General features: G+C 42.4%; 4 protein-coding genes across 6 annotated transcripts; 3 read left to right on the forward strand and 1 right to left on the reverse strand.

The window, feature by feature from the left end:
* Nucleotides 1–19,337: 19,337 nt before the first annotated feature.
* LOC115406969 (galactocerebrosidase-like) lies at nucleotides 19,338–27,170 on the forward strand. Of its 2 annotated transcripts, none has more exons than XM_030117272.1 (17): nucleotides 19,338–19,506; nucleotides 19,584–19,652; nucleotides 19,723–19,786; nucleotides 20,609–20,722; nucleotides 20,852–20,991; nucleotides 21,067–21,105; nucleotides 21,267–21,394; nucleotides 23,395–23,550; nucleotides 23,647–23,771; nucleotides 23,846–23,973; nucleotides 24,080–24,169; nucleotides 24,244–24,333; nucleotides 24,416–24,560; nucleotides 24,647–24,827; nucleotides 24,921–25,084; nucleotides 25,238–25,314; nucleotides 26,090–27,170. In XM_030117272.1, the coding sequence occupies exons 1-17, from the start codon at nucleotides 19,369–19,371 to the stop codon at nucleotides 26,231–26,233; spliced, it is 1,992 nt and encodes a 663-aa protein (XP_029973132.1). In that variant the 5' UTR covers nucleotides 19,338–19,368; the 3' UTR covers nucleotides 26,234–27,170. The 2 variants fall into 2 exon arrangements, with proteins under 2 accessions (XP_029973132.1, XP_029973131.1); XM_030117271.1 differs by lacking the exon at nucleotides 21,267–21,394 and adding an exon at nucleotides 22,927–23,057.
* A 592-nt stretch (nucleotides 27,171–27,762) lies between these two features.
* On the forward strand, nucleotides 27,763–33,909 carry LOC115407159 (adenylate kinase 7-like). The gene is made up of 18 exons (XM_030117522.1): nucleotides 27,763–27,840; nucleotides 27,940–28,098; nucleotides 28,172–28,280; nucleotides 28,757–28,851; nucleotides 29,756–29,863; nucleotides 29,949–30,032; nucleotides 30,269–30,357; nucleotides 30,503–30,593; nucleotides 30,689–30,766; nucleotides 31,009–31,158; nucleotides 31,262–31,381; nucleotides 31,482–31,551; nucleotides 31,837–31,959; nucleotides 32,039–32,071; nucleotides 32,204–32,398; nucleotides 32,484–32,704; nucleotides 32,850–33,008; nucleotides 33,083–33,909. The coding sequence occupies exons 1-18, from the start codon at nucleotides 27,763–27,765 to the stop codon at nucleotides 33,119–33,121; spliced, it is 2,001 nt and encodes a 666-aa protein (XP_029973382.1). The 3' UTR covers nucleotides 33,122–33,909.
* A 10,707-nt stretch (nucleotides 33,910–44,616) lies between these two features.
* Nucleotides 44,617–96,861, reverse strand: LOC115407160 (protein phosphatase 1 regulatory subunit 37-like). The gene is made up of 11 exons (XM_030117523.1): nucleotides 96,702–96,861; nucleotides 95,683–95,783; nucleotides 82,270–82,315; nucleotides 79,019–79,119; nucleotides 78,679–78,798; nucleotides 77,211–77,358; nucleotides 74,432–74,587; nucleotides 73,120–73,232; nucleotides 71,182–71,323; nucleotides 68,846–69,012; nucleotides 44,617–44,745 (listed from the first exon to the last, which is right to left on the reverse strand). The coding sequence occupies exons 1-11, from the start codon at nucleotides 96,859–96,861 to the stop codon at nucleotides 44,617–44,619; spliced, it is 1,383 nt and encodes a 460-aa protein (XP_029973383.1).
* Nucleotides 96,862–97,593: 732 nt separating this feature from the next.
* On the forward strand, nucleotides 97,594–105,766 carry LOC115407298 (serine/threonine-protein kinase VRK1-like). 2 transcript variants are annotated; one of them, XM_030117676.1, is made up of 13 exons: nucleotides 97,594–97,681; nucleotides 98,251–98,410; nucleotides 98,635–98,690; nucleotides 100,193–100,262; nucleotides 100,827–100,914; nucleotides 101,414–101,522; nucleotides 102,062–102,154; nucleotides 103,695–103,827; nucleotides 103,933–104,053; nucleotides 104,171–104,229; nucleotides 104,550–104,716; nucleotides 105,272–105,365; nucleotides 105,436–105,766. In XM_030117676.1, the coding sequence occupies exons 2-13, from the start codon at nucleotides 98,251–98,253 to the stop codon at nucleotides 105,603–105,605; spliced, it is 1,320 nt and encodes a 439-aa protein (XP_029973536.1). In that variant the 5' UTR covers nucleotides 97,594–97,681; the 3' UTR covers nucleotides 105,606–105,766. The 2 variants fall into 2 exon arrangements, with proteins under 2 accessions (XP_029973536.1, XP_029973535.1); XM_030117675.1 differs by lacking the exon at nucleotides 97,594–97,681 and adding an exon at nucleotides 97,872–97,953.
* The last annotated feature ends 38,413 nt before the right edge of the window (nucleotides 105,767–144,179 follow it).

Consider the following 144,179-nt stretch of genomic DNA (forward strand, 5'->3'; position numbering starts at 1 on the left):
TCATCTGCTTCTGTTCGTGTTGCTGAATTCAGATTCATTTGTCATGTTTTTGCAAATTCGCTGGTGATGAATTCTTGGATGTTTCTGATTGTTCTCTGCATGCTGGAAAAATGGGGATTCCCCCCCCCCCCCAACTGCTAACTTTCTGACATCTCATCTACATGAACCAGGAAGCAGGCAACCTCATTCAATGTGTCCAGTAACATGCTGATTGCAGCAGCTCGCTCCGTGTCACCGGTGGCATCATAAATACCTCTCATTATTCTTCATAGAAATCCCACCAGTTCAGTTCAGACCAGTAACGTCTTAAACATGCTCAAGGTCTGCATCAGGGGTGTCAAACATAAGGCCCATGGACCAGAACTGGCTCCAATCTGGCCGCCAACCGCCATGCAAATGGGAAAAATTTCAAAGAAGACATTTGTGTTGTTTTTGTTTTTTTTTTTTTTTTTTTGGAGCGTTGTTGACACAATGCAACACTGAGACCCGACCTGATATGTCACTGATGCCGTCATGAATTTTTAAAAACCTGCATAATTTAATCGTTAGAGGACAAGTTCACTGTATTTTGCACCAGAACGTTTTATTCAAATTGACTGTATTTTGAGATTTGCTGTAATTTTTTTCATCATTATTGTTTGATTTTTGAGAAAATACAGACATTTTGACTACGTATACTCTGTGTCACAGCAAATGAAACTTGTAAATTGTAGATTTAAAAGTTATTACAGCTCTGTTTTGCCGGTCTGGCCCTATCAAGATGAACGTGGGCTGCATGTGGGCCCTGAACTGGACTGTTTGACACCTCTGATCTACGTCATGAGAAATCGAGAAAATAAGACTGAAAACTTCTTTACATTCCCTGCATGTTTGTGGACTGAGCTTTCAAAGCCTTGATTGGATGTCGTATAATTACGTTGTGTCACATTTATATCATCTCTAAAATGAGAAAGTCTTTTTCCGGTCCTGCTGCGGATGCTCTATATCTCCCTGAGCTTTACTGCCTCTTTTTTCCTCAGTCTGCTCAATAAAATCCCATCGATGGCCTCGTTTACACAGGTTGTTAGTCAAGAAGACATTTTGAGTGAGCGCAACATCTGTTGGAGGTTAAAACTACAAGCTGGATTCCTCCTGAATTTTTATTCACGCCACATTGTTTAATATAGCAAAAGATACCCGAGCGAGGTCATTAGAGACTTTCAGCCTCAGAAAATTGGCCGGTATATTCTGATGCCAAATATCTTCCAGCACATATTGCTCACTCCAGCAGGGCGACACAAAGGGAGTGTTTTATTTTATTTATTTTTTCCCCCTGGTTGTCCTGGAGAATTATAGGACTGGAGCTGCATTGATGATTGCTTTATTACAGCCGTTATGCCCCGCTTCAAACCCAATGTTCTGCGGGTTGATTGAGCCTCATGTAGAGTCACAGTTATGGCTGCTGACGAGAAAGTCGAACGATGCGTTGCAGTGTTCAGTTTAAACATTTAAAACAAACAACAACAAAAAAGGATTGTATTATCGGTCTCACATTTAGAAAACGGCACATTTGTGATTTCTTGTTGCCACCAGCAAATCAACTCCTCCCCCTCCCCCCTCCAGTTGTCCTGAGGACTTCAGGAAAGTCCCTCTGGTCTGAAAACGCCTCATAAACATGTAACTTTTTGATTCTGCTGAAAGTCTGGGATCCCAAGACACTGCTTGGCTTTGCTGATATTGCAGCCTTGTATGATGGCATGTGGGAGTGTAAAATTGAAATCAGAATTAGCTCCTATTTGAAAGTGTGTGAAATTCCACATAACTTGGGACACTTTCCACCCACTGTTCACATCCGAGCAAAAATAAGACACGGAGAGGGCGTACGTGCTAACGCGCCTCTCGCTGATGCAATCTCATGTCTGCTCTTGCTTTTGATCCCATTTGAAAGATTTCATCGGGACATGGCTGTGAATCAAGCTCACGGAGCCGGTTTTTCCCCCCGCAGCCCCTCGTTCGGGGCCTCAGGCACTTTTTCCTTGAAGATTCTCCGCCAGCTCTGGCGCTTTGACACCATCATGCGTGGAAAGCCGTGCGGTGTCATCTGAAGCCTGTTTCTGTTTGGTGGCGATGGGACGTTACACAGCTACCTGGGTAGACCAGCCGGTGGGCCGCACTGCCTGTTTTTACTTGCACTTACGTGACACCGAGCCCGTGTTCTGGCTGAGGTCTCAATCTAATAAGGCTGTTTTTACCACTTTGTTCATTCGGATTTTCTTTCATTGTTTGTATTATACAATTGGCTATGCTCCCTACCACTTGAAAACTTGCTTTATATTGGAATAATACCTTTTTTTTCCCCCCTTTTCTTTTAATCCTGCTGCTTTACATGTCTGCTGAAAGGGGTTTTTGTATCCAAGTAACTAAAGCTGATGAATTGGACCACAAGCCAGAGAAGCGTGTGTATGATTTTTTTTTATTTTTATTTTTTTCCTATTTCTGCTCGCATTAAACTGTGGCAAGACATGTAGTTTCACTGTGATACACCATGGAAAGAATACTTACGACGCCATTCGCTGACTTTTGTAGACTCCAGTGATATCGGACCATAAGCGTGATACTTTTGCAGCTCATGTCATTGCGGATCACTGTTGAAGCTTAGTAGCGATTAACAACTAAGATCAAAAATCCTAGTGGGAAAACATGATTTATGTGAAATCTTATTGTGTGCCATTATCCCAAGCCTTGTTGAAATGCATTAATGTATAAATAAAGATAAACTTGATGGTGGAATGCGACTGGCTTTGGTTTGTTGTGTCAGAAAACCTCCACTTTCAGTCTGATTTAGTACAATTTGTGTATTATCCATATTTTTGTGTCTCAGCCCAGTGAGTAGGGACTTTTAAACGAATCTGGATTCTACCAAAAGACAGGAAAAAAAAACAAGGAAAGTTATCACTTCAAAGAGGTACAGAGGATGATTTGTTCTCTATGGAGATCTAACAGCAGAGATGTCATCCATCTTTCATCCCGCTTTATTATTTTGGGTTGTGGGTCGCCTGTCTCGGCTGAATGTGAGGAACAGCAACAACACACCTCTAATGCATGTTTTTGGACCTTGGGAGGAAAGTAGTGAGAGAAAAACCATGGATGCACAGGCAAAACGTGCATACTTCAAACCAATGGAACCTGAACTGGGGAATTCTCGCGTGAGCCTGTGAGTAATCTTACTATAAGTCAACATTCTAAGAACAGAACTCGAAAATAGTCCGTATGATTCTGACCACACAGATTAACTGAAAAGATTCACCTGTTGGAGTCATGGTAAGAAGCCACTGGGGAAACACCAAACCAGCGCATCTTCAAGGGAACTGAAAACAACCTGCTAGTGTGACTCTTAAGTAGAAACAACTCTGTAAATGAAGGAGGATGAAGTGGAGAGATTCTTCAGCCTTCGTCGAGAGGAGTGTTTGAGTTCAGAGTTCAGGATTCAGCAGAAGATGACAACATTAAAAAGAGGAGAGAGAGAGAGAACTTGACATGGACCAAAAAGAAGACGTGTAGAGTTCTGGAACAGATTGGTCCATATAAAAAAAGAACAGGATCGTGGCCCAGAGCAGTCCCTGTGACAAACATGCGGTCTCGTTGTTCGGGATGAGCGTTCGATGATGGTTTCACTGCTGATGAACAGAACTCCGTGTGCTCACATCAAAACCATCATTCAAATTCAGAAATTATATTTGATGATTCAACATGGGGATGAGCTGAAACGTTCAACCAAACATCTTTTCATGGTGGAGACGGACATGACGATTCATTGTCGCATCAAATATGAATAAATTAAAGAGCAAAACGTGTTTTTTTTGGTTTCGAGATGATTCAGCTTCTTGTCTTCGATCGAAAGGTTTCCTTCTTTCAGAGCCATGAGGCAGCCTTGAAGATTTGTTATTAAATCTACCAAAGACATTTGTAGCACATTATAATTGGTTTAAAATTCAAATCAGTAGAAACCAAAACTGGCTAAAAAAGGACAGGAATATGAACTTACATTTAAGAGATGCTTATAAACATCAGCAATGTTGCTCTATGTCATTTAAAAAAAATATATAAGCATACCTACAGGCTGTTCTTCCTTCTAAACTGACCAAAAATACATAAAAACATTGTCAAAGCAGCTTGAAACCCAGAGCACATTAAGAATCCAAACACTTGTGTTCTTAGAGGTCAGCTAAACAGTACCTTTGTCTTGAGTTTGTGTGTAATCTGACCATTGAGCTTAAGACCCGTATACATGATGTTTTGAAGAGAAAACAGAAAGCTTTTGTTGTATATTGGCTGTCCATTTGTGCAAAAATGTCCATATTCTCCTGGAACTTGGTCGTTTTATAGAACCAGAACAGAGTCCAAAAACTAACAAGATTGTGAAACAGCCGTTTCTGCAAGAGAAGAAGCAGCAAACTCCAAAAACGGAAGCAGGTGAGGCCAAGTGAAAAGGATCTTCACTGTGTTTATCATTTTCCTCAAACAGTCGGAGTCGTACATGGTGATTCCTGCTGCGAAGTCGGGCTGGAGCTGCTGGGTGGCGTGAGGAAGCATTTCAGAGCAGTCGACCTCGTGTCAATCAGGCGCTCCATCACTCCGGCCGGCCCGTTCATAATGTGATGGAATTGCTTCATTTGCGTTCATCTCCCAGCTGCATCAACACCAGTGTCGCTCCGCTCTGCCCAGACGCCTTCCCTGTGCTGAGCTGAAGTTCATGCAGAAGCGAGAAATCAACAGTTTCAGATGGAGGCTTTAAAATAGACCTGTGCCCTGTTGGAGCGGGATGAGCATTACATCAGGACCAATGGTGATTTGGAGTTTTTGTTCCCGGTTGAATAACGGAGCTGCGGTGCAAATTACTGACAGCATTTTAGGTACGGATGTAGAAGTAGTCGCACTAGTTTTTTTTTTTTTTTTTCAACAGCAGCTCCTGTGACGTGCACAGACTTCACTCCATATGTATGTCAGTAAATGTGAGTTAAATACAGACTTTTCTTATCTCGAGTAAACGCGCTGCAAGAAACAGTGACGGATGGTCGGATCCCTGGATAATACTAATCCCGTGTGAACGGAGCATTTATCAAGCTTCCAAGAAAGAGTTTCCCTCCTATGATTCACTTCCCCACTTTCTTCAATATCAGGGACAGGGTTTAGTTGTCGTTGGCACAACATTAAAAGATTTTTTTTTTTAATCAAATCAGACATATTTATTACTATATAATTCCCATGTGTCTTACATTTGTGATTTGTTATTGGCTCCAGCGATGACAGATAGATGGATGGATGCTTTCTTGTTAAAATAATAATTTTGCGTCACATTGCAAATCAGATACCCCGTCTCTCATTTCTGCCAAGCTGCATCCACTGTTTTTGGAGCAGCATACTTTTCAAGATAAGCCACTTAAGTAATCGTTTTTTTTTTTAAATGACATCTAATATAATGTCATCTTGAATTCTTTAAGATACAGTCACAGTCAAATATGTAATTCCAATGAAGGTTTTATTTTTCCGTCCCGTGTAAAGATGACCAGAATGCATCAGCAGCGTACAGCCAAGCATATACAGCCCACATGTTCCCGGAGTGCCATCTGTGGAATAAATAAATGGTGCATGGTGGTTCATGAGAAGTTGTGTCAGTAATGTGGTCTGTCCGTCTATTTAAGGCTGATTAATTAGAACATTCTGAATAAGGCCAGAGAGAAAGAGAGGGGAAAAGAGGGAAGAGAGAGAGAGAGAGAGAGAAACTACCATGAATAGTTAATCTATGTGCCAGTTCTACAGTCACCACAGGGACTATGGTGATTTACTGGGCCAGATGACACAGTCTGTTTGCCACACACTCTGAAAAAATATGTGCGGAGATTCAACTGTGATTCTTAAACCAATTTGAACAAACTATTCAGGATCAGTTCGCTGGGAGAATAAACAAGGGACTGATTTTTAAAGGAGTTCATTAAAAGCCGGGAAATGTTTGTACTTTCCTCTCATCTCTCTTTAACCACCGCCTCTTTAACCGTTGCAGCAACAGTTTCTCATCTGTGTTGTGGAAGGACGGTAAAATCATTTTCATGACCTGCTGCAGTGGAACAAGTCCTGATAATAGACGTGCAAGACAAGGTAAGTCCTGTAATGGATTAAAGTCTTTCATTCCATTTCTCTTTGTGTCATTCCTTGGTGGATTCGCTTCTGTTATCACCATTATGTTGTTGAAAAGTCGACTTCTGCCTCAACTTCCAGACAGTTGTCCTCAAATTAACTTCAAGCCCTCTGTGATATATTGCATCATTAGTTCACTGTAAGCTATTCGGGCCCTCAGGCTGTGAAACAGCCACAAACATTTCCACTACCCTGCTTACAGCTGCTGTGAGAATCCTCCTGAGCACCGTTCCCCACGCATTTCTAGACGGCAGGACTCATTTCAGAGTCGAACTGACTGCCAAGTTTTCCTTGTTGGACGGTGAAAGGCTAATTGGGATTTACTTTCCTCACAAGATTTTTTTTTTTTTTCTTTGGTGGTGTCCCGGGCCGCAGGTGAACATGCCGATGGCTGGAGGTCAGGTTCGGACTCGGGTTAGTTTGCATGTTCTCCATGTGCATTTATACTCGGTGCTCTGGCCATCCCGCCACAATCCAAAGACATGCTGTTAGGTTAAATTGTGACTGTCAAACCGTAGGTTTGTGTCTGTTTCTCTGTGCTGGCTCTGACATGGACTGGCTCCCTCGCCCAGGATTACTCTGCTGTTGGCCGCACTCAGCCGGGATCGGCTCCAGATCCCAGCAGCCCCGACTCGACAAAGCAAATGGGTGAGATAAATGGATGGGTGTTGTATCGTGTACATTGGTAAGAAAGTCTCGGGGTAAATTAAAACAACATTTTTTTTATACATTTTCTTGTTCATCACATTAAAAAGGTACAAAGCAAAATATCCAGAAGCATCTCAGCCCAGATCAAAGCTAAAGACATGCTAGGGCAGAATGGCTTCACATTTTTTACATCTCACTGATTTTACCTAATCTAACTTACTGTGTGGAAGTATTTTTGAATACTGATGCAAATTCACTGCAAAGTCCTTTAATTCTCTAAAAAAAAAGAAGAGCAATAAGAATTATACACAAGGTTGTGTTTCGTGAACACACCAATCCACTTATCTCCCAATCAAAAACTTTAAATTCACTAATCTTGTGGAGTTTAAAACTATTCAATAGCGAAAACAAGTCATTACCCGGTAATATTCAGAAATGCTATGATCCAAGGGGAGGATTACGGTTAAATTCTCATAAAGTCCACGCCACCTTGAAAGGATTTCGCTAGAAATCAATCAGAACCTTTTTTGAGACCTTTTTATAAAGTTACTTTCTAACTGACGAAAAATCCAAAATATAATTTTTCAAAGCTGGAATAAAAGTAAAATATCATCTCGTTGCGCGTGCTCCAGCCTGTGTTGTGTATGAGGGAGGATCTCTGATGGTCGATCGTATTGTGACTGAAGAGGTGTGCAGAGCCAATGACGCATCGCTGAAAAACTAGGTCACCTCATGGACTGCGTTACTAACAGCAGTAGTGGGAGCAGCCGCCGCTAATGGCCGTTCGGATCACCGTTTCCGCCAGCGGTGTACTCTGTGTCACAGCAATCCTTATGTTTCGTAACAATACTCGGTCTGGATTCACTGTAGATGTTTCATTCAAGAGTCACACATGCAGCAGAGAGAGAACACAAATAATAACGACACCAAACAAGTCAGCAACCAAACAATGGCTTTACCTCGATTTTGTGTAAAAGTTCTCTAAAAAATACATTGCAACTGCAGCCAATATATTTTATTCCTCCGTTTGAACTAACTCCTGGATTGAGACCTCAGAGCTGAACATCTCTCTTCATTAGACCTCCCTCTCATGGCGAATGTCCCTGTCTTTCAAAATGACACCCCCAATTTGTAATTCAGGCCCTCCGTTGTAATTAGCTCTCAGAGCACCAGGGAAAAGCTTCTTTTTTTAGTAAATAAAACCAATTTGGCTGCCCCTTTACAGTCAACCTTATAGAAGCTTTTACTCACAGCAGCACACACTCTTCATTAGGGACACTCGTACAACCTGAAGTATGAGGTACAACTGTTCTGCTTTAAGAAAATGTAAATTGAAATTCAAGTCTTAAATGGATTATTGAAGACATGTGATGCAGAGAAACATCTCATACATTTATATACAACATCTGAAGTCACTGGGGTTGATGACGCACATAGACACTGGAGTTGAGGATGTTTTGCTGAATCTCAGCACACGGAGGTGATGGCCCACCTGAAATCAGGAAACCAAGATGGCTATATTGCTCTTCTGGCGCCATTATTTTAAAGTGATCCTAGCATGTGAGATGGGTCTTGATTCAATGACTGTAATAAGGTCTGTGTCATCGCTCCGAATGTGTCCAAGAGGCACCAGTGGGTCTATTAATAGAAGCGCAGTGACCTCCAGGAAAGGCTGGATGACGTCCATGAACGGCGCGGTGACAGCTGGAGTGGCAGCTGATGGCACAGTAAGACGGCAATCAGGGCGGCGAAGGCCTCGCACCCCCCAGGTTGCAGCTCCCATGAGAGCGCACCCAATCTAGCTCAGAAAAAAACCCACTGAGGGGGCAGGGGCGAAGGGGGATCAGCATCCCAATCACTGTATGAATGCACCACAAGACATCGTGACGACTGCAGATCAACATATCTAATTAGCATTAGCATACAGGAAGTTATGTTTCCTTTTCCAGTCAGGATCCAGGAGAGAATCTGGGGAACAAAACTTGCAAAAATTCTAAATTAATGATGATTAGTTTCGTGACTGGAGGTGTGTTAGGAGTGACTGAATGCCATCCTCCATATGTGATCAAATCAAGGGCGAGAGTGAATGCTACTTAAGACTAAACCACAAACCGGCGCTATTCTTTCGGCGTCAAACTTACCGATCAGCATAAACAAGAACTGGAGCACAAAGTCTGGCCTTCCCGGCGAACTTCAACTCTCTTTGAACTCTTCTTCTGACTCTGCCCTTGTGTTCTCCTCTGTTCCTGATTGCATCTGGTGTGTATTCCTAACTCGTGGGTGTATGCGTTTTTTGCCGTCCTGACTCTTCGCATCGGTGACTTTAAATAGCCTGTAGGTGTGAATGTGTGTGTGGACGGGTGACCCGTCCCAGGTGTACGCTGCCTTCATCCACTGCCCGTTTAACCTTCACCTGGAGGGCTGTTTTAACGCCGCGCCGACTGTTTCAGGCTAAAAATAAGCGTTTGATTTGGTTCCTCATTGTGTGCAATTCCGTGCAAGCTTATGTCAGTGTTATTCACTACTTGCTGTCAGACATTTTTTTCATGATGCTGTCAGCAGGACTGAATTATTTTAGAATTAATGAGGCGTTTCTCCGCCACCGAACAAGAGCTCATTGATGAAGCACCAGTTAAGACAACAGCTTTGGCTAACTGATGATAATAATGCGTTCGGGCGGCAGGACAGGGGCTGCTGCGGTGCACATCTTCAACCACCTGCCTGACTACATTTTATGATAGTAAAATATTACTATTATGAAACATGTTATTCTCAGGACTGCTGGCTGTGAAGGAACTCGCGTCCAGGTCCATAGATCAGAATGTCAGAATGACGGTGTTTTATGGCTAAATTGTTGGATCAAATCATCCCAACTTTTTTTCCCCGCTCTCCTGTTGTTCTTGTGTTTCTCATCTCGAAGAATCAACGAATTTACTCCAATAAGTAAAGCTGGCACCGTGCGTGCTCTCAGAGGAATTAATCTCTCTTCTTCAATCTATTCACATTAAGTTGGGAAAGGAGGTTTTTTTTTGTTTGTTTTTTTTTTATCATTTGTAAAACAAACCAGCCGTCCTCTGGGCTTTTAACCAACATTGCGCCGCACTCTCACTTTCTGCAAGGCGACTCTTATTTGCACGTCTGGGAAAGGTTGTGAGACAAATGGCCGACGCTGTTGTTGTTTTCCAGGAATTGATGCTCTCCCCCGAGATCTCCTCCCTTTTGTGTTTATCAGAGCCGCACAGAGCCACGACTCGCTCCTGCGGCAGGTGTTTCTCCACCTATCCCCGAGCAGGTAGGTGGCTGCACTTACAGGCTTGCCTGATTACCCAGGGCAGGCTGTTCCCAGCGTGACAGCCTTTGTTTTCCTCTTGCGCAACGGTAACGTTCGCCGTGATTTATGCAAAATATCAGACGAGGGCAAGATGAGAGCAAACGCGACATGAGCCAAATAGAAATTTACTGCCATGAAACGCTGTAATTTGTCTTGCCCCTGCTAACGTATGGATGGCTTTTTGAGTGTGCGGCCACTATTAGTGTCCTCATTTAAACCCAACCTCCTGCACGAGGCCTCCGCTGGCGTGTCCAAATGATTACACACACACACACACACACACACACACACACACACACACACACACACATTATAGCCGCTCTGTTCATCGGAGTCTGTCTCTGATAGTCGTCTATCTCTATCTTTATTGCAATTTTTTTTTCATCGCTGTTGTATTTGACCGTGCGTGGGCGTGTGTGCGTGTATGTGTGTGGGCGGCCGCTGGCTTTTGTATTGTCAGTGTGTGTGACTTCTTCTGTGTGGGTGCTGGCTGTTTGTATGCGCTGCATGTGTGAAGAGGACGAAAGGAGCTGCTGCTGCCGCCGCCGTCGCCGCCGCCGCCGCTGCCGAATCTCGGCACAGAAACACGAGCGTGCAGGAATTTAAAGTGGAAGGCATCAGAATTCAAGGTTGCATCTCCCACTTGTGCACGCACACTGTAATTCTGCACGCTTATCACTTGTCAGCAAATCCCATTAACAACATGAACAGTCGCCATTGTTTGGATTATTTACTGGCGCTGACAGAAGGGTTTTAGTCCGAATGATCCCGGAGGACAGGAACACTCAAAATGAGCTCACGTCTTTGTCCGGTCTGTTACGTCTCCGGTGTCTCAGCTTCACATCAGTATGAGATTTTGCAAAAACTACTTTTTCATACCTTTTTAAGTCATCCCCTCAAGGACGGCCTTCTTTCTGTATCTGTTTGGCTGACTGCGTGTAAGATCCCCTGGCTTGGCCCTGCTGCTGCTGGAGTCAACAAAAGTGTGCACTTCACTTCAGGGAAAATGTTGTCAAAAAATCCATGTTGATTCAACAAACAGAAAAAAAAACACATGGTTGCTTAAAGGCAAGTGAGGGGCTGCATTCCTCAGGGATGACCACCACTGACATGCAGGAGGCGGGGTTCCAGCACACACATCAGTGCAATAATCCAAATGTTACGGAGTACGTCCGCTAAGGTTCATTAGGCCTTTTTTTGTATTCATGGTTTGGATTCGTATACACAGGCCAGAGGTTATTTTGCCTACCTTGACATGTTTCGGCCGCCAAGCTGCAGCCTTCCACAGAAGATTTTCTGTGTAAATTCTGTGTCGATTTCAAAATGTTGCTCTGTGAAAACAATGAAACGGTACATTTTCAGTTGAAGTGTCGTATGAATGGATCCTGAACCAACCTTACGCTGCAGGACAGGTAGATAGATTCAAAATCTATTGCATGAACAGGTCATTACATCAAACACTTTGAATGTTAAAGGCTTGTAACAATATTTAGTGACTGTTTTTGGTCATTACAGCAAAAGTTAAGACTAAATAGTTATTAAAATCAGTGAAAGTTAATTCTTTGGTGCTTATCCATGGCTGAGAATCGATCACCTGAAGTGAAAGGTAAGTGATTGATAATCTTTAAACGTTTGTCACCTCGAGAGGAATGTCACTGTTATTCACATGGAATTTTGTAAAATCTGCAGAGAGCCACAGCAGAAAGGCTGAGTGTGCAGTGTGCCGTCAGAGCCGAAGGTCACAGACCCTGAGGACGGGGTCACCCGACGCTGACTGGGTGCAGCCCTGACCGAAGCAGATTTCCACTGCCTGTCAGTCCGTTTCCTTTGTTTCTGGGATTCACACGTAATAGTTTAAAAATGAAGATTCAAGCTGTGATAAGAACCACGGCGACCACCAAGCTAGAGAGGAGAGACCCTTTAAACAGTGCTTCTAACTTTGATGTGGTTGGATGGCAGAATGAAACAGAGGCACTTAAACGAACTGGATCAGGGTGGAATCAGGCCTTGGACCTTCAGATCTTCGTCGGCGTGTGCAGCAGAGGGATTCTCGCTGCTCCTTCACCTCTTTCACTCATCGAGTGAGTGACCGTGAAATCTTAAAATAAAAATAAATTTGTCCTCTGGGCACGTTTGATCTGCCCGATCGTGCTTTTGATACAACTGACCCAGTTTGTACAAATGGTTCTAGAGCTGCGTGAGCCGCTTCCTGGGAGACCTTCTGTCCACCCATCATTCAGCGTGGAGAAAAATCCTCTTTGCTCTGAATACTGATCTCATTTCTCACACTTTTGCTTAGTTCTCATGTCATTTTTTTTTTCTAATCGCACCAAGAAAGTCATATTTGGGTGGAAACTTCAGACAGTTTCATCTCTATTGGGTTAACTTTAGAGTGGCAGCAGGTTTAACCTCTGATGAGTCCAAATCTATCGAAGGGTCATGCAGGTAAAGAAGAAGAATATAAAAAAATAATTCAAGCTCAGTTTGACTGTAGACAGAAAAAATTACAGCATCTTTCCATGTTACATGTCACATTCAGAACATCTCTTATAAATTTGTGATCCCTGGTTGTATGAGCAAATAATCATCATTCCAATGTAGTTTTTTGGATCCTGCTGTATAATCAGAAAAATGTTTGTTTTATTCCCATTTGTTTGGAAAGTGCAAAATGACGAGCTGTCATGAATAAAATCACAGTGGTTTCAGTTTTGTTGTGGCTCCAGAAAACATTGCTTTTACTGTTGAATTTGTTGAAGTTATGACACTATTTACACTAATGCTGGGTGATTTTCATGCAGAAAATTGCAGGGAAACAAAAAACTGTTTTAGGGTAGCATCAGGAAAATGACACTGGGGCCGATGAAGCTCCGGTTTTAAAAAATGGAGAAAAAAATTACAACAATCTCAACTTAAAACCAATATTAAGGATACCCTCTGGTGCAAAACGGAATGAAATGTCCTAAAATCTTCTCCTATAGCTGCTGCATAATGTAGGTTTTTACAAACTCATCCCGACAGCATGACTTTGAAAATTCTTGTCTCTTGTGGGCCAGTTTTGGCCCAAGGGCCTTATGTTTGACATTCCTGCTATAAACGGTTACATTTTAGTTTGTGAAATCTATTTTAGTAATTAAAAAAAAAAAAAAAAAAGCTATTCATATAATTACATGCAATGAATGAAACTAATGGTGATGCAAATGTGTTGTAACAAATACAAATATTAACGATTACATATATTGATTTTCCTGGAATGACCGTCTCTAATCTCTCCTCACTGGTTCAGACATGATGAGTAATCGTTCTTAGTTTTATTAGACGATCCCACACAATAATCAGATCTGACTGATCCTACAAAAAACAGGTAGGTAAAGTTATTAATAGGTTCATGCATATTAAAATGTTGATAAAGTTCAGGTAAATCACAGCACATCCCATCATCATGTTATTAATGATTGTGCGTGAGGTTTCATTCCCTATGATGTGTGATTTGATTTTTAAGAGACGTTACTGGATATTTTTCAGAGGTAAGCTGCAAATATTAAGTCTGCCTTTCAGGGGCTTTTTCAGGTAAAGCAGCATCCAGTGTTTAGGAATGGCCCACAATCTTCATATTCAGCCGACTGCTGTTATCTATCCAGGGATTGTTGTGTGGAGGGTTTTTTTTTTTTACCGTTTATGGCTGGGAACAAAGAGCTGAAGGTGGGGGCCACATTTTGTGTCTGAGGCAGGAGAGACAGATGTATTTTCACTCCTAACTCTTTCCTGGAGGAGCTGCTGTAAACCAGACACACTCAATTTTACAGCGTTTGACGTGTATTAGAGGGAAAATGTCTGCAGACAGCAGCGAGCGGGGCTCTGCAGCAGGTAGTAAAGTGTCCAGCAGCTGGTGAGACGATGCACTGGATGAGGGTGTCACATATATAAACTGGCTCCTCGTTCCAGGCAGGATGAGAAAAATACAGAGCATTAGCATTTGCACGCAGTTGAGGCACGTTCACCTCAGAGCAGAGCTGGAAATTGGAGGATTTCAGTGTTTGCTTGTCTGTCTGCTCAAATGCAGTTTGACTCCCTTTGCCATGAAAATTACACCAACAGATCTTCTCCCTTGAATAATAAGTGCATTTTCTCTAAGAAAGAAAGACACACTGCTCTCACCAGAGACACAAAACAAACAGGAAAACACAGCAAAAAGCGACAAAGAGGCTCAAAATTACCACAAAGCGGCAGAAAAAAAACACACACAAAAGGACCTCGAACCACTATAGGGACACAAATAAAACATAAGGGGATACTAACTCACCACAAAGAGACACTTCATCTTCATGAAGCAGACGGAATCACAAAAGACAGATGGGGAGGAATGAAAACTTTTCACACACAAAAAAACACCACAAAACACAGAAAACGTCAAGAAACAGACATATTAATGTTAAAGAACCACGAAAGAAGAGTAAGTGACCGCAAAGAGACGCTAAATGATGAAAAAAAGACACAAAATTAAAATGAAAAGACATGAAATGACCTGAAAAGGTGAGGAATATCAACAACAAGACACAAATTAATGACACTATTGAACTGAAAGAGGACACAAACTTTCTGAAATGAAACGCTTACAGGACGACGCACAGCATCAAGAAAACACACAAAATGGCCCCAAAGAAACAATAAATGACACAAGATAACGAGAAAGAGTCACAAACTCACTCCAAATAGAAACGAAATAGCAGCAAAGAGACATAATGTACAACAATAGGACACAAAAGACCGACAAACACACACAAAATGACCACAAAAGGCTCTGAATGATAGAAACAATGAAGGCAGATAAAAACCAAAAGATGAAATCACCTCAAATGGACACAGAAAAAAAATAAATAGCAGCTGAAAAGATGAAACAGTTACAAATCACCACATTTGATATGAATAAAACTGGGATCCATTAGCACAAGAGCGTTGTCGCTCATCCGACAGAACAAAAGCTGAACACAGGGCGAGTTCATTGTTCGCCAGTTCGTCTGGACAAGAGCAGACCGGCTACCTCTGCCATGAAAACCACTCCAACCGTTTTTTTTTCCCTTTTTTTCCACAGGTTCTTTTGTCAAAGCTGAAAAGTGTGATAGGCGGGATGGAATACAAGCGCTAGCATGAAGAGGAAGAGGAGATCAGGAGGTGTCGATTATATAAGACCATCACAAATATCATGGTAAAGACCTGAGAGGGAGCGGAGCTATTTTAAACCTGGGCTCCAGCTCAGAGAAAGAAGCAGTGTGGGCTGTTATGTTGGCCATCGCAACAAATTGTGCTTGTGTGTGTGTAGTTGTGTGTGTGTGTGTGTGAACGTTTATTCCCCTTCCTGCAGAAACCTGGCAGATCCCCAGCGGACTGGGACTTTAAAGACACGTTACATAATGCGGGCTGGGGCTTTTCAGCGCAAGAAAAAAGAAAAAAGTCTCCCGGTCAAATCGTCCCCGGTGTTCACTGTTGTTTGGAGCTTTTGTTGCACAAAATACAAAATAAATTCTGACTGAAATGAACCAGGGATTGTTGAGGATGCTGAACTGCACCGATCAGCCGAAACATTAAGACCACTGACTGAAAGCTACCGCCAATTTGGTCCTGAGTTGATGCATTTGCATTTGAAGCAGGCATAAACAACAAGTGCAAGGTTTTAGGAGATCAGTGTTTATAGTGTACACATTAAACATGTTTTACTGGATAATCTGAATTTCCTAAAGATGGGCAAGGTCTAAAATCAGCATTTGTTGAAGCTAATGGCATAAAGAAGAATGTGGCACTCTGACCAAAGTCAACTTCTCTTTAAGTTTTAACAAAGTCAAAGTTAACATCAAGTCAATATATTTGTGTATACTGAGTCTGATGCTAACTTTTCTCTACAATGGGGAGAAATTAAAAATGTTGCATGAGAAAAATAGAAGTGCTGTCATGAGCATATTTATTATCCGCAATGCAAACTAAGTGGAAGGTTGGTCTTAGCAGTGCATTTGAAGAGATGTCTGAAGATCTGTGTCTGTTGTGGCACAATGAAGATATGCCATCAAAAGCAGAAATAAGTTCAGTCACAGTTCCACAGTCTGGGTAAACAACAAGGAGCATTTCTTATTGATTTTTACCTATTCTTATCAGACTTTACAAAAATGAAAGGCTGAATACTCCATTAAACCAAGTGGTCTGATGCTGATTCTCTGGATTCTTGATTCTATCAGGTCGTACAACATGCAACACTTTGCAGACCATTTCTTAAAGAGAAGCCAAATTTCCAGATCATTCAGCTGATCACATATCATACCGTATATTGACAAGTGATAACGTGTTCAGTTGAATGAAGCACAACGTAGATGCACAGCAGAGGGGAAAGCACAAAAATAGCATCTGATGCTACACTTTCAGCCGCTGCATGCGCTCTGCATTACAGTGAGTGTATCGATTCGGCATGTTGAGTCATTTGCTTCACGGTAGCTCAAGCCGAGGGGAACACAACACAGTTCGTATTCTGTACACTGTGTGTAAAGCTGCTGATATTCCTCTCACAAAAAAAAAAAAAAAAAAACAGGTGGAGCTGAATGAACCGTTCTTTGTGACACCGAGTTCAGGACGGTGACTGTTTTTGTGGTGAACCTCCAGGAGCAGACCGTGCGCATCGCAGGGAGTCACAGTTCTGAACTAAATGCAAGCTGAAGCATTCTGGGTCGCGTCTTTGATGTCGTGAAGTTTGAAGTGCTGAGCCCACAGGGAAGCAGTCAGTTCTGCCTAACCTGACACTCCAGATGGGACTGGACTGAACTCAGCTGGAACGCGAGGTGTGCTCGGACGTCCACGAGGACCTGGATCAGACATGAGGGCATCGTCTCACACTGATTTTAATCAACCGCTAAGACACACAGCAAGCCTTCAAGAAGCAATATTAAGATGCTAACATTGAATATGACTTGAAACATTGAATATGACGACTATAGTATCCATGATATCTATTTAGAGCTCTACGGTATTTTCTAAAGTTAAGTCCTAGAATGAACTTGTGACCCTTCCAGGAGCTGGAGTCAGTTTCAGCATCCCAAGACCCTGAGTTGGATAAATCAATATACTGGAATATTGAATGATGTTCACCCAGCAGAAATACACTGACATGAAATTCTCTTTAGATGAAAACTTAATATTTAGAAATGAATCAACAAACAAGATAAAGCAACAAAACAGGACATAAAATGATTAAAAAAAAAAAATTCTGTAAACAAACATGGCGGGGCTCCAAATGACTAAAAAGACACAAAACCATTTTAAATATGCCCAAAACAACCAGAAATACTAACGGAATGACCACAAAGAAAGAAAACAATCAGAGAAAAACAGAAATTACCTCAAAATTATGAAAGAGTCCACAGAGGAACAACAAAATAACCAATAATGATGTTAAATGACCTGAAAAAGACACATAAATGGTCACAAAGAGGAATAAAATAAAGTAGCAACTGGTGAAACTCAACATTTTCAGAAATAAACTCACAAAAAAAACATCTCGAAGTAACACAAAGTCATATCAAAGTAACAGCATGAACCAAATCAGCGTTACTACTGAAAACACTGCCAACAGAAGGCCATGAAATGCCACACAGAGAGAAAGAATTACACATAATGGCCAGACCCACAACAACAACTATACAGTTACAACAAAGGGCTACACTCTTTTTAGATTTTGATTATTTATCGAAGAAAATGACAGTGATTCACACACTTTTTCCACACAGAATACTCTGATTATCTCGAAGAGAAGCTGAGGAGATGCTGCAACCATTAAAAAAAAAAAAAAAAAAAAAAAAAGCTTTCAATGACAAACAGTATATATATATATATATATATATATATATATATATATATATATATATATATATATATATATCTGTCTCTCCTTCTGGACTGTGCGAGGCTTTCACGCAGAGCTGTGTTTTCGTCTGAACAACAGAAACTGGTGCCAGCTGATATGACACATCCGCTTGACGTCGACCCTTCCCGTGGAGGCCTGTGGGGTCGAGTTCACCTTGAAATAAAGGACAGCGGGCCCCGTGCCACTTTGTGAGACTTATTCCTGCACATGCATCGGAACGCTGTGCAGCTCTGATTTGTAATTATCCCTATCAAGCTGCAGTATCATTTTTCACAGCTATCACTGTAATCCTGATTTATGAAACACCCTGCAGGTGGAAGCAGGTGGGAGGATGGTCTGAGAGGAGGGGCGCCCTCTGGTGGTCACACCATGCCATCACATACAGAACTACTGGGGGTACTTAAATTCTAAAAATAACGTGTCCACAGGAGTGGATTTCATACCAGCAAATTAAAGGATGTTTCCAAAGGGTGTTTTGGAGAAAAACTAAATTCTTTTTCAAAATCTCAACATTTTCAATGTAATGCTGGGATAGCCAAAGCACCTCTGAGAAATATGACAAAAACAGTGGTTTATTTATTTATTTATTTTTTATAGGTGAATATTATAAGTTGCTCTGTGGTAATCAGACCATGGTTAATTGATAAATACATCAATCAAACTTGGATGTATTAATTTTTTAAACAAAAAAACTGTGTGTTCTGAGTCGGTCAATAGGTGAAGGTCATACAGTGACCTTTGAACAAGCAGTGCTTTCTCCAGGGCAGCTCGCGCTGTCTTCTCCCCACTACCGTTAAACCGCTTAAACCCTAACTGTGGAAAATAATTATAGGAGAACTTAATCTCAATATCACCTCCACAATGTGACCCTCCTGAAAGGCTGGAAGGATCTGTCAATCATCCCAGAGCAGACAAGTCTATCAAGAAGCCACGCCCCCATATTATGAAAAGTTAACGCGCTACAAAAAAAAAAAATCGATATTATATATTTTCAGGTGGACCACCTGATCCCTTTTCTCAAACTCAGCCGATCCAGTTTAATTGATATTTTATTGAGGAGTCTTTGGAGTCACAGCCTTTTTGGAGCCAGCCCCTGGTGGACACTGAAGTTTTGGACACTTCCGGGTAGATTTCTTCTTTTCTTTTTATGAGCCACATCCTCTGTTCATAAATGCACCCTCTGTGGTTGCAGCGGGCCTGCGCCGCCCTCTAGTGGCTGTCGTCGCGCAGTGCAGCCTCCTCTTCTCTCTCCTCCTCTTCCTCCCCACAGCGGTCATGTGACGGGCTCAGTGTGTGATGAGCTCCGTCTGCCAACATGCTGCGGTGTGTGTTGTGTGTGTTTGCCCTGCTTTTGTCCGCAGAGCCCGGCGGCTCTGCTCAGATTTACCCGCTGGGAGACGAAGGCGGGCTGGGGAGACAGTTTGACGGGATCGGAGGTTTGAGCGGCGGCGGGGTGAGTTTCCTTCTTACAATAAATCACCACTTCCTGGTCCAACAATGACACCAACTCACGTCCCGTGTCATGTGCAGGCCACCTCTCGGCTGCTGGTGAACTATGCGGAGCCGTACCGCAGCCAGATCCTGGACTTTCTGTTTAAGGTGTGTGTGACCGCAGCGCCAGGTTGTTTTAATGAACGATCGCTCACTGCGGGTGTTTTCTCTGCTGCAGCCAAACTTTGGAGCCTCTCTGCACATCCTGAAGGTGGAGATCGGAGGAGACGCTCAGACGACTGGCAAGTGATTACTGACATCTGTGTTTATAAGAAAAATAGATAATGTCCTTTCTGTTAATATTCCTACACATGGTTATTTTATTGAAAAATAGTGTAAATATTTTTGATAAATTACCTGAACTAAACACAAACTACAACCCTGATGCACAATTTCATTTATATGATGGAACACTTATGCTGTCAAACTATTTCAAAATCAACCCCCCCTCCCCCCCCAAAAAATGAAACCTTATTTTAAGCAGACGTTTCTTTTAAACAACCTAGGTGTGTTTTCACAGCTTGCTGTCCATTACTTTTTGCCAAGCAGTAGTGAAAGTGACAGCCATGACTTATGACTGAATATAACAAGTCTGTAACTGCTTATGTCTGACTGCTCAACTGTGTGAGACTTAAAAAAGAAGACAATATCACACAGTGTCACATGATAAAGTGTCCTGCTCTTGTGAAGATTGAACACTCTTACACAGCAAAAACTAGCTGCTGATCATGTGTGGAAAGTCCTGTGTGCGTGTGGGGAGGTAACTCATGTCAGCTGTCGTCAATAATAGATAATGTGCACAGTTTGTGGTCCCTGAAAATGCTGCACCATTGATCTGAGACCTGGTTATAACTGGCCAGCAAGGCAAAAACTCAACACAGCCAGTGAAATAGTTCTCGGGGGAAAAAAAAATCTCAATTCCCCTTTTGGGAATAGTTTGATTCTTATTGTAGCAGAGCAGAATGATTGAACATCTTGGCGATAACCGTGTAAATTTCCTGCCTGAACGAACGGCGTGTGTTTTCCCGTCGTCCTACTCACGCTGAGCTGTTAACTCCCCTCAGATGGGACGGAGCCCTCCCACATGCATTACGAGAATGATGAGAATTTCTTCCGCGGCTACGAGTGGTGGCTCATGAAAGAAGCCAAGAAGAGGAACCCCAACATCACACTCATAGGTGAGAGGAGGCCTCACAGCTGTCAGCAGTTTGGAGGGGGGGGGGGAGTAAAGAGTGAAACATTGACTTCTGCATCTTAAAGTGAGTTCCTTGCTTCATCAAGATGTTGGATTTATTCTGTTCGTGCAGGCCTGCCCTGGGCTTTTCCTGGGTGGGTGGGCCACGGGAAGAACTGGCCTTATGACTTTCCAGACATCACGGCCTCGTATGTGGTGAACTGGTTCCTCGGGGCGAAAAGGTACCATGACCTGGACATCGACTACATTGGGGTGAGTACTCATGCATGTAAATGTTAAAGATGATTCTTAGTAGATGTAATGAGACTCTACTGGAATCCTTCACAGATCTGGAATGAGCGGAACTTCGATGTGAAGTACATCAAGGTAAGTTTCATTGGTCTTTCATGGATTTGACAAGATAGCATGAAGTGAAGGAGAAAAACAGCCACCAACATTGAGAGAAGCAGTGCGACTCTCACTTAATGAGAGGATTTAAAAAGAAAAGAAAACAAAGCTCCCCTCAGAGCGTCTCTTTACTGCTGAAGGTGCTCCGCAACACGCTGGATAAAGTCGGTCTAACCGGCGTCGGCATCATCGCGGCGGACGGTGATTGGGCCATCGCCAATTCCATGATTTCCGACCCAGACCTCAACGATTCGGTTGAGGTGATTGGGTAAGTACTGTTGACCCGAGTTCACACGGAGCTCGACACGGACAGGTCTGTCAGGTTTTGCAGCTTAACGTTTGATCACACACACACACACACACACACACACACACACAAACACACACACACCGTCACCGTCCGCCATGTTTCTCTGCGTCTCACCCGCTGATTCCTCCTCTGGTCTGAATGTTCGTGGCTGTTGTTCTGCTGAGCGTCAGCTTAACTGCAACAACTGTGATCAGAAGCGCGTGTGCACGCTCTTTTATCATACATGTGAATGTGCATGACTACTGTATTCTGAGATTACTTCTCTGAATGAATGAATGATTGATCACTCTCAGTTTTTGAAGGAAAAAAATGACTTTTTCTTTTTGCAGTAATCATATTGTGACACACTAAATTGAAGAAAGAATGTTGTGTATCGTGCATTTTATTAACAAAGCAGATTCACTCATTCATTCATTCATTCCTTCATTCATTCCTTCATTCATTCATCATATGTTTGGATTTTGCAAGAACTTGAGGACATTTCATTTGCTTGAATTATTTATTGTCCTGAAAAGAGCTTTTTTTTAATGCATGAACTTAAACACAAATTTGCAAACAGACAAATATTCTGGTTCTGTTGAGCTTATTTTTTAGTGTGATGGGTTTAGATTGTCGCTGCAGGGCTTTTCCCACGTTGGCTCGTTCCAGTAGTCCATGAAAATCATTATTTCAGGTTATTTTTGGACTTTCCAGAATTCACATCCGACCCGACCCAACACCTTTGAGGTTAAACATCTGAGTTTAAACTCAGATAACTAAGAGGGATTCAAGTTGAAATTCCGGCCTGTGACTGAAATCAGTGATTTATTGCACATAAAAGTTTTGGGACCATTTCAGAGACTCGTACGTGACTCAGGTTTACAGGACTGCGGGTTTAATGTAACATAACTGAAAGGTGTTGGGCCATGCTTACACGTTTAACAGCAATGGGAAAAACACTGTTGACAGTTCCTTTTTATATATACTGTATATATATTTTTTTAACTCATTAAGACCTGAAACGAATCCGCCATGCATTTAATATCAAAACCCAAATTCTAATACTCAAATGCATTTTTCTGTAAACAAAAATTCTTTTCAGCCTATTTATTCTGCATTTTGTTTTTGTTCTGATGTGCATTTATGCAGTAATCTTAATGACATTAAAGTTTGTCAAATGTGCCGCTGTTTCTTAATGTTAACTGTGTCTACAGTTATTTCTGCATAATTGAAATATTTAAACTAAGACGTTCTGATAATTTTTAAGCTGGAATTATGAGAATTATTTCTTCTGTGTTGAAAAATCCCCCTGATATTATCAAATATTGTATTCTTTATTTTAATAACTGATTAAATTAACTTTTCACTCAAACTGTCCACATGTTTCTCCAGGTCTTAATGATTTAAAAGAAAACAACTAATCTTCACGTGGTGAGCTGAATCCAGGCTGTCCCAGTTGTGAATTCCTTTTTGTTTGTTTGTTTGTTTTTCCCTGTTTATTGGCGTGTCAGCTGCTGCGCTACACTTTGGACAAGTTTGGCCTGCAGAGGGTCAGGATCGTAGCCAGTGACAACCTCTGGGAGCCCATTGCCCTGTCGGTGCTGCTCGACCCCGAGCTCAGCACGGCTGTAGACGTGCTCGGGTAGGACCCGAGCCTCCGGGCGCGACGTGGTGCCCGCCGCCGCTCGCTGAAACCCCGCACCTCTGACACGCCGAGCGCTTTAACAAGCCTTTCCTGCTGCACCGGTTCTTTTATCGAGAGAAATCATCTTCATGTGCTTTTTGCAACGCATTCCGTACTAACAGCACAAACCCTGCCTGAGCAGCATGCGGTGTGTTTTCAGTTGAGCACATTGTGCATCAAATAACTGGAGTCTGTTAACATATAGTTGTTATATTAATGTCGGTTCTTTAGAATTTAGACGCGGCCTGTGTGTTTCCTGACTGATCTCTGATGACGTCTCTTGCGGGCCGAACAGGGCTCATTATCCCGGCACCAAGACCAGTGCGGAGGCCCTGAAGACGCAGAAGAAACTGTGGTCGTCTGAGGACTACAGCACCTTCAACAACGAGGTGGGAGGAGGCTGCTGGGCCCGGATCCTCAACCAGAACTACGTCAACGGAAACATGACCGCGTAAGGAAAGACTCGAGCATATCTGACCAGACTGCGTAGGAATATGCAGTTATTCCCCAAATTTCAATCGATAAAGTTGATGTGCCGTCCCTTCAGCACGATCTCCTGGAACCTGGTGGCCAGTTACTACGAGGACCTGCCGTTCGGCAGAGACGGCCTGATGACAGCCGAGGAGCCGTGGAGCGGGAATTACGTGGTGGAGTCTCCCATCTGGATCACAGGTTTGCCTCAGAAACAGATTCCCTTTCAGAGAGCCTCTGACTTGCTGAGTTGTGCTCGGCTCTGCGCTCTGCAGCTCACACCACACAGTTCACCCAGCCTGGATGGACGTACCTGCAGACTGTTGGACACCTGGATCAAGGTGGAAGTTACGTGGCCCTGACCGATGGCGAAGGAAACCTCACTGTCGTCATAGAAACCATGGCAAGCTAAGCTTTTTTTTGTTTTCCTGTTTGATGTTGCAGTCGATAAAGTGAAAATAGATGCTTTAAATCTGTTGGAACAAAGACCTTTAATTTCCCTTTTGCAGACTCACGATCATTCAGTCTGCATCAGACCTCCGCTGCCTCGCTTCAATGTGACGGCCCAGAAGGCAACGTTCCAGCTGAAGGGATCATTCGTAAGTCCACGAGAGATGTCTGTCGATTTCATAGTACTCAGCTGAAGATGTTAACTCTTTCATTTTCTGTCCAGGCTTCCATAACGGAACTTCAAGTCTGGCAGTCGCAGTTCAACTTCAAAACAAAACAACCCACTTTCTTCAAGAAACTCCCCCCAATCAAGGTAAATGAACAGTCTGAAATAAAAGGGTCTCACGATGCGCCTGCGGCTTTAAACCGTGTGTCTGTGTCCATGGCCACTTCAGCTGGTGAACGGCTCCTTCAGCGTCAGCCTGGCCGAAGACGAGGTTTACACCTTCACTACAATCACCACGGGAACGAAAGGCAGCTTTCCCGACCCGCCGCCCTCCGCTCGCTTCCCCAAAGCGTACAAAGACGACTTCGACGTTCGTGAGTGTCGCTCATCGTTACAGATCGCGTTCATCTCGACGCTCCTTTCACAGTTGGTTGTGAGAGCGTCTCCCCTCCGCCTGCAGGGAGCCCTTCTTTCTCCGAGGCGCCGAACTTCGCCGACCAGACGGGCGTGTTCGAGTACTACACCAACCTGTCCGACCCCGGCCCTCACGTCTTCACCCTACGTCAAGTGGTGACCGAGAGGCCCGTGACGTGGGTGGCGGACGCCGACCAGACCGTCAGCGTCGTCGGGGACTTCCAGTGGTGAGAGGGTCTTTTTCGGGGACTCGGTTACAGAGCTTCGCGGCCTCTGGAAGTGTGTTTTTATCTTGGGGATGTGTTGCTGTTTGTGTGCAGGCAGAACCTGACCGTCACCTGCGACGTGTTCATGGAGGAGGTCCAGACTGGCGGCGTGTTCATCGCGGCCCGGGTGGATCGGGGGGGCCAGTCCGTCCGAAACGCCAAAGGAGTCTATTTCTGGGTGTTCGCTGACGGAACCTACAAAGTGACAAACGATATAGGTCAGAGAGAACAGTCAGGGTCCACTGAGATTTCAAGGTTGTTCTGTTCACAACAGTCAATACTTTCCTTTTTTTACTTATTGTCCGAAAGGATCGAGGACACAGAAGTGATATGTATAATGAAATATCTCACATCGCTCTTTTTGTCTCCAGCTGGACAGACGGTGCTCGCTGAGGGCCTGTCCGGGACTCGAGCGTATCACTGGTACACTTTATCAATCACTGTGACGGTATGTAACCTAATAATGTCTGTTTTTTGTTTTTGTTTTTGTTTTTTTTTTTTAACCAGTGCTGCCAGGTCTTTATCTTTATGGCAGCTTGCTTAATGATTCATGCAACACTGGTGATTAGTCAGCTGTTTGAGAAGAAATCAAATAGAGTTCTTCTGAGTGTGATCGGCAGCTCTGAGTTCATATCAGAAAAATGTGTTTAGATCAGTTTTGACTGCATGGAACACAAACCCGTGTGTTACAAATCACAATATAAGCATCAAGTCATTTTCAGTCTGTTATGTTCGATAGCGCTCGGCAGTAAAATTGACCTAGTTGTGCACGGTGAAATAGGTCAAAGGTGAGTTTATTAGTATAGCACCGTTCATACACAAGGCCATTCAAAGTGAACCACAAATAAATGCAGAAAATTACATAGAAATCATAGAAATGAAACGAGATATTAAGAAAAGAAAACCACATTTAAAAGACTATTAAAAATGATCACACGTTTAATAATTTAAAATGAAGCTATTAAAAATGCTGTTAGAATAGTGAAAACAGAATTTTTAAAAGGTGTATTAAAAATGAACATTACTGAAAATAATATTTGTTGAAAGTTTTACATTTGATGAATTACTGTCATTTTTGTTTCATATTTGGACTCCGTATATGTTGTTTGGTTTTATATTTAGGTTTGAATCTGCTTTCTTACAGGAAACTTTATAATTTATTTGAATGTTTGATAGTGTATGGAAAGTCCTGATGGTTAACATCTGAAGTTGATCTGTTTCAGGGCCACCTGGCGTCCGGGCTCCTGAATGGATATCCTCTGTGGAAAAATGCTGTGGTCCTGTCTCCGAAGAACGGCTGGGCGGCTATCGGAACAAAGTCTTTTGAGCTCGCTCAGTTCGATAACTTCGCCGTGGTGGCAGATTAGCTGTTTCTGTGTGAAACGATGGGAATGTGCTTTCTAATAACTCGCCTTGATTAATGTGCTGGTTCAACACCTAAGTGACCTTTAAGGAAATCTAAATACTTTTCTTTCTATGAAGTTGTGTCAAAGACGCAGTGAAAGATCAGAGACACCCTGAAACAAAATGCACTGCAGTCTTTATCTTTACTATTTGATGGAATTGTTCAGGTTTTTGCACTTTAAATGAGATTTTAACTACTTTTTAGTTTTTATAATTTGTGTATGTGTGAAAAGGGACTTGATGTGCTTACCTCACGGATGTGAACAATTTGTTTTAAACCTGTTTTTACCGACTGACCGGATTTGTACAGTTGTGAGTTTGTGGGATTGAAATGTTACAAAGCAACACGATGCTGTAACCTCACTACTTTTGGCAGTCATGACGCAGTAAATGATTGTTCCAAGTTAATAACACAGTTGCACAGTTGCTGTTGATGATTCTTTCACAAAAAGTTGGAGAAACACAGAGAAACTGAGACCTGGCAATAGCATGAAGCATCAGCAGAAACCTACAGTACCTGTGGTGACCTCTAGAGGGCGTGTGCACATCTGTAGTTGATTAGTTTAGTTCTTGTGCGTGTGTTCTGTGTGTGTGGGTGTGTTTAGTTTTTTTAATTTTTAAATCTTTGGAGAATCCTTGAGTGAATCTGACCTGCTCACAGTTGACAGTTCAGTGATGTTTGCTTTAATGACACAAGCCTGACTTTACCAAGTAACTTTTGATTTGCAGTAATCAGATATTTGATCGACACACCGAATTTCTGTGGGTTGTTCACTGTCCAGCTGATGTGGTACCGCCAAATATATCTTATAAACCTGAGAATCAATGGATGTGTGATTTAAAGAAAAAAAATAAAACTTCTATTTTGACCTAAATTCAAGTGTAATTTTCTGTTTTCCAGCCTGGTTACTCAACATACTCCTATAAAATATTTGGTTCAGTCTATTAAAGCAGGTTCTGTGACTACTCTGTCAACATGCTAAGATTAAAACCTTTAGAAGTGCCCCAGTAGAAAACATGGCCTCCAACAATGCATTGTTTAGGAATAAAATGATTAAGGTGACTTCAAACAAGTAGTTAATTTTTTTTAATTGGCTAAGAGAATGAGCTGCCTGTTATCTATGTTGTCTAATGTGAATGAAACACTTTTGTCAAAGCTGTGTGCCACAATACCCAAAGTAACCCTGAGTTTTTACTTCAATTGCTCTTTTTTTATGTCTTTCTTAATCACTGTTTAAGTTTCTTTTAGTGATGTTGTAGAAATAAACGTGCCTTGCTGTTTCGCAAATTTATTGATTTGATAAGGATTCCAAAGTCAAACTGTTAATGTCTTCATCGAATCATGTTTAATGGGACACATGTAATGAGCTAAATATGTCAGGCACGTGACAGAGCAGATTCTACTTCCTGGATAGGTGACGACGGGGAAGCGTCTCCATGGTAACGGTAGACAGACTTCTCTGTCAGTTGCAGCGACTCGAGAAAACCGAAGATGGGGAAAAGCAAACAGGCTCCGAGAAGAGTTTTTATCAACAGGATAGACTCGTATGCGTCCAGAAACATCGCCAAGGTATTGCTTCAGTTTATATGGAACTCTCTCGCCCCCTTCCTGCGAGTCTCGCGCAGTGTTTTGCTCGCGTGCTTCTGAACGCGCGGTTTGTGTTTCCAGCTGTTGTGTGAATGCGGGGTGGATACAGCTGGGGATGCCTCTGAAGACCTGGACGGTGAAACAGAACCCGACCAGACTGAGTCAGGAGGATTCCAGGTCGTCGGGACTGTCTCAGACCAGTCCGAGGAGGAGTGGCCATTTGTGCTGGAGAAGTATTTTGTAAGTAGATCTTCTAACGCCAGTGATCAATAATCTGCTGTTTCGAGTTAAAAATGTGATTTTATGTTTGCAGCAACCAGACAAGGGTGATTTGCTGGCCAAACTGCTGTCTTGTGATGTTATTATCTATAACATCAGCCAGCATGCTGATCAGGTGGAAGAAGGCTTCTGGGCTGCTTCAGGTCAGTCTGAGATCATTTCATTGTTCAATAATTTCTGAAATATTTATTCTAACTCCTTAATGCCTGTTAGATTCTTTAGCATCTTGATCTTAACATAGCAAATCATACTGTGAAAAGAACCAAAGCTTTACTGCACATTTGAATAATAATCAATCAGCCTTTTTAAATATAAAATGTAAAGTTTTAGTCAGCATAAAGTCACTTCCATTGCTATGTTGTGTTATAGTAAGGTTCTCAACCTATTTGCAATGATGTTTCTGCAAAAAAAGCTTTGCTGTATCCCCTCTCAGAAAAAATTAACTTCCTAGAGGATTTAGTTTCCAGCGTAACAAACCAATAAGGGATACAATCCTGAAACAGCAGATGCTTTGGTTTCACAGCACTGAACTGAGTGTGAATAAGTGGACTGCATAGAATAAATAGATGCTGTGATAGAAAATGATTTATCTGCTACTCCTCCTCTGTTTTATTTATAGCTCTTCACAATGAAATGGGACATTTCTCCGAACCGAAGGTATTCATTCTCATCTCTACGGTGATGACTTGGGCCTGCAGCAAGTCCCCTGGTCCTGTAAGTGCTGCCGTCTAATGTAACAGCAATTTGCTTCAGTTTTATGACTCCCTCTTTCTTCCTCAACACATGCAGTAACAACGGCCAGTATAGGTGGAAGCATCTTAGTTTTAAGCTTAATAAATAGTCTCTATCCCAGCAAAAATAAAAAAGGAATACAAATATAATAATAATAATAATAATAATAATAATAATAATAATAATAATAATAATGATAATGAATAACAAATATAAAGATCTACAAAAGTTGCTACAAATTGTTGAAGTACAACTGTGATTCACCATTTTGTCTTGAATTGTTCACTTTGTTACATACAATTATTTTAATGTTTTTGCATTTATTTATTTATTTATTTACACAAAATTACACAAGTGGAATCTCAATCATGCCAAAACTCACTTAAGCAAATTAATATAAATCAATTAAAAATGTGCAATGTGAAAGGAGTGACACAGTGACACCAGCTTTATCACAATGCAAACACTTCAGCTTTCACTATTGTCTTTAAACCATGTCAGTATCAGCACGGCCATTGCTTTTGCTCCATGATGTAACAGCTTCTCCAAAGTACTCCTGTAGACGAGCCAGATGAAAACAACTTAAAACATTGTAAGATAGTATGACTCAATGGTGAGAAGTGACATATATCTACCATTCCTCAAGTTCTACTTAAGCAGAAATAATGGCATGTGTGTGATTTTGGTCACTTTTTGAACTTCTACTTATTACCATGAATTGCTTGTGATGATCTTGGCTGAATAAACCGGTGAGTGTTAGGTGGAAGTGTATTTCCCTCTGCTGTATTCTGTTATTATTTTAATGAAGTCAAGTAGATTCGTGTTCATTGATAACTGTCATCATGGAGACTTTGTGACCGCTGTGTCTTATTGTTGTGTGTAACAGGATGAGCCGGAGCTGCTCACCGATGAGAGTTTCAGGAGCAGAAAGGCACATCGGAACTTCAAAACGCACATCGACTTAGAGAAGAAGGTGGTCAAACTGGGAAAAACGGTCAGGAGAATTTCAGCTTTGCGTTTTGAACAGCGGAGACGTTCATTAGAGGGTCGTCACGCTGCTCCATGGTGGCTTCTTTCAGAACAAAGCTGTGTTCTCCACATACGTGGTGGCTTCAGGACTGCAGTACGGGATGGGAGAACAAGTCTTCCACTACTTTTTTAAGGTGAGATTTGATATCGGCTTTATCTTTTAAATTTCCATGCCACAGTGAAGAAAATCTTGATTCAGTTTTTAGTACATTTTTAAAGTTTCATCATCATTTCTGAAAACTTTCCAGCCCTTTGTTTTGGTGTGTGTGTGTGTGTGTGTGTGTGTGTGTGTGTGTGTGTGTGTGTGTGTGTGTGTGTGTGTGTGTGTGTGTGTGTGTGTGTATTTCATTCAAATGCTATTTGTTCTCAGACTTCATGGATGGGAGAAGAACATGAAATTCCCGTCTTTGGAGACGGAAACAACTTTGTTCCTACGATTCACATCAGCGATCTGGCAAGGTTTGGCACTGAACACCTGCATGTTTTTAAAAGAGCTTGAACTGGTTTGACAAATTCACAGAAGTGGAAAAGATTTAGCAGAACATGGAAATACACCTGGAATTTACCTGATGCCGTTATGGCTCCTGTTGTTGTGGTTTTCCAGAGTGGTTCAGAACGTGATCGAACATCGGCCGGAGCCACAGTACCTGCTGGCTGTTGACAGCTCCAGCTGCACCCTGGGGGACATCGTGAAGGTCTGTGTGACTCTTGATCAATACGTGGAATGGATGGTTTAATGAGGATCATGGCTGAGAGGTGTTATACCAGTGTGTAACTGTTCCTCCTTCAGGCAGTCGCCGCTGAACTGGGACCAGGGAAGATCTGCAAAAAGCCTTTTGAGGAAGCCTTCCTCATTAAAGACTTAAGTGTAAGGAGCAGGTGTTGAAAATGTTAAGATGATCAGAAAGTGATAAGAGGATTATTGAGAATATGTTTGAGTACAATTGAATAATAGTTTGTTTCCTCCACAAAAGAAATAACTTGCATTATAACAATGAGTTTGTTTTGCCAGGTTTTAGAAGCAGTTTAGACAGAGAAAGCCGACATTTTGCAAAAAGCTGAACTCATTCTTCCAGATCTGTTGACCTGACGCTTCGTCGTGTTTGACAGGTGATGGAAATTGATTCCATGCTGGTCAACCTCCGCCTGTCTGCAGCTCACATTGAGACGCTGTTCTCCATTAACTGGCTGTGTCAGTCTGGTCTGGTGGAAAACATCGACCTGGTGGCGAAAGAGTACCGGCAGGAGCGGGAACTGCTGGTCGGTAATAACTAACAACATGAAGTATTCATTTAAAATGGAAGGATTTACTCTTTCTGTTTTTGTTTACTACAAAATGTACCCTTGCCTTCTGCCTTTCCAGCCCGTCCGTGTCTGTGTTCTGGGTCCTCCTGCGGTGGGGAAAAGCACGGCGTGCAAAGCCATCTGTGAGCACTACAGACTGCATTACATCTCTCTGAAGGACGCAGAGATCATCCCCCAGGTTGCCCTAACTCATCCCGTCTAGTGTTTTATATGAATTAAGATCAATATGTCTCTGGTGTACGACAGTCTGACTTACCTATTTGGATCAATGTTTTCAGGAAGGCGTGAACTCTGACCCAGAGAACCACGAGACGCTCAGCAGCCTGAAGCATACGGATCAGAATGAAGGTATGGACCATGAACTAGTGAGAGTTGTGGTATTGATGATTGACTGAGTGTTGTTTGATGGTGAGGTTTTCATAAAGGTCTGCTACTCAGGTTCCATCACGCATTGCATTTGGTGAAAAACTTACCTAATGAAATATGTGAATAACATGATATTTCTATTCCACAATGTCAGATGTGAGAGTGAGTTTTGGCTACTGTAGTACTGAAACTTTTTTTTTTTTTTTTTTTTTTTTTTTAAATTTGAATTGAATCAAAATTTCCATCCTCCAAACCATTTTGTTTCAGGTGTTTTGGACGACCAGCTGAAGATGCTGAATGAAAAACTGCAATCAAATCCATGCAGAAACCAGGGTTTTGTTCTGGATGGTTTTCCTGAGACTTATGAACAAGCCAAAGAGTTCTTCTACGGTGAGACACACACACATGCACAAAAAAAAGTGTGTACACAGAATATAAAGTCTCATGGCTGTTTTTCTTCTCTCTTTAGATGAAGAGGATGGCACATCCAAGATTGTACCTGGTCTCTGTATTGTATATTGTTTATTTTCAATGTCTAATCAAGACGATCGTCTTCGTGACGATAAGATCTTGACAGGAAGCAGCTTTTTTTCTGCTTTTCCTTTTCTTAAAATGATTTCTGTGTGATCCACAGAGTTTGTGCTGTGCCTGGATGCGTCAGATGACTTCCTGATAGACCGAGTGATCAACCTGCCAGAGAGTGTAGTCCAAAAGCACAACTACGAGCAGGAGCACTTGCTGAGGCGGCTGGCCGAGTACAGGAAGAACGCGGACGCTGACCCGGTCATCAACTACTTTCTGGAGATGGACGTCGCCCCTCTGCACCTCGGTGACGTACGGCTGCTGGGTTGATCTCTCTATCTGTGATACTTCCTTAATGTGACTGAACAGTACGGTGTTCTCTATCTGTCCAGAGATCGGCAGCAGCAGCGAACCTGACTGGGGGCTGCTGATGCAGAAGGTCTATGACACTCTGGGTCAGCCCAAAAACTACAGCTCCACCAGGGAGGAGGAAGAAGAGGAGGAGCTGAGGAAGGCAGAGGAGAGGCTGAGGAGGGAGGCCCAGGACAAAGAAGAGGAGGAGCGGTGGAAAGAGGAAGAGGCCAGGTGCAGGGAAGCACGCTGGAAGGAATGGGTGAGTGGAACAGAAAGCAGAGGTTTTACCTGGTGATTTGGAAAAACAAACAAACAAACAAACAAAAAAAAGTAGCAGAGCTTCCTGGTGAATGAAGTGGAAAGTTAGTGTTTACTTCTTTGTGATCCATGTGTTCGTTTACCAGACTGAGAAACAGGAAGTGGTGAGGCAGCAGGAGGAGGAGCTGCTGGAGGCCCAGTCGCTCTCCACGAGGAACTACCTGCTGGAGCACGTCATGCCGACGCTGACCCAGGGTCTGGCCGAATGCTGCGCCGTGCGGCCGGAGAACCCGGTGGAGTTTCTGGTACGCCACCCTCCACACGTCACACCTCTCTCCATCTCAGTCACGCTGATGTCTCCTGGTTTGTTGTCTTCCAGGCGGAGTACTTGTTTAAGAACAACCCCTCTGACTACTAACAGTAGAGATTAGTCCTTGTTGATGGACCCACATGAGATGTGAGTAAATACAAGATATTGAAGCCAGTTTCATGTTCTTTTTTTCATTAGTCTTTGAGACTTGTCATCACATTGCAAGTGTCCCTCAGTTCACGCTTGGAATCTGATAAGGTCTAATTAGTAAGTGGCCCGTTCTCCTGCCCCTGTTGGGTTTCCGCTCTGATTTCTTTGGGCTCTGGTGTGCTAGCCATTACTTAAAATCACCCCAAAAAGCAAATGAAAGCGTGCACGAAGCCAAAAGCTAATTATGGAAGTTAATTTGCCTAATGAACTTGGTAAACTCAAAAGTCGACACGCTCGGATCGTAATTGCTTTGATTTGGCTGCCGATATCCAGGAAGGATGAAATGCTATAAATGGCAGCGAGTTTGTGGCTCCCTCATGTTGCCACTCACGACTCCAAAGTGCACATAATTGGTTGCAAACGGACCTCCAAATTATTTCATTGTACATACCTAATCACCACACGGGGAAATTAAGAGAGTTTATCTGGAAAACATCGTGACGCAGGCTGCCGCCGGATAATTTGATGCACCATCTGTGAGTCCCAGGTACAAACACACACACGCAACGTGGGGAGTTTCCTGAAAACACATCCCTGACGAGGTCTGTAAATGTTATGTAAACATGTCTGTTGGTTTTCTATGTGAACGTTCTCACACGGCAAATGACTGACGGCAAATTTCCAGAACTTCAGAAGGTGAATCTTTGAATGCAGGCCCTTAAAAGGATCTTGTCTTTCTTAAGCATGTAGAGTGATTGCAGGTTTTTATTCACTAGCTTTTGTTTTTAATTGCGTGCTTAAGTTTGGATCCTCACCTAAACCAAGTGAATGATGGGAAGGAAAAAAAGCAGAATTAATGTTATTTTTCAGTGCGTTTTGCTGCTGAAGTTGTTTTGTTCAGGTTGGCAGGTGCTGAGTAGCTCTGTTTTTTTGCAATAAATCTCACAAATATAGATATTTACACATTTTAATGCATTGAAGACAGAAAAAACAAAAGAAATACAGAGGAACAATTCTGGTCTACAGCAGAAGTTTTTTTTTTTGCTTTTCTATCATCCAGGTTTGTTTAAAACTAGTGATACACTTTTACGGTAATTTAAAATAATAAATGTTATCTTCTTGAAGTCATCATTGTTTAATTAGTTTTTTTGGTCTCTGGCCCACCAAATAGAGCAGAACGAACACTTCTTGTTTCCCTGAATTTGTTTGCAGTTGCACATTTTGCCCAGCAGAGGGCACCAAAGCGCCTCCTTAAATTTGTAATTGATTATTTAACATGTTGAATTTATATCGGACGGTCTTTTTTTTGGCCTTTTTGTTTATATGGTGTTTTCTTAAGTACTGTCCTGTATTATTTTCTGAGGCACTCGTACTTTAGTGTTTACCCAGGTATGCATGTTAACTGATAACCTGTTTTCAGTACATTTTATTTTTAGCCTGCCTGAGCTACACTGTCAAATGCTGGAAGCCTAGAAGAAATGTAAAAAAAATCCAAACATCATCATATGTTTTTCTAATATTTTCAAAAAGAGATAGACAAGGGAAGGACCGTTCCCATCAGGAGATTTTTTTATTGAAGCAACGAGGACATATGGTCCAATTAAAAAAATAATAATTAAAAAAATCATAATAATCTTTCAGGAGCTTGTTTAAATAGTTGTGCAACATTTCAAATTCTATGACATATATATATGTATATATATATATATATATATATATATATATATATATATATATATATATATATATATATATATATATATATATATGATTGCATTTTATAATGTTTTGGTTCACAAATAGATACAGTATATAGAGTCAGTCAAAGGTTGAAGGTGGTCAGAGTAAATGCTTATTCGAGGTAATTCTCTCATTTTTTGCTTGTTCACTTTAAAAGCTGTGTGTTTATTTGGATCAAAGCATTATGTTTCCATGTGGTGTGTGTGTGCGTGCATGTCTGGATGATTGTGGTTGAATGTCTCCTGGTTCAGTTGAATATAGAGGTGATTTTTGGAAAAACACGTCAAAGCAGTGTTGAATAAATACGTCTCAATTCACATGTTGAAGGCTCTGGAGTACACAGAGAGAACCTCTGCATTTTCACACATTTCTCTAAATAACCACATTTCATTGACTTCATTCACAAAAGCTGAGTCTGGGTTGTTTCAGTTACAGCTGGCTGCCACTAGGTGTCAGTCTTAGATCATCACATCTGCTGTGTGTTGGGATTCCTTTACGTCTTTAGTGTTTAAATGAATGTTTTTGGTGAAGTAATTACCTTCTCAGCTGAATGTTGGCTTTCTGAAAAATAAACAAAAGTTAAATGAAATGAAGGTACTGAGAGTTCTGTAGTTTGTTCTGTGCGCCTTCACAGTGACAACACATACTTTTGTTTATTTCAACAATGTCCCCGAGGAATTTAAATTGAAGGAAGTGGATTGTACTTCTGTCACACAGTGTGTTTAACATATAAAGTAAAAGACGAACTGACTGTTGCACATTAGTCGATGGCAAATTGCTTTGTTTTTCCTCCAGATCAGCTGAAGGTAGAAGAATCAGACTTATTTTTATTCAGAGATTACGTACAACTTTATTTGTTTTTGAGTGGATTAGATCACAGTATAATTTCCTAATACCAATTCTGGACAGCTCCAAATCTCTGTTTCACTGTGAAGGTATAGGAGTAATATATAAAATACCTACATTTTCTTACATGATAGTACTAATTTTAATCATGCTCGTGGGTGCTTTTTAGTGCAAATTCATTCACACAGTTTGACTTCGATGCTCCTGCTGCTTATAGAGGAGCTTTCACTGCTGCTTCACAGATCCAAGTGTTAGTATAACGGTATGAACCAGTACAAAATGAAACTTTATTTGTAATTTTCACAGCTCGTACGCTTGACACACTTCGCATGGCCTGTGGCTCAATGTCAGGATCACGACGCGTCTTTGTGGAAATGGGTAGATAAAGATCCTCGGCTTTAGATGAGCTGCATCATGTCTGACACACTTACCTTAATGATGTGACAAAGCAGATTCCACAGAGGGGGAAAAAAAAAAAATCTGTTGACTCTGCAGACGGTCTAGTTTGATACATGATAAAATCCCCGGAGGTGTACAGCTCATTCGACATGCATATATTCAGGAGTTTCAATTTATCAACTTTGTTTTGCAACAACTTTTCCAGAGTTACTCTTCTAATTTGTCTCTGCAAATTTATGCAAATAGATCAACTCTGTGGAATCTGATAATTTAACAAAGAGCCTTAAATTATTACAAAGATAAAAAAAAAAAAAGTTTTCTCGTGATTAATGGCATTGCTGTTCGGATTTAGTTTAGTCTTTAACAAATCTACCATGCAAATAAATGTAATAGCTTTGAAATTTGGCGAGTCTTTGGCAGCCTCTCGGCATCTCTTGTGTCCGTTCAGCAGCTTCTTGCATGATTTCTTCCATCGGAGGTCTTTTAGGGTGAGCTGGAGTTTTTTCTACATGATTTCAAGACTTGGTAAAACCTCAGTTTTCTGGCCCTGTTGGACAAATTTCTCTCTTTCCTGCTTACAGATTTCAGAATTTCTTTGATTCTGGAGACATTTGAAGTCACAGAGTGGTTAAAGGCTGAAGCTTTTCTCATCTTCCATGTGGTGTTTTAACCTCGTTACCTAGTTACTGCAGACAGTATTTTTTTTTTATGTGGAGTAAATAGGTGTGCATTGTAAATGCGTGTGTACAGCACCATAAACCCTACACAGTTAAGTAACCTTTAAAATGTAATTATATCAATCAGCGTTGTTCTTTTTCACTCATTATTTCAAATAATTAAATAACTACGGTACTTAACACTTTCATGATTACAGCAATTCTGAAACATCCTTATGTTTTTCTCTCCAAGCAGAATGATGAATTATTTAAATCTTACAAAGAACATCGTCTGACTGTATAATACTAAACCACTGAGTTAAGATTAATTTTTAACTTTGAAATTGTGAAATCAGAGTAGCGTGCCCCGACACACAAGGTACAACAAAAAACTCTCTAATTCTGAATTGTCGCCTTCGGGATGGGTCAGACTTTACGGCAGCGGATTCCTGAGCTCCATCAAAATAGTTAAAGTAGAATCCTGGAATAAAAAAAAGTCAGTTCTATTGTTAAATCCAAAACCATTTTGCTGTTCAAATAGAGGGAGATCTGTGTTTGACAGCCTCCCAGCAGGACGTGTGTGTGACGTTACCACACACACACACACACACACACACACACACACACACACACACACACACACACACACACACACACACACACACACACACGCACACACGCTTTCCTCCGACAAAGGACTCTGACTCCTGAAGCAGAATAAAGCAACAGGTAGCTTAGCAGGAATGAAAACACTTTTCATCGCGCCATCATTTACAGGGGATAAATAAGTTGTAATTACACACAAACATAATTTTCAATGTTTTCTGTCAACAATTCAGAACGCAGGCGCGGCTGTTTTCTTATTTTTATTTGTGCTCTTTTTTCAGTTGTGCTTTTATGGGATTTCTTTAAAAGCCTGTTTTCTTTAATTGATATTAAAAAAGACTAAACTAAAGATAGTGATTACATAAGAGGCCAGTGGAGGCCTTGAACAGCTTCAGTATGAGATCAAAATGTCTCTGATCACTATTTAGAAGTGATCACTTGGAACTGATCAGGCAGCACTGGGAGAACCTTTGACACGTGGCCTCAGTGGCCGTCGTGTGTCCACCCACACCGCCGCTGATACCAGGCGTCAGCTGCGGTAAGCCGTGTGTGTCTGAGTGTGTGGCGGCAGCATCTGGAGCGAATCCACTCTCAGCGATGCTGGTCACTGTTCCCTAACACCCCTTAATCCACCGAGCCACCGCACGCCACGCGGCAAAAAAATGAAGCAGACGCATGCGGGCTCACAGATGCAGACACACACCAAGATGACTCTCGGACCGTCTCTCTCTCTCACACACACACACGGTACATTTTAATGCTTTTTAGTGAAGATTCTCTGCTTAAATCATAGTTTGACTGAAACATTTCTTGGCCTAAAATATTAACGATTCACCCTTTAAATACCTCAATTTTGTCCCCGCTGTGACACGAATTGTCAAGAGAGGTTGAGATATCAGGACGACGTCCCTCACAAAGGGCAGAAGCATTCCTCCGAGCACACACGCGCACACACACACACACACACACACACACACTTTGAGGAATTTTTAGAAATTAACCAATCTCACTCTGTATGTTTTCACCTAAATAGTCACCAGTTTTCTTCATGTGGACCTTACTTTTGTCCCTCATGGGTGACCTGGGTCCCACACACACACACACACACACACACAAACACACACACACACGCGCGCAGCTACCAGACTCATTCTGAATGCTCGAAGAGTGAAAATGTGTTTTGTTGCTAAGGAACAGTTTGTCTTGCGTCTCAGCAGGGGGTCTCCTTCTGAATATCATTATGTCCCCCTCCATTGGAAAGGACGGCACATTTTTCTTTTCTGCCAATATTTATCTTCGGCTCTCCTCGCTCTCCGGAGGCCCGGGAAAGCGTTTTCATCGATTAAAGGCAGCAGTAGAAAGCAGACGGTGATGCCAGACATCGCACCTATTTTTTTTGTGTGTGTGTGTGTGTGTGTGTGTGTGTGTGTGTGTGTGTGTGCTTTTTTTTTCCTTAAATGTAAATTTATCAAAACGCCGCCTGATGCTTTGGCAGGTGTCACAGTCCACAACAGCAGCACCTTGTTTTCTTCAGGTAGGAGAGGAAAAGGCTGGTTATCACAATATAGAGACTGATTGGTTGAGGCTGCTGGTTCTAAACCTGCACATTCAGCAAACACTTACACAGCATGTATAACTTACTCTGAGATCCAGAGCAAAGCTGAGCCCATTAAGGACAAATGCAATTATTTGCACATTTTTGCAACTCGGTATTTCATCTGGAATTGTATGAAAGCAGTAAATGAAATGTTCGACGCTTATTCCAGCGACTCTCGGTGAAAACCGAAGCACACCCCAGACACAGCAGCTAATCACTGCTGTTATGTGCTCCGGATAATGTTACTCTCAAGCATTTGTTTATCCATGTTTCTGGAATTACCGTGATGAGGAGTCACGCAGTTCATTATGCGTCAGTGCCTCGTGTGTTTCCGGTGGCTTCCTTCATCGTGACCTGCTCTGCACCTCCGCTCCTGTCGTCTGAGCCCGGAACGTTGGCCTCGCCACAGGAGCGCCGCAGGGTTTTACCTGAGCCGAACAGGAGCTTCTTCTCCAGCAGTTTTGTGGCCTTCAACATCAGAATGTTTAATGCAATCAGTCATCACATGTTTGTTTTGTTCTGACTTTAACCAGCCATACTCCACACGACTATCACCTGGTGATTTTATTTTAATGCCAGACTTCCATTTTTTTTTAATCTATTTACAATAAAATCTCTCTCATTCCTAAATGGATACTTAACTGTTATTTTCTCCACTTGATGATTAATCAGATGCAGATACTGGATGCATGACTTTTCATTCAACTTTATGTGATAAAACATGCTGAATGTAAAGAAAGCATGGCTCCTGTCTCTCCTCAGACAATGAGGCCTCCTTTAGATGGGTTTACATAAAGATGCTCGAAGCCACTGAAAACACAACTTCTTCAAAAAGGCTCCCAACTGACAGCACCGACTAGTGGTTCACTGTAAAAACTACATTTCAGTGTTTCTGCTGTTTCAGTGTAAACTGACACCGTTTTCAAAATGTTGCCGTGTGATACTTTTCGCCAACAAAAACGCTAAAACATTGCTTTTTCATTTAATGTCGTGGTGGAAATGAGGCCTGAGACTCAAACATCGACAGTGATCTGGGAGGCAAAAACTTCTGATGTTCAAGTTCCTCATGAAGTTATACTGAAAGTTGAGAGGCGGGAGTCTTAAACAATATGCCGACATTTTGTCATATTTGTGTTGCCGGTTTGGCTGTTTGAGGTTTTTTTTTTGTACATACAGTCCTCTGTGAGTCTGAAGCTCTTGTGTATAGAATAAATCCTGATGTTTCTATTGATACTCAGCACATCAAAGAACAACAGACCGATAATTAAACTGCAGACATTTACACCGTTATAGTTTTAAAGTGAGCTTTAAGATTTGGTTGGAAGCCACATGGTTTGTTAAATAATGTTAATTGCGATCGGAAGCGTCTGTCACTGGTGGTGATAAATCGTTACTGAATACAGAATTAAGTACCGGGCTGCGAGTTTGGAGAACTGAAGCCATAAATCAAAGGTCCTCACTAGTGCCCAAAGACATGAGTGAGTGTGTGTTTCTGTGGCGAGTGTGTGTGTGTGTGCGTGTGTGTGTGTGTGTGTGGACCATATGAGAAGCAGAGAGCACCCAGAGGACGCTGCGAGGGGCGGATTGGCCCCTGCCGGGCCCGGGCCTCAGGACGGATGGATGGGGGGATTGTGTTGACAAGGGGGAAAGACAAAGAGGAGGTGGAGGAGAGGCGGCTCCACGTTCAGCAGGGAGGCTGAGAGCATCGGCCAGAAACTCATCAAACCGGTGGAAACACCTCCAACTGCACAGCAACAGCAGGACGTGTGTGTGTGTGTGTGTGTGTGTGTGTGTGTGTGTGTGTGTGCGCACGCGCGCTTATGTTTTAGGGAGCCAGCGGTGTGTGTGTGTGTGTGTGTGTGAGAGAAGTGGAGGATGTTCCTGGGTGATGAATGGCTGCATTGAGGGAGGCTTCATTCAACCATTGTTCATTAGTAAAGTACACAACTGTCCTGCCTAATTGCTCAGCCATAATGTCAGATGGCGATGAGTGATTACAAGCAGCTTTGACCTATTCCTTACATCAGCGCCGAGGAAAACTTCACCTTCTCATCCCTCAGAGGGGGAAAGGAGACAACTCAGCGCCTGCACTTTGTCATTTGTATTCAGGCCTATGAAAACACACTCGTCGCTAAAAACTAACCAACATCCCATTTCATCTTTGTGTCCTGCACATGGATGCTGTCGAGCTTTACAGCAGAAAATGCTTTTATTGAACTCTTGAACATGTTTCTGAGAGAACCGTTTTAATTGAAAATGGTGAACTTTTGTTGTATTTTGGCCAACAAGCATCTTGAATCAACAGCTTTTGAAGTTTTTGAAATGCTCCCATCTTGAAAACGTTCATTTTCTGACATGCAGAGCACTACGTAAACACCAATACTTTCTCTGCACAAGTACATCAAAAGTAATACTGAAGATAGATTCAGTAGAGAGATTCTCTAACAAAGTGTAGATTTACTACCAGTTCTTACACAATCATCCGGATCTTCAAAACAGCATATTTTTTCCAGATGTTTCTTGCCTTTCTGTCTGCATAATGATCACTGTCATTGTAATATCTATTAAGTGAATAAATACTGAATGAACATCACCATTTCTGGCAGATCATTTTGGTGTAAATATAGTTAAACTATGTTGAGTCCACCAAATGAAACTCGGAAAGAGAAAAGCAGTCTTTATGCTGCTCTGCTGCCTTTAGAATCGGAGGAATCAAATATATGACTGAATGGATAAAATGTAAAGAAGAACAAGACATTTTAGCACGACATGTGGCAACCAAGGACAGCATTCAGTCACCTTTATGTGGACAGAGGACGTGTCTCTGACGGCTTGTGTGTGCTGAGTGCGCTCGTGCTGATTTTCATGCCTTGCCCTCGCTCCCTCCTAACTATGATAAAGTAGGCCCGGAGCTGTCATGGACGCTGCCCTGCTCCCACAGCCCGGGCATCTGCCTGCTCTGCCGCTGCCATCAGGACTGGACGGGGTTCAGATCGCTGCTCAGGCTCCGGTGCGTGGGCTCCGGCTCGGGCTCCGGCTTGGGCTGGAAACAAGTCCTGGGGCCACTTTGGCTGCGGCGGAGAGCGAGGCTGGGAGGGCGCCGTGCCCACATGGGTTATGATGGAGGATGAGGACGAGGAGCTGAAACATCAGACGAAGTAGTGGGAGGCGTTGGCGTCCGCACGCTGTCATTAGTCTGCTTTCGTGTACAGAAATTAATAAGTAGATTAAATAAATAAAAATGCCGCTGTATGATGGGGCAGCGCTCTGTCATCTGGGGAACTTTGTGAGTCCAGGTGTGAATGTGATTCCACAAAGGGACGAGCGAAGTCTGTCCTGCTGAATCCACTCGTCTGATCTCATTTGTCAATCACCCGATCTCGTGATGCATTCTGGGAGAGAAGGGGGCACCGGCTGCGCTTTGGCTCTTCCATCCAGCACAGCAGAGGAGACCAGCTTATCCCACAAGCGCCCAGCTTTTTTTTCCCTTTCTTTTGTTTGAAATTTGCAAGTGGAAAATATTCAGTTTAGTCAATAATAAACATGGGCGAGAACTGAAATTTTATTTGATCAAAATATTTATTTTTTTTGAAAGATAAAAGGATTTATCAATGAGTCACTGACACTGATTTTATTCAAATGTCCAACTCTAGTTTCATTTATATGAACATGCACTGGGCCTGAAACGAGGCCTTGTCCATCCAGCAGCGGACGCTCTGAGGCAAAGGAGCCCAGTGTGCACTTAATGCTGTTGTCTCGCAGCCTTTGAAGCGGGGAAAAGAGCATCGATCGTCAGGGGCTCCAGCAGCGAACTCACACCTCACAACATTCCCAAGCTCTCAGAATAACATTATCAGCGCTCGGCAGTACCTGTTTAGAGTTCACAGCACCGACAGCGAGCAGCTAATAGGCCCTATGCATGCAAAGAGAGAACGCAAGCCACTTTATGAACATGGAAGATGTGTTAATGTCTAAACGTACATGAAAAGTTGCAAAATGTTGGCAAACACCTTAGGCCTGGTGAAACTATTCTCGTGATGGGGAAATACGCACGGCACCAGCAAAATGGCTCAACAGAAAGAAGAGACCAGGTGTGAATAGTCTGGTGTGGAACCACGTCTCAGTTTCAGTTCAGGAGGTGATAGCTGTCTTTACTTTCAAAATTAAGCTCAAAACTTTCTCTGTAAATAGGATTTTTCACTCTTATTTTCAATTTTCTTTCATTCATCTTTGAATTCAGTGATTTGTGCCGTTAGAGGAATATGAGTACAGTTCTTGACAACTTGGCCAGTAAAGTCCGTGTCCTTCTTCTTTGCTTTCAAACAAGTTAATAAAAAATGCTTTTGTTGAACTGTTAGGTCAGTGACAAATGTTTCCAACCCATAAACGAGAATAAAAAGGAATCCAAAATAACTTTTAGGGGTATTTTTTTTTGTCGTTTTTCTCAGCATAATCCAACACGTGAACACGGACCGTATCCGTCCACAGACAGCGGAGACGGAGAGTAAGTGTGAATGTAGTGTGAATGCATGCGAAGTAAAATGGGGAAAGAAAAAAAACAAAACAAAAAAAAAGCTACTAGGCTACAGCAGATTGCTGGCCATGTGGTCGTCAGCTGCTCAGTCGGCAGAGAGCTCGAAAGACTAGACGGACAAAGTTTGCCTTTTTATCAAGAGGGTCCGCCCTGGATCAGATGACCCCGAAGTGACGACATCCAAACAGAAAACTTGTTTTACAAGAGTATCAGCTTTGTTTTCCTTTTAATTTGTACCTTTTGGTTGAGCTAATAGCGGCTACCTCTTTTAGAGCGGCGATGCTACGCTCGTTCATACGCGCACACACTCTGAGAAGTGTCCCACAATGCATCACTGGGAACACTGAGCGACGAGGGAGCGCAAGCAAACAGGGATTTGCGGCCCGTGTAGCGCGGAGAGGGGGTACGGACGGTGGAGGAGTTCAGACAGATGGGCCGGGCTGGCGGTTTGCGGGCGCCGTTCTCATTTCTAGGTGATTCACGTTTGAAGTGGGCTTGCAAAATTGCTTTATGGAAAGTGGCGAGCAGCTCGTCGGGAACATTAGACTGGAAGCAGCAGGGAGGCCGGCGTTCCATTAGGGAGCTCTACTCTGCTTTTATTACCTGGATTTGGAGTTTTATGGTTATCATTATTTGCAATGGAATTATTATTCACATATATCTGCTAGTCAGCTGTTTAGACTGGGGACACTGGGACATGGCGACTCTCTGACTGAACCATGCCTGCTTTCTCATGTTGATTTGTACAAGGGAGCCATTTTTGTGTGTGTGTGTGTGTGTGTGTGTGTTTGTGCATTTGTGCATTTGTGTATGGGCATTTATTTGCTATTGTAGGGATCGAAATCTGTTCACATTATGAAGAGATGCCCTCCTTATGGGGATACAAAGCAGGTTCTCAAAATTAAAATCGTTCAGCTGTTCTATAAATATATTTTTTGAGGATTATGAGTAAGATTAGATGAGTATTCATGGCTGGGTTGAGAGACACTGGGCCAAAAAAAAAAGGTGAATGTTAGCATGTGGATCCTGGCAGAGGTCAGCTGAGGCTTGGGTGTGTTTCGTGCGGCGTTTCAGCTCACTGAAGGTCCTTGTCGCTCGAGTTTTCGGCGTTTCCCGATGTGAGGTCGAAACGATTCGCGTTGGCAAGGCAGCGCTGGGCGATCTCGGTCTGCAGCCTGGTGTGAGTCTCCTTTAAAAACTCGTCCTGTTGGTCAAACACAAGAACACAACTAGTTCAGCAACACGAGTCCATGCCTATGTGAATTATTGCAAAACTTTGTTGTAATGTTTTTTAAAAGAGGAAAATGTAAAGAAGTTAACTCAAAATCTAAAAAAAAAAAAAAAAAAAAACAATTAAAAAATCCTGAGGTGAAAAAAATGAAAGCACAGAGCAGCGTTCCTCCTTCCTGTCTGGCTGTTGATCGTCACAATCGCCAAGCCACTTTCCCACCTCATAAATTATCACCGTGAGGACGGGTGTGATGCTGTCAGGAAAGCCCAGCGTCTCAAGAACCAACAGCAGCAAAGGCAGCATGACAAGCCCCACCTACCCCACCCCGTCATCTCTCACGACTTTGTCTTTTCTTTATAACACAGAAATGGAATACAGCGTCAAGACCAACACGATTCTTGAATTTTGACCTTTGATTGGTTAAAGTTCGTGAGGACTTAGTGAGGACATTCTCATACGTAGATATCAGATGGCGGCGGCTCAGATTTTGAAATCACCATGTTTGTCTTTAATCAGGCTGGCTTAGAGAAAATGAATGAAAGGAAGCATGCTAATGAGCGATGGATGCTAACATGTCTTGGGCTGATGCCCAAAGTCAGCTGAGACGGATGGATGAACATTATTCTGTTACAGAATCGGGTATTCACATCTTTTTTTTTATCTGAACCAAAGACACCAGCAAGAAGTTTAGTCTGAAAGACATAAAAGCGACTTCCATGAAATAAAGCCGTCACAACAAGAGGACACAATGGAGGCCGAAGGAACCAATAAACCCTCATCAATCCAGCTTCAAGAGGGGGAATCATGCCTGCCAATTTTAGAACTCTCTGAAGGTGGTTACAGGATCCTTTGTTCCAGTTTTCTTGTTTGCTTTGGCTCAATTCTCAACAACTCACTGAACAATCCGGTGATTCTTTGCAAATGTGTTTGAATGATACACGCATACACACGAGGACAATTAGTACAATTATTTGGGAACAACTGTCGTTCAGGAGGATTTTTTTTTTAGAAACATCCTTGACTATCTGAACATGAATGTTTGTATTTACCACTCTGAAAAATTACAATCAGTACTGCAAATCATAAATTTGTGATCATGTTTATCTACATAGGTTTTAGTCGAATCATCTTGTCGAATAAAAAAATCTGATTTCATTGAGTTTTCTGTATGTATTGCTGGAATTACTAGCATGTGTAAAACTGACAAGATTTTCTTGATGAAAAAAAAAATCATACCTGAAGAAATCTTTAGCTCTAAACTACAGATGTATATATAAATGGTAATGGCCAAATATACTTTTTTACATTGTGATTTCTGAACGTCGTTGTGCTATAATCATGTTTGGATTCATGTTTACCTCAGTGAGAAGCACAATACTTTTGGTAAAATTTTCCCATGTCTGTTGCTTTTTTTGCTGACAGTATATTTTCAGTTACTTATTTTGTCTGTAATGCTGCACGTCTTGTCCATTTCCAAATAGTTTTCACAGATGAGAAGTCAAAGTTGTCAAAGAGATATTTGAACTGAGACAACTTTGAGGGTTTTAATGCAGCTGTGTGCAGTATTACATATAAATAAAGTTGAGGCGATCATGTGAAGGGATTACTATGCAACGTCCATTTTTCTGTGTGGAACAGGAAGAGACGTCCTTAGAGTCGCGAGTCTGGAGACAACTTGAACGCAGCGTTGCTCCTCAGCAGTTTACCTGGCCAGACCTGACCTCCAGTTACGGCGCCGTCGCATCCCAGAAGCTTCGAGCATTTGAAGTGCTAATTAGGTGTTTTGACTGCAGTTACCGCCTCCCGCATACATTATTTAGAGCTGTGATGCTTTGTCAAACAGTTGTGACAAATACATTTCACAGATTTAGCAAGAATTCGACGAGATCGAGATGAATGGAGGTAAAGACAACGTGTAACATGCTTGTTTGTTCCAAAAGTTTATAGCTGTTACTCTCCAAGATGCATTACTTCACTGTAAAGAACCAAGCTGCAGTGATCGGTTGTAATCTTTATTTTCAGGTTATAATCTTTTCGGTTGTGAGATGTTCTGCTTCAGGATTTGAAGCCTTTGAGTCGGTCGCCTTCCTGCTGCTCTGAGAGTTTGCAGCTGTTCAGGTATTGTTTGAGTTCTGTGGCTGAAGTCCTGCTTTTTAACCTTTGAAAGAAATAATGTAGAAACAGATGAATTAATAGAAAATACAGGAAAGCTGTAGTGCAGAGTCACGAGTATATCAACTTCACTGTTTTCAGGTTGATGCATAATAACCTACAAGTTTAGGGAAAACACTTTTTGTGTAAACCACTTTTCATGAAACAAACGAACAAACCAAAACTCTCCACGTCTTTTAGCATTTGCCTGCCTCTCCTGCCACTCTTATTTTCCCCTCCCTTCCTCCCGTTTTCTCTCCGCCTCACCCCCCTCCTGCCTCCCCCCTTCCGCGGCGGCGGTCTGCAGCAGAGCAGTTAATAAAGAGATTGATTATCGGCCTGTCAGGAAGTGACAGTTGGACAGGGCTGCACTGCGTGAATGACAGAGGGCATGCTCACCACGCAGCAGCCTGCCTGACACACACACGCACACGCACACACACACCCAGATGCCTTTGCCAACACACGGGGTAGGTGAGGTGGTGGAGGAGAAGGATGTAGGGAGGAGGGTGGTGGTGGTGGGGGGGCTGGATGGGTGAGAGGCGGGCATGTGGAGAACAGAAATGCAACCTTCTGCTGGTGGAAGGGATTTCTCTGCGTGTGTGTGTGTTTGTGTGTGTGTATGTGTGCGCGGATGGGGGTCAGGGTTCGCAGCTCCCGCCTTCTGGTGGGAGCGGGGGACGGAAGCCAGCGCCGGCTGTACCCGGAGACCGAAGGGGTCAGAGGAGGCGGCGGGACACACTTTCACCCTCACAGCATGCTGGTGGGCATCTGTGAACACACTGTCTGACACACACCGCAGCCAGGACACACACACGCACACAGGTAAACACCAGTGGGTAACCGCTGCCGCTGAAACACACACACACACACACACACAAAGTGAGCCACTCATAATGTGTGATTTCTGTTTGTCCCACATACAAAACATTAAATCTGAGCCAGCCAGATGAGGAGAAGAAAAAAAAAAAATCTGAAAGTGCTGCGTCAACAAATTATTTTCCTGCCATTCCTGAATGTGGGAAGGATCCTTTTGGTTCGGCTCCAGCAGTGTGTGGAGTCATTCGAGATTAACCAGCTGTTCAGCAGGATGTTTTCACGTCTGACTGGCACCTGAAACTCCAAGGATGACGAAGACACAGAAGACTGTGGCCAGTTGTTTCAGACGACGCTGGAAGCTTCCTGTTAGTTTAGCTCTTGTTTTGATGACTATTGTATAAAGAAACGGCGCATAAAAGTCCTGCAGTGCTGCTTGTTTTCATTGGGTGGCAGTGCAGCACCGCTGTAGCATCCAGGCTGTCCTCTGGTCAGACTAGCTGATGCTACTGTAATAGCAGGACATGCATATGAAGTGCGGTGATGGTTCTGAGGTTTTATCTCACCATAACTTTGTCGTCACAGGTGTATTTCAGGTGCAACTTTAAAAACAGATCATCTATTTCTCCCTTTAAAATAAAGTGACCATTATTTAAGAACGAGTTGTTGACCACAAGTTTACATACCAGAGACTGTGTGTGCAATTCTATGTCCTTCTTAGTTTCTGACTGGAACTTCGCTGCTCAAGCTTGTATTTCTTGCACCCTGCAACGGGACGTTACATCGCGAGACTGAAATGAGTTAAATGCAAATGATATAAAAGTAAGACCTCCTTTCCATACGTCAGTTGAACCTGTGCACACCCTTTCAGTTTAAATACCATCATTTGATTTCTAAGTGTGTAGTAGCTGCAGACTTTCAGCAGAACAAAACTAATCTGGCGGTTTCACCATTGCGCCGGAGCGCCGGAGTTCATGCCGTATTTTTTTGCACTTGATCAGTGAGTGGAACGATCAATACAGCGAGATTGAGTAAGCGGACCGCTGAGCGAGGAAACAAAATGTTTTTCTCTCTCTCTCTCTTACCGAAACGGAGGAGGCGAGCACTTCACACCCAAAGAGGAGGGATAGGAGTGGGGGGAGGAGGAGGAGGAGGAGGAAGAGACACAGATGGACAAGTGCTTTTACGGCTGAGTCTTCCTCTGGCTCGGTGCCACGGCCACAGACTCTCTTTGTTTGCCCGGCTACTAAAACTAATAGAGATAAAGGCAGGTTCCTGCTGGCCCTGAATTAGAAAGTCATTAAGGAGTATAAACACACATGGGAGCGCTCGCAAGCACCAACACACGCACACACACACACACAACCGCGCATTGTTTTGTGTGTGTAGAAATGCAAAGACACTCGAGCTCCGTATAACTGAACAATTTCAGCACTGCTCTGCAAACACTACACAAGACAGCCACACACACACACACACAAACCTCTACAGCGTTGCCTTCATGACAGCTCAGTGCCAAACTAAACCTGTTAAGAGGTCGTCCTGAACCTTGACCCTGACTTGACCCTCATTCTAACCTTTTCCTGAAATTCACATAAAAAAACATTTTAAGCCCACAGATGAAGCACGTGTTTCTCCTCATGTGAGTTTTGACTCCTTTATCCAGATAAGACAAGATCCAGTCATCTTCCTCCTAAAGGCGTCTGTCCATTTTAAGTTCTATAGGTTGTCCACAGACAAACACGTCAATATCGTATGGCGAGTACACGGATTGTTCTCACACCGTCCACACCTGTTCAGATAGTTTGCTCTGTTTCTGATTAAGCAATAACAGCTGGAAGAAACAGCAGCAGATCTCGTGATGAAGTCTTGTGATTCGTGGAAATGCCATTTTACCGTCAGTCACTCGTAGACTGGGTGCGCCGGGACGCTAAGTTCTGGACAAAGTGAACTATTGACTCAAACTATGAGCTTCAATGGTACAAAAACAAAATCTTGATCTCATATCAAAGACAATTTTTATGATATGCTGTTTGTACATGTTTCAACTCAAATAAGATGAGTCTCTTGAAGATCTGATTCAATTTACCACACTGAACCTCCATCTGACCGATCTGAAATTCTACATAAAGCCCCTTTAAAATCTTTTTTACCCATCCATCCATCCATCCATGTTGGTTTTGGATAGAGCGAAAAACCACACGCTCAGGTTGATGTAAACTCCTCACTGAAAGGTCCTGAACTCTGTGTAAACAAACCACTGTTCCACCATGCCACCATCGCCTGAGGTTACAACAACCAAGAAATAAATGAAAACAATGGAAGGTTTGGAAATATAAGACAACTGACTACTAAGATCCCGCTTTATGTATAAAGTTTTGTATTGAACTGATGCATCAGCCATAAATGTGGCCTTGACAGAGTTCACTACTGGAAATCAGCAGGTTTTAGTATTTATTTTTGAGAAGTAGTTTGCAGTGTTGCTGCATTATATTGACTGGTGTTCCTGATATTCTGCATCTGGTAATAATATGATTTGTTGTGATTTATAAAGTGAAAAAAAACAAAACCAGAAGAGCAAAATATAATATTATAAAAATGGTAAAATGCAACTACAAAATGATGAAATACTAAATGACAGAAAAAACGTAAAACTGGATTGTTATAACACTGATGGAGAAAATGCTCACGGAAACATGAGGCCTTTTTTCACGGCACCTCTTTTCCCCTCTCCCTCTCTCTCTCCCTCTCTCTGCCTCTCTCTCTCCTCCCTCCTCTCTGCCATTTCAACATTCGTTAAGATGGCTGCACGGTGGCTGCTGGGAACAGGCGTTTAAAGCTCTCCGAGGTGCAGGTGGGGGCTTAAACATGCTCATTTGTTAGCGGCGCATTTAGGGAGACACCCTCACAAATGGAGCCGCTGAGCAGTTATTATTAGCAGGGAAGGAAGGAGAGGAGGAGAGGGGGAAAGGAACGAAACACACCGTAAACACACACACAAACACACACACACAGAGAGGGGGGGGGGGGGGGGGGGGGGTCAGCAAGGTCACGACACCACTGATAAAACTCAGAGAGATGTTTCACACCAAAATCTATGAAAGATGCACAGAGTTGAGACACACACACACACACACACACACACGCAGAGTGTAACAATACCTGTGCTGCTTGAGCGCCGGCATTAGAATGTGAAAACAGAAGAGGGAAAGAGCATATGGAAGCCCCAGCAGAGACGGTCTTATTTCTATCTGTGAAAATTCATTACGGATTCTCACAATAAGCACGTGTGAGAAGCCGTCGTTTGTTCTCGTCTGGAGCCAAACAAAAGGCACATGTGCTCGTTTTCACAAACGGGATGCGGCGCCGGCTCATTTCAAAGGCACAACTTGAAAGACGACAGACAGCTATTTACAATATTTATACATTTAGGATGCTGATACTATGCATAATATGCGTCTGTCCTTTGCTGTGTCTGTGTGTGTGAGGAACTGTGTTTGTGTCCGGGGGGTGCAGTGTGTGTGTGTGTGTGTGTGTTGGGGGGGGATCGCTTATGAAAAAAGGTTACTTTGGAAATTCTCTGATAATTGGTGCCTTAAAAGGAGCTCATTTTTAACTATGTCACCACGACTGCTCGATGACAATTAATCTGTTTGCGGCTGCTTCCTTGGCATCTGTGCCAATTACTTTATATGCTAATATATGTAAATGACGTCTCACATGCCAGTTTCAAGTATTATGCGAGTGGCGTATTGTGTCTTCTTCTTTTTTTTTTTTTTTTTTTTTTAAGTCATATTGTTGAGGCTGATCAACAACGCCACTGCTTTAAATTTGGAGGTGTGTGTTAAGTTACGAATTTCCTCCCTAGCTCAGCGTTTCCTTGCAACACACACACACATACACGGAAAAGGGCTGCTCAAATTAGAACAAAAAATTCTTATCTTTTCCAAAAATTTGACCCTCGCCTGACTGCTAGACTAAAACTAGGATATTATGGTGATTATTAATTTTTCTTTATGCAGATGACGGCTCTGTTCTTGCACATTAAATACAAAGGAAGTCTACATGAAAAACAAAGTTTTGCAGGGCAGTTTTTCTTTTTTGTCACAAGTAGCAATCTGTGTGTGTATATAATACAGTAGATAGTCAAAAATACCATTTATTTTAATATATTTTTAACTTCTTCAGTGAACATTAATGGAAGTCATTCAGAATTCCACTGATGAAAAATGTTGATATTTATAAACAAGTTTTTAAAAAAGAGGCCATATCTTTTACTTTCCAAGCGAACAAATGACATGAATGAAAACTGACACGTTTATGAATGGATGCATGTGGGTGTCGTGGTGAGAGGGTTATTCTGATGCTGTGTTTGAACTCAGCAGTTTGGAGTACATCAGACATCATGAAGATGCTTCAGTTACAGCAGACTGGAAAATTAATATGATTCAGTCAAGCTCCAAATAATTTCTGACGTATTTACAGAATTTAAAATAAAATCATGCCTCTTTATGACCTTGTAGAAGGAAAAAAACAATGATTTTAGTGTATTAAAATCAAATGGAGTATTTGACATTATTTGTGTTACTAGCAAGTGTTGTGTGTATTCATTCATTTATTTAATTGTAGCAACTATTTATACATGCATGGTGCATATATTGTAATATTCTTTTATCCACCTGATAAAGAACATTTGCAGTTACAATAATTTCGAAATGACAGTGTGTGTTGTTAACTCAGCATAAAGTGGTTACTTCTTCTAAATGTCACGGCGGTGTCTGAATGAAGTGTGGAAAGTAAAAACAGAAACAAGGAGGCAGATCTGATCTTCAGCTCCTCCGTCCAAAACACTGACGCTTTGACTTTTAACCTGTTTAAAGCAGAAGTTTTAGATTTACTCGTTTTTGCTGCCTTTGTTTGAGTGTTTTTTTTTCAGTAGGATGGGATGATTGAGAAATAAATATAAGAAATTTGGAGTTAATGTACAGTAAATAAGACATTGCTGTAAGAAACTGTCAGTGGTGAACAACAGTTCCGCAAAAAACATACGAAACAATAAAAACTTTAAAAAAATTAATAAAGAGAGAATGTAATAAAATTGACATAATTATCTGAAATCAGAAGTTAGATTTTGGAAAGTACATTTACAGACATTTCATATTTACCTCACAGCTTCAACACTTGTTCTACCTGAACACACACACACACACACAAACACACACACACACACACACACACACACACACACACGCACACACGTACTGAAGCTTTAGCTAAAACTTAAAACCGAATTGTTAAATCTCTCTAAATATATATTTACAGCAATATTTCAGTGAATTTATTTCACGTTCAGCTTTAAAAAGCGTCGACGCTGCGGTTTCACCTCCTGCTTCAGAAACAACTTCAGCAGTGTTTCACGGGGTCATTTGGTCAAAGCCTCCATGTCCCGGCGCGAAGCGTGCCCCGTCAGGAAGCTGCTCGCTCTGCATCTCTGCTATTTTGGTGGAATAAAGGTGGAGTAAATGTTAATGAAGGCTCTTTGAGGATAATTCACAGGCGCCTCTTTCCTCCTCCTATAAATGGCAGTAATTGCACACAGTTGCGTCTCGCAGACAGATGCAGAGAGTCACTTTAAGTCGCTCTCCCATTGTTCCCTCTCTCCCCGTCTCCTGCTCCGTCTGCCGGATGCCACCCCTCCACCTCAAGATGTCACTGTTGTATATCGAATCGCTGGCAAACAGAGTGTGTGTTTGTGTGTGTGTGTGTGTGTGAGAGAGAAAGAGATGCAAGAATATGTTTTCATGTTCCTCACTGAGAAACAAAGCTATGTTGTTGTATTTAAGAGGTTTGACTGTGAAGTTTTGACAATGACACCTTAAAAAAAAAAAAAAAAAAGTGGAAGAAGAAGAAAAATATAAATGCAGTTTGACCCTGCTGGGTGATTTCTAAGAGGAAAAAAAACATTAATGTAAAACAATTAGATTACATGTCAGATTGATGTGACAAGTTTGAGTTTCATGATATGAATGTTTTGTTAATATTCTCTCAATCTGCAGCTTATTTTCGCCTGAAACTTTAATAACACTCAAATAAAATGTCGCAGCAAAGAAACACAAAGATACAGAAATCATTCCAACAGTTATTAAGGTATCTGCTGTGCTCTGCACAGCTTCAACACACACTTGCATTGTGGTCCAGCTTCACTGCAGCTTTTAATAACGCACGCTGGGATGGATTCTGTGATTTATTTTGGCAATTTAAGATGATTATTGTGATTTGATAATTGCGCCGATTTTTAATGGGGAAGAGGTAATTTGAAAACACATCTCTCCACTGGCGTTTGAATTAAAGGTGGAGAAAACTCTCTGGCACCGTGTGGATGAATCCCACTTCTAGGGAAGAGAGAAAATGTTATATTTGAGGTTACACACTTTTGACAGGCTGCTTTGTGTGTCTATAAACCTCAACTTCTCCGTAGTGTTATTTTCTGTTCTTCCTTTGTTGCACTTTCACCTGTTGTTTCACTCACTTGTGTGTGTTACACGTTATAAAGCTTCAAATCAGTTACTGAAAATCACTTAATTTAAAACCTGATCCCTGAACTGAAGGCTTTCCTGCTTTGTTTGTGCGATACGGCGAGCTCCTTTGCGTTTTATGACAAGTGAAAATTACATTGATCACCGCTGATATGTCCTCTGTTTGTGCTGTGAAGCTTCGCGGCGGCTGCAGCTCCCTCCCCCTGACGCTGCGTAGCTCAGGCGGAGACAGCTCAGGTTCGGCGTGGAGGCTTCACACCATCAACCTCTCCCTTTTTTTTTCCCTCCACACACTGCTAGTTTTTTTTTTTTAAACATGACTAGGAATGCACGGAGATGCTGAAAATAGCAAGTGTACGTATGGAAATACTCTGGAAATCGGGAAATGCTGGAGGAAGTTCGGTGTTTTAAAGACACCTGCGGCTGATGTAACATTTTCTTGGCAGGTCTGGAGAATTTGGAAAAAAGTGATAAATTAAGGACAGATTTGAACAAAAAACTGCCATCTCGGAGCAAACAAAATTAACCTGCAAATCACTTATTTTGTGCTTTTAACAGTTTAACTAAACATTGTGGAACAGTGATTTTAATAACCTAAAAAAAAAATAGAGGAACTGATTGAATATTTTAAACTGATTCAGCACTTTGATTTCTTATCATGAAGCAAGTAGCAGAAGGACGGAGGCCGTCAAATCACCTCCAGGTTTCAAAGCAGGTGAGAGCTGTGCCCCACTAATACTGACACACACACACACACACACACACGTATTACAATAGATGTTTTCTTATGTTGTTTTCAGTTTTTATTCAGTTTTAAGGCTCTTTTGCTAGATTTGAGAAGCACATGATGGAATTTGACCCTCTATTGCTGCTTCCCTCTTTACAAGGAAACCTCTTTTATTCCCATTCACCGCATTGAGTAAAGCAAAGGTGAGCTGGATGTTACGGTGACGTGGAGCAAAATGCCGTTCAGAAGAAATACATAAAAACTGAAAATGTAATTCTTTCATCAGTTAGTTCCAGACTCATAAAACACATTTTTAAAAATGATTAAGACTGTGATAATTATGGCCTCCAGTTAAAAAACTGGGAAAACACTGTTCAGATTTTCATGAATTATTGCAGCTAAAACTGAACAGAATATACCAAAAAAAAAAAAAAAAAAAAGCCCTTAAATATGAAAAAGAATTCTACAATAAAGAGATTTGATTGCTTAAATAAAATTACAGAAAAAAAATACTTGGGCGTTGTATGAAGATATTTGAGCTGTGGCTGTATTTTACCACACCGGGGGTGATTTCAGTGCAACACAGCTGCTTAAAAGATGAAGAATCAAATTGAGTTAGTGAGGGGGAGAGGAGATCTGTCCTGCAGTGATGATGACTGAAAACAACATTGACCCATCAACAGCCCGACACCTGTGCAGGTGAAGAGATGGTCAACAAAGGATACTGAATTGTGGTGTTTAGCAGTGAAAGAAGAAAAAAATAAACAGGCGTCCCCTGAAAATAAATCTGATGTACAAAGTTGCCGAAAAACTCCAAAGCTTATAGAGATCGATTCAATAGAGCTCTGAACATTAACAGAGCATTAGCTTAATGATCTGTTTGTATTTGAGTTTCCATTTTCTATTTCTCTTCTGATTGTTGCGTTTTGGTGAGTTTGGAGAGTTTCACTCGAACGGCTGCTTCTACTTTCTGACGGACTGACGATCCAAGGCGAGACCAGAATTACGAGCACACAACTTTATTTTTTTTCACAAAATAAAAAACACAGTGATGAAAATGTACCCAGGAGGATATTACTGGCATCCAGCTCATGATCATATGAGCTGCTCAAAACAGAGTAATTTCTACTCACCTGTCCTTATCTTAACCAATTGCAAGACCCGAAGGATTAAAGAAAAAACGTGAATACATAAAGCACTATTGTTTCTTTTTTTTTTGTTTCCATCCACAAATGAGCAGTGAAGAGCATAGAGAGGTCTATGAACTTCAGTCAAACACATAACAGCTCCTGAGACAATGCGGTCATCAGCAAACATGAGCAGAAAGTCAATGAGGGAAGTGTGTGACGGTTCAAACAGCACAGATCAGCGCTCAACCAAGCGACACCAGTAAAAGGCAACAAGTGTTGTTTTGGGCGACATGGAGGAAAGTAATGCTCCACTTTGTAAAAAGACCACCGCAGATCAGCGCTCATACCGGAACAGCCATCTACCTCCAGCTCCGTCTCCCCCTGCTCCCTCCATCATACCCGGTATTTATCAGGCTGTGTGACTTCTAATCCCTCTCTTTAGCAGTGGCGTGTGAAAGCTAACACTCCTCCATGAGATTATGGAGTGCCCTGGGCTGCTGATTATCTGAAGAGACCACCGCAGAGACCCCCGGCCATGCTTTCCCATGCCAACTCTCTTTAATTGATCTCCATGCTTTTACAAGTTCCCTCCAACCTCTACAAAGAGAGGAGAAATCAACACAGGTAAAAGTGGTTGTTTTGGCTGCGAGTGATTCCACTTCCTTAATTGGATGATGTTGATGTTGACAGTTTCTCGGTTTCCGTCTTTGAAGGTGCCAATGTGCCTAAACTGGAGCCGCTTGCCACTCGACGAGATGTCCAATGTTTGTATTGGACTGCTGTTAGTACTAACCATGATATTTTGTTTTTGTCTATCAGGCCAAACATCAGCTCAATCAGTACTTTTCCTCCAGTTGTTTGCCGTGTTCAGAGCTACTTTGACTTATTACTAAAAAACTGTTGCAACTTTCTGTTCAGAAAGCACCAGCTAATGAGCAAAACGGAGACCTTCAATTAGGAATTATTGCTGTGCATAAGGCTGAAAAGAGCGAGAAAGCAGTCTTGAAGACCTTAGATATTTACCAGTCCATAATTAGACAATCTGTGCACAGATGGAGACTGTTTGATGCTGTGGCTACTCGTCCAAGAAGTGCGCACCCAGCTAAGTTGACTCCAGCAGAACAACACAGAAGGCTCAGTGGGGTAAAGAAGACGCCTCAGAGTGAAAACTAAAGGCCTGAGCGGCTCATCGGATCACGGGCACCTTTGTTTAAAAGTCGACGACATTAAAGAGAAGCCAAATAACAGCTTTTTAAAAAGTTTGCTAAATAGCAATTTTGACGCGCTGCAGTGTTAATGAAAACAATATGTTGTGAGGAACAGATCGTCATCATGAGAGCAGCCACCCCACGGTGGAGGACGCATCATGGCATGGGGCTGCTCCGCTGCCCCACGTTCATTACTGATCACCACAGAGAATAATCCCAGACTCTTGAAGGACTGAGACTGTGTCTCAAGGTCTGAAATTTCTCCAAAATGTTTCGGAGGTCTGATTCAGATTCACATTATTCCTGCCAAAGGATGTTCATTCAGGTGTATTCAGGATTTACTAGGAATTACTAGCAACTATGAACATTTTTAATGGATGTGTTCAAACACAATAAAAACACTAAGGGTATGATTTTAGCCAAAAATGTCACTAGTTCTCACCAGTTTATACAAAGACCATGACTCACTGACCCTCAGTGAGGTGAGCTGGGGGTCAACTGCAATCAAGCCTGAAGTACAAACTTTGATGGGCCTTCTGTTTTTTTTTAATAAGACGCCACATAGAGCCTCATCAGGGATGCCATGACACTGGCATCTCGTGCCAGCATCGCCCATAACCACAGAGGGGCGTTTGGGGACGCTTTCTCTGACCTCTCCGACGGACACAAAGGGGGGCTGGCATCTGTTTTAATAAGGCTGCCCACTCTTCATCCACCACGTTAACCCCCCTCAACTCCCCAAGCTGTGGAATGGGAATTGGCACCGGAGGAGAGGTGGCAGAGGTAACAGCTGGTTGCAGCCGTGGCATCATGGCCATGGCACGACCATGGCTTTATTAGTGGCGTCCAGGACGCCAGCTGATCCCCTCCCTGGGTCCCTGTCACCGTGATGTCTTCATCACTAAGCTGAGGAGACAGGCCAGACCTGCCAGCCAGTGGAGGTGACAACAAATCCAATTACCTCCCCACCATGGTGCCCAGACCAGACTTTGGTGGTCGGGTTGAGGCGGATAGAGAGCAGCGACAGTGAGACAGTGGAGCGCCGTACTGTTAGGGAAGATGGAGATGGAGAACAGGAGGTGATTTACTGACATACAACTTAACCGGATAGACCACCAAATAATGCAAATTTAGACTTTCAACGCGTCCAATGCATCAATCTGAACGCATCAGACCACATACTGACCACGCTTTGGCTTCAACAGCCAATGATTACATGATAAATATTGGGATTTCTGTAACATCTCAAAACTACCGATATCTAAATCAACAAGATTTATCTTCTGCACACTTACAGACCATGGCGTTATGTTTTTAAAAAAAGCTTTTGACTCCTTTGACTAAAACGACATATACATATGTTTCCTCAATTTATTGAGCAGTCCAGGAAAAACATGCGGAGCATGAGACATGCACATTACTTCCATCACAGTGTCCTTCACAATAATCTCATCACACTTTCTTCTCCATCCAGAAACTGTATTTTAACTGCTTTTGGGGTTTTTCTTACACTCCTTGGATCTCACAGCTATTAAATGCAGAATGCATGTAATTTAGGTTATACCTTCAAGAAGTGGACAAAACAAAAGTCTTTTGTTTAAACAATATGCTGAAGCCGACGAAGGTGCAGAGACTTGATTGAATGAAAAATTCCTGACTGGTTGAGACTTGTGAAAGTCACAGCTTCAGGTGCTGTCAATAACAGCATTGCTCTTCCTAAAGATCCACTAAGTGAGGATTGCTGACCCAGGGCACACATAGCGTGGTTGACCGTGGCCTTGAACGTGCTTAAACCTGGTTACACCCTTTTATTTCCATAAGAAGCCGAGGGGGGGGCAGGTGGTTGGTCAAAACACAAAACCAATGAGCTAATAAGGAGAAGTTCTCAAATCCAGTGAGTGCCCTGCTTTTAAACATTAACTCAATTAAATCTCCATAAACAAATTGCTTCCCTCTGGTCAGCTGGGACAGAAGACGTTGAGTGCCGCTCAGCCGCAGGCCAGTATTGATCCGCAGTCGGCACTGCTGTCCCCCAGGTGAAGGAGAGGTGAAACTTTGTCTGCGGCGAGGATGGAGCGAGGCTCTTTAAAGGAGAGCGAAGCCAGAGAAGGCAAACAGCCAAAGCAGAACTCCTCAGCCGTTGTGTTTTCCCCTCACTCTGTCAGTCGCCTCTTTCCACCAAAAACCTGCGCCGTGTTGAAGGAGTCTCACCTTATCACCCACCGAGCCTCAGATTTTGGAGTTTCGCCTTCAGCTGCTGACTTTGGTGCCCAACCGGAGAAGCTCGTTCACCACTTCTCCTCCTGACATCCCTCCATACAGGGATGGAATGATCGATTCATGAGGGCAAAAAAAAAAAAAAAAAAAAAAGGAGGAGGGGATATTTTGGAGGGTGAGTGTATGCTGGGAGTTGGAGCGGCTCTTCGCTTTTGAAGGTGGTTGAAGTCTTGCCAAGATATTTCATATTCATAGTTAAATATTCAGCGCGCATGGTGGACAGGGGCAATTTCTGCAGTCAGCCCGCCATTCAAAAGTGAAAGGGATGTGGCTTGTGGATGAAGGGAGCGAGAGAGATAGACACGCATGGGGCTTCATGGTAGTCAGATGAGAGGCTGCCAGCTGCTGATGGGTGACTGTTTGAGCGTGGCGCTTCAGGACATGCCCGTTGAAAGACGATGCGATCCGATACCCCCACTTATGCGAGGCTTATATACATATGCCCCCTCTTATGCAGAAAAGGTCCATATCAATTGCAGAACTTCCAATGTTTTGGTCATTATGCCGAGTTGTTTGAATGAGCGTCTTGTATGTCTGAATAGGGAATGTGGATTTACTGGGCTATGACCACTGTAAAAAGCTTTCTTTGCATAAAATGACCTTGCGGATCTTCAGAAAAGTTGAATTGAGCAGAGTGGGGTGTTAGCAAAACTGCCAAAGAAATAAAGTTTTGATAGAGCAAGCTATTTATACCTGGACTGTTTGACTTCAAGACAAACTTCAAAACATACTTTATGGACAATGAATATTTCTCTAAAAAGTGACTTTGCTCTGACTCTGAAGTAAGTTTTTGGTGGTGGGTTTTCATGTCTGCTGGTAAATAGAGCAACACATCCAGAATGATGCTTTTTGAGCGAAATTTGTCTACTTAAGGGACAACGTTGAAAACTGTTTTTCAAAGGACACAATTTTGAGTCAAAAGGCATCACTTGATCAGAAACAAACTATATTCTTCTCTAGTTGAATTTACTGAAGAGTAAGATACACCTCTGAAACACATTTCAACAACATGTAAGAAAAAGCCACATGTGAACTCAGTAATGGTATTTGACCTTTGATGGAGTTCTGACTTTTCTTGGTGGAAGCCTGTTGGCTCGTCAGCAAGTATCAACTCTGCTTCCCTGAAATAGATAAGGCAATGACGAATCTGCTTCTATTAGGTGTGAATTTTCTGAGTGAATCTTTGGGAGCTCAGCTGCCAAAACAGGGGCCGGAGAACTGCACTTTAGATGGCGGACAAGTGGCATTTAGTCAGTTTTCTTGGCTCAAAATCAGTTGTTCTGGTTAAACATTGAAGTGATTCAATCCTTTCTTTCAAACCTCAGTTTTTTTCTCACCATAAAATATACTTTCATTTAATCAGTGTCGATTCTCATTATGGATTAATGACTGTAGTCAGCCAGCGCTGATGAAGCACTTTGAAAAGAGGCATTTTGAAGAATCCTAAGAAGCTCCAGTTGCTTCTTGATGGTTCCTGATGAACCATGACCTGTATGACAAAAGAACATTGCAGAGACCATACCTGCAGACACAAACACAGTCTGGTCTGATCTGAATGGCGTTGGAAGCATTGGGTCAGTACAGGCGCATGGGAAGGTGTTTTAAGTAGAGGGGGCTGGGAACTGAATGGATGAAGGAGTGACGTCATTTTTTTCCCTGCTGCATAGCGCATCGCCACTCAGGCTACTGGCTGGAAGCCATATGATGCACACAAATAAACATGAAGAAGTTCTAATAAATTCACATTTTATTACATTTTCTCTCCATAAGGAGGTCGGCAGCAATTCAACATATGACAAGAACAGACGAGAACAAAAAACACTTTTACAGCAGCAAATCACTGCCGTTTTAAGCGCTGTCCTTGGTGCTGAAGTTGCAAAAAAAACAGTCAGGTGGGTCGATACTCCAAAACTCACCACCTCTGACATGACAGGTAGTAAGGATAGATCTTCTGAGGAGACGGGTTGTGCTAAGCCGCTAGCTGACGTGACTTCAGTTTCAGCTGCCACAGCGTTGTTGTTTTTACCTTTGTCATCCTCGGGAACATTCAATTTGGATTTTTTGGAAGTATTGCCTGTGAAAAAATCCGATATTCTCTTCTGCTTGCTGACTGCATTCGTTGTTGTTTGATTGCGAAGAAGCTGCTTCCGGGTGAGGGAGGAGTCTCCTCAACAAACAATTTAAATTTAGTTTCTTTTACTGGCTACAGTGTGCTGCTAAAACTCTTTCATTGTTTATTTTTTTATTGAACACTTTTGTATGTCTTTCCTTATTTTTAAAAATTGTGGATCATTTGGTGAGCACTGTAAACCAACAACAGACTGCTGTGCGAGCAACCCAAAGTTTCTTTTTTTTCCCATGCTGAAAAGTTTCTTCATTTTGAATACGTCAATGGAATCTCTTCAAAAACAAGCAAAAAACACCATGAAAGTTACTTCTGGAGAAAAACTGAGAAGCAACTGTGTTTCTGGAGGATTTAAATCAACACTTTGTGATAGCTTGGGATTTGCAAAAGCAGTGTAAGTGTAACAATTATCGCTTTCACATGACCAAGAGTGGTGTTTTCTTGTTCCACCTTCCTTTCTTGACAGCTTTCTATCATCTCCACACCCGCAGAAGGTAGAACGCACCGCCTCTTTTTTCTTTGATGTGGGAGGTCACATCTCTGAGTACGAAAGGAGAAGTGCGATGATTCGTGTCAAATATTATTCATCAAGGAGCTCAACCTCCGAACCAGCCGGTTTACAGGAAGCAGGATCCTGTTGTGACTCCATTCCCCACTGGCCCTCTGTTCAGATCCATTCAAAATGGTGACACTCCTCACCCCATCACACCCCCGACCGCCCCCTTTCCCCTACTGCACATCGAAGTGATTACACGACACCCCCAACCCCCAACCCCAAACTCACACACACAAACAGACAAGCGCGCGCACACACACACACACACACACACACACACGCTCAGAGGGGCTAATTAAGGCTTTAATATGCAAATGAGAGCCGCAGTAAATTACACAGCTGGCAAATATGCCTGTTTTTGCCTGAAAATACATCAGGAGTGCAGCGAGGAGTGTGTTGCTGCAGTTGTTTTTGTGTTTGCAGAGAGACAGGGGATTGCCCCCCCACTACCCCTCAGCAACTCCAGACCCCCTCCTTCATCTGTCGGAGAAACTCATCCGGTTTTACCCCTTTTGGAAATATCAGGAGGTCAGCCAAACCATTAAAACCTTGTACAGGTGAACAGATTAACATTGATAATGTGACCACAGTGGCCCCGCAACACAGGCGACATACATTAGATAACAAAAGAAGACTTTTTTTAAGTCCCTGTCCGACATCTTGGTAAAATTGTCAAAATCCTGGCAAGTCTGACCAGGGCCAACTTGTGACAATTGCATTACAGCTTCTTGAACACAGCAATCAGGTGGTTGTACATAATCCATTTAAAAAATGATGACTGGAAGGTGCATGGTGGGAAGAACACAGTGAAAGCAATGCACAAGGGAAAGACTGCTGGAGTTGTCACATTCTTGTGTATTACTTTGTCAGGTCTTCTCACGTACAAGACGCAGCAGTGGATATTGGCAGTGGCAGTCCCAGTGACTGCTCATTGGAACAACAGCCTCCAAGATCCAGAAAGCTGGAAGCCCAGCTGCTGGAGTTTTGGGAGATGAATGTTTTCCATTCTTGCCTGATGCAGGATTCAAATGTTTTCTGTTGGTGAAAGCTGTGTACTGAAAAACTATGATGTTGTGATGGATGCAGTTTGGGGTTTAGCATTGTCTCTCCGTACTGAATGGCCTTCCTTTAAACAGACATCTGGATGGAGGCAGATGTTTTTTAAAGCTGAATGCACCATTCAACACTGACACCACCTTCCCTGATTTGCAGGCTACTCAGGCCACGTTACTGTGAAAGAGTGAAATGTATTTGCTTGATCAAAATGGGATATTCTCTGGTCATTCTCTTGGGTAAATAGCTGTTAACAACAGTTCTTTCTTCATGCACTCTGCAGCGAGTGCTGCAATGTGTGGCGCGGTACCAGTAGGTGGCTGACTGATCTTGGTAACAGCGTGAACCCGGGTTCCTCCGGCAGCTCGGAGCCCTTTCCTGCTGCCCTCTGAGGCGTTGCTGGGAGGTTTGTTCTGCCTGGTTGCTGTTGTCTGCCTTACGTACTCTATTCCCCCGAGCGCCGGTGTCATCATGATGCGAGCCGAAACCTGAGTGCCGACTACATGCATGGTCAGGCCGTCCTGTCACCTAGCCACCCTACTGGGACTGACCGTGACAGGAAGGGTGCCCATAAACATACCCAGAGACCTCTTTGTCTCATGCTTTTCCTAAAATAAGACTCCGTGCTCAAATGGAACCCTCAGTGCAGTACATCTCTCCCAGCGATCTCTCTATAGACCCGCACAAGCACATGCATTTTGTTTCAGATGTCACCTCCGAACCGCTCTCATTCCCAGCAATGTCTTCCAAAGTCAGGAAAAAAGACTAAGTTATTTTGACATTTCACTAATGACTGTGACAGTTTTAAGATAATTTCTCAATCATTTCACAATAAATTTCTTGTGACCTTGAGTGTGACTGTAGCCAAAACTCATGATGCCTTCTTCCGTCTTTTCCTCAGTGGTAGGTGAGAGGTCATTAAGCAGAAATAGAACAACCTCAGAAGAAACCCCTTCTCCATCACGGTTTCGCTTGGAATATCATCATCTTACCCTTTAGACACAGCCCTTGGAGATGACTCATATAAGTAATAATATATCTATCTTTTCAAAATCCTTTCACTGAAACAAACTCTGGTATATATCAAATGGAAATTTAATTGTTACCAGAAACGGCTAACAGCTAAAGTCAGTGAGTGTTGGGCTGGCCAATATTGTTCTCAGTACTCGTCGTCCACAGAGAGTTGTGATGAATTAATCTGTGAATAGTTTTCTATAACAATATTCAACCATCAATCTTCTGCACTGCTCTTTGCAGCCTAATGATTTTGGGAAACTGGAATAAATTCTCAGCTGATTTTTGGTGTAGGCACAGAAAGTCCTCCCCAATTTTGCAATCATCCTTTAGCACCATCCAGCTTTCACTGCAACCTTCACTTAGGACCACCTTTAATGAAATAGTCATAAAAAAAATAAAAACAGCTTTGTGCCTCCAGTGCACCTCATTCCAACCAGCGGACCAGTTGGACTCGGTTGTGTTCAGGTACCCAAAACAACAGAATCTTTATATCACCATTGAATTACAGACAAGTTGCACCACTAAAAAGCTTTTAAAATCCAGAAATATCAATTAATTTGTTTCATTTATTTGAAAAGCATTCACACCATTTTACGGCACTTGGTATCATTCAGTCAATAGAATCAAGACAACTTGAGCAGTTCAGTGGTGGAGGAGACTAAGAGACTGTGACAGAGCAGGAGATAAAGGTCTGTCTTCATGGGTTGGATTGAAAAGACAGTGAACACAGAGATAAACAGACTCAGATCTGGAACTTAGGACTGTGGAGAGAAGAGAGGAGAGACAAAGAGAAGAGTTCAGGGCATCACGACTCATTTAGGTTCCCTGCAACACGACTAAATGATGCTTCATTCACGATAGTCAACCTTAACTTTCAGCTTTAAAAAAAAAGTAAAGTTTTAGGTCTAATCTTAAACATAGCGATGGTGTCTGTTTTTAAAATATAGATAAAGCACCTGACATAAGCATGAGGAAGCAGTTCTACTGGGATAATATGTTGCCTTGAGCATGTTCATGAAGGGCTGTGTCTGTTAGCAGGCACATTTTAAACTCTACTGTTGACAAGGAACCAATGAAATCATCTTGTGTGGGAGAAATGTGACCTCTCCTGCCCGTCAGTACTCTCAATGCTGCATTTTGTCTCCCCTAATTTTTGGAGCCCCCTGATAATACGGAAGTACAATGGTCCAGTCTATAAGTACCAAATGCCTGTGCACTATTTTTAGGGCGGCAGTGGGACTGGATGTTCCTGACACATGATTGGTATATAGAGGCGGCGGGGAATACGGGTTCAATGGAGGCTCGTAGTTTGTCTTTGGTCATAAAAAGTGATATGATCTTTAATTAAGTAGCAAGTATGGACGATCACAATGTGCTTAACCTAATGCAACACAAGCAATTCTAATATTTCATGTCGTTATTGAACACGGCCATTAAACATTTACAGTCCTGCTGGAAGAAGGAAGTGAACTCTGGATTCATTAACAGCCTTGGAGCAATAAAACAAACCGCGATGCTCGCTTCACTGTACGTCACCGAGGGAATGATGTTCTCATGTTGAAATGTTAAGTCCAAGACATGCCACGCTCATAAAAATGAATGGCCATGCTCGGTAGTTTAAAGGGATCCACAAGACAGATTTCCAGTCACGTTGTGGTCACCGTGGTCTTTCTCTTTTATTGTAATGCTTTTAGAGAGAGAGAAGCTTTCAGATTTCCGTTTTCCTCAAGATTATGTCTCTCAGCTTCTTCTTCTTCTTTTTTCTAATTGAGAATCCCGCATTGTGCCTTTGAAACTTCAAATCTATGAAAAGCAGGCACTGTGCTAAATGTCTTTATTTCTGGACACTTTGTGAAACTCTGGACTCGTGAATACCCAAAGGTTCAACTGTTCTTAGTGAAACCTTCCAATCTGATGAATTCAACAATTTTCAATCAGAGGACCGTTGAGGCCGGTTTTTGGGCAAGAAAATACTTCTTATGAACAAACAACAACAACAAAAAAACTATGCTTTGAAGCAAAAGCTGGTCTGCAGTTACAAAAAGTCTGCTTTTCTTGAATGACTTAACTCACAAATCCATGTTTTTATACTTCATAGCACTATCGCTGGTCCACATTTGAGGTTAGCTGGTGACAAAAAATTGAATCAGAATATTTGTAACAGTCTGTTTTTGCCCTGCGTTGGTCTCTGAACTGTGACTTCACCAATAGTTAGCTGGGATGGCTTCAAGAATGCAGAGTTTGCATGTTTTCCTCTGTATGTTCAGGCACTCTGGTTTCCTCCAGTTAAGAAACAAGAGTTTGAGCTTAACTGGTGAGGAAAAAATTAGCATTAATCACTATGGACCGACTGGAGCTGTGACCCAAAGCAGAAAAACAGGAATTTCTTCCAGAAAAAAACCCCCCAAAAAAAACCCAAATACTCTTTGAACTGCAGTCATCTGAATTATAACTCCACAATATGAATATGACACAAGAAATTAAAGCATAAATTAGTTTCAACAACTTGAAGGATGCCTGTCTTCATGGCAGATACAGTGGCTTAAAAAGCATTTAATATTCTAGTGTTTAGTGCTTTCCGAAAGCTTTCCTCCAAAGTTGTCCCTCTCTAAAAGACACTGAAACAAGCCACTTGCTTTTCTTGCACACACACACACACACACACTGACACACAAACAGTGCGCCAGATAGGAACTTTCCGACAGTTACACCTTGCTCGCATGACATTGAGGACACTCGGCGTTATCAGCGCTCGTCTGAGAGTCGCTGGGAGGCACACGTTGACCAAATCCGAAACCAAATATTGAAGCATCAAACAGGTAAACAGGAACGCGGGGCTCCCTCGTCCAACCCGCGATTATGAGAGCACGGAGCAGAGGAAATTTACTTAATTAGCTGGGTTAACAGAGTCCCCTGATAAGGATGTATAAACAGCTCCACCTTGCAGTGGCTACAGAGAGAACTTGCCCCTCGGAAAAGGCGGATTTCCACTTGGGCCAGGGTGCATGAATATTTCAAGCGGGTAAATAATTAATAATTAACAGCAAACAGGCCACTGATCAAATGGAGCAATGTGGCAACAGACATGAAAAATCAGATTCTTGTAAACAAAGACGGGAGGACCCAGATTCACTCTCCTTTTTCCACCTTCTTCTTCTCGCCTCTTAAATATGCGCATCTTCAATCGCCCCCTGCATCTGGGCAAAACCACACACGCACAAAAGGCACATATATGAAGGCACAAACACGCAAAGTGCTGCCATAACCCCCTCTGTCTCTCACTCACATTCATATCCACACTTATTTTCCTACAGACGAATGAAATTCTCGCGTATTCCTGGGCGACCCGGGGAATGTGACTGAGCGAGAACACTTGATCTGGCCACCCGCTGCTTTCTGATGGAAAGATTTGCTTTTTAATACAATCGTCACTCCTCCCACCTGGATATGCCACGCCAAGACAAATCCCAGCTGTGTGACTCTAAAACCTGACAGAGCTTAAAAATTCCCTTATTACAATTCCCTTAAAATGCCCGGCCACACTAACTCCCAACAATGGTGGAAATGCTAATCACATCTTTCAGCAGCTTAGAGGAGCGTGGAAACAGAGACCCCAATATGCAGACTTTTGGGTGTATCTGTACAGGAGGGAGGGGGGAAAACAGTGAGGAAGAGGAAGAAGATGAAGAAATCCCATCTTTAATGACACACATTCACAGGAGCGTCATGGCTTCTTCAAAGCTGCTTCTTCAAAATCTGGCACATCTTGCTGCTTGACTTTAGCCAGAGGAGACATTTCATAAAAATCAGTCTTAATCGTGTAAACAACATGCAGACAAAAAAAAAAAAGGGGGGGGTAAAAAAAAAAAAAAAAAAAACCGTGCAAACAAAAATAAAACAACTTTGGAAGCTGTGCACGGATTGCCTTCAGAGTTAATTTTAAAGTAAGCATTCCCTTCCTTAGAGATTTTAATTAATGCTTTAATATGCAAATAAGTTAGCAGAGATAAAATCATGACAAACAGATGGCAAGTGTGGGTAATTATTTTGTGAATCCAGCAGGGGCATGTATTAAAGTTATGGCATCGTTTTCCTCGGGCCTCTGCAGCCACGCAAGGTAGGAGAGAGAGAGAGAGAGAGAGAGAGAGAGAGAGAGAAGAGAGAGAAGAGGGAGAGAGAAATCCCATGCACAGAGAGAACATGTAAATTCCACACAGAAAGGGCCGGTCAGTATTTAAACTGACTTTCTCACTTTGAGACGAGAACGTCAGCCAGCGCTCTAAATATGGGGCCTCAGACATAAAATATAAAGTCTATGTATTTGAAGAGGTGAGAGAGCAGTTTTCAAGAAGATCAAATTTCATTGTAAAACCGTTCTTCGTCTTTAGTAGCATTGTTTCTCGCTGTATTGTTTCAAGCCTCAGCTAGATTCATGAGATCCTCACAGTAGATACAAACCAATCCAAACTCCACTCGCCTGTTCTTGTGGGGATTTGTGGTCCAAATCCAGACACACCAGAGACCGGTTGATCCTCATCGCCAGACTCAGAGCCATCAGGCCTCCAACCTTCACCTCGTTCCGACGGAGGTCCAGCCTCTGAATGTGACGGCTCTCCGCCAGCACCTCCGCCAACGCCACAGCACCTAAACCGGAGGGAGAAGCGCGTCTGAACTTGACTGTTCATTTGAAGAACACACCATGGTTCAGCACTCTCTGATCAGCAATCCCCACATCCTTTTTGGGCAGTTTAGAGAAAACAGGAAACAGCAGTTTGAGTGTCTATTGTCATCGTAACATGTTATTTCATTTTAAAAGTCAGTTTGTGGCCTCATCTTCGGATGCTTTTGTGGGCTAATGAGCATATTTCTGCAATCTGTCACCATGTGATAAAGTTTCAAATGATAAAAAAAAAAAAAAAAAAAACGTCCAGACCTGGGAATTTTACTAATCTATTAAATCTGCAGAAATGTCTCAAAACTACAAGCATCTCCAAACACAACAAAACCATATTAATACAATTTGTTCATGTTTATCTTTACTATTCAAAGGTTTCACCCTAACTACATCTTATTTTTCATCCATAATAGCCTTTCTCTAAGAATTAATTTCAAAATAGTGCTTCAAGTTGTTAGGATAAAAATACTTTGAGTGTGAAAATTAGACAAAAACTGAATACTGAAGGAGTTATGAGGCAAAATATTCACTTCAGAATAATATAATACAGCAAATGTGTTTACTTTCAGTACACTTTTAACTTCAGCCTCTACACAAGGTTGTTATTATCACTTATTCACAGGGGAGCTCATTAAGAAAACATTATTTAGAAATTAATTAATTTGTAATGAGTGAAAAATCAAAACTATTTATACACTTGTAGTGTTTTTATATGAAAAACTACAGATTTGTAATTAATTTGCTCTTTTTTTTATTGTGCACATGTTCAGCAAACTCAATTGCTTTTAAGTGTTGGGCATTTTGTTTAGAAGATGGTTTATTTAAAAAAGTAAGCTTGATATCTGAGAAATGTGGCGAGACGCTGCAGCCAGTATCAGCGAGCTGGAGATGGAAGCAGGACACACCCTGGATCGGCCCCCAGTCCATCACACAGCACCTCATTTTCACCATCTGAATTTTAGTTCGGCTGCTATTGCACGCACACACACACACACACACACACACACACACACACACACACACACACACACACACACACACACACACACACACTGCTGCTGCCTGAGATTAGGATCAGAATCAAATTTATCGCTAAGCAGGTTTTCATATACAAGGAATTTGTCTTAGTGAAGGGATGCATGGCAATCATGTATTTATACAAGATAAGAAAAAAACACAACTGACAACAACAAAAATAGGTTGAATAAATAGATTTTCTTGAATAAACAAAATGTTGAGGGTTGAATACCAAAGAAGATAAATGACATTTCAGTCATGTTGCAGGATTGCGCCCCAAAAAAGCACCAACAATAATATACTTTGAATTCAGTGTATTTGAAAGTCTGTGTAAAACTATAAAACATAATTTGTCACAAAACAGACCTTTCCAATGACTTGACCAAATCACCAACGTATTTAGAATTAGACAATGATTAGTAGATCCCACTCCATCTGTGAGATGTTTTTCTTAAAAGTTGTTGAGATGCTTAGTCAATAAAACTGCAACTTGTCTTCTACTATGTAGATTTCTTGAATTTGAAATATATAGCAAGTTTCTTTAGTTTTTGTTGTAACAAAAAACAGCTTGCAGAATTATTTGAAACAGTATTAACCTCATGTGTGTTGGAGAAACTGCTCAACGGTTTGGTTCCATAACCCTCTCACTTTTGACACAAACTGACAACAAGATGGCTTAACAAAGTGATCTCACCATCACAGTAGCACTCCTGTCAAAACACTAAAATCCTTAGTTTTCCTGTTTCTATCAAATTATGTCCACTTGCTAACAGGTGCCACAATGACAAGAGCTACCTACTGCAGCTGTCAGTGGTCATAATGTAATGGCTGATAGGTGTATTTTATCTTAAATAGTAAACTTGTCGGTGCTCGACTTGAAGTAGGCCATCAATAAAATTGGTAAGCCATCGATAAACATTTCCTGAATCAAACAAGCCAAGAATATCAATCTAATCGATAATATAGATTCCAAAATGTGGCTGAAATGCTATTTTTACAATAACGTTATGTTTCAGTGAGCAGGATAGCGTCTATCCCTTGTGGAGGTCCTGCTTTGTTTTCAGTCTTTCTGATGAAAAGCTACTGATAAACTTAAGAAAAAAAAAAAAGCTTTATTGTACCTTCACATGTGATGCTAGTTTGGGAAAGGCCGAGTTGCAGCACAGTGCAGTTGAGCATCAGCGGCTCCCTGATGACCTGCATCCCATCGTCCCCCAAAAGGTTCTCGCTCAGATCCAGGACCTGCAGGACCTTCAGCGCCGGCTGTGAAAAACAGCGCTCATCAGATCATATTGACTCCACTCGGCTCTCGTACTGCAACACACACCAATCTGTCCACACCGAGACGATTTCAATGAAGAATTATAATGATTATAATTTTTCAACTATCCGTGTAAGTGGGTTCAAATGGCTTACTTAACCCAGCAGTGAATCATTTCCTTCCCTTCGTACGCTGCGCTCGGTGTGCGAGCGAGTGTGGAAAGGCTAAGAAGTTTTAATTGTCATTATTATTATGCAGGGATTATCATTCCTCTTCAAAATGTTTCCTCTCATGTTAAACGCTCAGAACTTCTGTTTTGGCTCTCCAGAGCCACATTAGCATTGAAGGTTGATTAGCTGGTGCGTAAAGCTGGGGGTGTCTGGGGCACGAGGGGCCCGTGTTGCCCAGCAGCTTGAAGAGGAGCGCGCCACCCACTCCTCGGTCGGCCCCTCGCCTCGCCACCCTTGTTAAACTCCTCTGGTCACTGCTGTGAAGAGAGAGGGAGCACGGGGGCGGAAAGGAAGCCGGGAAAAAAGCGACTGACAGACCCGGAGAGCATCTTCTTCTGAGTTAATTTGCACTGCGGTGACAACAAACACACTTGAGAGGGGCCCACCCCGCTTCCTCGCTGAGTCGCGACGCGCAGAGGCGCCGCCGCGTCCAAAGCACGGCGAAGGAAGCTCCTCTGGTGGGGAGGGAGGGAGGGAGGAGCGTCCCGAATGGATATGCACGAGGGATAATAGCAGACAATTAAAGAGGCGACTGCGTGGTTGAGAGTGTGTGAGAGTCAAGCATGGTTGAAACCTGTCAAACGTAAACCACCGGAGGGTTGGAGTGAGAAGTTTGAGGGGGGTAGGAGTGCGAAACCACCGAAAAACGCAGTCGGCTTTCACACATGACATGGTGGCTTTATGGTGGAAAAAAAGAAAGAAAGAAAGAAGAAAAACAGCTAAAGCGAGCAAAGGAAAAGGAAACGAGAGCCGAGTATGAAGTATCGCTCAGAGAGAAGTCCTAGATGGAAAAAGAGGATTAATTTAGACATGATCGGCTAAATTCAGCCGCCAGATTGCCCCATTCGCTCCCCAGTCCTTCAGAGGACAAGCGACGAGACAAGCCGAAGGGACGGCAGAGAAAAGCAGATACACCAACCAGAAAGGTTAATAACAGCTCGCCTCCTCATCATATTCGACACAACCAGTTACGGGTCTAATTATCATCATTATGGCCTGCAAGGACATCTACTTATCCCCGTGACTGGCAGGCTGCATGGCCGGCCCTCCTTAACACACATCTATTATTTAATCAAACTGCTCCTTCTTTCGGTGGCGCCGGGGGAAGACGGGGGACGTGCGCGCACGCCGGTGTGCGCGAGCGCACGAGGCAGGCCTTTAATTTCTAGCCTTTTGGCTTCCACAATGGCCACTCACATGACAGGAAGGTGCAGTTTATGCTGACAATCAAGCAGGAGGAATGCATGTTATTAGGAGAGTGTGCGAGGGGACGCATGGGGGCGGGACTTTTTTAGAAGCTGGATTCTTCGGATCAGACTGTTTTTTTTTTCTTAATAGTTGGAAAGACAAAAGCAGGTATGAATTAAGAAGATGAGCGCAGTTTATTTCTGTGGCTAGTTTTCGTTGGAGTAAAAGAAAGAATGCCTAAGGTAGCCGAGACGAGGCATCAGAACTGTATCTCTTGGTTGGCCTAGCTGAAAGTCACCCGTAATAGCAGTCCAACTTGATTACCTATTTTTGTTTGAAGATAAACCAAAAACAAACAAAAAAACATCTGTATTCCTCACCAAAGCTTTGGCCAGATGGCCCATGCTTTTCACAGTGATGCTGTTGTTCCTCAGCGATAAGACCCTCAGACCTGACGTCTGCCTCCTCAGACCATCACACAGCTCCTCAAAACCTGTATAATAATTAATTAAAAAAAAACACACACACACAAGGCGATTAGCACGCACGGCGCCTTTGCCTTCACTGCCGGTGTGGGAAAAGTGAGCAGCGCTGCCAGATGTCTGGTGGAGTGCTACAGCAGCGTGATGTTTGACTTGAGCTCCGGCTACTGAAAAGCAAGTCGGTAAATACTTAACCTGTTCACGTGTCTGTATCAATTAGATAATATCAAACCCGGACTGTGTAAGCTTGCAAGCTGCCGGTGTGACGACCCATCCCCACTTCACTGAGCCGCATTACGGCGTTGCTGTTTTCCCCTGTAAGCTGCAGGCAGACGGAGTCAGCAGGGTCACTGCTTAATTAGGGAAAATATTACTTATTACTTATGAAGACGAGGGTTCACGATTGCAAACGGACTCACTGAACATTACTTCTCTAACAGTTGCACAACAGCGGAACAAAACAGAGTCATTTTAGATAAAGCAAAAATGAACAGTGTAACATTTAAGAGAGATGGGACGTGAATGTTATTTTTACAAATGGCTAAAGTGTCTGGCTCCCAAACCCAAAAACATTTGTTTTGACATTTCTGTTCTCTGACAGTTCGAAGTGAAAGTCAAAAAAAAAAAAAAAAAAAAGAAAAGAAAAAAAAATCCTTCAAATTCATGAGCTTTACAGCTGTTAATACACAGATTCCTTTATTTTTTTGGTTCGAACAATGTTATGCTACCTGTTTTGCTCCCCGAAATGAACTTCTGAGCATATTTTCCAAGTACTGTCTTTTTCTAAAATGTCAAAGCGGTCCTTCGAGATACAGTCAGAAACCTTTTCACTGTTTTTTTTTTTTCTTTTTTCTTTTAAACCAAAAAAAGGTTGAAGTCAGAACACACTGCCTGCGGGTAAAACTATGTAAACGCCTTTTCTGTGTCTTATTTTCTTGAGAGGCAAATGTGGCCACTGTCTCACACAATGGAGGTAGACAGACTACTTGCCAAGCTTTGGACAGATACGTATGTCTTTATTTGCTCCAGGTGCAGCGGCAGTGAGGAAAATGGTGAAGCTGGGGTCAAATTACAGACACTATTAATTAGACTGGTTGAATGGGTGGGTTTAGCAGAATGTGTTACATGTGGGCGGTGTCTGCAGTCATGGATTTCCATCCCTTTTTCTCTCATATCGTCGAACAACTGTCACATAACGATCGGTTCTTACCTGCATCTGCTAAAGTATTGCTGCTTAGCTCCAGCGTTTGCAAAGTGGTGTTGTATCGAAGCAGCTCTCCCAGCTGCAAGGCATCCTGGTAGCTATTCAACACGTTGCTGGTGAGGTGAAGCTCCCGTAAAGCCCGGTTTGTCTTCAGCACGCCAACTACAGGGGAGAGAATCCACAAAATGCCCCAAAGGCACAGTTCATGCATCAACAAAACGTATGCTTTTTTTCTATCATTTGACGAATCTGAACAGCAAAACATGTGATTTGATTACTTGACCATTTAAATCATGTCATATAAAACTAGGTCAAATATCAAATTGATACTAATCAACAATTCTGCACTGGGTTTTAATTATTTTCTCTCCTCATTACATCCAAGAGACTGACTTTGTATTGACTCTGACACTGAAAACACACCACTCAAAGACCAACATAAGAAATGGTTGAAAATGAAAATATGGGCTGTTTTCAAATGGCCAACTATGATTTTGGGTCTAAATCTCACTGAAACAGTAGTGAGTGCAAGAAACTGAATCGTGGAAAAGAGATGGGAGGTTTTGCAGCCAATTTTCTTTGGGAATTGTGACGAATAATCTCCTAAAAGAATATTGAATAAAACTGTTTTATTTGCTTTTATTTCTCAAGAAATTCTGATTTCTGTGTAAAAAGGTAGAAGTTCCAGGAATTCAAGCAGCACAGCTCAACAAAACGGGGAATCTTCTGAGAAGAACAAAAAAAAAAAAAAGAGCACAAAGCCAATCTTTACCACCTTCACCAATGTGTGGTTAGCCTTTGTGATTTTAACACACGTTATTGTAGAGAACACAGTTACGAATCCAGCACAGGGCACCTGACAAAACACCTTTGAAATCCCCAGAGTTTTTCTTCAAACATCTCCACGCCATTGTCATATCCCTTTCATGACTTTATCGCGTCTCCGGCGATATTTGGGGGAGATCTTTCTGTATTTTCTGTGTGCGTCGTGCAGTATGAACTGTAACGGCGGTGTGCGTGTGTGTGTCCGTGTCGCCCGGGCCCTCGTCGCCCCTGCATCCAGATCGATGCCGCAGATTTGATCAAGCCTGTCGGGCTGCACGTGGAATGCCAACACTGTCATCAGGCACAGTGGGAACCAAATGGTGGAATCGGTGGGATTGATCCGGTCGGCTCCGCCGCGAGCGCCCAATCCTGCAATCACAGGCCTCTCTGATCGAAGGCAATGATCCTCAGCATGGACCCCCTGCTGGAAGGGAAAGGGGGGGAGGCGGGAGGTGCTCCTGGTGGACTCTGAATAGGCAGAGACGATGGATTAGGTTGTAGGGTGAGGGATGAGCGCGAGACGAGAAGGCGGCTTGGCAGACCCTAAAATATCAAAAAGATCCAGGAAGCTGTTGAAAATGCTGCGCGGGTGTTGAGAAGAGTGGGCAGCACACTGCGTCCATTTGGGTAGTTCTCTGCTCCAACTGAGAGGACATGGGAGGCTGTGGATGCGATTCTCATTTATCTCTCCAACAAAACGTCAGGAAAATTACTTTCTGTGGCATTCATTTTTATTCAGATTTTTGAGAAATTGTTTATTTTAATTTCTCTTGTTACCCACGACTGTGTGTGTGGTGTGCATGGAGTTAGGGTCCAAAGCTTGGAAGTACACAACATGGTAGGTGCAATAAAAAGCTCGGGATTAAACAAAGAAACCAAGTTATGTTCAGGATCAGGATGTAGTTTGAAGAATAAGTTTGAAATTTGAATCAAGTCATGAGGATGAAGAGCTGATTAATGTAAAGTGTCAACGAGACGAACCTACAAAAAAAAAAAAAAAAAAAAAAACCCAGACCCTCTGATCGGTGTGTGTGTGTTGTATGTGTTTGTGTGTTCATCCAGGACACCACTCAACCCCCCTCTGGGTGTTGTGCTTGGCTGTGATGAGTGCACTTATGTGTGTATTTTCACCCAGTAATTGTGTGTGTGTACCTCGTGAATAAACCCGAGTCATTTGTGGTCGTGTGACCTTCTCACTCCCGCTCCTCCTTCCTCATGGACACAGCGGTACCTGATCGATCAAGGTCAAATAAAATGGATATTGCCGAGTTAGTTGAATTTTTTTGCATCTTTATCATTATTATTATTATTATTATTATTATTATTATTATTATTATTATTATTATTATTATTATTATTATCACACTGCACTTTAAAGTGCAGCCAAGTGTTATTAGTGAGCAAGAATAGATTATATTTTAGATGAGTATGACATATCCGGGGTCATATTTTAATACATAAGACATTATGTGACCTTGTGTGTGTGTGTGTGTGTGTGTGTGTGTGTGTGGTGTGTGTGTGGTGTGTGGTGTGTGTGTGTGTGTGTGTGTGTGTGTGTGTGTGTGTCTTGGCGACCGGTGCCTTCAGAGATGTGTGCAGTGGTGTGTAAAGTGACAGGTAAGAGATTAGACCTCTAATCTGGGTCTAGACCTGCAGAGAGGTTCACAGGTCAAAATCTGGTCCTGCTGGCCACAAAAAAAAAAAAAAAAAAACAAAAACCAAAAAAACACACCCACACACACACACACAGACGTGCACAAATAGACACATCAACGGCCCCGTCCCCTCCGCCCCCCCTCACCGAACTCTCAGCAGCACGTACACACTCACACACACCACCTATGTGTTTCAACACTTCAGCTATTTTAATAGTAAGCTCACATTTCAAAGCTTGAGAGCAGACTGTTGCGTGTGTGTGTGTGTGTGTGTGTGTGTGTGTGTGTGTGTGAGAGAGTCATACCCAGTGTGTACAGTGGCACGCCGCTGAGCTGGGCATTATCGAGGTGAAGCACTGCGAGCCGGCTGGTCAGCAGAGCCTTCGCGAGAGCCTGGACCGGATAGTCCACCAAGGGCACGTTACACAGATCCAACCTGGACAGACGGACACTCTGAAAGACACACACACACACACACGCACACACACACATTGTGCAGGAGCAGGCTGAATGCAGACAAAGGCAGGAGAAATAGACCTGTCAGAATGGGCCGAGCTGGGGAGCATGAATGAATATTGGAAGAAAGACCTTCGGCAGCAGCTGTCTAATACTCTGGCCCATCAGCGGTTAAGAGGGGAGGAATATTCTGAGGAGCCGCACTGTAACACTGGTCTGAGCTGTCCATCCTACCTGACATTACACAGGGAGGAGAAACCGGGAGAGAGTGACAGGGCAGTAGGGTCAATATGGCTCCGGTCGATATGACAGATACACTTCTGCTCAAAGTTTCACTTCGTTTACAGGACAAAACTTAGAGAAAGCTAGAGAGTGTGTGTTTTTCTGCAGTTGGCCCTGCTGGGTCATTTAAGCCACATGTTGTTGTCAGTTATGCCATTTTCAAAATATTCTGTCTGGAAATGTATGTCTTTTGTAAATGTAAGCATCTGTCTGCTCAGTAATAATGCGTATTCACAGAAACTCAGGAAGTCAGATGAGGGATTCATATTTCGGTTTACTTAAAATGAGCACAGACGCCCACGTTCAGTTCCTGTAGAAGTTCTTGCTGGACGTGAGACGTTCTTTCTCCGTACATGTCGACTGCAGCTTTGAAGCTGTTTTTCTTACAATATACACTGAAATGCGCATGTCAAGTTTCAGTCATACCTTGGGTTTTGTTTAGTTATAATTGGTGGACATGATTCTGCATTGAGTGTATTATAACCCCCAGGAGTGCTGCGAGGCGCTGGAGGCCGCCATTATTGTCATTGTGCAGAAGAACTGTTTACTATGGCTGTGGTCCACATGTGCTGCAGCGGTTTAGAACAGTCTCCACGGAGACAGATTTGGAGCATTTTCAGAATAGCTCTGTGTTCTATTGTCAACAAAATACGGGTTGATGACCACTGAAAAACACTGAATCCTGTTTATTATTTACGTTTTACATCTTGTCCCAGATTTGTGAAATGGGCTTGTAGTCATCAGACCTCCCATCTGATAATGAGTTATCTCTGCTGATGCTGCAGGCTTGTGTGTGTGTGTGTGTGTGTGTGTGTGTGTGTGTGTGTGTGTGTGTGTGTGTGTGTGTGTGTGTGTGGTGTGTGTGTGTTGATGCGCTCGTGTTTGCACTCGCACCGGGAGAGCTTCTCGGCCTGTCTGCTCTGCCCTGCACCTTCAATCCACATAATGTGGCACAAACTCACTTTTCCCGGGATGTACATTACCCCTCGGAGAAAGCCTACATGAAAAGATTACAATTCCACCGCGTCAGCCGACCTGCTTTATCAAATGAGCGAGAGCCCTCCAACCCGATGTTCCCATGCTGCTGTTGTCAGAAACGTCAAGATGTGTTGTCGATTCATAGTACAAAATCATATCCAGCAAGGACGATGCTCCCTGGAAAAGAAAAAAAAAAAATGGTGAAGGAAGGGGGAAAAAAAAATGAAGAAAGCACAACCCCAAATTTGACAGGAATGTTATGAAGTTTCTTAGGAAAGAAGAAGAAGAAGAAGAAAAAAACTGGCTCTAATCTGATACAGGGGAAGGCCTGAATATGAAACTGTATTGGAACTGGAAGACGAAGATGAGGAAAATAAGTTTTGCTCATAAAACTCACATTTTCTTCCAGTTGGGCTGCCTGCAGATTGATGAAATCAAAGTGTAGCGATTTCAGGACGACTTCCAGAGCTTCACAGGAGCGGTGGTCTAATCGCTCACCTTGATGGAGGCAAGCAATCAAACGAAAGATAATAGGGAGGCTGTTTGCTAACAGGCAAAATTGCGCTACTCTAAATGTGCTTTATCCTTCTTTTCCCCGCCCGAAACGAACATTTCAGCAAAAATTACGACAGAACAACTTCCTTTATAGACAAACTTTATCTGTGTGTGTCTGTGTGTAAGTGTTTTTTTTTTTTTTTCATTCTAATGAAGTTCTGAGGCTTAATCAGAAACACAGAAAAAGAAATAGCGATGACAGCTTTATGTTTTCATGATTGGACTTCCAAGACGTGGCTGCTCAAGTATCCATTGATTACTGTGCGCCTGCAGACCAATGTAATCAATAAGCGCACCTGTATGCAGCAACTTCCAAGACAAATAAACGTGGCCTGATTACTTTATCTGCGAAATCACTCCGAATGCGGAATAAACAAAACTCTGGGTGACTGTAAGCGTTTTGCTTTATTGTTGATACCCTTGGAAAAAAAAAAAAACAAAACAATTAATTGCGTTCTGTTCTAGTTCTTAATGGATTATACACCATACTTCACATTAGACTCTGCACTTTTACTTTAAATGAATACCGCCCTAAATCTGCACACGATGGCGTTCTCTTTTGGCTGCTCTGCACCACTAACCGGGATTTATCTCAGCTTTAACCTCTCAGGTCTCTTCAGGTCACATGAGCACAAACTTTTTTTTTTTTTACGTATAATCAAATTACGTTTGAAAACCGTTTTTCGTTTGCACGATGTCGGCTCCTAATCCTGAACAACAGTGTCCTCGTGTGTTCCCATCAGTTAACAAGCTCCTGTCATGCAGGTATGAATCCATTCAGATGGATCTCCAGAGCAAAGAGCAAGTATTTCACTGAGATGTGAGTGGACATAAATGAATAGCAAATTATTTTTATTCACCAAATACTGTTGGTTTCATTAGGTAAAATGCTGTTATTCATTCTGTTCTCCACCCTCGCAACATTTCTGTGTTTTGTTATGAGGAACAGGCTTTGTTCAGAAAAGCTTCAGGTGCATTGTGGTCCGGCCCGCCTCATTTTCTAATGTTTCTCACAGTATAAGGCTGATGGGAACTATTTGTACTAGAATGTGTTACACTTATGTGCTCTGCTTTGAAGCCTCTTTTAGTTGTCTTCATTATGCTCACTGAATAAACTGGTCTAATAATGTGTGTTTTGATGCAATGATTAAACGTTACGCCCTAAAAGGAAGAACTCCTGCAGGGAAAAGGTAACGGCCTGACCCCCCTGACCCCCTGACCCCCCTGTTGCTAAGCACGCTCCATCATAATCCACGTTGTCTCCTAAAGTCTGGAATCACATTTCAGGTGTATTTCCAGACATATTTGTAGAAATAACAGTGGATATGTTGTAATCTGATTACTCTTGCTCCACGGCCCTGATCAGAAGTCACACTCTAAATCAAACTGTGACTGATCGCACAAATTCATGTGACTTTTAAGGCTCTGAGAGTTCCCCCCCCCCCTCCTCCCCCCTCCTCGCTCTCTCTCCTGGGTTAATTCTTATCTCCTCGTCCAAGAAGGGGAAACGATAATTACTATCATAATTATTTCCAACACGATTTTTTTACCCCCCCTTCTGTTTTAACAATAATCACTTAACTGAGCGATGGCGGAGGGTGTTTGGGGTGGAAGGAAGAGCCATCTGAAATCCCATTTTTTCTAATCCGCCCTGCGTGGGGAAGATAATAAGGCAGCGACACCCACAGTCAGATGTCATCAGCGCGTGACGACAGTGATGCCCATCACGGCGGCGCACACAACTTTTTACGCAGCTGCCGTATGCAGATGCGTCTGCTGCTCAGACGCGACGCTCACAGACGACGGCTGGAGTCTAAAGACTTCACAGGGAGGACAATATGTTCACTTGTACGAGACACTTTCATCCAAGTTTTGGAGGCTGGCGAGATTTACAGGGAGATTGGGTTTACTCGATTTAGACATTAAGAGTTTGGTTCATGGTTTGTATTAACGCCAGAGAGGCGGAATTTCAGTCTCGGATTGTGCTCATGATTTGATGAAGTTTAAGTCAAATGAAATTCTGATATGCGTCAAAATTTGTATGCATGGTTTCACATTTAAACAGAGTTTGTTGGCATATTTTCTTCATTCTAATGCACGTGAGTGACAATAAAGAAGTAAACTAGTGTTGTTTACAATTAGATTTGAGACTTTTTGGTTTGGATTAGACTTCAGTTTGTCTTTTAAGAGGGTTTCTCCCAAATTAGATGCATTTTGCCTCACCTTTTGGTTTGGGGATTAGAATTTACCGCTAACTTCAAATTTGAATCTGAACTAGGTTTAATGCTAAAAGAAAAACAAAAGAGTTTAGATTTTATTCAATCTAATATTTGAAGCAGGATCCAGTTGAGTTGGAAGAAGAAGATGCAAACGGGTACAAACAGGCCAGGATGGGAAAGTTCAGCTCAGAGGTTAGATTTGGACTGAGTCTGACCTGAGATGAAGCCTTAAAGTCACAGGCAGGAATCCAGAATGAAATCATGTTCCATAATCTCACTTTTAGAGTTAAATTAATCCAATCACCTTATCCACTTTTGTTTCAGCTGAGGCAAAAAAAAAAAAGAGCTAAAACTGTCTGTGATGGAAGCCCGATCGGGGCGTGTGGCTGATCCCACCGCTCTGAATCCTCACATGGCGTCGATCTGAAGCAGCAGCCCAGCAGTTTGCTCCATTTAGGGCTTTTATGGCTGATTTCCAATGGTCTCTCTTCATTGGGTTTTTTTTTTTTTTTTGTTTTTTGTTTTTTTTGGGGGGGATAAACACGTGAAAATAAGCAATAATCTGGGACAAACGAAGAACGCACACATATTTTGTGTGAAAGATCATTTCGATTAAATCGGCTCACCTGGACTGGAGCCAGCATTCCAGATAAAATCCAAGAATGGGTGTGTGAGTGGGAGGATTTGTGACAAATGTAAAATTAACTCCGATATATTATTATGATTTTTTTTTTTTTTTTCCTTGTCTTTTCTTTCCTTCTAACTAATCTTTCTCTGGATATGTAAAATATTAGAAAATCACTGAGTGGATCCCGGATGTCACACAGAGTCCTCAATCACGGTTAATAATGATGGAGCGAAGCGTTCATCTTACCTTTGAGATCCAGACTTTCCACGTTGCCACCTACACACACACCCTGCTGAGAGACAGACAGAGAGAGAAGGGCAGAGGCAGGAGGTGTGAGGGAAAGGCGCGAACACACACGCACACACACGCACACACACACACACACACACACACACACACACACACACACACACACGCATGCGGTTACATATCTGGCACCGGCAGCATCCTCCACCCTCCCCAGCCTCTTTACGCGCGGCCTCTCCATCCATGCCACGCCGCACTGGTCTTATCAGGGAGGCTCATTGGCGACGCAAGTATGAATTATGAATTTCACACAGTTTACCGCCGCCAAGATGGTGACACGGCGTCCTAATTAACCAGTGTATAATAATTAGAAACAGCTGGTCATCAGTTGATGTGTTCATTTGCCAGAGCCGGCGTTCCACATACATCTAATTTGACTGCATCAATCACCGGAGGTGGCAGATTTGTGCGGATGGTGGAAAACACTGATTTTTTTTAAGTGACAAGCAAAACAAGAAGAGGCATCAGGAGTTTTTTTTTCTTTCTTTTTTTTTGGAAACTCTTCTTTTAAAGATGATTGCTTGATGACACAAAGTCATTGTGACTGGGACTAATATATGCAGTTAATTTTATGTTATTATACAAACATTTAAAGGCATAAATGAGTTTGTTTTTGGCAGTGAAGTGTTTGGGATAATGATTTCAACCAGAACTGATACTGTTTACAGTTTGGACTGGAGATTATGATTGATACTTCGGCTACACTCATATAACAGGAAAATTAAATAATGTGGCTTGACCTTTGACATTTTTTAATGATAGTGTATTTTTCAAGTAATTTTTTGGGTATTTGGGTCTCAGCTACCTTCAAATCGTATTTAAGGTTAAACGTAGTTGGTGCTACAAGAGAAAAATAGAAACAAAACTGAGATTTGGTTCATTGTAAATTCAGTCAAAACTGTATTTTAAGTCTTTCGGTGGTTCAAGATATAACTGTACAGAGCAAACAGTGAAATGTAAGTGTAGTCTTACAACAGAATTCATAAATTGAGGAGCAGTTTGATAAAATATATTCCAGATTTGATTCTGGAGCTGTTCAGACATGAACCTGGAACAGCTTTAAGCTGATTCTGAGTCCGGATACAGGTTCCGTTTAGAAAGGATGCTTAAGATGAGGCTCGATTTTAAATGCTACAAACAGCATCTCATGTCTTAATGAAGAGGATTCAGACTAATAGTATCCACCTGTCTGCCTGTGCTCAGTTTAGAATAAACTAGAGCGTCAGTTTTAGACACGCTGGTGATTTGCATAAATACCAGCTTCAGTTGGGGTCCTGCATCCACCAGGGGGCCCCAACAGTGAGCAAATTAAAGAACCGCCATGCTCTTAGGTTTCATCTCCTCATTTGTACATGTGACTTAAATAAAACTGTACCCAACACTTTTTTTTTTTATTTTTTTATCTTTTTTATTTTAGGTGATTACCTTCAGACACGTCCTCCTAACAGCAGCTGAGAAAAGGCCCGGTTTTGCTCAGGCCCCTCTTTCAGCCACGCTCTGGCCCCTGCCACATCGCTTCACGCCAGTCAAACTGGGGCTTTCTGACTGTCCCATCCTACCCTCCTACCCCCCCCCCCCCCCCCCCCCCCCCACCTCCACCCACCCCCTCGCTCCTCCCGCCCCCTCCCTCCTCCCGCCCTCGTGCATCGACTCGTCTCGGCTGGCTCGCTGAATTGCCGCCTTCTTATTTGCAAGCAGCGCCTTGGTTCCTCTCTTTGTTGCTAAATATGATTCATTGTTCAAAGGGACACGGGGAGTACAAAAGGACTTGGAAGGCTCGCCGTGCTCGGGCTCCGGCGCCGCGGCGGAGGGGAGCGCGGGAGCGCGAGACAAAAGGACGGCAGCCATAATGTGCTCCTGTTGGAGGAATTAGAGAGATCAATGGGACAAAAATTGCACTGTTTATGTTTACAAGAGGCTGCTGTGTAATTGGTAGAGGTGGTCGAATGTACCCCGGAATTATCTCACCCAAGGCCGAGTGTTCACGTGCATTCTCGCGCACGACGAGTGCACATGAATTGTGCACAATTGAGTTGTGCGTTGAGCGTAACATACAGCACTATGTGTGTGTGTGCGTGTGTGTTTAAATAAAGGAGGCATTCAGACACTCATTAAGAAGGAAAGGAGATAGAATTTCAATAAACGCTGCATTTATTGACGAGGTGCAGCAACTAGAAGTAATCAGATTTCTGAATCAGTCTTACATTTTAATCATGTATTTTTACTCAATCTATCGTCAGATCTATCAGTTTATTTAATGAGTATATATATACATGAGTATGTTTTTTCTTTTTTTTTGCAAACGCCTCAGTGATCCAGAAATTTTATTTAAAGGAACCAAAACAAAAACAATCACAAGGTAAAAAGCAGTCAGAACAAGCTTTTTAAAATAAATACTACGTGATGCTATGTTATGTAACACTTTAAGTCTCAATCTCTCTGCAAAACCACTTGAGCTGGTTCTATTTCTGGACTGATTTCTTTCATTTATCCACCAGAAACTTCCCTCAGCTAGCAATGCTACTGTGGCTCATCTGAGACAATATCTGAAGCTACAAGGGCTCAAGAGTGTCAATGCTCGGGTCAAACCTGGACCCATCTCTAACACCGCTGTGTCAGACAATCAGCAAGGACGCAACTTAAACAAGCAGAAATAAAAATCAATTCTGATCTACACACAGTACGTCAGTTGCATACATTTTCTATATCTAAATCATATAAAGATGCTTGATTCAAACCAGTCCGATCTGAGGTCCCATCATTTCCAGTTAACTAATATCAAATCCATAAAAGTTCAAATATTTATAAACCCACTTTTGGGTTTTATCAAAGTAAATCACTACCTCAGGGAGCTTGTTTCTTTTTTTTGTGCCTTATTCGCAGCATTTTTGGCTTTTTATCATGAGGCCTGGTGTTGTTTTGTCCTTCAGCAATGAGTTTCCATCCTGAAAATCGACCCTTTTTCTGGATGGTTGACTTTAGAGCAGCATAAACCTGCAGATTGTGAGCGTGATGTTTCCGGGCTGATGACAGTTTTAGGTGATGGAGTTCCTCTTTATGTCCTGACTTTCCGCACATATTGTTTCCCCTCCTTGAATATTGTCAGTCTGTCACAACAGCAGCGCCGAACCCTAAAAGAAAGTTAGCGTTTGGTGGAACTGGCCTGTTGGTGGCACCGAGCCAATAGAAGATGCTCAATACGATCGAACGTCTGACTACCCATATCACAACACACACACACACACACACACACACACATGCTCACACAGGACAAGGAGGCAGAAGCATGCATGCCGCACGTCCTCCTCCTCCTCCTCCTCCTCCTCCTCACAAGGAATACGGTGGCAGCTGTTTTTCATCTTAATGAATTTCTGAACTTGTTCCTTCCCTCTCCCGCTCGCCGCTGCCTCGTGGCGAAAGACGGAAACCGAAGGCGCCGGCTGCCAAATCAATTGATGTGTCAGGAGGGAGAGGGGGACAAAATGGAGTGATAAAAAGAAAAGAGCGCTCGCTCCCTCGTAGACGCTCTCGCGCGCATTCACACGGGCGGCGGAGAAATGGAGAGAGAGGAAGAGAGAAGAGGAGGGGAAGCGGGGTGGGGGGGGTGGGGGGGGGGAGGGGGGTGGTCTGGTTTCCAAACTTGACTTCCACAGAAGTCATCTCTGGCGCTTTCACTATTCTTCACTCGACCCGTCTACAGCTGCTCTGCCTCTCCGGATGGCTTTGTATTAAAACTGTTTGAGTGCACCATTTTTTCCCCTCCCTTCTTTTTAGCTCATTTAATTAACAGACTGACAATACACACACACACACACACACACACACACACACACACACACACACACACACACACACACACACACACACACTCACACACCTGTACATTTATACCTCTGTCTTGCCCGGATGTGCTGTTTCGGTCAGTCTCGGACGCTCATTTGAAACGTTCTCGCCTCTTTCTCACAGCTTTTCTGAAAATGTTTGAAATCTTCCGTCACATGATTTGGACGTCTATTTAAATGCGTTTTCCTCTGAAGGCCCGAAGAGCTCCTTAGATGCTGACGTGATGGCGCCACACACATTTCAGGAGCAACAGGAAGAGCAGAGTCTAAACATCAGAGAGGTTCTGCCTCTTTCTCTTAGCTATTTACAGCTAATCCGGGATCCTATAATTCAAATCTCTGTCAAAATTAAACATATAGTTTTAGTCTTTTCTTGAGATTATGAAACTAAACACAAAACAGCAATATCTACATCCAATTTTCAACTTTTTTTTTTTTCTAATAACGTCAAATGGGTTTGATAGAGAAAGTATATTCAAATACCAGTAATGCTGTGTCGGTGTGTGTTTCTGTGTGTGTGTGTGTGTGTGTGTGTCAGCAGTGTTTTGGTGTTGTTCTGGACACACATGCATGCACGCATGCACACACACACACACACACACACACATTTTTTTCTTTCTTTCAGCATCTTTCCTGCAATAAAGGATAAATTATTTAAAATAACACGACCTTTTATCTCACACCCTTTGAAGGCAGCAAATTAAAAATGTAAATTGGGAGCTAATTAATATGCAAATGTATTCATTCGCTGTTAACAATTAGCAATTAAAGCTGCAGTGTCTAGAAAGAGCACAGACAAAATTAGTAACTTCATTTATCATTAAAAAAAAAAAAAGCGAGAGTGAGAGAGATCTAAAATCATACATAAAATTCTAATTGACTTTCCCAGCATTTCCCTCTGTCGTCGCCTTTGTTCGTCCGCAGCACTTTTGAAATACATGATAGCGTGCGTTTAGCGGCTTAATTAATGCCACTTTGTGTAAAATACACTGTCCGCTTAAACGGCTGATGTCAAAAGTAATGTACACGCTCGAAAGTGGCGAGGGCTCTGGGGTTAGAGGTGTGTGTGTGTGAGAGAGAGAGAGAGAGAGAGAGAGAGAAAGAGAGAGCATGTTGAAACGCCTCACTGCCTCAGCAGTGTGATTTATCCACTTGGGTCTTTTTATTGGCTAATTTCACACTCAGATCTGTAAGTTTAACACCGTGAGAAGAAGTCAGTGATCAGGACGAGATCCCGGCCCCCCGCTGGAGAAACACCACAAAGAAATGAAAAATAAGTGTTGCTTTAAAAAAAAAAAGCCTAATCAGACACACTGAAATGAAGAGCTTGTTTTAGTGCCGTCTAATGAAGGGGATTATTCTGGCCCTCCTTGTTGAACTTGGTCATCAGCCCGGTTTGGTCTTCAGTGACTGATTTTGATGTCCTTAAATCTTCACATTCAATTCCCAATAAATATGACACCAGAAGTGAGCATACGCGACTTGAAAAACACGCACGACAAGCGATTTTAGCAATGGCTAACGGCGAGCAATCACCCAAATTACAAAGCATTAAGAAGAAAAACTCACAAACAATAACAACAACTTAATTCTTCACATGCAAGCTGAAACTGTTCTGTGTGTTTATGGCAAGAGTTATTAATAAGACCACTATATTAATGTCTTAAATGTTTTCCAGATAATTTGCATGAAATGGTTCAAAGCCCAGTCTTCCACAGAGCCTGTTTATTGTAAATTCCTGTTTATAATTAAACGTAATGCATATCATACGCACTGAAGACACTTTATTTGATGCAAATTTCGCATTCAGTTCACATTCAATGTGTTAATTAACTCTAAGGTTTTGGGAATCTTGTAATCAGGTAATTTAAAATCTAAATTTAGATCTTCTCTTCTTAAGATGATCTCCTCTTTGTTTCTTCACAGCAAGGAGCCCAAAACAGTTCTCACTTCCTGAAGTGCTCTTTTAAAATTTTGTTAGCGCATGAGTCTTAAGTGCACTCTTCAGCCAAAAAATCTCCTCAAAAAATGGATAAAATATCTGATTAAACAACACACTCATACCAGTTTGTTGGAATCATTGCTGTTAATACCTCATTTATCGTTTCTCTACATACTGATCGTCCTGACATGACTCTTCTAGCAGGATTTTACAATTTACAGGAATCTAAACTGAACTACAAGGTGGTATTAAGTAGCGCTTTGCTACTTCTCATTAAAATAACCATAAGGGCACTTGGTAAATCTAAATTTCGTGTTGTTGTGAGAGATGTAAAGCACAAGTATTATTTAGAATAATGGAAATCCTCCAAAAGACCACCTGTCTGAATGTTCAGCACAATTATTTAAAGATACATGCGCTCTCATTAACTTGTTACTGTCAGCTTAGACAAAATGTGGATGTTGTTACAGGCATGATAACGGCAGCTTTAAAAGTGGCTGAAAGCTATTGGGTCTAAGTATCTCCATTATGTTCTTTCTTCATTTCAACAAAGCCGAAATTGGATTGATTTGATTCGGACAGCTGTTGGTTCAACATGTGGCCGCACCGGTCATGTTTAGTTTATTTGAATGAGACGTCAGATGTGACGCTGTCGAGCTACTTTTGGATATTTTAGGGTGAAAACTTTCATGTGCATGAATGCTGGCAGATTCACAATTTGACCTTCAGGTAGATTAGATGACATTGTGTGGCCTACAACCCTTCACCTCTTCACATCTGACCCTTCATCACTGCAGCAGACACACATAAAGATAAAAAAAAAAAAAAAAAGGTCATTTCTGGTGACAGAGCCTCTCCCCCCTCAGTGAGCCCAGGCCTGTAATATCATCCTTACAAAAAGCACTCGAATTACATGTGCGGCCATCCAAGCATGCAAATCCAATTCACCCTAATAGGGCAGTAGCAGTAGTGTGTCTCACATGCCATTCCGTTTAACTGTAACTGCCCCATTTCAATTACACTCACAGTAAAATAGACTTTTACACACCAAACAGGCTTTATACTTTTTTTTTTTTTTAATCTGTTTTACATTTCATGTCGGTTGTTTTATTAATAGAAAAATTGCGTAAAACCACATTGGAAAGGTGCACGAGTCCGGCAGTGTTTTTAAAAGTAGCAAAGGCTTGACTGTGTGTGTCGAAGGCCGTTTGAATGACACACTGGAGTGTGTTAACAGCAGGCCCAATTGTGATCTCCATCCTCAACCTGTCTTCCCCCCCCCCCCCCCCCCCCCCCCCCCGACCCTTCCCTCCTCTTCCTGCACTCTCGCCATGGCCGCCGCCTCTTCGACGCCATTTCAAATGTGCCACTAAGTGCCCTGTTATCGCCATCTCGGCCCGTAATGAGGGGAGCGACATATGTCCGGCTCCCCCTGCTGCTCCCCGATAAGCCCGTGCATTCAGACACACACCGGAAAGCACCACTCCTCCTCCTCCTCCTCCACCTCTTTGGGCTTTTTATTTTGCATGCAAAAACCTGCTAACAACCACCAAGGAAAACAGTGTGGCACTTACTTAGTGACATTTACCTCGCTGCCGACTATTCCACACGCGGGGGGGAGCCGCAATAACAATCAGCATGCACTTAATTTAAAAGAAAAAAAAAATCTTCCCTTTAGAATTACACAGGCAGATCTCCCTGTCTCTCTCTCTCTCTCTTTCTCTCTCTCTCTCTCTGTCTCTCTGTGAGTGTGTGTGTGTGTGTGTGTGTGTGTGTGTGTGTGTAAGGAGCTATAACAGTTGTGCCGGCAGACTTCCGCAGTGCAACATTAATGCTAATCAAAAGAGCTGAGAAAGCAGCGGTGGTCTGTAAAAACAGATTTTCTCTTGTCTTTTCATTTCTGGAGGGATTCTCTCTTTTCTCCACCCCCCCCCCCCCTCCCCTCACTCTTTCCTCCCCCCCACCTCCCTCTCCTTCCTTGGAGGGATTTATCCTGGGAAAATAACATTTGTGGGAATTGAATCTGACCCTGAATTTAAGAGAAGCACATTGTCATGTCATTTTCTTCTATCAGTTTTTTTTTCTCCCTCCTCCACTCTCTTCGTTCCTTCCTTGGCTGTGGGATAAATAATGAAAGTTAAGTTGTGGTAATTGATTTCTCTTCAGTCCACTCAACTGAATAATCTGCAAGGGAAACAACCACTAAGCTATTCATTAGAAGATTTGCCAACATGCAACTAATTCCGAGCTTACTCTCCAAACATTGCGGAAAGAATACAAACTCCTCGTTAAAGCTGGCTTAATCTGGAATTCTTTTGTGTTTGGAGGGTTGGGAAAGTCTTCACTCGGTGCCTGGAAATCATTAAAAATAATGCTTTTTCTGAGCAAACTGAAAAATAAACATGTACCGAAAATAACAGAAGTGGACAGTGACTCTATCAGTCTGGAAATAACAGGGTAATTATCATTTAAATGCTTTGTAATGTGTGAATATGTGAGGTGACAGTCTGGCTTCTCGGTAAAACTACATTTGTTTGGGTGGCGCTTCATGTTGAGATCTAACAACAACTTACGACAAATACCTTCAATTTGCATATTTATCTTGGATAAATGAGGGAGAATCATTATTTGGTATTTCTGTGTCATATCCAGGATTGTCTGTGGATTACCGTTTGATCACTTGCATAAATAGAAATTAAGAGCCGACTGAAGTCAATAAAAACAAAGTTTTTAGCGAAAGAGTTTCACCAGAAGTGAAACATCACCAGAAGTTACTCAGAAATCCAGGTTGATTTTTTTTTCTTTCTTTCTTTTTTTTTTTTTTTTTTAACAAAGGCTTTTTAGTATGCACAAAGCAAACCTGCAGAATTCAGCTTCATGTACAGCTGCTCTATAGATATAAGAGCTACACTTAGGACTAAATGTCTGTCATCTTCCGTGATTTCTTGTGACTGGTAATTGTTGCTGATAGTTATGTACTTTCCTGACAACTGCATTTGTGGCGTCTCACGCCGCACGCCAACTCCCTGCGGAGTCGGCTTTTTGTATGTGCATGAAACAATAACCACTGACTGATGCTGCACGCATACGTGTGTGTGTGTGTGTGTCCATGGACAGCGTGAGCAGGTTTGTTCAACGGTGAAAACGTGTTTTATATAAGAATTTAGTTTTATACTATTTTCAAGTGGGGTTGAAAACATCTCTTTATACTTTTTATGCTAAAAAGCATTCACAACAGGCACTGGGTTGGTTTAGTTAAAAAAAACCTGAAAATTTTTTACTAATAAATACACCATCTTCATTTATTTATTTGTTTTACAGTAGAAGTGTGCATCAAGAGTGAACGACATCCTCTGAACATGCTTCAACAAATTGATCAATACATTTAAATGGAAAATAAAAATACATATTTTCTCATGTAGTACTCATAAATAGAATAGTATACAGTAGTGCATTGAGCCTGATTCAAATCCTAATTGTTATTAGTCAGCTGCTCTGTTTCTAGATCTGAACTCAAATCCTGAAGTAAATGTCGATCAATCAATAAAAATTGCCTCTGCATGACTTAGCTGGAAACCTGAACCTCGCCGTTCCCCCTGTATCAGCTCCTGATGTTTGTCACAGTTCGCCGCCGTTAAGCTCTTTCCCCGAACCACAGCGGCGCTTTAGATGGGGGGGCTTGATCGTCTCAATTACCCTTCTAATCACGGAGCGAGCCGAAGTGAGAGGGAAACACAGACACTTCACAGTTTGCACAGTGAAATCACAGACTTTAAGCATGGCGGCCCTCGCCCCCGCTGGCTCCAACCTATTATTGTTTACCACCCCTATGAAGATGTCACCAACAGCAATGCTGTTTTACCCACTTACAACATTTCAAAGGAGTGCGGAGGGCCCCAAGGGTGCAATAGAAAAAAAGCTTTAAATAGTCTTCAGCGCTGGTCCTCGGGGGGGTCGCCCCTCGCCTTAAAAGACCTAATTTAATAAATTTGCTCTTTAGGCTTCCGTCTTTTCGATTTGCATCGTCTTATTACGGATTCATTCGCACGCAGCCCTTTTGGTCTAAATATTGCCCCTCTTAGCTAATGCTTAACCATACATATTTTACTCTTTCAGGAGGACCACCTACATTCGTTTCCAATGCAACTGGGTTCATTAACACCTCCGAGATAATACGGCGGCTGTATGCTTAATGTAAGCACAGCTAAGTCTCTAATTTTCCACAAATAATTCCCCTTGATCTAAAGTGAAATTTATGCACTGAGGGGTTGGGGTGGGGTGGTGTGTGTGTGTGTGTGTGTGTGTGTGTGTGTGTGTGTGTGTGTGTGTGTGTGTGTGTGCTTTAACGTAACTGGTCCAAGTAAAATAAGTGTGTACAGTGAATGAATTATGAATGACAGTCTGTGTGTTTCAAGTGTTTCTAAGAGAGAATGTCAGAGTTTGCTATGTCGGTGGGAGAGACAAAGGAGTGTGTGTGTGTGTGTGTGTGTGTGTGTGTGTGTGTGTGTGTGTGTGTGTGTGTGTGTGTGTGTGCAAGGTGATGGGACATTTTACATAGGACAAGTGATAAATGGGACTTCTAATGTCAACTTCAGTGTTCTACATATATTAAAAAGAAAATAAAAGAGCAATAAAAAGCATCAAGTGTCTTATTATTCTCTAGTCAAGGCTTCCAGAAAATTGTCATCCAATAGTTTCAATATTTAACATGAATTCATCAAATGTAAATAATATTTACAGTGTTATTGGCAATTTTTCATTAAAAAAACATAATCTGGGTAAAATGCTTTACTAAAACAGAATGGAAGTCATCACACATGCAATGTTTAAACTCATAGAGTAAGTATTTTTAAATGACCAAAAATAAAGCCAGTTCCTGAGAGTGCCAGTGCCTGTGTGTCTCTTAAACTTGTGCAGGCTTCCTTCCTAATGCATTCCTTGTTCAGTGTCAGCTGGGTTCGACTCTGTCGTGACGCCAAAATGGAGGAGGAGTTGGAGCGCTGGATGATTTTCTGACACCCTTATACTCAAATCATCTGACACGGATTTACTACAGCTGATCACCACTTATTTTCTGGAGTGCTATCTAACAACATATGCCACTTCATGGAAACCGCTTTTGTTATAACTTCGTTTTTTTAAGTTATACAATGGACAAGAAAAAGAAAAGTAGACAAATTAGGGTTATGGTGGGTAATTTTGGATAGTTTTAAAGTAAGATCCAAGTTAAGTAAAGTGAAAACCATTCAGAGAGTGAATACTTTTTAATAGGCACTGCAGGTACAATTGCAACCTGAGCACCAGTTCAGCAATTTCATTACAACAACGGAGGGGGCTCCATTTTAATCTTCAAAATGATAACACGACGTCTTGAATTGTAAGAAGACAATAACTTTTGAAAATGATTCAGGTGAATAACTGCTTGTGGAAAACAGAGAGGGATCCATCCGTCTTCTATACCACTTTGTCTTGATCAGGGTGGCTGAGCAGTGGAGTTAACCATGAGTGAGGGCGTGGTACGTCCTGGACGGATCACCAGTCCATCACAGGACAAACACACGGACACAGACGTCCAAGGACCTCGAATTTTCACTCAGCTCTGACAGCATATGAGGCTAAAATTGCACCAGATTATACTGTAGACATTGATTTTTCTTTGAAGGCTATATTATTGTTGTTTTATGAGAGGATTGCTGATGTTGCACAAAAGAACAAGGTTACACCCCGTCAAAGCAATCATTCACTTTGGAGTTCGGACACAATCTATTATCTTTTAAATGGTTCAGTTTCATTTCAAGAATCCTCCAGTAGAATTGAACCGGGAGATGAAGAATGTCAGCAGTTGACTCCATTCTATGCTACTACTCAAAGGGCCGAATGTATTTCAATGTGTGCATGTCCAGTTTTGCTCATTTAATAGCTGATCATCTGTGTACACAGGAATACATCAGACAGATGTGCACAATAATCCACTTTCCTCATCTGGATTATCCATCTCCCACATTGTGCAAAATACTGGGATGACTTCATTCTGACAGAATGTGATTTATGTCTGAAAACATTTTGCAATCTTTATGATTGCGTCTGTTTTCACCGTGTTTGAAATTGCAAATTGACTCGTTCTTTCCAAGACGCTGATGATGAGAGGTTTTTCCTCATCAGGCTCACCACAACTTTGATTTGCAGTTTTTATTCAAAGACAGTTCAAATTATGGCTTTGTGACCGCTCATCTCTGAGATTAAATTTTTTTTTGGTTTGTGTCAAACATAATCTTATATGCAATGCTTCGACACTGTTATACTATATTAGATAACTTCACACAATGTGAAAACACACATTATTTGCGTATCCATGCAACCAACCAGAGTATCACTTCCTATTCCCTTTGAAAACCTGTGTGCTTACATTCAACCATGCACTCACCTGCTTTCAGCTGACTAGTATCATGGGGAAAGTGTCCCATCAGTCAACACTAGCTGTATAGTTGGCACAGTCTTGATAAAGTTGCATTTTCTGCACACTGAGTGAAGGTGCATGTGCCAAGCAGAAGTGATAATGTTTGAGAAAATCTGTTGTGTGACAAATGAACTGCTCACACATGTTTAAAATGATGAAAAGTAAACCACATCTTGCTGTCAGATCTTATTTGGAAGCCCTGCTTCGGGTATTGAAGAAACGTCACTCCTTCAAACTGCTGAAATCATGCACGAAAAGTAAAGGGTGTAGATTCAAGTTGCAACAAGCCTATATGTGCAATTCTTTGTGCCCTAAAAATCACAGCAAAACACTGATGACTTAACACTTGGTTTCAGTGAGTTAATTGTGCAAAAACACTCTACTGTCTTGACATGCAACCACGACATCCAAAATTCAACAAAGCACATAAATAATACGAATCAGTGAGTCACCTGTGCAGTTTTTAGCCCATTTTATGATCCGTGTCATCTGGAGCCTGTGATGTTTTCCCTCTAGAGTCACATTTTCAGGTGACAATGGGACTTTACAGATGCATGTAGTTTGAAAATACAATTATGTATTTTCAGACAACATGTAAATGAATTTGCTCAGGAAAAACTATTGGGTATAAAAGTTCGACAACTGTTTCTCAATAAAGACGCAAATAACACAAACAAGAACAACAATACACACACAGACACATGATTCTCCTTTGACATTCAAATCAGTGTGAGATTTTCCAAAGTGATTAGTTCACATTAAGACATGGGATAAGTGTGCTGTCTGAGATAAATAAATGTGTTACAGCTTACACTTGCTCAGCTAGTGAAAAATCTTGGTCTGTACTCGCTATATTTTCCATAAGATTAATCTTTAAAAAAAAAGAAAAGAAAATCCTTGACATTACATCCTGAGGGATCTACCCTTGATGCTGGGAAATATAGTAAGCTTCGGCACAGTGGAGTTAACAGTGAATAACAACAGTGTGGAGTGAAAACAGCTCCACCCACAGCAGCTCAACACTGCTTCAGCAGCAAACCCTCAGAAGAGGCGCCTCATGCAGTTTGACTGACGCGGACGAAAAGTAACGCTGGTGATGGTTAGTGGCGTACCTGGAGCTGCTGCAGGATGTGCGCTCGGGGTTGGACCTGGTGTGTGCTGCAGCTCTGCTGGTAGGCCACCGTTACCTCTGTCAAGGTGAGGCAGCTGTCGGCTGAAACAGAAAAATACACTCATTCACAGCTTTAATGTCTCCGCATCCCAGTAAGCCACCAGCAGCCATTCAGAAGTGCTTAAGGGGCTCTGAAATGCCATACGGTAAACTGTGCTCTGTGCATGTGTGTGTGTGTGTTTGTGTGTGTGCTACAGGGAAGATTGCAGTGAGAAGGACATGAATGTCTCAACGATCAATCAACCAATCAGGCATCTCAATTTATCACCCCACCTCCAGCCTTATGGGATGGGGAACTCCAGATGTGAGAGACTACAGAGAAGTGTTATGACTGAATAACATAAATGACATAAATGTTTTGACTAAAGAATGCATCACATTTCATTTATTTCAGTATGGCACAAGCTCAGAATGTTTAAATAGAGATACATGAATATCTAAAGAGAATTTAAAAGTCAGGTCACAGAGAGCACAATGATTTACTTTTATTAAATCAAATCAAATAAATAGATTTGGTATAATTTTATGAAAGTCTGGTTTACATGCATGCGAGGTGACCTGGTGACCCTAAATTGCTCGTAGTAGTGAATGTGTGTGTGGTTGTTGGCCTGCATAAATCTAGTCACGTTGTGACAGTCTTTTTTGAGCGGCGATAAATATTCTATGTTTGATATCAGTAGCTGCGTTTTCTGTCATTACTTTTGAATCAGTCTATGTACCTGGTTCAATTAGTGCAATGAACGACTCCCATCAAAATGTGCCAATAGATCGAGTTTCCAGGATTAAGTTGTTGACAGGTCATTCTCAGCATACAGACATTTTTCTTTGTTAAATCAAAATAAACTGGGGAGCGCTGTTTGGCCATTAACTTACACACAGATGGCCAAAAGTCACCAAAATGTCATAATGGTATAATCATCAGGGTTACATTCAGCTTGACAAGTTTGAGCAACAGCTTACCCTTTCTGTCAGTGTCTCTGTGCTCCGCAAAGCCAGAAACTATCTGCTCATCAGGCGGGAAGGACACATGTTTTCTCTCTTTGCTTCTCTTCTTCTGCCTCTTGTTGGGTTGCTCTGCATCGTCGTCGCTCCGCTCCTCGCTGTCACTGCAGTGGGTCATCGCTCTCTAGGACTCCACCATGGAGCACTCCATTAGAATTTACAGATCGGTGGTCACCTCAGCTCAAACAAGCAAACACTCTGATTCTATGTTGTCCATAGAGCCATGACAACAGTTCCTGAAGTACTCTTTTGGTTAATCTGAACAGGTGACATGAGTGTGTGAACCCGTGATGTAAAAGCGGCTGTACCGGCCACTCTATGGGATGTGAAGCGTTGCTCTCTCCTCTCTGTGGCACTTGGAAAGACAAGACACTAAAGAACCAATATCTTATTCATGAGTTCAACGCAGGTTGCAAGTGATACTCAGTGTGTATGTATCAAATTACACATTCTAAGAAGACACATCTCTGTGCATATGCGTATTTATATTCAACATTTACAATAAGATTCATGAATATACAGCCCATGAGAGGCAGCTATGAGGAAGGAAAACACTTGTTTCACAAAGGGTTGTCCTCTTTTGAAATGAGGGAGCCATGTTAATTGCGTGTGTGCGTGTGCACGCGCGTGTGTAAACTTAGAAGTCCTCACCATTACATTTTGTTTTTTTCTTTTTTTTTTTTTAACTTACTTTGCATTATAACCACGCATGTGGACGTATATGATAGAAATACTGAGAAAGAGAAAGCAGCCCTCTGCTTGCATATTCATCACTTACTTCAGGGCTGTCCCTACGTAAGGACAGCGCGATGACGTAGTCACGTGTCCAGCCAGTAGAATTTCAAACCCTCGTGACGCTACTTCCGGTCCGGTAGTTTTGCGGGAAGTTTGTTCGTCGCCGTTTAGCCAAAAAGTCGAGCACAAACTGCAAAGTGACGGTGTGTATTGTTCTTAAACTTCACGTAAATATGTCGCGTGTGTAGAAAACGCCGTTTATGTAGTTTGTGAATTGATTAACTGTGTCACGATGTAGCCTGTTTATACGAGACGGCTGTGATGGAGCGCGGTTAGCTTGATGGCTAACCAGCATTGTTGACGACGGAACTAAATCGTACTTTGGTCACAACTCACCAGGATAATGTTTCCGTGTCTCCATCTATGTCGGTTAAAAGGAGCCCGTACTCTGAAGAAAATGGGATACTTTATTTATGTACGATACATTGGTAACTCGCGTTTACGATTCACTCAGTCACTGAATTTAGTCGCTAGTTAGATGGGTGCTACTGGCAGCTAATGGGCTAAGTTAACTTAAAAATGACAATGTGTTCAATGTTATTTTATTTCCTTAACCTCATGATTCTTGTTTGTGGTGAAAGCCTAGCGAGATCCTACATCTCACACTCCAAATCATCGAGTTGATCGCACTCCAGCTCTGCGTAGTTTCACTTTAGAAAACTACCGCCGACAGAGGTTTGATTTAATCTAGAAAACATTTGGATTATTCCAGATGCCCCCTAAAGCCAAGGCTGCGGGGAAAGGCAGAGCTCCAGCTAAGAGGAAGCTGGCGGAGAAGTTTCCAGCTGGAGAAGTCCTGACAGACACTGGGAAGAAAACATGGAAGCTGGGGGATCCCGTTGGACAGGGGGGCTTTGGCCTCATATATCTGGGTAAGAATAGCTGCTGAGCTACTGAGGTGAAACAAAAACATCGGGGTACAGTTTGGGACTTTGCTTACTCATTTTTTTTGTAAACATGCCTACTGGACACAAGTATTGGAATGATTAACTATTCATCATTTGTAATTGATACTTTATGCAGAGCTACAAAAGTCCTGCATTTTAATAATGTTTTTGTACTGCAAAAATATTGAGGTGATTGTTTTTCCCCCCAGCCCAGGAGAATTCTTCGAAGTCTGTGGGTGCTGATGCTCAATATGTCATCAAAGTCGTAAGTTTCAGAATCATCGAAGCATTGGTGTTTGTTTCATTTGAGGCTTTTGGTAAAGCATTTATTACAATGAATGCTGTATCATTAAGGTTGTTTTTAAAAGTTTGCACAGGGGCCAGTGCAATCTTCAAATTGTGTTACTGTATTACAAAAGTACACCAGTGGAAAGTCTTCCTCCTTTGTATATGTTTTAATTTATGAAACTGGTTTGACTTGTTTATGTATTGTTTGCACTTGGAAGCAGGATGTTAGTTTTGTATGGAATGTGCAAATTTCCACTTTGTTACAAACTCTATTTGAAGTTACAATGACATTGTTCCAGCTCGAACAACAACAGATACCACTGAAGATTTGTCGTGTTATTATTCCAGAAGATGAAGGGCAACTTTATTTAAAAGTTTTAAAAATAAATCCAGGAAAGAAATGAAGTGAAACATTTACAATGTACAGTATGTTTCTCATCATGACATGTAAACGCATGACTCCTATTTGTGTCTTTACACGACAAAATTTTATTTATATAGTGGCAAACACAGCATAGCCATCTTAAAGCATCCAACGTCCAAACAGAAAATCTCTGCCACCCGACTTTCAAGAGGCATCCACATGCTCAGCTTTCTGTTGTACTTGTTAGTGGGGATCAGGTGATAGTGCTACAAAAAGGAGGAAAAGGTTCAGATGAGAAAACAAATAGATCCACTTGTTGCAGACTTGATGGCGGCGAGATGCTCTGATCACTAACTTTCCTCGGTTTCACTGTCAGAGAACTTGCTGAAATACAGAGAAACAGAACATTAACGACTTTTAATGATAACATGGATGTATAGTCAGAATAAAAAAAGAAGATCAATGCAGTAACAAAAAAAAAAAAAAAAAAAACCTCTAACAGCGGTCTAAAAATTTAGCAACTTAACTCGAAAATGGTCCAGGATGATCTTAGCTGTCGCTAGAACCCTTAAACCAGGGGTGGGGAATCCTGGTCCTGGAGGGCCGCAAACCTGCATGTTTTCCATGTCTCCCTGCTTCAACACACCTGAATCGAATCAAGATTCATGGCCAAGTCCAGCAGAAAGCCAGATAACGAGCCTCATTGCAATCAGCTGTGTTGAAGCAGGGAGACATGGAAAACATGCAGGGCTGCGGCCCTCCAGGACCAGGGTTCCCCACCCCTGCCTTAAACGATAAGAATTTTATAAAACCTCACCTTGAAAGTAGAAACAAACCTTCATAACCTAAACTTCAAGCTTTCTGCATTAATTTTTTTTTTTTTTAAGTACTGAAATAAACTATCAAAACCCTGAATGGGATCAGTAAGCTCCTTATCATTGCTCTCCCTGACTCCATGTGAAATCAAGAGGTTTCTGTTCTAATACATACATGATTTATATTTCTGCTTTCAACCTCTACATGCATGAATATAAATCATGCCAGCACATAAGTGTGCATCTGCAGTATTTTCTTGACGTGTGCGGTTGAATACAGACATTTTGTTTTGTCCGCAGGAGCCCAGTGAAAACGGACCGCTGTTCTCCGAGCTGAAGTTTTACATGCGAGCTGCCAAGCCCGATCTCAGTAAGCTACACCGTCACTCCTCGGAGACGCACGCACACCCAGGAGTGTGTCACCTAGCCGAAGTTAGCCCTGTGATCGCAAGGAGCAAATAAGAGAGCCAACTTTGTTAATTAAAAAGGACGTCTTGTTGCAGAGACACAGAGGGGCCCTGCAGAGGAAAAGAATCTTTTGGTGGCAGCGACGTTGGCCCCCAGGCCACAGCTTTGCATTTTATATAATAACAATCCAAATGTCAATCTCCCCTGACAATTAACTGTTATATTACTAAGGAACCAAAGGCTCATATTTTATTCATGCTGGAATCTCACGTTGTTGGTAAATATTTGTCCCTGCAGCAGATTAGCTTGCGGCCAGGCTGGCCAGCCCCTCCCCCACCCACTGGAATTATACTCTTATTTCTCTTAGCATCACTGCCTTCGCCCAGTAGATACAGTTTCCACTGAAAGTTTCAGGAGTGAAACTCTACTGAATTTACACGGTTAATGGAGCTCCTTCACATGCAGTTATCACATTTACCAAAAATGCTAAGAATGGACATGTTTTCCGTTTCCTGTTGTCTCCCAGTTCAGAACTGGCAGAGGTCTCACAAACTGAAGAGTCTGGGTGTTCCCAGGTACTGGGGCTCCGGTCTGCACGAGAAAGACGGGAAGAAGTAAGACTAAACCTGATTCACATCCTGTTTTGTTTTTTGTTTTGGGGAGTTCTTTGTTTCAGTCGTGAGTTTTCATAGGCTACAGTAGAATAGACTGTTTTTCTTCATAATTTCAACTAACTTTTGTTATGTCACCACATGATTTACAACATAAACTGTTTAAGCTGGAAGTTTCACACCAAGTGAGCAGGTTTTCTTTCACATTCCTTCATGTTTATGATACTTAATTTGTTGTCTTTTGTTTTCAACCAAACTGTTAAGTGATCTATTTTTTTTTAAAGAAAAACGTGCAATGTTTGACGTCAGTCGGTAGTAGATTGAAGAGCCATCAGTTTACAGGTGTCTTCACTCTTTCAGCTTAATAGTTTCATGACAACTTGAGTGCTACTAGAAAGAAACAAACGGAAGTGAAGATACCGTAGTGGGACTTGTTTTCTTTATAACATGAATTTTGATGTTAGCTAGAAGCACTGACGAAATCCTCTTTTTACCTTCACAGGTATCGATTCATGGTTATCGACAGACTTGGCACAGACCTGCAGAAGAAGTTTGAAGAATGCGGTCGGCGATTCCCCCGAAAACTGGTCCTGCAGCTCGGCCTCCGAGTGGTTCGTCTGTTTGTCACTTCGTCCTGTTGCTCACCTCTGGTGTGCATGTGGCTGAAAGCAGCGAGCCTCATCACTGATCCAGTTACAGACGACTCGAAATATTTAGAAATTTAAAGCTAACTGGCATAACGATCAGATCTCTGCACTCTTGTTACGTGAGAGGAGTTTGGGTAAGCACAAAGCAGGTTATCGTGGGATGCTGTTAAGGAGCAACACTCAGCATTAGCACAGTGTCTCATTCATTTTTAGCATCACCAGGGGAGCTAGCCTCGCGTGCTGCTGCCACCAAGCTCTCAGGAACAGCACAATCTCAGTGGGACTTTCCTGGTAAATTAAAGGTTAAATGAATAATAGATGATATAAAGGCATTTTACAACCACCTGAGAATTTACATTAGTGTACTGCGGTGGATAATGATCACATCACCTCAACAGTGAAAGAACAATTTTACAAAATGTTCAAGTTGTCTCCCATAAATATGTCCACTCGCAAACCTTTATCTGTGCATTTATCACAAACGAAGGTTTTTCCTTGTTCAGCTGGATATCCTGGAGTACATCCACGACCATGAGTACGTGCACGCTGACATCAAGGCGTCCAACCTCATGCTGAGCCACAACGATCCCAACAAGGTCAGTCGCAGTTAAAGCTGGATCTGTTTGTTTTTTTTTTGTTTTTTTTTGGGTGGAGAAAATAATGTGAAGCCTTCGGTCGCAGAGCGTTTTTATCTGCTGTTGTTGGGAAACAAAGGTGCTCCTGCGACCCCCAGCACTGCTCTTTGAGAGCAGAGAGATGATTGTGTTTTTTGGTCGTAACGCACTTGTACCGCTTCATTAGATTCAATTAAAGCCTGGGGGGAGGGAGGCGGAGAGAGAGAGTGTGTGTGTGTGTGTGTTCCAAACAGAGGAGATTAGATGGCAACACCAAAGAGCTTTTTCCAGCAAACAAGGTAGGGGCAGGGGCAAATATTTAATTTGAAGATTAATAATGTATCATTGGTGGTGTTATTAAAGAGCTATTTATAAATGACAATTTAAAATCAGCCCCGTAGGAGTTTCATATTAGGTAAGGTTTTTTTCTGTTTTTTGTTTTTTTTTTCCTTTCTCGTCTCCCCTGGAGTTAGCACTCTCTGGGTTGTTACTGCATATTTATTTTTGTTTCCTTTTTTTAAAAACAAATTGGAATGTAATGACAATGGTTTATAATCCTGAGATGACTCGCTCGAGAACAGAGGTGTCAAACGCATCGTAGTTCAGGGGTCACATGCAGCCAATTTCCTCTCGATTGGTAAAATAGTACCATAATAACCTTTAAATCTAAACTTTTTCTTTGTTGTTGCAAACAGGATGTGAAATCAAGCTATTCGTACTGAAATTGACTACAGTCTCAGCATAAAGACGATCTTAATGAAACCTTCTGGTGCAAAATACAGTGAAAATGTCCAACAGACTTTGATTGTACGTGTTTTTACACACACCCCGACAGCGTGGCTTTGACAGTGTTTTCTTTGAGATATTTTGTTGGTGGTTTGTTGGGCCAGATTACAGGTTCCTGTAGACTGGTTTTGGTTGCACGTTTGATGCCAGTGCTCGAGAATTGATGGACACTTCCATTGTGCCTCACAACAAGAACAACCAGTTATTCAAGTTGAACGTCTTTCCTGCTGAATGTAGTTTTATTTATTTAATCACTGAATGGCTTAACGGTGAACAAATCAGTATCCCAACTCATTATCACTCCAAAGATAAAAGAAAATTCACAAGTAGCTCTCTTATGAGGGTTGTGCCACCAGCCTCGACAGGATTTGAAGTCAAGCTCATGAACTAGATGATAATTTGGCCGGAAGAGCACAGGAAAGAGTCACAGCTAAACCACTTCCTTCTGTAGGTTTGTTTGGTTTTGCATTTCTTGTCTGGTTCATTTGCACGGAAGACGATAAAACAAACCTTGAGTCACTTTTTCTTTCCTGGTTCGTTCAGGTTTATAGTTTTGGGTTATTTTTCTTAACCTGGTATCACAACATGAGTTAATGTTAAATATGTTTTAATGGAGTGAACAAAATGGAAACGTCAGTTCAACCCCTGCTTTCGGGATACATGACTGTAGTGTGTGTGTACTTTTACTGTTAGATGTCGTTCAGTGCGTGCCTGAATCTCTGTTTGTGAACTGTAGGTTTATTTAGTCGATTATGGGCTGGCATATAGGTACGCTCCCGACGGCGTCCCCAAAGAGTACAAGGAAGATCCCAAGAGATGTCATGATGGGACCATTGAGTTCACCAGCATCGACGCCCACAAAGGAGCCTGTAGGTCCAACAAAATGAAACACCCGAGTCCCGAATCCAAACGAGACTGGTTACGATACTCACAGTTCCACATTGAGAGGATAGAAAACAGTGTTTTGTCTCCAGCTGCATGCAGGAGGAGCGACTTGGAGATCCTGAGCTACTGCATGGTTCAGTGGCTGTGCGGCCAGCTGCCCTGGGAGGACAAGCTGCAGGACGCCCTGTACGTCAGAGACTGCAAAATCAGGTGAGACCAACATCGGCGGTGACAGGTTAAACCTGGCATCACTGCGTCAGAGGGTACTTGGGGGAGATGTTCCACCAGAGACAACAGTGGTGTTTCTTCTGTTTTTTTTCTTTATAGAAGTCAAGAAAACATCTCTGAGTTTATGGACGAGTGTTTCACCTCTCAAGAAAAGCCAGGTAAGACACACACATTATATGCTTCCTGTGTTTTACATTCGTTTCTTGCAGATTTACTGTTACTGCTTGATCCTCATTTAGTAAGATATTGCAGCTCTAAATAACAGCTTAGAGATTTTACTAAAGTTGACTCTTGCTGCACCTGCAGCAGAGTCGGTCCCGACTCCTCTTTCCTCAGCTGAACACCACCAAAGTGCTGTTTGCTTCTCCCAGCTGCGTGTGTGTGTTACTGTGTCAAAAACAAAGTCACACCGGATTGAATTAAGCACAGCCCAGAACATAACGGGCATCTTTCCATCTGCTGCCTCTTTATGTTGTAGATGAGCTCCAGAGGTTCATGGAGGAGGTCAGAGCTCTGGGATATCAAGAGAAACCGTCGTACGAGAAGCTGCGCTCCATCCTGCGCGCCGGTCTGAAAGCCATCAAGGCCGAAGACGACTTCAAGCTGGATTTCTCGCCTGCCAACGGAGCCGTTTCACCGGCTAAGGTCAGTAAACACGTGAGGAGAGACGGAGTCTGCAGACAGGGTGGAATGCAGCCGCTGATTAAATCTGATTGTTGACTGAACGGAACCACAGCAGCACGGTCCGTCGCTGGGATGTTGTGTTAGAAGGTTGCGCTGACGGCCGGTGTGTGACAGTTTGGTTGCTCTGCAGTTTTCTCCGTTTATCCCCCCCTCCCTCATCCCTCCTGATGCACTCTTGCTCTCTGTGCATATGGAAGATGCCATCAGGGACATGGTGTTTGCCAGCCGAAGGGTTACCGGGCCTCGGCGCTGGTTATTGTATGTAATTATCCCACCAATCTGTTCACCTCAGTGGGGGCCGCGCGGTGATCATGAGCTTAGCAATTGTCAAAATGGGGGCGAAAACAGGGAAGGGCAGGAGGGAGGGGTGAGTGGCCGTTCAGAACATCCAATAGCTTCATTATCGGAGGCTGTGAAGGAGGGAGGGGTCGACGTCCATCGTCAAAGCGAAGGCCGCCCATGAGGAGAGAAGTGAGTTGCTGCCACTTTATTTTTTCCTGTGTGTGCTCCCTGCAGAAGAAGATCAAGAGAAAGAACCCGTCGGATGACACCGAACCGGATGAGATCGATGGAACTGTTGTGAAGAAGAAGAGAGTTGCAAAGAAACCAGGTAGATTTAGGAATATCTCCTTCAGGAACTCGAGTAACACCCTGCTTAACGCATGAATTTCCTCCCGCAGAGGTGAACGGAATGAAGAAAAGTCCAAAAAAGAAGACTCCCACTCGACCCAAGAAGGCGTCCGTCGCTAGAAAACGGGCCGCCCCCAAATCCAGACCGGAGCCGGACTCCCAGATGTCACCAGTGGGCCCCCAGAAAACCAGAAGCAGATCGAAGAACGCCGCCTCTTAAACTGTCTGCTCCTCCAGCACTCCTGTCTTGTCGCTCTTCTGTTGATTGAAGAAAATCACTGAAGTATTCTGCTGCGATCTCTCACACTGTTACTGTTTTGTTTTTATTGTTACTGTTTAATATGGTTTGAGCAAAATCTGTTAATAAAGATTTAATCCGATCGAGGGTTTTTGTCCTAAATTCCGTTGTGGCCACTACATTTCTTGTACATTTGTCAAGCTTACTACAAGGATGTTCTTTTCTATTAGTGACGCATTTACTTCAGTTAAAAAGAAGAAGAAGCGTTTTACAAATCGGTACAGCTCTTCTTCTCTGACCTGCAGATGAAATGTCCCGTTTCTGACAAGTAGCACTGAAAGTTCCTGTCAAACCTTCGGCGCTGGATTCCCTTCGCTGGGGTGTTTCAGTCTGGAGAAGCTGCTGACATGCTGTCCGTTTCCCAGTGTCCTCGAGCTCATGGACCACCCCCCTCCACACACACACACACACCTCCCCCATTAACCTCCAACAGGCCTCGTCTCCCTTCCCTCCCCACAGAGGAAGAGATCTCCGCTAATGTCAGTGTTGTGAGGGCCCTCGGGGGCCCCTGCGGTGGCCGGTGGCTCGCCATCGATTGCTGCAGCCTCTTTGGGAGTGAAAAGCCCTCCTGCGCACCCCCCTCCCGATTCCCCCTCACCCCTCCCTCCTCCCAGACATTGACCTTGGGGGCGCCACAGCCGTGAATCCGCAGTAGGGGGCAGTAGTACATAATGACAGCAAATGGACGCCGTGGGATTGGGGGGGGGGGGGGGGGGGGGGGGTTGCTGGAAAGATGGAAGGGGCAGAAGGGACAGCACTTAACACAAGACTACCATCTTCTCCGCTTGCAGGGCGGTGGTCCCGGCCTGCCGGGCGTTTGCCGCGCTTGGCCGCCGATCGGCGAGCTGGCGGAGCGTGAACGCCTCGCAGCAGTGGCCTTAACCGCTGCTCTCATGATATGGATGCCAGCCGCCCCCCCCCCCCCCCCCACAGGCCCACACGCCAATAACTTGATGACAGTTTCCCTGGCCGGCAGGTTTCCTGTGTTTGTGACAATTGCCGGTGTTTTTTGGGTTGGGTGGGGTGGGGGTGGGGGGTGCTCCACGTGAAGTGGTACACATTCCGAAAGTTCTGACTCGGTTTTTATTTTTTGCAGGTAGCCTTCAGGCAAGTTTTCAGTGTCCAGCAAATGTGCTGTAAACTCATACCAGACTTAATAACTTCATCGAAGACGATTTTGTGTGTCCTCAGATAATCTTCAGTGGATTGGCTCATTTGATTTATTTCAACAGTAAAAGTTGTTTTTTTTTTTCCTTTCTTTGTCTCTTTGTCCATCCAGATGCTTTGCAGCCTGTTGGCTCCTCTTAAAACATCAAAACCAGATATCAGCTATATTCACATTACTGCAATCCTGGGTTTATTTCAAATTCAAAACAACAAATCCATGCATGTTGATTTGAATCTGAAATGTTCAATTAGACTTTTAATTGAATGCAGTTGTCATAATTGTCACAGATTATGTGTTAACAATTTCTTACTCCGTAGAGAAATATTTAATAGCAAACCTAAACCAAAAAGTTTTTTCTTGATTGCAGTTAAACAAGCTATTTTAGGTCATACGTCATGCTTAGGCATTTCTTCTTGTATTGTCTTTGCTGCTGTGGAAATAAATGGCTGAAAAAGGATGAAGTTCACTGTATTTTTGGATTGTTTCTCAGTAAGACGATGACTGGTCCAAACTGACTTATTGTCTGGCACAGTCACTGTGGGACCTTTCCTGGACGTGTTCGTGTGTGTTTGTTCTTGATACTCTGACTCCGGCCTCAGTCTGCTCTCTCTGATGCTCTTTGAATGAGTTCAGGCTTCAGCTCCTCCTCGTTGCACTTCGACCTTTCGGTCAACTCACCATGAATCCCCTTTGATCCGGCGCCGTGTGAACAGCAGCCGCTCACCAGTCATCTCCATGTGGATTCTGTCAACGAGAGCCTTCATCATGTCTTTATTGTGACCGGAGAAGCTTTTACTGCTTTTCGTGTATTTACACCACAGAAACATCCATCACTTATTCAGACCTCACAGTTTGAAGCGAAAGTGCGAAAATTTATCATTTTCACGGCAACGTTTTGATGTCTGTTGACATGGAAAAGGCAGAAATGCTGAAAATGATGTAGTTGTCATGCAAGGCCACTAGTGGGTGCTGATGGGTTTGATGGTTGTTCTGAAACGAACAGTGGCAAAGCAAATGGATCAAGATGCTTTCACAATCTTTGTTACACAGCGATGCAGCTCAGGAAACAAGCTTTTTCTCATCAAATAATTAATATGTGATTCACCCATTTGGCTGCTAGGTGGCGGTGTTGTGCTCTGTCTTCAGACTTTTTTCTCAGTGAAGAACTCAGGAAGCCAAGCTCACTTTATACATTAGATCACTAAGTGCTATCAACGGGTGGCTGAGTTGGGAAACGAAGATAATTTTACCGTTCGTATAAAAATTAGAGCACTTTTGGAACTTATGCATTATCAACAATGTAATCATATGTGTCGTCAATGTCGTTTTGGTGCCTAGCTCTGAGTATTCAGGATAAAAAGCTAGTTTGGTTTGCATTTTTCTGTCTATTGACGTATTTCTTAATTTTTTTTTCTTAAACACTGTAATCTTTCTAAGCCTTTCTCTGCGACAGACGACAAAGCAGCTGTCAAGTTTCCTTGTTTGACTTGGTATAAATGTGACTGACTGTTCAAAACAAGCCCGTTATGCTGTGAACTGTGTTCTAACCCACCACATCCGAGGATATTAGAATGTTTTCAAAGAAGGCCACATGCATTTTGGTTTTTCTTTGGTATTTGTTTCCTTTCTTGACACAGAATTGGATATAGAATAAAAGTTAAAATGAGGTGATTTATTTCCTTTGTGTCTTAATGTAAATCTCACAGACTTCTTTGTTTTCTTGCAGTGGTGAATAATCTATGTGCGCGGCCTCCTGCGTCTTCTCTCTGCACTCCCTGCTTCTGCCATTTTTACCGCTCCCACTGTAAATCTGCATTTCACCCTCCACCTTCACCTGACAGCAACAGAGACACGAATCCCTGCCACCCCCCTCCCCCCGCCCATCCCAAAAAAAAAAGAAAAAAAGAAAAAAGTACAATAAAAACTTTTCAACGGTGGCAATCATCCACACCTACCTCCCCCCTCAACCCAACTGGATGAAAAGATGGAATGAAATTTCACTCTGTTTGTGCTGTAATTTAGCCCTCCTACTAAACAACAAACCCTGTCTCCCAAAAGACAAAACAAACAAAACAAAAAAAAAAGAAACTAAAATCTGCACACAGGTTCCAGGTGTGGGGGGGGAGAGCGTGGGTGAAGTTACGGTACATTTGCCATTCTAGTTGTGTGTAAATATTAGAAAGCAGCGGGTTCCTGGCGTGAGGAGAAGCCAGCCAAAGCAGCGGCACTAAGACGGGCGTCCTTATCGGTATTGTGTTCAGACTCCGGCGTACTCCTGCTGTTTGTAATCTGCAGCCGCCGCTGTGAGCAAAACTGGACAGGCATTTATTGTCCCAGCAGGAGGACGCTTGACAAGAGAATGTTAAACACTCCGCTACCTGCAATTTTCAAAAGGCGATAGCAGACATGATAAAATGTACACACAAACACACACACACACACACACACACACACACTTAATTTCTTTCTCTTTTTTTATTTGTGGAAAGAGAATCCACTGCAAAATGTGAACTTAGGGAAAAGAGTGAGCAGTTTCTTGTTGGTCTCAGTGTCGTGAACACAGCGGTGGAGCTGTTCACTGAGATCTCTGAGTCTTCCGAGAGAAGAACGTGGACAAATGGACTTTCATTTGCGTTCTTACTCGTGGTGGCGTCCGACTGAGCCACTGATTGTGAGAGGACAGTGCTGCGTAATTTAATGGTTTGCATGTTTTGCTTTTACTGTGAAAAAAAAAAGAATCAGCAAAATGCCATCTCTTGCTGCAGCAGCAGCCGAGGACAGATCAAAGTGCAGGAAGTGGGCGATACTTCCTGTCTCTCTCTCGTCTCTGAACATCCAGAAACACAGAAGTCAGTTGCTTCAATAAATCTGATTCATACTGTCCATTTTAAACACTCGGGGTGTCGTTTAAGGCCCCATGATTACACAGCTTAGTCACTTCTGCTCTCAGGATGTTGCCCTATTAGTTGAAAGTCTTCCTTTGCCCTCGCAGTGTCGCCGGGCTCTGGCTCGACTGCCCGATTCCACCAGTCACAGCTGAACATCTTCATCTGCTGCTCCCGACTCTAATGGATTAACAGTGACAGCCCGACTGCAGTGGAAGTGGAGGACACACTTAATATTTCCTGTCAGTCTTCTTTCCCATTTCTGAAGGCGGAGTGATAAGTGAGATCGGCAACTTTACGCCGGCATCGAATGTTGCTGAAGCAGGTGTAATAGCAAAGTGGCCACTGTGGAGCTCAATCAAGGCCAGAAGGTTTGTTAATTTGAAGAAGAAGAAAAAAGAAGAGACTAAAACCTGCAACAGAAAAAAACAACACAGCACCCTGAACTTAATTATATATTTATGAGTGAAAAATAAAATAAAATTATTTTATCAAAAGAATTCCACAGATGAATCAAAATTATATTTCCATTAATAAAAAAAAAAACACTTTTCATTCACTTATTTTCATTTGAAACCAGCGTTTTTAGTTTTTTACTATTCAAGATCAGAGCTTGAACATTTAGTTTCAAATATATATATATATATATATATATATATATATATATATATATATATATATATATATATATATATTTTTTTTTTTTTTTTTTTTTTTGTTTTGTTTTTTTTTTGTTTTTTTTTTTTCTGGCCTTGACTTAGCTCCATCGGTCTCACCTTTGATATCCACTGTGACACCAGATGAACTATTTTAAAACCTGTTGTTTGTATTGTGAATACCAGAAATGTTCCTGTACGAAGACCAGGATACGCTCTAGAAAAGTACTGCAAGTCTTCACAGGCTGCCTGGAAATCTGTACTCATTGGGAAAATCAATTTAAACACTGTGGGATTAAAATGGGTCACAATTAGATTACATCTCAGTTTATTTAGAACATTTGCAAATAAAACTGTGTTTTTCAGTTTGATAGTTGATAGTTTTAAACTCAAATGACGCTGTAGGGAAATAGAATACAATAAATTAGAACAAAAAAACACCTTTATCATTATTATACAATGTATGAGATTGGAGAGCTTACAGTGCAAATGAACCAAAATTAGTCCAGTCCAGATCGACCGGTGTGGGTTTTTCAGAGATGATAACAACAATTTCTTATGAAACAGAGCCAATAGCTGATATTGACAACCGGTGTGTCTGCTGTGAAAATCATAGTCACAGAGTTAAATAAATGAATAAATAAACTGACAAACCATTACATTCATATGCAGTAAGTCATTCATTTATTCAGAGAACTTTTTTCAATAAGATAGTACAGGTAGCTGCCAACAGCGCTTAAAAAAGTTTGACAGGTAAGTAAATGATTGGAAAAATATAAAAGTACTCCCTGAGCTTTAAAGTATGGTAATAAGTAAAACAGTCAACGGCAAATAACTACAACAGTGAAAACCAGATAAACATGAAAAGTACAATGAAAAGCCCATTAAAAATATTCTCAGAACAATCCTGTTAACAAATTAAACATTGTAAATAAATATATCACCCTCTGTCTTGTTATCAATATGATATACAACATGTAATGATTTCCAAAAATATGTAACTATAAAAAAAGTTGTGTCTAATCCTCTAATTTCAGAAGGAAAAGGTTGTGGTGCAAAATTCGCAGATTCATATCCAGTAAATAATCTCTCTATTCAGGATATCTATGCAATAACAGCTGCTCTGGGCGTTCTCCTTAGAGGCGGTTCTTGTTTTTATCATAGCTTACAGATTTCAGTGATTGACGCCTCATTAGATTCATTCGAGCCAAAAGAAAGACGCAGTATGAGATTGACAGCACAGTCAGCCAATCAGAATCAGCAGCCGCTTCCGCAACAGCGTATTTTAATATAACACAAGTGGCGCGTTACAGGAATTATTTACTGGATTTACCAGTAAAACATCACTCAACTGTCCTTCATAATTTTCAAGTTTAAGTCTAACAGTGGAATCTTTGAAAAGTTCATTTTTTTGAGAGGTGACAGATTTTCTTCCCCAAACTTCAGAAATTTTGAGTTTTCCGTTTTCCCAGTTTTCACTGAAAGCACCATGAATCCTAATTAGACACACCTGAAGTTAATCAACCTGAGGACACCTTCACTCCTGCAGGCGGAAGAAGAAGTAGTTCCATCAAGAATCTGCAGCACAGACTTGGGTAAATTATGCAGTATGTGTCTTCTTGAATGGAAAACAAAAGCATGCCTCTTCAAGAAATAATTATTTTGCTTGTTAAATTCTGTTTAAATCAGAAAATCGATCCTATAACATCAGATTTGGCAACTGTTGTGGACTAGTTTTTTTTTAATCAATCCGCCATTACAGTGAAAAAGTGAAAAGACTGCAACCTTCATACTGTTTAAAAACAAAGTGGAGGTGATCTGAAACAAGAATTTCTTGAATTACGAGGTAAACTGATTGAATACGTAGAGAAAGAGAATGAAAATAGCACCAGTTGACTTATTGTTCCACTTTTGCTTCATTGTTTGCAGAGAGAAATACATGCTAAATTGGAGCATTAATTTTCCTCTGATGCTGTGTTGAAGGGCTGGCTGGACTGGAGGACACCTACTCTGGAGTTAAGAGGAAAACTGTAAGTAAACCTCATGAGCGTTTCTGGATATCTGCTTGGAATCATCAGAACTGAGAACCTTCGGACAACCTCTAGAGCTGCATGAGGACTATGAAAGGTAAGGTCTCCTTATTTCATTCTTCTTGGTTGTGTTAATGCACCCAGCCTTGAGGTGCAGCTGGTTTCCTTCTGTTACTCTGTAGTGTTTGCATTCTGTTGTTTATGCTTGTGTGTTGTTGGACCAGCTAGGAGAACTAATCAGAGCTACATTATTTACATCAAAAATTGTGATTTCACTTTATCCTCATCATGCTTGTTTTTGTTATTGTTACTGCACCCAGCCTTGAGGTGCAGTTACGTATTTGCTGTGCTTCTCTACAATGTTTGCATGCAATAGTACAATGTGCATTGCATGTGATTTCATGCATGAGTGTGCACACTTTGGGCAATCTTTCTGGTGTTGGACCAGCAAGAAAGTAAGTAACTCAGAGCTGCCACAAGGTAGGTGTGCTACTTTATCCTTCTCATGCTTGGTTGTGTTAATGCACCCAGCCTTGAGGTGCAGCTGTTTTCTTTTCTTTCAATTTGTACATACAACAAACTGTTGTGTGTATATGTATTTAGTTTTTTTTTTCTCCACTTGTTGCGTGTTGTCATGACCTCTAACTGTGCATCTTGCAGTGGTTGCAATAATTTACCAGTGTGAGAGGCTGTGTTGCAAGAAAGTGAATATGGGTCAGCAATTAATAAGCATCTTTTCTTGATGGGTTGTTGTGTTCTCGCTCTTCCTGTTGGCTTATTCCTGATGTCTACTGATGCATGTTTCTGTTATGTTCCATTTCCTGGATTTTGCCATCATGACAGGTTTGATCTTTTATACCTGCATCTGCATACATGCCTGACACAGCGTTGCATTGAAGGATTTATTGTTATAGTTACCTACAGGCACAGAACTACTCTCCTTTTAGAGTTTTGCAGCAATGTCTTCTACTGTCCATGTGTGGAATAATGTTGGGTTAAGACTTGGCAGGTTGAGACTAACTGGTGCTTGAATTCCTGAACGTATAGACATGAAGCCCTTCACTGAAGGTGTCGCTTTTGGGACAATTTAGACATATGTATGTGATTTGTAGTTATCTAAGAATAGGTCACCATTTGAATTTGGCACAGCCAGCTTAAGTCCTTCATACTGTTTTTTTGTTGCATGCCACTTTTTTCACCATTTTCTGCAGAATACACATTTTGTGCAGCTGGTACTTATTTCAATGGCCTGTGTTGCAGATTGTTAGTGACTTTGACCAGAATTGCATTTGTAGTAAAACTTTTAGTGAGAAAACAAATTGATATATTATGTCACCATTTTGATGAAAAATATTGAGTTATGAATTTTTGGCCTTATCACCCTGACCTGTTCACAACCAAACAGAACCTAAAAAGTAACTCAGGCCCATTTATTAAGGTCCAACAATGGAGCAGTTTGTACTTTTGACGTATTTGCAAAAATGTTAAATTCTTCCTGGCAGCAGTGATAATCCTCTGCTCTGATTTGACTGTTTGAGCTATGGCTTTTAAATTAGGTCACAGCAACTAATGGGTGCCATGCTGGGAGTGCCATTAAGAAGAAATAAACCTATGTGGACATATTTATTAGGCAATTTGCACCTCGGGCCATGAAACATCTATTAGAGACTAATCAGGGGAGGTGACTTACTGCAGTGCTTTCAGGTCTGTGAATATCACTCTGTAGGTACACATTGCATTGAAGTCAAAGACCAGCAACGGGCACAACTTTATCAGTAAGTATCAGAGTTCTGACTGTTCTTCGGGACATGCTCAAGTAGATGGACGACGACGACAGTGGCAGAACGTTGTATAAACAATGTGATTTCACTCTCAATGTGTAAATAGGACTTCAGTGGGCTCGACAGGACAGTGAGCACAAACAGTAGCTGTCAAGAAGCCAATCTAGATTCCTCAGGTATACGAATTCAGCACAATCTATGACTTAAGTACCTGTATTTGAGTAGCATCATTATATTTTGAAGGACATTTGCAGTAGCGATGTTTTTGTGACGAACTAACTGAACTTGCCTGTAAAGTTGACATGCAGTTGATGCCAATTTTGGTTAATTGAACAGTCCGCCTGAATAGATAATGGTACCTCATCAAATGCCCAACAGTGGCACATATACCAGCAGAATGGACAAGAGAAGCAAGAATGCCTTCTCATGGTCAGGGCTGCGAGTTTCAGTAACTTCAGCTATGGTGCTCATGTCAACATAAATGAGAAAACTGAGAATTCTTTAGAATCTCATAAATGCAATGGTGTGCCTTCAGTAATAACCGGCATCAATATGTCGCTTCATGTAAATTTGCTTGAGATGATTCAACAAAAACATTTGGGGGTATTTTACATTTGAACCCTTTTTCTTTTCTGCTCACCTGTTCTCCTATTCCCAACTATGAGCTGATTTCAACATTGTCATTGACAATCAAACCAAAACACCAGATTAGCGATACCATGGTTCACTATATTATATGTTCTTTTAATACATTATGATACATTCTCATCTGTTCCCTATTTTGATCTAAAATACTGAAAGCTTCAGTTGTAGGTTGTTATAGGTGCTATAATCTACTTTTGTTTTCTTCTCTGAAACTGCTATATGACAAGACCCTACGTCTTGCGCACACACACACACACACACACACACTGAAGACACAAAGCATTTCTTTAACCCCCCCTACTCTCTGTTCTTTGCATTCTTGACTTCACAAACCTTTCATATAGCCACTTATGACACAAAATCAATTTTTCTAGGACTCACAAACATGATGTGTGTGCGGTGAGGGCGGGGGCTTTGCGGTCAGTCTCATGAGGCACGCGTCACTCCCGTGGATGTCTGGAAGTGGCGACAGGGTCCGGCTGGTTGACTGGCCCTAGGCAGAGCTGTGTCCGACCTGGGCAGGGCTTCGGTAGACGGGGGACTGCCTCAGATGGGGTGATGGAGCTTGCGGTGGTCCGTGGGGAAGCTGTGTTCAGTCAATGAACACCACAGGCCAGTAGGGAGCCCAAGGCAATGTCCCACTCCGGGGCCACAGAACAATGTTGTGGTCTCACTCTGCGGGTTCAGCAGCATCACAGTTGCGGTCAGTCATAGGACAGATCCTGTGTATAGCGCAATGACTGTTTTTGTTCTTTTAATTGAGCCTGCCATGTTTTTAATTTGATTCGAAATGGGACTTATTAATCAAGCAGTTGGAAGCCACTGTGTAGCTCAGCAGGAAGAGGCAGCGAAATTCAGAATTTAAATAAAAATGAATGAATGACATAGTCTGAGGGAGTTTATCCTGTGTGGACTGCTTTGGTCAGCCGAGAGTCACGATGTCATTTTAACATGTCTCATCATTTAACTGATGTTAAAATGTGTGAAGAATTATTCCCGAATTGATTCAATTTATTACAACAGTTGTACAAGCTTTAATCACATGTGGACCTCCCTAGAGGGATCAGCTGGGAGTAGGGACAGAAATAAAAGGTCAATCCAAACACAGTTCAGAAAAAAAAAATTGTGCACGTGTAGTAAAATGATATTCCATTGCAAGGCATGTAGGGAAGTTGGTGTGAACAAAAAGCTTTGTTGAGCATGTTTCATTAACAGTGTGTGTGTGTTAGAGGAATTAAAGGATGACACGTCGGTGGGACTTGGCCATAAAAATCCACTTCATCCAAACTTTCATCTTTTCATCCACAGGCTGCTTGAATAACATTGTTTAATAGTTTTTGCACCATATTGTGCTGATTATTATATGAACAAAGGCCAATTGCACCCGGGAGAGATCGCTAGTCCATAACAGGAAAAACGCACAAAAAAAAAAAAAAGACACTCAAATGCAGGAAATCCACCAATTAACCTCAGCCTTTGAACTGTGGCAAGAAGCTGGAGTACCCACACAAAAAAAAAAAAAAAAAAAACTGCATGAACAGAGAAAACCTTGAAACTCCCTAAAGCCAGACTTGGATTGCAAAAATCTAACTTTCTTTCAATGTGATAAGATCTGGTGATCACCACTGATTTCCTTGGTGGAGTTCAGCACATTGTCTCTTTCACAGTGAGAGGAAGAACCAAGTGAAGACTAAGCACTAAAAAGACACAGAGGTACAGACAAATGAGGTTCTTGTCTCTGAAAAGACTAGGTTCTACAAGATCGACAAAAAACAGTTCATCTGATTGTGGCTCGTTTGTTTTCTAATGTCACCTTTTGCTCTGTTGAGCATCTCGTCATCGGTAATGACATTAGACGGAGGACAGAGGAGAAAAAAGCCCCCTTAAATGCAGCTCTGGGAACAGAAACTGTTGTGCACAACAGAAACATGCAATGTAAGGAAAGCCATTATCGTCTCCTCTGTGGAATTTTATTACTGGGGAAGATTGAATGAAGTCGACTCCAGGATTTCACCAGCACAGTATAGTGACACAAATATGCAATATTTTTGCATCACCAGCGTCTGTCCTAGATTTTACTAAATCTCATCAACTCATCTCGACGATCGCAACACATTCTCTAACATTTTGAATGCAGTGAGCGGAAACCTGGAAGCCAGGCAATCTGTTAAGTCCTTTTCCTGCAAATACCAACTGATTTTAAAACTCATTTAATTTGTATTTGATTCATGCTGCCTTTAAACTGGCCAATATTATACTTATGAGAACATAACAAAGCTTCAAAACGTGGTATCATAAGAGGACATCAGAGCGAGTCTCTCCATATTTCCCCAAATCACTGCATATTTCACATTTGCATGAAAGGCCGAGGGATAAACAAGAGCCAGCAGAGAGGAAAGTTTCAAATCTCTGCATAAAACTATTACAGCAGCTCAGTGTGCTCGCTCTGTGACCTCAATGCCGATGCCCGCTTTCCATTTAAACTGGTAGCTACACACTCTGATGCCACTGATAGGCAGTAATTAAATGAGCGAGCCTGGTTCTTTCCCCTGTAAACCAGCTCTCCAGGGCCCGATACTACATGGAAATTCAGCTCTGAGGATCCACTTTCAGATGTCTGCCTGGAAAACATGCCTTCTCTCAGCCCTCTGTGTGTGTGTGTGTGTGCGCGCGCGTGTGTGTGAGTGCACTTGTACATGGGCGCAATACATTTGGGGAATACACTTAATGAATCTTTTAACCTCAATATTTTCTCTCACAAATGTATGCATATCATGATCTGTGTTTGCAACGCCGGCCTGATAGTCATGATTTATTTATTAGAAAAATAAAATAAATAAAAAGAAAACTATCTGGGCATTCAAAAGTGTTTGTGGCTGCAGACTAATTTAAAAATCATACCAGCAGATGCTCTATAGACTTCCTTGAGGTTGAGATTTGGGACTGTGCCTTTTGGAATAATTACAGTCTTTTAGTTTTCGGCAGTGATCACTCAAATTACAAGTTTAGCAAAGCAACATTTATGTTGTTTGTGTAGAAATAAAGTACAGTTTGTGGGGTTATTTCTGTAACGTTATGCAGAGAGTACAGTATTTTTCAGCAGCAGCATGCAAGACTTTTACATCAAGAGTCGGCGAATGACATAATATAGAAGTTGAATTTATTGCCTTGGGCGAACCAGTGTTTTCTTTTTAAATGATTTGCCTTTCTTCATTTTAGCAATATAATATTTCCTCTCAGTTTTAGTAATCTTTTGCTTTCATTTTGTTTTACTTCACATCTCAGGATATTATCAGCTGGGAAATGTGCCGATCAGTTAAGACAAACTGTCAGGCTGAGTTTTCTGAAGTCAATGTCATTTTCAGCATAAGTCCATTCGGTCATGATTGACTAACATGAATATCGTCCTGCTAAATATATTTATCACCTTCTACTGGTTGTTGCATAATGAAAATAAAATGTGGTTAGCGAATGCCTTATTTTGCCGTAGCTGGATGCCCAAAGCTACAACCAAGCTTTGATGAACCGTGAGAATATGTCATTATTCTCAATCGCTTTGTAGAATTCCTCTAAAATCACAGCAGCTGCTTCACTTTTCCTCCTAATCCATGTCTTCATCTATCGTCTCCCCTCTTCCCACCGTGATTGATGGACAGATGAAGGCAGGATGAGGACGAGGAGGTGCCTGCAGGCTCAGGTTTCCCTCCTCCGCCTACTTTTTTTCCCTGCCTCAACCCTGCGCCCCTGCCTGGCCCTCTCGCCCTCTCTCACCCTCTCGGAGCCCCTTCCTCAGCCTCTCTCACCATTATGTCCTCACTCTCGCTCGCCCGGCTCTCCAGATTGGCTTTGCACAGGAATGGCAGCGCATAGAGAGGAGCGGAGGGGAAGAGGATGGCCCCCCATCCATCTGTCGCGACTCCAGGATCAAATAATAGGATTCTGTCTGAGAATAGAAGATAATTGCAGTCTGTATTCTGCTTCCTAAGTGTATGATATTAACCTCACGCTCCCCGCTAGCCCTGCAGTAAGAAGCAGATGGTTTTGTGTTTTGATATCTGAGCCAGGGAGAAGGGGGTCGGAGGTCAAGTTGAAGTTAAAATCCAAAGGAGTGCTGTTTCTTCCCCTCCTTTAACCCCCCCTGCGTCCCCTCCCTTTCCCTTTATCTCCCACGCTGGAGAGAATATGGATGTCATTCAAAAAAAGAAAAGAAGAAAAAGGACATTGCCTGCGACCTGTGCTTCTGCTGACCCCTCGATCCCTGATGGATGTGGGAAGAAACAGGTAACCCGAGCCCACGCTAACCCACTTATGTACACGGTGAGTGGCATGCAAAGGTGGGCCGGTGGGGTCCGCAGTCAGGACGAGATTCAATCGTCAGGCTGCACGACGTGTCAGAGGTCAGAGGCAGCTGAGAGGGTTAGGAGAAGGGCCATTCAAATAAATATCCATGTTTACGATTCCTGTTTGACTGTCTGAGGACATGGTGATGCTCTGAACCGGCACAGGAAAAGCCAAAAGTCACAGGTGAGTTTTCAGTGATGTGGATGCAGGATAATTCAAGGATAGGTTAGAAGAAGAAAAAAAAAAAAAAAAACTTTCGGAGAGGCTGCATGGCAGTGTTACGCTTTCTGCTACCACAGTGACAATTTCCCAGAATACCTTTTTCAATGTTCTGTGTACTTGCATGGGTTTTCACTGGGTGCTCCTTTTGCCTCCTCCATACGTATTTAAGGTGTAACGGAAACTCCGAGTTGGGTGGTTGCTCCTCTTGTGCGCTGTGGTGAACTGGTGAATTGTCAAAAGTTTAGATCAGTCTTTGTCCAACTTTTGGCCTGATCTACTCAAGGTTTTCACACATTGCAAATGTTTCACATACACATATGTGGAAGTTGATGTATGTACTGAGGTTTGTGACTATTAATTTACCATTTATCTCCATAAATTTGGAATGGCAGGCAGGGGGTTCATAACAATGAAGAGATTATACTAATGCAGTAATGTGCATCACATTGTTTGCTCGATCTCTAAACTTTGTGTGGCTTTCTGTGAAAAAGACGCATTGAAAGGCTCAGTTTCCAGCGGAAATGCTGCTCTCAGTATGTTCTCCCACAACTTTGTCGTCATATATTTCCATATTCTGCCTCCTAAAGGTACAATAAGTAGCCGCTATGGGCGGGGCTGGACTGTCCCTCTTCCTGGTTCCAGAACCAATCATATGAATTCCCGAGGTTGCCAAACAAGCAGCGCAGCAATCCGTATTTTATGACCGCGGCATCGGTCAACTGTCCGTGTGCATGCAAACCGTGCGATGCTGGCCAGTGTCACACGTGCGTTGCGCACGTGTGACACCGGTCATGTGCACGCCGCTAGCGCGACACACCTGAATCGTCGAAAGTCAGTTACAATCTCCCAAACTGGCAACCTGTGCGACTCTCTCTGCAGAGGAGGAGGGGAGAGGATGCTATGTGTTACATAAGTCTCACAATCTGTTCAGAATCCCTCCTTTTTCAAACGTGTGCAAGACCTGTACTTGTCATTAAATGTTAATATGATCTATGATGGAGTAGGGTTAATTACATTTAACTCTGTATGTGTAGATTACCAGAAAATGAAATCAGTCATTTATAACATTTAGGATGTGTGTCTTTTTAAAGCAATTTCATTATTTTTGAAAAAGTGTAATTTACATATTACATCTGCCACATAAAAGAGAAATGATAATCTGTACTTGACTTACCTCACCTGAAATCAGAATCCTGAGAAATGTACCTCTGAGTTCTGTGTGTGTGTGTGTGATGTATTAGAAGGATGTACTGTAAAAAAAAAAAAAAACCTACAAGTGTGTCTCACCGGATCATCACTCATCAGTCCATTTAACAAGTGCTAGGTTTTTTTTCCCCCCCAGCCCTGTGTGTCTGAGGCTCTCAGAGGAGCGGAAGCAGCAGGCCCCTCTCCAGCTAACCTGTGCTCCTCGGCTGCTTCAGACAGCCGATAAGGAGGAAGATGGATTGGAATAATAGCTCATATAAAAATCCAGCCGCCTCATCAGCCAAAATCACAGCATGGGGCCGCAACAGAGGAAAGCAAGCCATCCGCACTAATTAGAATCTAACTTGAAGTCCAAATTTAGTGTTGGAGCAGGGCATGGTCAGTAGAAAGGATCGGGTTCACTTTGTTAGGGATCATAACATCAGGGTCAAGTCCAGGCTGATGCCCATCTGTCACCACCCGTCCAATGGTTTCCCATACATATTTTATCCCCCCAAAAAACTTAAGACACTCCTAAAAGGTGGCCCTGGACAGGCCATCAGTTCATTTATACCAAGTCGTTTATGGAAACACTTTAATTCACTGTGTGTGTGTTTTGTGTGCCGTGCTTTTATTTGACTTACCGGGTTTTAAAGTACAACTATGTTTGGTGAAAAAGTAACTGGTAACTATTTATAAAGACTAAATTTCCCCAACTTGCTCAACAGAGCACAATACTCGCAGTAATTGAATCTGTTGTTAATATAAGGATATTGATTAAAGCAGTCCTAATGAAAAATGTGTTTCTGACTGCAGGCTCGGGTCTTTATTCAGCAGGAAATGTAAAAATAGAGAGGGATAAGCAATAAGTGTGGGTTTTATCAATACGCCGTTCAACCTAATTATTGAAATCATAATAAACTCAAATAAAAGCTAATGAAAAACACTTGTTCACTCATTTTCCACTCAGACTGTGTTGCATGAAGTTGCTGTTCAGGCTTTGCAGGCTCTGGTTCAGAAGAGAGAGCTCCTTTCACGACGATCTGAACGACCCCTCGCTGCCTGCCATGTTGCACATAATTAACCATTAAGGCATATCAAAGGCTAGCTGGTTTGCAGATGAATTATTTATTGCAAAATGACACTTCTTAGGTGTAAAATTGGTTTTGATTTTTCTTTTTGTTATCATACACTTTTGATTCCCAGCACTTGTATTCAAAATGACAAATTGACATTGACTGTACTGTATGTCAGATATATGCATTCAGTAGAGAAGTGAGTGCTTATAGTGTTGTGTACATTACACTGTAGTATTACTGCAGCACCACATTGTGTGGCATTAATGAATCAGAAAGTTATTACATTTATAATTGGAATTTAGAACTCGTCATTGTGCCTGAAATAACTCCATCTTATGAACATAAGAGTCATATCTGACTGTAACATCGCCATACCTGCTGGAATCCCGTTTACAACAGAAAAGTCTGAATTTCAATCACTCGAGTTTCAGCAGGGTTTTTGTCACCCAATAAAGTCAGAGCTCCACAAAGCTGCTGTCTCTTTCCAGTGTATTTGACTAAGCGGATTTAATGGTGGAGGAGCCCCTCTGTAGTCTTTGTGGGTCGTCTCTCTCATCCAGACTTGCGTCCTGTTGACACATGGGTACACGGACATTGGTATACAGAGGAGGAAGTTGGACTGCCATTTCTGGTGACTCTCAACTCTGAAACTACGAAGTCCCAGGAGAATATGGACGGGGGAGTCAGTTGTCCATCTACTTTCCATGTGCACAAGAACTATTTTCTGCAACCGAGGTGCACATGCACAGAAGCAGCATTTTCAAAAGGTGATGTTTTCCCCCCTTTGAGCGTTTTTGAAAGGGTCCACTTTGAGAGCCAATTTCAAAGTTCCATTACCAGTGTTTCAGTAAAAGGTTTTCTGATTTCACTTGACATGTTTGTTTAAATGGGGTTTTCCCCCTTTAGCTAGCTAACTAATTTCAGCTGAACTTGAACGAATGAGTGAATCATTTTTTAGAATGACCCACGCAGTGCCGACAACTCCGCTAATGTATATCTGCAATACATCCCTGTGCATGATAAACTGAAGGACGCAGAAGCAAAACACATGCTGGGTACTTTTTTATGAGCAGTAACTAGTTAACTGATTCCCAACTATAATGAGTCACTGATTTCAGAAACTTGCAGAAGACTGATCTCTTTCGACTTTGTCTTTTACATCAGAAATCAGATGTGTTGGAGCTTTTTTTTTTTTTTTTTTAAATCCCAGTATTCCCCCTACATGATTTTATAACCCGATGCCTCTGAATATCTCACACCTCAATCCATCTCAACACACCTGAATGCAGAATGAAAAGCATCAGTGCTCATCATTCAGACTGAGGGACGTGATTTAATGTTGTCCCCTACAAGGAAATAAGAAAGGAAGGTGCGGGTTAATCTCTCCCGCCCTCTCTCTCTCGCTCTCTCACCACCACACACACAAACATAATCCTGCAAACACACACACACACACACACACACCACATCCCTCCAGTCATATCAGCAATCTAAAATTTCACCTACATTCCAATTGAATACAAGCTATCATCACAGGCCGGCTTTATCTGCTGTGATATATACCCACCGGCTGAGGGAGGGACGACCGTGCTGAACCTATTTGTGTTTATGGCTTTGCAGGGAAAGAGATAAATGACCCCCGGTTTTTATTTGGTTTTAATGAAGTAGGGACCATGGGACTCCCCAGCATCCCCTTCTCTCTCCCTCTCTCTCTCTCTCCACCTGTCCTTTTCCTCCACCCTCACCCGCTGCCTCCCCCCTTGTTTGTGACCTACATGCAGGACGCTTGACAAAAGAAACGGGTTGAAGGAGGAGAGCGGGTCTCTCGCAAGGTGTGAGGTGTGAAGTGGACTGGATCAGGTGCCAGGCAGAAACTTGTTAACCCCCGCAGTGTCACGGGCTAAGAGGGGGTCCCCGGGGATGGGGTAGGCTGAGGTGAGGTTTGGTGGCGGTCCGGGCAGGCAGTGCAAGCTGGGATGAAAACATTATATTTGGCCACCGCACCAAACGGCCATGCTGTGCTCACAGTTAATTGGACGCTCGGGCCCCCAATTAAGGCCATGGCTCAAAAGGCGACTGGGGAGAAAAACAAGAGCAACACCATACACACACACACACACACACACACACACACACACTTGCATGCACAAGCAGTACAAACACACATGTGCCCGTCTTTCGCCTTTCCATGGGACTTCATTAAGCATGTGGTGAGAGGGCTCCTGTGGGATGGGGGGACGCGGATCCACATACAGTCACAAACATGCATTTGTCCATCGCACACGTGCTAACGCGTGTTTTGATGTACACACGGTTTGGCTGCATTAGCCGCTGGCTCGGAGCTATGCCACACTCACACACACACACACACACACACATACACACATGCACTGAACTCTCCAACTGATGCTTTGACGATCCATAGCGCGCACACACAAATCCAGCCAGAGTGCAAATGGAGGGTCTGAGACTGGGATCCAGCCAGAAACGGGGTTTGCTTCTCTGATCTTTCACCGTTTGTTCTCTGACTTCAGCTCCATGACCTCTGACCGGCCCGGAGGACGCGGTGCGGTTTGTTCTGGTCCTCACACACTGCTGTTCTCTTGTCCAGGCTCCACATCTGTCACATTTCAAGCCATGAAACATGTAATACATCACCCCCAGTCCTCCTCCTCCTCCCTGGGGAAGATTGTTGTTGTTTGGAGATGTTTAGGTCAAAAACAATTAGGTGAAGCCACACAAATGAAGATATGATGTAAAGAATGATCGGGCTGGGAATTGAGCCAATGTCTTCTTTTTCTAAGGCTCCGTTTGAACAACAATGTTTTAAAGTGTAAACGTAAAGCTTCCCTTGTATTTTGGTTTTAACTTAATGCAACGATGATGCTCAGAGGCACTGAAAACTTTTTGGAAATGGCTCCCAAAGTGGGGCGTTTTGAAAATGCCTGCAAGTGCACCAGCGTTTCTGCCTTTTCTGTGTAAATGGACGTCATCTTCAACATTTTGGTGCATTAACCCAAAACTTTTCTGAAACAAACTGAAAAAGAAGAATCTTTACCTCTTCTCTCCCAGTGGTCTGGATCAATGGATCCCTCTGAATTAATCCTTGAGAAGAATCCATCGAACAGTTTTTTTTGTTGGAGACTTATGCTTTTGTGTATTGGCGAAAGTTGGTGTGCCCAGTGTGCTTCTTGCTTGCAATATCCACACCACAGAAAAGTGTTACATGCGAACAGCTCACTTTTATTTATTTATTTTCCCCAATGAGGTAAAATGAAATGAAAAGGGGGTGGGGATGTTAATATTTTAAAAGGTCAGGTGTCTCCAGGAGTGTTTAGGTGTGTGAAGGATGATCCTCGGGGACAGCGGAGCCACCACTCTGCACCGTTTTTGACTGGATGGAAATGAACAAAAGACTAATGGTGAGGAGCACACAGAGAATCGGTGGACGGGCTTCTGGTTTTTGTCGTCTGGTCATGCTTGTTTCATGGGTGGGAGTATGTTTGTTGTCTCATGCACTTTTAATAACTTCTTATGAATTTAGTATGAGTGCACTTAGTGCATTTGTATCGGCGTGTTTGTGGGTTCTGTCCAACTCTGCATTTTCGCAAAGACAAATTTCGAAGTCTACAGACGGAGGACTGCTCACACATCAAAGGATTCATAGACATGTAATCAGTGGAATGGACCAATTTTACAACGGTTACATTTGCCTTTTGACCCATTGTTGGCTTTAGCCTCACATAAGATGAGTTATAGTGTCTAATATCATAATCGTGACTCTGCTGTAAGTGAGAATTTTCCATGATTTGCTCAACATTGAAGCTACTAAGTACTGCCATTGACAAAAAGCCACAGTAATGTGACCCCATTTTGCGTCTCACCGCTAAAACAAGACATCCCTCCATGGAACTGCTTGGGGGACATGCTTGAGCAACGTGCCATAAATCCTACTTACTCCACATTAGGTGGAAGTGCTGGGAAACCTGGCCTCCCACCATGCGACAGAGTCCCTAATTAAAAGCCCATTCTGGCACGAGTCCCCGGGTCCTGGTCAGAGGCAGAGTGCTGCAGAGCCGCTGCTTCCTCCAGGCGTGGCTGCAGGACTCTCTTTATGGCAGCGTGTTTGCCGATGGGAAACAAGGGACGAGAGGATTCGTGTCCATCTGTAGCGATCTGACTGTCTGTCACAATGGAAAAACACTGAAAGACTCTTTCCATCACAGAACCTTCTGGGATTTAAAATGTTGCATTAGCAATGGCTATTGATAAGTCTTCCAGATATGATCAGATCATGGTGCTTCACTGTCTTACAGATGTGCCAGTATTTCTCTGACAGGTCTTGTTTTTGAAAAGAAGAATGCAGATGGATTGACTAACATTTATATGATGTATGCTATACAATTGGAGTATGGCTCTGATCATGGAGGAAATTACTGAAAATCTCACTGTTTTAGCATTTATAGCTAATTGTTTTTATTCTATTTTTTTTTGTGCAAATTTTACAATGACTATGAATGATGAATGTACATGTTTTTCATTCATTTTGCATGAACTGAAGATTCAATTTATCACTCTAGTTCACAAACCTCTCGTTTGCTTAAGAACACGTTTTAGCTCTGGGACCACATGCAGCCCAGTTTCGTCTTGAGTGAGCTGGACTGGTCAAACGGTGAAATAATACCCTTTGAATGTAAACTTGAACTTGAGCTAAACTGAATGAGTCGGTCACCAGACTGGCCCACACAGCACCGACAGATCAGCTAATGTGTCACAGCAATATTACAATAATACAACCGTGTTAATGGGGCGGGCCGGACTGCCTTAGAAGATAAATCCCAACTTTTCAGTTGTAGTAATTAGTTAATGAATTCCACGACTTTATGCGTTGAAGCGTGAAACTGTGAAGAATTTCAAATCCTCTGTAACTTGCATTAACATCTGTGGCGAGCCCTCTGAAAGTTAAGGGAAAATACATAAATTATAAATCCCATGATACAGAGACGGTCTTCATTCCCATCAGCACCACTGCTCCACTTTTCAGCTGACTGGGTGTGGTTGCCTCATGTTCATAAGAGCTTACAGTGCATAATCATGTTGGTGCTTGTCTCAGGTAAAGCCCCCCCCAACACCCCCCCCCCCCCCCCCCCCCCCCCCCCTTCCTTGTTGTGATGCAACCCTGCTTTCTCCTTTCAACACCTCGCACGCTGATGCAATCGTGTCGGCCGCAGAACGTGCCGCTGCTATTACCGCTCGGCTTAATTACATCCTGTGTGCGTCCGTGTGCGGGGGTGGGGGGGGGGGGCACTGTGTACATGTTAGACTGTGCACTTGCATTGTTGCTCATAATGGAATCGTATGTGTTCACTCCAGCCATTCATTTTGTGTGTGTGTGTGTGCACGTGGTGTGTACTGCACTTTTGTGTGTCGGAAGTGTCCTTGGAGATCAATCCGCTGCATCTTGTCTTTAATGAAGGCCCCAAAGAGGGAGAGAGAGAGAGGGAGAGAGAGAGAGGGAGGGGCGACGCCAGCGCCACTGTCCTGGCCCCTCAGGTCAAGGCGAGCGTTTTAATTGGCTCTGAGTAGCTGGTTAATGCTGCTGGCTGGCATCGCGCTGGCTGAGCTCCGTCACCTCCTGTGGCCACTTTACAATCACTAAACTGACAAGGGTGCGCTGGGCCTCGGCCAGGCAGCAGGGAGATCAGTCTGAGGCTGCAACGCGCGTACACACACACACACACACACACACACACACACACACACACACACACACACACACACACACACACACACACACACACACACACACACACACACACTCTCTAACTGCCCTGACGACTTGAAGGCCATTAGTTAGCATGGCAACAAGGTCCTCATCAGGGAGGAGAGGGACGCACGCATGCACACACGCACGTGCACACACACACGCTCAGGGGAAATTTGGACTTATTTATGTGAAAACAAACGCTTTTTTTTTTTTTTTTTTTTTTTTTTTTTGTGGCTGTGTTTGCAACCGAAGTGCAATTTGAGACCTTGACCAGCGTCTCACGCTGCAATACGGCTGAAATAGAACAAATCACTTCATCACGTCATAAATTGGAGGTTATAATTTTAAAAAAGTTCAAACAGGGAGAGTAATAAAGTGCCAGCTTACTTAACTGATTAACCTCGAGCTCCTTGTACTGTAATTATCACACGGCTTTAAGATGTTATAGTGGTAGGGTAAATGGTTTAAGAAAGTGGGTGAGAGAACAGCAGTGTGTGAAGATGTAAGACATATTTCTGTAGTTTCCGTGTAACTTCATGTTGGGTAATAAATTTACTAATTTGCAATAAATGCAAGCCTAATTAAGCCAGGTAAAAGAATACCCTCACTTAACCTTTGGCTCCACAAGAAAAGTAATCTGAAATGAGGTACAATGAGACTGAAATGATACTCGAATAATAAGGGCTGCTATGTCAGGAAAAAAAAACAAAACACATAATCCTTGTATAATAGGGTTAGCTTCCTGAAGATTCAATTCTGTGTTGTACATATTTGTATAATAGGTAAAATCATAAATTTGTATTTTTTGTCCACACCCTCACATCATTTCTACTTTTAACTTCGCCATAATTTTCCCCTTCTTGAGTAAAAAGCGATTTAGGCCCTAAGAAGGAATGACAGCCCAAAATTATGATGGTCCCTCCACCATGCTTCACTTTCTTCTTTCAACCTCACTTTTATCCACAGAACTCTGGGCGACATTATGGAATATCAAGAACTCTTTGGTCAACCTTTGACATGCTAGGATCCATTCTTCTGCTGTTTATGTTCATTTTATCCAACACTAGGATGTCAAGGGCTGTCGCTGATCCCAGAGCCGTATAGTGACAGAGTTGCGACAGTGACCATTTGGTTCCGCCATTTTTTGTCCATCAGTCATCTCTGTATTGTTTGTCGTCGGTTATTGGCCGTGTTGTCACATCAGTGCCATCAAAATGTCGAGCTGGAGGTTGTTTTGGGAAGAACTATTGATAATGCGGTTGATTATATGAATATAGATTATATTAGTTACAAATAAGATGGGTAAATACAGAAAAGGGAATTTCCCCTAGGATTATAAAGTATACATTCTGATCGATGTTTTAAATGATTGTCACAGAGACTACAACAATGCTATCCTCATCCAATGTTTATGATTTGATCTCAAACACTGGGGGTTTTCTTTTTAAAACTGTTTTTTTTTTTTTTTTTAAGACATTCTTTATTTAGGCTCTGGAGTCAATATGGCTGAACACACCCACCAGGGAGAGAAGCCAGAGCATTGTGTTGCTCATTTGTGGATAGGGTGACCACCTGCTAATGAGTCCAATGGGGGACAAAGGGTATGATTCTGAGGGACAATGTGGGACACCATTAAGCGTGGCGGCGCCCCCACCCGGCGGGCAGACTCGCTCACTGATACCGGTATACCAAGTTCCAGCAGATCCCACTTTACATGGTATATTAACGTTAATTCTTGTTGCCCTGTTACCCAAACAGATGTAATTGCTGCTGTATGCTCATAATAGGCCACTCTTGTTAATGAGCTTTCAGTGTGTTTTGCTTTTCCCAGGTTCTTCGACCTGTTGACTCCAAGTCACTTGTGAATCACATTACTACAGTGTCTGATTCAGACACATCATTTTGTTTTAGCTTTTGATATTTTCAATCATTTGCTTTAATATTTTTATGAAAAATAGAGTATTTTAGCTCAATAACTCCCAGGTTATTTGATCTACTGAATCCAGATCACTTGCGAATCACATTACTACACAGTCTGGTTCAGACAAACCTCTTTGTTTGCTCTGGCAATGTTCCTAATAATTTTTATTAATATTTTTATGAGAAAAGAGGTTTTTTTCTCAATAGCTTCCAAGTTATTTGACCTATTTACTCCAAATCACCTGTGAATCCCATTACTGTAGTGTCTCTTTCAAACACAGCTCTTTGTTTTAGCTTTAAATATTGCAAAAATTTTATATTAATATTTGCAGGAGAGATAAAGTATTGTAGCTCGATATCTCCCAGTTCATTTGACCAATTGACTGAAAATCAGCATTAACAAAAGCTTTTCTTCATTTACTTTTTTGTTCAGTTTTGTTTTTATCAACAGTATTCATGTGTATTCTATTAATTATGAATAAGGTGAGTGTGATCCGCGGCGTTTGTTTTGCAATCCTCTCGTTTTCGCTTTTACCGTAACGCGTAAAATATGTGTGCACTGCTAAACAACGTCGGCTCACTTTGCTGTGTTTGTCAGAGCGCCGGCTGGCTTGACCGCAGTTGTTCACTGACGGGTGTGTGTGTGGCGAGTGCGGTGAGCAAGCTTTTTTTTTTTTTAGATCAAGCATTGATTATGCGGGACACGGTTTCATTTTGCGGGACGCGTGAAATGGTCTTCAAACGCTGTACGCGCACGCGCTACGCGGGACGGGTGATCACCCTATTTGTGGACAGTTGGTGTGAGACCTAAAATCACTGGTTTCCACTGGTTAGCTGATCCCATTAGCATCAACATCGACAATTCTGCATGAAAGTTCCTCTTTTTTACGAGGCATAAGTGAAGTATTCACCGAAAATGTAGCTCTGGTTTTATGGTTTAAGTTTCAGGTTTGTTCTTTCAAGTCACCAGTTCCTTTGTTCATTTTGATTTTTTTCTTCCACTTTTTGTGTTTAATATACAAATAAACTATTTAATTGCATTTTTTTTTTTTTTGTCAAACAGAAATAACTATGCAGCAATCTAAGGAATTTCAAACCTTTTTCTTTTGTTGTTGTTGTGGTGCTGCTGTATACAGTATATGTACCACCTTCACTGAGACAGAAACACTCCAACACAAACCTTTAGCCTCACTTGCAACTTTACTGATGCAGACTGTCACACAATAGATACGCACCCCCCCCCCCCCCCCCCCCCAAAAAAAAATAAAGCACAAAGCCTTTCTCCCTGACATTTGGAGAGGAGGGGGTCTCTCCTTCTAATGTCTTCAGTCACAATATGCGGCATGACTCTGCTCACTTAACGCCTCTATTTCATGTCAACAAAGGCCTTCCTCTCTCTCTCCAGACATATCAGCAAAAGTGGAACAAGACAGAGAGAGGGGGATGTGGCATCAAAGCGGGCCTGTCAGCTCGTAGGTACGGGCCTCATCAGGAGACAGATAGTCTTCCTTCCTTTCTTCCATCCTTTCCTTTGTTTTTCAAACAGACGTCTTGAGCCGATGGCAGGGTGTTGTCTAATTAATGACTGCGTGTGCATGTGTGTGTGTGTACGTGTGTGGAGCTGACCTAAAAAAGTTATCGTCACTCATCGTTGAATGTCACTCCCATCACATTTTAATATGAAGGTTGTCAGGCTCTCTCTTCTTCATATCTTCACCATGGTAATTCTTAACAAAGATAATGATATGTTGTAGTTGACCCTGCAGCGCTGTAGAAAAATACTCTTTAACTGGCCCCAAGCATGGAAACAAAGGCAGTGATATCTGTCATTCCTGTGCTGCGCTGGGAAGAGGCTCGTCTCTGCTGTCATGTCAGCTGGCTACTGTTTATACCGGCGTGCGGACTTGGTTCCACGTTTTAGTTCGCAAGTCTTCCTTTTCATTCTTACATGTGCAGAATTCATCCTTCAGTGTTTCACAAGATCAAGACCAAATTTAAGGGTTTATTATTATCCGGCGCCTTTGAAGACAAAAATTACATTTCCTTTACCGGCGTCTGCTGCTGTCGCTGATGGATCCTTCAGACTATAGCAGTGGTTTGAACTGGCATTCCTTAGATGAACGTATAGTGTACGTATATGACACGCAAAAGTTTTAACTGCATTTTTCGATATATGGAAATCCTGCCACATTCATCACGGTATAAAAGTGTAAAAGCTCCCATGGGTTGTGGAGGAAAAAACAGTTTTATGCTGAGGTGGACTGTTTCTGTATGATATTGTACATTGATAACTGTGCAGACTGACTGGAGACCTGTCCCATGTGAATCTCACATGCATCACCTCCAGTGCCCTTTGACCCAGAATTGGATAAAGTGACATAAAAGATTGACGGATGGATGGAGAAACTGTACATGAATCATGGTGATATGAGGTTTTGTGGCCCCATCTTTGATTATGGAAGCTTGAATGCAAACAGTGAAGTGCATTAATGTGCTCGCACACCTGGCTCTCAAAGGGAATATTAGCACAATTATTACTTTACATCATGCTCAAGACATGCCGATGAATAATTAATTGATTGAGGTGCAGTCATTTACGGACTGAGCACTTCAGCTTCTTCAAATATGACCCTAAATTCCTCCTGCACACCAAAACAGTTGAATTTTGTGGCACCACTCTTACGCGTTGCTTGTCTGTCTGCTGTCCGTTATTGATGAAACGCTGACATGTCTGGATGGTCTGAACGCGACCAGCGGGGAAGAGATGGGAGCTCCAGGACATGGCGGGGGCTCACACAGCAAATACATTCTACACAAATATGGTTTAAAGAAAATCTGAGACGAGTCTGATGATTGCACTGGCTCAACGAACACACAGAGACAATGTAATATATTAAATTGCTCTCAACATGAAATATTGACAACATGCGCTGCATTGGCTACGCCCGTTCTGCTCCTAACTCCATAAATGAGTTAAATATTGCAGGCCCTTGCTCAGGGGTGATGTAATAACCGTCTGGTTTGCTTGCTGTGTGGAATGCGGACACTTCATGGTTTACATTGTCTGGATCTTATTGAGTCAGAACCAACGGCTCGTAATGCTTTGTGTTTATTTGAGCTTTGCAACTATCGCAAAATTGATTTCAGGGTCAGGGTTAGGAAAACAGCAAGCACTGGTGTTTTACACACACATTCTGCTGTGTCTTTGTTTTCAGCGGGTTTTTGGTGGGTTAGTTTAAGGGGGACGTCTGTGGCTTCAACTTTAAAGTTTAAAGTTTTGAGTTTTGGTTGCTTTGAAACAAAAGAAGGTACGTTAAAAAAAAAGCATTCAAACTAGATTTCATTTTGAGAGTTTGAACATCATGGAGCTAGATGAGACTAAGTAATTGAGAACAGAAAAGATCAAATGAAAACATTGTCTTGATCGAGGATCCCAACTTCCTACTCCTAAGATTGCCCTTCAGAAAGACGGCAAGCTCTCTTCCTCAATGTCCGATTTACCAAAACATCCCAGTGAAGATATGATACAGTTTATGGACACCTAAACTCTGACCTACGTACTGAAACATGTCTTCTAAATACAGTTAATGAGATATCCAGGCCTGCCCAAATTGCTAAAATATTTATTAAAGCTCTCATTGACATATCTCGCATATCTTATTCTCATCCGGTTTGTTGGTTTCAATTAAATAATGGAAAAAAAACCTATAGATTGACCTTTTCTCTTTGAGACTGCTGTTTCGATCAAGTATCTTACTTTACTCATTCCAGATGTCTACACTTACAGTTCATTATGCTTTTCAACTGAACGAAGTAAAATTATGTTATGCGTTGTTAGTGTCTCTTCCATTCTTTGGTAAAATCCTTCACAATTTCTTCAAATCTTGACACAAATTTGCAAGTTCTCCTTGTTAGGTATATTTTCCTCCGAATACATTGTTTTCAGCATCTCTGCCTTTTCTGTGTGAATGGACATTTTCAAAACATTGGTGTGTAAACACCAAACTTTTCTGAAATGGAAATATAAAAATGATGCATTTTCCCTTGAAATGTTGTGTAAGCAGGGCCTCACCTTTATTGGTTAGAATTCTTGGATAGATTTGATAACTTCAATGTCCAGTTCAACATTTTTGTTCTTGTGGGGATTCGGTGCTCCATTAAATCACTTCCTGCTGATCACGGGACATTTTCTGCAGATGTTTCTTATGCAAGGAGGGTCTATTGCACACAGATCATGTCAACACTGATCTTTGCACTCGCTCATGGTGCTAAGACCTTAGTAAATCAGATACAGGGTCTGAAAGAAACAGTTTATATAAAGTGACACCATACCATTCTCTGTATTATGTTCCATAATTTAAAGATTATTTTGTTATCACAGCAATAATCCAAATGCAATAAAATGCATAGTAGCTTTGACTATACACACCTTTAACAAGGTCAACAAAGTACCAGCTTCCACATGACTCGGTTGACTTCACTGCAGTACTTTTAGGGCTTTAAGAGCAGGCAGTATTTGCTTTCGTCTTGATAACAACATCGAACCAGCCAGTAAATGCTGTTATATACCTTATGATGACAGATCAACCACGTGATGGCCTCTTGGTTCTGACCCGATCAGCTTTGACCACATTGATTGGTTGTTTTTCTTTTTTTTTTAATTCTCTGCTTTGCAGTTTCTGATCTTGATCTTGATGGATTTATTCACATTTTTTAGCAGCCTTCACAGTTGAACAGGAGGCCCCAGAAATAACGTCTCATTGTATCTGAGCCCTGTGTGTAATGTAATAGTCATTGAATTGAACGAACCCATCAAGCAGTGTTGAATAATATACTCCCATTCAAGCTGATGTTGAATTTTCCCACTATGTTTAATTGTGTAACAGCGTCTCGTTCTCCTCGTACAGACTGAACCGCATGCTGGCAGCCCAGACAGTCTGAACGCAAGTGTGTCCTCAAAACATTAAGGGCAAGTGTGGAAGTTCATGGATTCAGGCAGACGAAAGGCCTCTGATGCCACAGCGCTCGTAATGCTGAGTGATGAAGTGGGCTGAATTCAGACAGAACTGTAGTTGCTGTCAAAATTGTCCTTTTTAGCATTAGCTCGTTTCCCTCTGATTCTTCTGACACAGACTGCCTCAGTCTGTCTGTCGATCTCTGTCTGTCTCTTTATTGGAAAGACTCGGATGCAAATGTTGGAGGGACGGCTGATTTCCCAAAAGAAAAACTGCTCCTTCCAGGCCGAGTTGCTGCCATCTGTACCTCAGATCCCTGAAGCTTTATCTCCTCTCTCAAGTCTTTCTTCCCAGTGAATCTAAAAATAACCACCAACTGTGTCTCATTTTTACATCACAAATACAAGCATTTGTATCTTTGACAAAGCCAGTCTGTTGCATATAGTTATGGTAATACGCAGTACTGTAGGCTCTATATGCTAAAAAAAAATAAGGGCTTATGTTGTCCACTTAATTATGTGTTGTGTAATAAAAAAATTAAGAATGGGAAATGCTGGAACGGTGTGGTGTAATGCAAGTGAATTTGATGAATGATGATTGTGTTGTATAAGTCAGAAGAACTTTTCCTCCTGTGACAACCAATGTTTCAATGAGATCCTTGGCCGTATATACCCACATCTGGCATAAAAGTGAGGCTGGTGTCAAATTACAAGAACTCGGTGTTGCATGGCTTTCTGGAAACTGGCCAATAATAACAGATGAGCTCTTTAAGGATTCCTAAAGGGGCTTTCCAAATGTGCACAGGATTTGCATCGAAGGGTAAATAAATGTTTTTCAATGTGAATCATGAAAGGTGACTCTTGGGAAGTCCAGAAGATGGAGAAACCCCCCTGAAAATGGTCATGAAAGGGGCAAAAGTGCACACATACGCAGAAAGTACTGGACTGCCCCGGACCCCGGCTTCATGCCCCGTCGAGGACAGCGCTCTGCCAAAACACCTTAGGCTTCATGTCTGTATCAGAGGGAGAGCAAACTGAGCGAGCAGGGAGAGAGGGAGGGGAGGCGGGGGGAGAGGTTGCAGTGACAAAAGTGGCATTTCCAAAGCGCATGAACAGATACCCCCTCCTATCTTTTGCCTCCCTCAGCCTCTGTGTATCACCCTCCTCCCTCCCATCCGCAGCCCCAGGCCTCATAAAATTGGACTTATGGCTGGGTTGCCAGCATAAATAAGTCCCTTTGATAGTTAGCGGAAGAAGTTATGACCCTCCTGGGTATGGTGAGGGACAGTGGCAGGGCGGCGTCTGGTGGCGGCTCGCCCAGCGCCCTGTGGCTCTGATCCTCGTGCCGATTCAGGGCACGCTCTCTTCATTACCGGCGGCCACTGGGGACTTGTTTTTTCTGCAAGATTAATGAGTGCCGCGGAAATTCTCCAGCGCATCTCGATAATTAAGTCTTTGTTTATCAAAAAACAAGTTATATTAGGAGCAGGAAATTCACAGTAATTATTCATAATCCTAACAATTCAAGTGTAGCTACCTCATTTGCCTGTGTAATTCTGCTTTTTAATTTCTTGCATACATTTGCATATTAATTTTGCCCATCGGCTGCTGCTGGGGCTCTGACAGTTTTTCTTTTTTTTTTTTTTACTTTTTCTTTTTTTCTCCCCCCTCTTCCCTCTCCTCACTCGGCGTGATGTTTTTCGCGGGGGTGAGGCTCAGTTGGGTGGCATTTCGGGCTGGGTGTAATGATAAATTATGAATTTTTCTAATTTGATGCATAATGAAGTAACCCCTTCCCATCCGCTTCCTCTGTCTCGCTGATCCCTTCCTCTCTCTAGCCGCCCCCCCAACACACACACACACACACACACACACACACACACACTCTCTCAGCCTCACACCCTCGCCCCCTTCCTCCCTCCGCTGCCGCCATCACCTTCAGCCATGTGGTCATTAGGGACAGAGAAGCCACGTTTCATTGGTGTCAAAGGCTGACTGGTGGGTGAGGAGAAGAGATCAGCAGCCATCGGCCAACATGGCATCCTGTCAAAGCCCTCGGCTCTGACTCCCTGTGCCCTGGCGCTCCACCTCTCCTCCCCTCCTCTATCCTGCGCTCTTCCCTCTTGCCCTTCTAGCCATCCCATTTTTGTTTGTGTCCTTCCTTTTCCTTCCCGCTCTAGCCCCCACTTTTCCTCTGTCCTTTCCCCTTTTTGCATATATATCTGTGGTGCTGCATCTTCTGGGATTTTTTGTGTGTGTGTGTGTGCGTGCGCTCTTCTCCATCATCAGCCCGTACTTATGGCATGTTTGTATGTTTAAGGACGAGCATGGGTTCCTCTTGTCCTTGATGAAAACATCTTTGCGGTACGCTGACATATGTTTAAGTGGTGGGAGTGCGGCGTTTGTTAAGTGCTAAGCGTTACACAACGCTGACTGCTGCTGTCATAAGGAAATGAATATTGATGATCTCCAGGCCCCATGATGCATGCTGGGTGACATGCTTAGAAATACAGCCCTGCAGCCATTTAGACTACATGCACTCTCACACACACAAACACACAATCTGACACTCAGCCGCCAATATTAAATATGGAGCAACCTTTAACCCGCTCCGCTGATAAATACACCGTGAGCTGATGCCTCTAATGCAGCCACTTGATTAAATAATTCAGCTGAAACGTGCACAGAAATCTGCTGAATGTATGGAAGTTGGTGGAATTAGCGAGAAAGTGACATGGTTGCAAGTTGACGTGACACAAACCTCGTCATGTTAGATGTGTGGGAAATGTGTGTTAATGGGGAACAAGTGAAAAGGGAATCCCAACATTTAACTCTATTGGTAAAGATGCTCCTCAAATAATGCAGATATAAACCTTTAACCAGCACATGCTCAAAATACCTGATTTACCATTTCAGTAATTGTAAAATAACAGTAAAGCAGGAAGCTTTGAACTTCTATATTTAGTTAGCTGTGATATTTTGACCTGGGCAGTGTTATGCCTGTGACACAGCTCACAAAGGTAAAATTGTAAAATTGTTGACCAAACTTTCTAAAACTGGCACATCAACTGTAGTTTTTCAAGAACTGGACGACTGAGCATAGATATATATTCCAACATATTACAAACTTGAACATTTTTGAACATTGAAATGCATCTTAAACTGTTTCCAGTCCAATATTTTTGCATTGAAGCCTTAACTTCTCCAAACAGATGCTGTAACCAAGATGTCTTACTTCGATAGCCCCCCCCCCCCCCCCCTCAGATCAAGAAAATATGATCTTGAAGAAATAAAATGCTAATTTTACTTTTTGTGGACTACCTCCACTCATTAGTGGCCTTTTGGAGCAGAAGTCAGGCCAAAGGTTACAGACTTGCAGCTACAGTCTATATGAAAAAAGGAAAAAAAAAACCTTTTCTATGATGGGTTTGGTTATCATCACTCTTTTATTTGTTCCTCCTGAAGATAGCAGTTCCCATTCAAAGCACACACGGACGTCCTTCTATCTGACTTCAGAGCGCCACCACGCTCTGTGGTCTCAGAGCCCCCGTAAATGTCACAGCTTAAACGGGAGCATATTGTTGGATCAGATGCACTGAAGTATAACCACTGACTTTCTGCTATGTACAGGCAGACATGCTGTCACCCCTATTAGGCAAACAGCTATTGATGCAGAGAATGTCTTTGACCCCTGACCCCTGTGCACGCGGGTCTTATGCTTGGATTAGACGTCATGGCTTGTGCATGTTCTCCATCTATTTGCGGAGAGTCAAAGTTCAGTCAGTGCAAACAATTTATGCATGCTGCTGTCCATCACAGCCAGCTTGACTAATGTGCAAACCTCTGAATAATCATGGAGTGGGAGAGCACAGAGACGGAGAGGAGGCGAGAGAGAGAGGGAGAGAGAGAGTCATTAAGGGGAAGGAAAAAGTGAGGGAGGTGGGGTGGGGGTGCGGGGGTCACCGGGCACGCTGGCGACTGGTAATGTGTGATTGGATGGCGGGGACACGACCCTTGTAATTGCAAGGTGTCAAAGCATCCTGCTGCCACCGCAGAGGCCTGGCTCTTAATCCGGGTGACAGTGTGGGGGCGGGGTGGCGGCGAGGTTAGGTCAAACCAGATGACACCTTGTAGTCAAAGGAGGTGACATCTGAATCCGACTCGACGCCAGAGCGAGAAACATTTACAGTGTGACAATTGGCATCTTTACACCTGCTTTTACTGACACTGACCTCATGGAAATGTTCCTAAAATAAAACATTAACAGACTCAAACAATAAGACCCTTTATGAGGCTCATCTGCTGAGGCGTTCACATGCATTTCAGAGTAATTTCAGTTCATTCTTTCATAACTCGACAACATAAAAATATTTGTTTTAGGCTTTAGCTGTTATTAATTGATGAACTCTAATGACAGGGTTTTGTAGCTGTTTGCTGCCAAAAAAGGGGGAATAGTGTCTAATTTCTTGGGATATAATTCAGGATAGTTTCATGTCGTCGGTAGAAAAAAACCATATAAAGTTCCTGCTGTTGTTTGGTGCTGCAGGTATTCAATAAAATCAAAGAAAAGACATTTTCAAATAGCTAGAAGCAGGAAAACAAAACTTCAGGAACTGATGACTTTACTGCAGCATCTTTGTATGTGAAGAATAACACAGCTGCTGACAAAGCTGAGGATGAATAAAACCATACAGACTTTTCAGCAATCTTTTATCAACATCAATAAATTTATTTTCAGTGCAAACATTTAAAATTACCAGAATTAGAACTATTATTATAGTCTTGCGGCACGGTGAAGCATTGATTAGCATGGTCACCGCACAGCGAGAAGGTCGTGGGTTCAAATACTGGCTGGGCCTCTCTATGTGGAGTGAGGATCCAGATTCCTGCACAGGACAAAGTGGTACTGAAGCCAGATGGATGGATAGATACTCTAATACGTTCAGTAACTCCAGCAGCCCCACAGCATGATGGTACCTCTTCCATGCTTTACACCAGGTAGACCTCTAAATACACTGCTGCACTGCATTATTAAAAAAGCTTTTCTATGGGAATGTGTCCAGAGCATTATCACAGAAAGACTGTGGTGCTTAAACGACACTGGTGTGACTATCTTGCGCTTTGGTGAGTGGAATCCTGCTTGGTTTAGTGTTTGGCGTCTGATACAGGCTGAAAGCAGAATTCTTCATTGTTCCAGGTCATCCTGAAGCTCTTTCCACGGTATTTGAGTGAATCTGAGTACTTTGACAACTGCATAACCTGCTGTGAACACAGTATAGAAACATTGGTTTAGGGATCTTAACTGTCTCTCTCGTTGATTTCTTGAAAATGTTGCCTTAAAATTCAAACACTTATCGACAGTTAATTGCCTTTGGGTAACATGAAAATATTTCTTCTAAAAGATGAAGCATATGTGTGTTTTGGATCAGTTTATTGTCCAGTTCTTACAACACAGTTCAAAACTGTGGCCCACCCATCCACACAAACCGGCCTTAAGCTCATTCCACAAGGAGATCGAATCCCATTCAGAAACTTTACTTCGTTTTGGATCCTTCATGCCATCGAGCTGCGACACGGTGCCATCCGGCTTCCCCTCTGTGCGCCGCCAGAACAAACTGCACCTACAGCCCTGGCACTGCAGCCGGCCCGCTGCCGCTCGGGTGAAAGGCTGTCGAGTGGTGACGGAGAGCAAGAGGGAGAGCGACACACACAAAGAGGGAGAGGTGGTAAAGGTAAGGTGGGGGCGAGAGCTTGACGGGGGTGGGGGGAGGAGGGCTGTTGAAGTTGAAGCCTGTTCTTTTGTGGCGCCCTGCCTTGTGATCATTTACATCAAGTTGACATTCGGAGAGTTTACTCTGGGGTCTGTAATTGTATTCTTTCGCCAGTTCTGCATTGCCAACCGTGAAAATGGAATCTTATCAACCCTGACCAATTTTTAATGTACAAAATGAATTGGCAGGGGTTCAAAAAAAGGGGGGGCTACAATTCAAATCAGGTGAATGATACACGGCAATTTTTTTTTTTTTTTCAGGGAATGATTGAGCTGCCCACCACCTCCCCACAACCTTATCACCCCCTGCTTTCAACTATCATATTACACTGGATTTACTTTTCTTTCACAGGAAGGGCGAGCTCAGGAGGAGGCAACTCAAGCTAAAAATGCATGTGTGTATGGGTTTCTGCGTGTGTTCTCATGCATGCTTGTATGTATGTGGATATACATAGTGGCACTGATACTGTTTGTGTGCATGTTTTTCTGTGTGTATGGGGTTGCGGGCGAGGAGACGCTTGGAGGAGCACTTTGAGAAATGGCACGAGCAGTTAACTCGGCCCATATTCAGAGGCACCTTTGAGGTGAACAAGCTAATTGGACTGATGACCTTAAACAGAAAAATAAGATAAAGGACCAGTTTCAATACTGTCATAGCTCTGCATTTTTATGAAATGGAAAACAATAGATATTTCTGTCCTCATGAAAGATTAGTAAGAGGATTTTATTTCTCGACTGGCAATAAATGGCCAAACAACAACAACAACCTAACAGAGTCGCCGACTTTGATTTTACTGTTTTGGTGCCCAGTGATGCAGTTCATTGTTGTACCCATGTATTTGTGACAGTAATGTTGATTATGGTCTAAGAAAAAGGAAGAAAAAATATAAATGAAACCTGATTTCTGACGTGACCACTGAGCCTGTTTGTGTAAATGCAAATATCCAGATCACAACCAGGGCAATGCATTCCTAGATGGGGAGTGACCTCGGGGCAATTACTCCCCCTCTGGTCCATATATTCATGTCTTTTGAATTACTGGCCTCTCCAGAGAGGAAATTTCAACAATTGTCTTGAACCACCCCCCACCCTCTGGTGCTTAACGTTACTTCACCGATGGACCATAAAAGCACATGGAATAAATGTATTGCTTAATAACTGTAAGTACAGTGCTTTGACTGGAGGCCAGTCTTTAATTGACACAAGCAAGAAATAGATTTTCATCCTCTTCATCAGAACTCAAGCAACCATAGAAATGAGCTTAGTTTCACTGTCCTGAATCCAGGTACAATTTTTCAAAATGTCCTAATAAATCTATTTTAGCCTCGAGAAAATAGTATTAAAAAATCGCTTTAAATAATATTGAATATACAGATATCACATGCAATTAATCATGTGTTATAGTCCTTAATAAACATTAAATTTCACCTTTGTAAAGACTTAATTCGTCCTCTATCAAGACACTCTTTAGACTGACCTTTCTGGATACCACTCATGCTTTTCTTGCTTCTGTATCGTGTTCTCGAACTTTGATCACAAAAAGATTAGAAAATGGACAGCATGGAAAAAAAAGGTTAGAATCATAGAAGTATTACACATTAAGTAGAAATTAATGGCATCCTCAGTCATGCTCATGGAGGTAATCTCCCTTTTTTTTATATCAAAATTAGATTTGGAAAGGGGGGAACAAACGGGGGGTGAGACTTTGGCATAATATTTTAATCAAATTGTCATGAATGAGTGGATACAATTAGGGAGGCTGTCAGTCACCAAGGCAGGGATCCTGTTGTTGTTCAGCTGTCGAGGAGGCAGAGGGGGGTGCCATGAGGGGAGGATGGGCCCCGAATAGAAATGAGAGGGCAAAGTGCGGGGGCATCTCGTCAGGTGCGCTGGCAGTCCGCGGGCTTTTCTGACCACCCTCATCAAACTTACCAGGAGTAGAGGAATACTTCTTGAGGCTTTGTATCTGGATGCGGCTGAAGGCTCAGAAGAGGCGATGCTGCTGGATTTATCTCAACAGAAGTCAACATGAAGTTAATACATTAAGATGAAGAATACAAGACAATGAGGGATAATATAATAATTTAGAACGTAAACAATGTCTGAGGAAAAAAATGCTTGAGGATGAAGCGAAAGAGAAAAGAGATCAGAGATGTTTAATGTGGCTTAAACAGTCTGATGTACCTCCCTCTCACCCTGCCGCTACCCTCTGTCCCCCTCATTCCCCAGCTTCAAGTCTTTTTGCATGAGCACTTATAAGCCTAAACAAGTGTGAAAACTGTCGCTTATTAGCCCAGTTTGGGCTCGTTCTGACTTTTCCACTTGTACGCTAATGCCATCTCTCTTACCCGCGATCAGGAAGCGCTGGGCCGTCTGCTCATGGTGAGATAATCAATTTATGACATACCTGAGGACAACCGGGGTCGGTTACTCTTAATTGGGCCATTACTTGAGCAAGAGGCATTGACTAACGAGAGAGGAGCTTGGCTATTAATAGCTATATGCTGCATTATTTTTCCCTCCACTGGTTCCTTGAGCTGGTTTCACCCCCCTTCGCTGAGAAGCACAAACAAACCCATTGGAAAGATGTGAGCAGGGGCGATGCGGAATCGACTAGTAATTATTTTCTTAAAGTAGAAAACATCAGATTTCATGACCCTTGTGCAACGTGATGAAGAGTTCAAATATCTAATATTCCTGCTTGATTTGTTATAAACATGTTTGTGTTGGGGGGGAAAAAAAAACTGGCAGCTAAAGCCACACCCCCACTCTCCCATTACACAGTAATTGTGATTTCTCCAATCAATTCATGGTTGCCAGTTTATCACTCTGAGACATGCTAAAGAGCAAATTGAAATGTTAGACACAGTAAGGACAGGTATCTCCTCAAACATTTCATACAACTAATTAAACACAGTGGATGTCAGCTGGAGTGACTGATGTCGGGCGCGCGGGCAGAAGAAATGAACTCAAGCAAAACCAGAAGTGAAGGAACATGGGACGATGAGAGAGATGCGTCAGCCAGACGTCCCACTCTCTCTTTTCCATCTCGTTTAGCTGCCACTGAAATTGTGAAATGTGATGGAATTTTTGTGATGCGCCGTGTTGTCTCGTGACTTCAAAAGCATTTGGAAGAATTTTGGAAAAACTTGCCAGAGCTGTGCCAATTTAATGGCAGTGAAGATCACTGGAGTGTCTACAGCATGTACTCATCGCTGTCAAACAAGCACCAATAGAACATAAACATGATCTCACTGAACTGAAATCTCAAAATTAAAGTGGATGTTTAATTGTTTAATTGGGAAATAATAGTATATCATTGCATGTCTTCTGGATTCTGTTCAATTTGCTATTACACAATAAATTTAAATACACTGCATATGCACAGCATTTCAAAACCGGTCTAACCCTGAGTTTTCACCAAGCCACTACAGAGAGATGTAATCTCTCTCGCGAGTCCTTTACTGTTCAGTCCAGTTGGCTGTGCCAGATCCACCTCCAGGAAAATGGAATTAGGAAAGCACCCAAATCAGATGCCTGAATGGTTCTCTCCATGCTCTGCTTTTGTTTCTTCTGGATGGCCAAACTCCTCATTCTTCCAGGAAGAGTGTGGTCCACGATCCTGAGAAGAAAACTCTGTTTTCCATGAATATATTCCTTCAGTCAATGATCCAATGTTCATGAGTGGAGTACCATTTTAGTTTCGTCACCTAAAACCTTTTCTATTATTAAGGGTAAATCGCAGGTTTAAAATCTCATCAGAAATGGAAAACTGACCTACCCTCAGTTTGTTCACCCAGACTGGACACTGCAGTATCCACGTGCTCGATGAAACAATTTTGCAGGTTGGAAAAACCAAAAAATCCCAGAAGTTGGAGTTTTCCACCAAACTGCATGCATTAATAAATCTGAAAGCAGAACAAGTGTGCCGAGAGACCGAGGAGGAAAAAAACCTGCATTTATTTGTCCGAATGGATTCAGCATGATGTCAAACCATCGAAAAATTAAACCCTTCTCGTACATTGTGGTCTCCTTTTAGAAAGCTGCTAGATCTGCATCGTCTACCACACAATACCTGTTCACCATTCTATGT

Source organism: Salarias fasciatus, chromosome 19 (assembly GCF_902148845.1).
Source record: "Salarias fasciatus chromosome 19, fSalaFa1.1, whole genome shotgun sequence".
In the NCBI taxonomy this organism is placed as follows: domain Eukaryota; kingdom Metazoa; phylum Chordata; class Actinopteri; order Blenniiformes; family Blenniidae; genus Salarias; species Salarias fasciatus.

Bases quoted from the DNA above. Each gene is read 5' to 3' on its own strand.
- LOC115407160 (XM_030117523.1), bottom strand. From the start codon at position 96,861: ATGACCCACTGCAGTGACAGCGAGGAGCGGAGCGACGACGATGCAGAG. The intron at 78,799-79,018 runs GTGAGTTTTATG...TTTCTTTTCCAG, and splicing joins CAGCCCAACTGGAAGAAAAT to GGAGCATCGTCCTTGCTGGA. The intron at 44,746-68,845 runs GCGAGTGGAGTT...TTTGACCAACAG, and splicing joins ACAAATCCCCACAAGAACAG to GACGAGTTTTTAAAGGAGAC.
- LOC115407159 (XM_030117522.1), top strand. From the start codon at position 27,763: ATGGGGAAAAGCAAACAGGCTCCGAGAAGAGTTTTTATCAACAGGATA. The intron at 30,358-30,502 runs GTTTGGCACTGA...GTGGTTTTCCAG, and splicing joins CACATCAGCGATCTGGCAAG to AGTGGTTCAGAACGTGATCG. The intron at 32,072-32,203 runs GTCTCTGTATTG...TGTGATCCACAG, and splicing joins CACATCCAAGATTGTACCTG to AGTTTGTGCTGTGCCTGGAT.
- LOC115406969 (XM_030117271.1), top strand. From the start codon at position 19,369: ATGCTGCGGTGTGTGTTGTGTGTGTTTGCCCTGCTTTTGTCCGCAGAG. The intron at 23,551-23,646 runs GTAAGGAAAGAC...CCGTCCCTTCAG, and splicing joins GTCAACGGAAACATGACCGC to CACGATCTCCTGGAACCTGG. The intron at 24,170-24,243 runs GTAAGTCCACGA...TTTTCTGTCCAG, and splicing joins TCCAGCTGAAGGGATCATTC to GCTTCCATAACGGAACTTCA.
- LOC115407298 (XM_030117675.1), top strand. From the start codon at position 97,882: ATGTTTCCGTGTCTCCATCTATGTCGGTTAAAAGGAGCCCGTACTCTG. The intron at 101,523-102,061 runs GTTCGTCTGTTT...TTCCTTGTTCAG, and splicing joins TGCAGCTCGGCCTCCGAGTG to CTGGATATCCTGGAGTACAT. The intron at 105,366-105,435 runs GTAGATTTAGGA...TTCCTCCCGCAG, and splicing joins GAGAGTTGCAAAGAAACCAG to AGGTGAACGGAATGAAGAAA.